This window comes from Saccopteryx leptura, chromosome 1 (genome assembly GCF_036850995.1).
Source record: "Saccopteryx leptura isolate mSacLep1 chromosome 1, mSacLep1_pri_phased_curated, whole genome shotgun sequence".
Classification (NCBI taxonomy): Eukaryota; Metazoa; Chordata; class Mammalia; order Chiroptera; family Emballonuridae; genus Saccopteryx; species Saccopteryx leptura.
The window spans coordinates 351,431,640-351,557,290 of record NC_089503.1 but is presented as its reverse complement, the minus strand read 5'-3'; the positions used below and the strand labels follow the sequence as shown (position 1 = coordinate 351,557,290).

General features: G+C 42.8%; 3 protein-coding genes across 3 annotated transcripts; 1 reads left to right on the top strand and 2 right to left on the bottom strand.

Annotated features, from left to right (window-relative positions):
- Positions 1–16,630: 16,630 nt before the first annotated feature.
- Positions 16,631–46,947, bottom strand: LOC136387384 (protein MTO1 homolog, mitochondrial-like). The gene is given in 13 exon segments (XM_066358810.1): positions 16,631–16,946; positions 17,530–17,622; positions 26,429–26,515; positions 26,517–26,586; positions 26,662–26,866; positions 28,093–28,223; positions 28,460–28,650; positions 28,749–28,857; positions 29,006–29,018; positions 38,988–39,265; positions 45,085–45,202; positions 45,281–45,480; positions 46,739–46,947. Coding segments are annotated over 12 exon segments (1,806 nt in total). The 5' UTR covers positions 45,476–45,480; positions 46,739–46,947.
- Positions 46,948–60,537: 13,590 nt separating this feature from the next.
- DDX43 (DEAD-box helicase 43) lies at positions 60,538–89,165 on the top strand. Its single transcript, XM_066359034.1, is given in 18 exon segments — positions 60,538–60,598; positions 60,601–60,786; positions 62,872–62,927; positions 64,562–64,688; positions 66,920–67,054; positions 69,059–69,140; positions 69,842–69,998; positions 70,247–70,365; positions 71,176–71,286; positions 72,424–72,565; positions 73,515–73,615; positions 74,689–74,776; positions 78,831–78,958; positions 79,158–79,267; positions 79,738–79,876; positions 80,396–80,483; positions 81,079–81,234; positions 89,069–89,165. Coding segments are annotated over 17 exon segments (1,947 nt in total). The 3' UTR covers positions 81,196–81,234; positions 89,069–89,165.
- A 3,088-nt stretch (positions 89,166–92,253) lies between these two features.
- Positions 92,254–115,493, bottom strand: CGAS (cyclic GMP-AMP synthase). Its single transcript, XM_066361362.1, has 5 exons — positions 114,367–115,493; positions 104,506–104,725; positions 100,401–100,643; positions 95,129–95,231; positions 92,254–92,764 (listed from the first exon to the last, which is right to left on the bottom strand). Exons 1-5 carry the CDS (start codon positions 115,378–115,380, stop codon positions 92,413–92,415), a joined length of 1,932 nt encoding a protein of 643 aa, XP_066217459.1. The 5' UTR covers positions 115,381–115,493; the 3' UTR covers positions 92,254–92,412.
- Between the last annotated feature and the right edge of the window lie 10,158 nt (positions 115,494–125,651).

The window sequence follows — 125,651 nt, the reverse complement described above, 5'->3', positions numbered from 1 at the left end:
CCCCATTATTTTTCACACATTTATTTTTATTCTGTGAGAGGCAAGGAGGCAAAGACAGACTCCCACATGTGCCCCAACCGGGATCCCCCCAGAAAACCCCTACTGGGCGATGCTCTCTACCTATTTGGGGCTGCTGCTTTGTTGCTTGGCAACCGAGCTATTTTAGCACTTGAGGCAAGGCCACAGTGCCATTCTTAGCACCTGGGGCCTAGTTGCTTTAACTGTTCAAGCCATGGCTATGGGAGAGGAAGAGAGAGAGAGAAGGTAGGGGTGGAGAATCAGATGGTTGCTTCTCCTGTGTGCCCTGACTTCCCACAACCAGGACTTCCACACACTGAGCCGATGCTCCACTGCTTAGCCAACCAGCAGACTGAGTAGACCCTTGCTGGAGCCAGCGACCTTGGGTTCAAGCTGCTGGGCTTTTGCTCAAACCAGATGAGCCCGCACTCAATCTGGCAACCTCAAGGTCTCGAACCTGGGTCCTCTGCATCCTGGTCCGACGCTCTATCCACTGCGCCACCGCCTGGTCAGGCTGATTTATATACCTTTTATTTTATTTTATACCAAGATGTTTAGGTTAGTTGGGATTTTGAGTTGTGATGACATATTCCTTGCCTGAACATGAACCTCTATATTTTTCTTAAGTGTGTGTATATATGGTGGTGGAGATAGAAATGGACAAATAGAAGACCTGACAAAAGGTGCAGATATCATTATTGCAATTCCTGGAAGATTGATCTGCAGTTGAATAACTGTCGATCTGAAGAGCATAACCTATTTGGTAATCAAGGAATGTGGGTCTGGGATACTGGAAGAACCGAACTCTTATTAAAAACTGTCTTTTAGAATGTCTATTTCATAATGGTTTTAAATCATAGCAATATTTCCCATTGACTCTCAAGTGTGAAACTAAGAATTTTTATAAATGATGGAAAATGTAGATAAGTACAAAAGTCAAAATCCACATGGATGTTTAGACATAAATTTTTTTAGATTTACAAACTATTAGCCAACTTAAAAATAAAACAATTTATATTGCAACCACAGACCCCGTATTTTCTCCTGGAGAAACTGGAATACAGTCGTCCCTTGCCATAACACGGTTCACTTTTTGTGGTTTCACTATATCGCAGATTTTAAATTGTATCACATATTTTTTGTTATATCATGGGATTTTGCGGTATATAGGTATTTTTATATATTAATTATTTTTGCAGTAAAATAAGTATTCTCTAGCCTAAAAAATTGAATGCAATATAAAAAATATTAAAAATACTTAAAACATTAAAAGAATATTAAATTGAGCCTGACCTGTGGTGGCGCAGTGGATAAAGCGTCGACCTGGAAATGCTGAGGTCGCCGGTTCGAAACCCTGGGCTTGCCTGGTCAAGGCACATATGGGAGTTGATGCTTCCTGCTCCTCCCCCCTTCTCTCTCTCTCTCTCTCTCTCTCTCTCCTCTCTAAAAATGAATAAATAAAATAAAAATTAAATTAAAAAAAAAGAATATTAAATTGAAATAAAATACTAGTGAGTGTCCATATAGAATTTTGTATGTTGTTAAAATTACATAGGTTTATTAGTAGTGTAGAAAGTGTTTTAAGAGCATAAGAAGTGTTTATAAGAGTATGGGGAAGGTTAAGAGCAGTGTAGGAAAGGTTTATATGAGTGGGGTTTATAAAGCCTTAAAAAATATATAAATAATAAAATATAATGTCGCTACTTCACGGATTTTCGCCTATCACAGGGGGCGGGAGGGGGAGTCTGGAACCTAACTCCCACTATAGAAGAGAGACCACTGCAGTGGTTTAGGTTAATAAGAGAAATGAGAAAAATTTACCCTTAATACTTTATTGATAAAGAGACACCATATATATTAGCTACATCTCGTATTTAATCTAGCCACAAACATGTTTAATGCAGGTATTAGATGAAGCTGACAAGATGCTGGATATGGGATTTGAGCCCCAGATAATGAAGATTTTATTAGATGTGCGCCCAGACAGGCAGACTATTATGACAAGGTAGGTGTATGCCTAATTGTTACTCTGCAACATAGAAATCAGTGGAATAGAATCCATTTTCAGTTGATTTCGCCACAGGATTTTTAGAGCATTTCTTCAAAGTATTTTGAGATCCCTAATGTATCAGTGTAACAAGGATTATTGTATTTCCTAAGTTACAGGAGGAGACTTCTTTTTTCTTTTGATATATATATATATATAGAGAGAGAAGCATGACTTGTCCCACTTTGGTTGTGCCATTGACTAATTCTCCTATGTGTCCTGACCAGGACTCAAACTGGCAAACTTGTGGGTCAAGCTGGTGATTCCGGGCTTGAGCACTGCCCTCAGATCTCTGGGCTGATGCTCTCTCCACTGTCCACCTTCCCCAGGCCAGATAGAGATTTCTATAAAACATAGAGGAACTCCTGGAGGGCAAACTGTTGGATACTGGGGTCTCTCATTTGAGTAAGTGATCCCCTGTCCTGAGAGGCAAACATCAGGTTACTGAATACTTTTTTGCCCAAAGTGAAACTGAGGAAGCAGTGATTTTTATTTAAATGCAGGTGATATGAAAACCATTTTCTCTTTTGTGTCGTAGTATATAATTGAGGAACTATACTAAATTCATTCACTTTGTTTTCTCATTAATCTTTTCATCTAATTACTGTGAAAGTATAAAAGGTGGTATTTTCATAACATACATATGGGTAAGAAATACCTGAATTCACATATCCTTTCATGAATACACTTAAAATGTTTTTATCTGGCATGATACTTAGTTTTACCTGCTGACATCATGAAAAATACAAGATTTTAGATTTAAGGTATAAATCTCTTCATTTCTGGTTTATAAAACTTCATTAAACATATTTAAAGGTTTACTCTAGTAACTTCAGTAAAGTTGAGCAATTCTTTGTGAAGTATACATTTTCTGTGAAATCTGTCATATTGAATAGTACAAATGTGTCTTTCATGAGCAATTTGGTCATAACATTCATAGGGAAATTAATGTTTGATTAATAGTAAATTTTCAATGTTTGTATATCTTGTTTTATTTCCAGTGCAACGTGGCCCTATGCAGTCCGTCAACTTGCACAATCTTATTTGAAAGAGCCAATGATTGTGTATGTTGGTACTTTGGAACTAGTTGTAAGTTTGTTTTTTATGACTATAGTTAAAAATATTTTCTTGCCTGACCAGGCAGTGGCGCAGTGGATAGAACGTCGGACTGGGATGCGGAAGACCCAGGTTCGAGACCCTGAGGTCACCAGCTTGAGCACGGGCTCATCTGGTTTGAGCAAAAGCCCACCAGCTTGAAACCAAGGTCGCTGGCTCCAGCAAGGGGTTACTCGGTCTGCTGAAGGCCCATGGTCAAGGCACATATGAGAAAGCAATCAATGAACAACTAAGGTGTTGCAACGCGCAATGAAAAACTAATGATTGATGCTTCTCATCTCTCTCCGTTCCTGCCTTTCCCTGTCTATCCCTCTCTCTGACTCACTCTCTGTCTCTGTAAAAAATAATAATAATAAAAAAATAAAAGTAAAAAAAAAATTTTTTTAAATAAGTAAATAAATAATTTAAAAAAATATTTTCTTTTTTTATTTTACTTAAAAAATTAAATTTAATAGGGTGACATTGATCAATAAGAGTACATAGGTTTCAGGTAAACATTTCTATAGCATTTGAATTGGTGATTAATTTCTGTACCCTTCACCCGAAGTCAAATCATTTGCCGTCACCACATATTTGTCCCTGTTTACTTCCTCCTCCTACACTCCTGCACTACCCCTCACTTTTTTTTTTTTTTACAGGGACAGAGAGAGAGAGTCAGAGAGAGGGATAGATAGGGACAGACAGGAACGCAGAAAGATGAGAAGCATCAATCATCAGTTTTTTGTTGCGACACCTTAGTTGTTCATTGATTGCTTTCTCATATGTGCCTTGACCGTGGGTCTTCGGCAGACCAAGTAACCCCTTGCTTGAGCCAGCGACCTTGGGTCCAAGCTGGTGAGCTTTGCTAAAACCAGATGAGCCCGCGCTCAAGCTGGTGACCTCAGGGTCTCGAACCTGGGTCCTCCGCATCCCAGTCCGATGTTCTTCTATCCATTGCGCCACTGCCTGGTCAGGCTGGTTTTTAGCTTTTTATGATTAACTTTATTTTACTCAGCATAATATTCTCATGGTCCATCCATGCTTTTGAAAATGACAATATATCATCAATTCTTATGGCTAAGTAATATTCCATTGCATATACTGTATGTACCACATCTTATTCAATCCTCTATCAAAGGATATTTTGTTTGTTTCCATGTCCTGGCCACTGTGAATAATGCTGCGATGGACGTGGGGGTGCGTGTGTCTTTACGTGCCAGTGTTTTCAAGTGTTTTGGGGAGATACCCAGTGGAGGGATTGCTGGGTCATATATAGTTTTAGTCTTTTTTTTTTTTTTTTTTTTTTTACAGAGACAGAGAGTCAGAGAGAGGGATAGACAGGGACAGACAGACAGGAATGGAGAGAGATGAGAAGCATCAATCATCAGATTTTTGTTGCGACACCTTAGTTGTTCATTGATCGCTCTCCCACATGTACCCTGACCGCGGGCCTTTAGCAGACCGAGCAACACCCTGCTCAAGCCAGCAACCTTGGGTCCAAGCCAGTGAGCCCTGCACAAATCAGATGAGCCTGCACTCAAGCTGGCGACTTCGGGGTCTCAAACCTGGGTCCTCCGCATCCCAATCCAGTGCTCCATCCACTGCGCCACCGCCTGGTCAGGCTGTAGTTCTAGTCTTAATTCTTTTGAGGAACTGCCCTACTTTCTTCCTTAATGGTTGTACTAATTTACATTCCCACCAGCAGTGAATGGGGTTCCTTTTTCTCCACAGCCTCTCCAACACTTGTTATTGCCTGTCTTATTGATAATAGCCAGTCTAGCAGGTATGAGGTGGTATCTCATTGCAGTTTTGATTTGCATTTCTCTAATAGCTAAAGCAGCTGAGCATCTTTTCATATATCTGTTGGCCATTAGTATGTCTTCTTGGGAGACATGTCTGTTCACTTCCTCTCCTCATTTTTTATTTGGATTGTTTCCTTGTTTGTTCCTGAGCTTTTGAGTTCTTTATATATTTTGGATATTAATCTCTTATTGGCCTATTGTTTGTATGCCATTTTATGGCTGCCTTTTTGTTTTGTTGTCAGTTTCCTTTGCTGTGCAGAAGCTTTCTAGTTTGATACAGTCCCATTCGTTTATTGTAGCCTTTACATCCCTTTCCTTTGCGGTCAAGTTCATAAAATGTTCTCTATGGCCAAAGTCCGTAAGTTTAGTACCTATGTTTTCTTCTATGTGATTTATTGTTTCAGATCTTATATTTAGGTCTTGGATCCATTTTGAATTAATTTTTGTGCAGGGCGACAAGGTGTAGTAAAGTTTCATTCTTTTGCATGTGGCTTTCCAATGTTCCCAGCACCATTTATTGAAGAGGCTTTCTTTTGTCCATTGTGTGTTTTTGGCTCATTTGTAAGATCTTTTTAATGCTTATTTGATTGCTTAATATGCTATTACATGTATTTATCTTTTTTTGTCTTCTTTTTCTAAGTGAGAGGAGGGGACATAGAGAGACAGACTCCTGCATGCACCCTGCCAAGGATCCACTCGACAGTCCCAGTCTGGGGCCAGTGCTCTGCCCATCTGGGGCCATGCTAACAACAGAGCTGTTTTTAGCACCTGAGGCAGAAGCTCAATGGAGCCATCCTCAGTGCTTGGGCTGATGTGCTCAAACCAATTGAGCCATGGCTGAGGGAGGGGAAGAGAGAGAGAGAGAGAGAGAGAGAGAGAGAAAACAAGCAGATGGTGGCTTCTCCTGTGTGCCCTGACCAAGAATCAAACCTAGATCATCAGCACGCCAGAGTGACACTCTACAACAGCCAACCAGCCAGGGCCACATTTATTTATCTTTTATTAAATTTATTGCGGTGACATTGGTTAATAAGATCATAGAAGACTTAAGGGTACAATTCTATGATACTTGATTTGTATGTTGTATTGTGTGCCCACCACCCAAAGTCAAATCATTTTCCAAAATATTTCTTAATTAATTATGGAAATTTTATTTGTGTTTTGGCAAGTCTTTTGCCCATTCTCTAATTTTAGAGTAAATATCAGATACATATGATTTTATCAATAAATACCTCAGTATATGTGTCAAAAAGACTAATTTAAACATAACTATAATATATCTCATACCTGAACTATTTATTTATTTATTTTTTATTTGCGAGAGAGACAGACAGAGAGAGAGGTGAGAAACATTAACCCATACTTGTGTTACTTTAGTTGTTTCTTGATTGCTTCTCATACGTGCGTTGGCTGCAGGGCTCAACCTGAGCCAGTGACCCCTTGTTCAAGCCAGTGACCTTGGGCTCAATCCAGTGATCACAGGATCATGTCTGTGATCCCGTGCTCAAACCAGATAATCCCGTGCTCAATCCAATGACCTCAGGGTTTCAAACCTGAGACCTCAGCCTCCCAGATCAATGCTCTCTCTATGCAGCACCACCAGTCAGGCTCACACCTAATGTTTTAATAATCTTATAATAACATAAATTTCCAGTCAATGTTTCTATTTTTCTGGTGTCTCATTTTTATTATCCCTGTTAGAATCGGGTTCTGAACAAGGTCTCCATCTGCGATATATTTAAGCTTGGTGTTCTCTTCTTGTGAAGTCAAGATAGATCAGTGGAGGTAGATGAAGTTAGTTACTACACAATTTATAATCAAAGATATCCATTATATCTCTTTGTTATTATAAAGGTTTCTAGCCTTGCCTGACTGGTGGCGGTGCCGTGGATAGAGCGTCGGCCTGGGACTCTGAGGTCTCAGGTTGAAAACCCTGAGGTTGCTGGCTTCAGTGCAGGCTTATCCGGCTTGAGTACAGACTCATCTGACTTGAGTGCAGGATCATCAACATGATCCCAAAGTCGCTGGTTTGAGCATGGCTGGTACCTCTAACGGTCAAGGTACATATGAGAAGCAATGAATGAATAACTAAAATGATGCAACTATGAGTTGATGCTTCTCATCTCTCACTTCTTGTCTCTCTCAAGAAAAAAAGTTACAGTCCTGGCCTTTCACTTAATAATTATAATTGTCCTTTCAATTAGTCATTAATGAAAATTGTTTCTTTTTACTTCATCACTAGTAATAATAATGGCTCATTGCTTAGGCTAATTTCACTAGATTTCCTGAAAGGCAGGATAAATGCTTGGTTCTTTTTTTTCCCTTAAATGCTATTAAAATCTATTTTATCTCTGGGTCCAGAAATGGCACCAGTGGTATTTTGAAATTTTGCATTAAATTGTCGAAATACTTATGGAATGGAAACTAATCATCTTTCTTCCTTGTAGGGCTATATTAAAGTCCATGATGGTTTTATTAAGATTAATCTCACCCCATGGTTTTTTTTTCTCCTATAATGGTAACCAAATACTTTCAACACATCGCCAAGCATTCAAGAGTTTCCAGCCTCTCTTGGGTGAATAAATGATAAAAAGTGAAAGGCTGAGCTACAAATCCTTGAGTAGAAATAGTCTTGTGAGGCCCTGCCTTTTTCTCTGTTAGTAGTGTATTACAACATTAACCAATGATGGAACAAAGATTTATTTTAGCCAAGGTATAGGATTTGCCCATCAATGTTGATATACTATGATCTTTGAATCTTTTAGGCTATAAGTACTGTGAAGCAAAATATAATTGTCACCACAGAAGAAGAGAAATGATCTATCCAAACTTTATTGGAGAGCATGTCACCCAAAGACAAAGTCTTAGAGTTCATCAACAGAAAAGCTGTGTAGGTAGGTTTCCTTTTATATCCTCAATCATCAAACTGATTTATATAGCACTATTTTTATTTGTATTCTAATTTCAAATGGGGTGTATATGTCCTCCATTAGGTTATTTCAGACTTTTTCTAATAGAAATAAAATAGTGAATTGATGGTGGTATTAGAATAAGCAGTTAAGATCTCTGACTTTATCTTTTTCTTTAGGGCCAATGATTTATCAAGTGACCTGCTTCTCCAACATATATCAGAACAGTCTCTGCATGGCAACAGCGAACAGAGCGATCGTGGCAAAGCATTAGAAAACTATAAAACAGGTACATTTATGCAATTAATATTCGTCTTCCTTTTAAAAGTATACAGTGCGTGTGATTGGCAGCTCCTGTTCAGGGAACCCATTCATAAGATCTGTCCTCAATTTACAGACCCAACAACTAGAGTTGTTAAGAGCTCTACATACTAATCAGACTTTCAGAACTATCCAAAGAGCTAATATAAGGTCTACCGGAAAAGTCTGTCCATTTTTGGAATAAAACAAAATACAAATTTTTCTTACTGTCAATAAACTTTATTAAATAATATAATTGTCATTATTATTAATGATTTCTTGCCAGTGTGAGGGCAATTTGTATATCCCATTTTTGAAAACTGTTTTATCTTTTTTACTTTTTTTTTTTTTTTTTTTTTTTTTTTTTTTTTTTTTTTTCTTTCATTTTTCTGAAGCTGGAAACAGGGAGAGACAGTCAGACAGACTCCCGCATGCGCCCGACCGGGATCCACCCGGCACGCCCACCAGGGGCGACGCTCTGCCCACCAGGGGGCGATGCTCTGCCCATCCTGGGCGTCGCCATGTTGCGACCAGAGCCACTCTAGCGCCTGAGGCAGAGGCCACAGAGCCATCCCCAGCGCCCGGGCCATCTTTGCTCCAATGGAGCCTTGGCTGCGGGAGGGGAAGAGAGAGACAGAGAGGAAAGCGCGGCGGAGGGGTGGAGAAGCAAATGGGCGCTTCTTCTGTGTGCCCTGGCCGGGAATCGAACCCGGGTCCTCCGCACGCTAGGCCGACGCTCTACCGCTGAGCCAACCGGCCAGGGCTATCTTTTGATGTGAAAAATTGAACCAGTGCTTGTTTGATATCTTCTTCATTTTTGAATTTTTTGCCTTCAAAAAATTTTGTAAGGACAAAAAACAAGTGATAGTCGGAGGGTGCTAAGTCCGGGGAATATGGTGGATGCGACAGACCTGCTTTTTTTTTTTAATGATTTTTTTTTTTTTTTTTTTTTTTTTTTACAGAGTGAGTCAGAGAGAGGGATAGATAGGAACGAAGAGATGAGAAGCATCAATCATTAGTTTTCTGTTGAGTGTTGCAACACCTTAGTTGTTCATTGATTGCTTTCTCACATGTGCCTTGACCACGGGCCTTCAGCAGACCGAGTAACCCCTTGCTTGACCCAGCGACCTTGGATCCAAGCTGGTAAGCTTTTTGCTCAAGCCAGATGAGCCCGCGCTCAAGCTGGCGACCTCGGGGTCTCAAACCTGGGTCCTCTGCATCCCAGTCTGACGCTCTATCCACTGCGCCACCACCTGATCAGGCCAGACCTGCTTCTGTAGCATTTCTTCCTTGTTGAAATTTGTAAAAATTACAGTGGCATAAATGAACTTTATCAGTAGCCATGGGTACACTATCGCTTCACACATAAGACTAACGTGAATCAACTTTGTTTTAATTTGCTACATCAGTATGTATACATTAAGTGATAAAAATAGAGAGGTACACATGTACCAAATAAACATGTGCTTACGTGTCGAAACGTTGTGATAGAAACGGACAGAACTTTCCGGTAGACCTTATATTTAAAGCTGGATGTCAAAGCAATAATTTGTAATGGGGGCTATTTCTGTTAATTTACCTGAGATGCATCTGTTTTTGTGACTTGGCTTAGATAACGCAGATACCATTCTCAGAACCATGGCCAATGCCTGCTTGCAGAAATCTGGAGTTGGAAAACAGCAGAAAGGATGGGAAAGTAAGAGAGGCTGTAAGAAAGCCAGGTACAGCCAGGTGCTTCACCTGTGGTTCCCTCCACATGCAGATTTCAGAGGCCCCCACCTCGAGCACTGTTTCTAGTGTGGTGCTGTGCCGCCAGGTTCAGGAGCCCACCCGTTACCTGATTTTTTACACCGATCTGTCCGAAAACAGTGACTTCAGCTAAGTTCCCAGAGTTTATTATATCCACCGTCAGCAAGACCTGGTTCATCCACTCTATGTCCGGAATCGTGGCTCGGTCGGAGCCTACACAGGGAAAGAGAGAAGGAGGACCTGGTCAAAGGTCAGGAGGAGCTGGATTTGCAGGGAACGTGGTCCCGGGAAGGGAAGAGCTGGGAGCTGACATCATGGGATCAAATGCAGCCGGTGAATTTGGGAAAGGCTGCAGAGAGCTGCCCTGCCCGGCCTCACGCGGGAGGCACCGGGCCTCCCGCACACCCGGCTCGCTCACCGAAGATGGAGTCAGCCAGCCACGCCTCCAGGGTGAACACCCACGGGTCTCTCAGTTCCTGCACCGGAAACCACCAGGGCCGGGTGCGGAGCCGCGGGGGTGCGGGTGGGGGTATCCTCAGCTGCGGGTCCGGGGACGGGGCAGACGGCCATTGAGATTCCTGGGCCCCGGCACCTGGCTGGTCGGCCATGCCAGGACCAGCAGACCAGGAGCGAGACCGCATGGCTCCTGCTCAAGTCCAATAAGACTCAGCAGCCTGTGTTCCCTTTGTGGTTTCCCGCCAGCCCCGCCCCTTCCGGCACCTGACAGGGGCCCGGGCCGTGGAGGCGTGGGCGCTCCCTGCTCTGCATCTATCGCCAGGACTTCCCTGTTGACCTTGAATGAGTGTATATTTGGCCCCAGCTGGGTCTCAGAGGTGCCTTATGGTCATTCAGGAGCAAAAACGTGCCTCACACCACCTATCTGCTGGGCTGTGGGCCGGTAGGACATCCTGTCGTGGGTCCTGGGCTGTGGCTTCCCTGCAAGGCTCTGGCTGTGCTCTGTCTTTAGGGAGCACGTGGGAATGCAGGCATGAGGGTGGACTTTCCTCCTCTCACAGCACCAGCCCAGGAGGCAGAGCCAGCTGCTCCCACCTCTTCACCCGAGAGGCCAGACGCCACTCCAGACCTGGAGGGGTGTCCACCTCCAGCAGTCACTCCAGCGGCAGCTCTGGAGCCGGGGCTGGTCTGTGCAGCATTTACTGAGTTACCTGAGGCCCCGCCATCACTGCCTGAAGCACCCTCTGCCCAACCGGCCCCGGTTCCTGCCACAGAGCACCTGCCTCTGGACAGCACATCAGGGCAGCTCTAGAGCCGTCTGCTCTGGAACCTGCTCTATCCCAGCAAAAGAATGAATCACACTCTGTGACCTTTTTCTTTACATTTTTTTCATTGTGAAGTTTTCCTTTTCTCCTTGGATGTAGGAACTAACACCCAACTCCTTAAAATCCTGTACACATTAGAACAAGGAGAATGAAAAATGAGACATTCTGGGTACAGCAGGGAGCTTTCGAAATTCTGATGGGGTCCCAGAAAATGCCAAGGACACTGACTGGCTGTGTCCAACCCTAGAGAAATGAGGTATTGGAAGAGCATATGTCCAGGAATCCTCCCCGCCAGACACCCCAGGTGAGCACGCTCACACACACAGGCACCCACTAGTATACACATGGGCACAGGGGCACACGTGCACATGCCTTCACCACGTGCACACGCAGGGAAAGGACGGGCACAGTGAGCCCCTGTGTCAGGGCTCTGCTCTCCGGAAGGGCTGGGTTTCTATTTGTTTCTGAATTCCCTTAGAATTCAATATGGTACAATATAGAATTCAAAAGTAAATCTTTGTTTTTCTAGTCATAAATTCTTTAACAGTGAAAACTGAATATGTACTTTATAGTTGAGTGATACATGGATAACAGTGAATGTATCACTTTAATATATTTAAAAGTACCTCAGTCACACATGCATTGTACAGGTTTAGACCTCACATCAAGGAGATAGAGATTGACAAGGCTCACCCCACACGTGAACATCAGAAGTGCCTTGTTGGGTATCTGTTGGTCCACCTCTCTCAGTGTGTCCTTTGTTACATTCAGATTCTCACATATGCGTGTGTGCCAGCTGGAATCACATGTACGTAGTCTACGAGGTGGAATCCTAGATTCTAAGTTGGGCCATGTGTCTCATGTGAGAGGACCACTGAGCTCTTTTATCTTTCAACATATGGAGACCCCTGCACAGTGCCCTGCTGCTCAGCTTCCCTTGTCCATGAGGACCAGGATTGATGGGTCCCATCCCTGTCCGTGGACAGTATTGTTTGTCTCAATTCTTGGCTTATTTCATTAGTGGCTAATGTTGAAAGGAGATCTTTGAAAGTTTTGTGCAAGAATTTCTGTGGGGTAACGGCCTAGGGTGAGCACTGCCAGGAGAAGGTGAGCACCTGTGGAACGTTGATGGGTCCTGCACACTGTCCTCCCAGGCGAAGGGCCTGTCCCACTTCCCTCCAGGGAGCTGCTGGGGTCTTTACATCCTCACTTTGTCCCTGTGACTGCTTGCCACAACCATAAGCTTTCCAGTCTGTTGGGGACAGGGCTCTCTCACTGGTGTTCACAGTGCATATGTCCCCATCCCACATAAAATTAATGAAATAGAACACTAAATGACGCCAAGGCATAATAAAAATATAAGCATAATAGAAAATGACTGTAAACGTGTGGGAAAGTAAACTTCAGGTGTCCTTGAGACAGCTGATTGGATGAGTGGCTCCCGAGCTGGCCCCGAGGTGGTGTGCAGGGGCAGCTCCTCTTCTGTGGGCAGAGCCAGGGCAGGTTCGTCGGAGGCTTCCTGAGGCAGTAGTTTTCCAGCTTCTGGGTGGTCAGGAGGCACTGTGCAGGCCAGGCCTAGCTCCATAACTGTCTGGTGGGACTTTAGAAGGTGACAAGGCCGTTATGTGACTTGAATTGGCAAGTGTACTACCTCTTGTTGAAAGCTCATTTGTCCTCTGTCCCTTTAGAGAACATCGACTTTCAGAAGGTTTGTACACTTCAGGGATGTGAAAACTCTCTCTAGCCTTGGAGTGGAAGGAATGCTTTGCAGCTTATAGTTTGTCTTCCTAGGTTTCTGCATTGTTGTATTTGTTTTAAGGCCTGGAATTGACATCTGACTAGCTTCTATCCCTGTTGTCACACTTAGAACGGCAGTCTTTACTCTTGATGATGTACACGATTACTAAAAGGGTTTTTATTTTATCTGATCTCTGTTTTACCTGGGATTTCCATTTCAAATGACAAATATGATATTTGATACAAAATAAGTATGTGAGCACACCCGTAAAGGCACATATGGAAATGTTGCATTGATAGGAAACGTCCAGAATGGGTCAAGGAGCAGAGACACATAGCAACTGAGGGCCTACCAGGGACAGGAGTATGGGGAGTGAGTGCTTTTAGTGCAGGGTGTCTTTTATTTTGTCCTCTAATTTGCTGATTTGATCCTATGATCATCTAGCCAGCTATTTATTCCTTCTATTGTAGTCTTCATTTCTGATATTGTAATTGCCATTTCTGATTGATTCTTTTTTATGATTTCAGTGTCCTTTTTGATGCTTGCAATTTCTTTATTTAGGTGCTCATTAAGTCCATCCATAGTAGCTTTGAGATCCTTAAGCATCCTAACAATCATTATTTTAAACTCTGCATTCAGTAATTTGATTACTTCCATCTCATTCAGTTCTGTTTCTGGGGATTTTCTTGTTGATTTGTATGGTTTATGTTCCTCTGTCTTCCCATTTTGTCTGTGTTTGTGGTTTGCAAGCTTGTTAGAGTTGTGGGTCTGAGGTTGGTTTATGGAATGCAGCTTCTCCTCCAAGCCTTTATTCCTCAGCCTCTGCTGGTTGCTTGGATTTTAATTCTCCTTAACTAGTACAACCGCTTAAAAGCCTTAATTTCCCTGCTTATCATAGCAGGAAGCTTCTATGTTTGCTGATCCCAGCAGGGGACTTCTTTGTTTAGGAGAGGGAAAGTGTGCATATCTTGTTTGTTTGTTTTTTTGTGGGTTTTTTTTTTACCCTAGTTGAAACTGTATCCGGGAATGCAGTGAGTGTGACCACTGAGAATCTGAAGGTGTGTTCTGCCCAGTTACTCTCCCGGGGCAGGGTGTGTTCTCAGTATGAAGGGGGAAGCATAGCTCAGGTCTCCCTGGAAACCTGAGTCACTGCCCCTCCACATTACTTCCTTCTTTCTGAACAACCTTCCATGCTGATTGGAGTTGGAGAGCTTTTTGGAAGTGAGTCAACTGGTCCCACACTAGGCTTGTGCCAGCAGAGGGAGCAATACCTCCCGCAGCTATGGCCACCTTGGCACTGGAGAATGACTCAGCTCAGGTCATCTCTGTGTCTCGATCTTGCCACTCTCCTCATGCAAGACCAGTCCTCCAGCCCTCCTCACCTTTGGCAGTCCCAGGCAAGTGGCTGTGAGCAATATTTTCTGCACTGGCCCTTTAAGGCTGTAGTTTCTTTCGCCAGCCACTTCCCACAGGCAGAACTCTCACTCTTCTCCCCACTCAATAATGTCCGGCTGTCTCCTCTAGTCTCTGGGTTTCTAGGCTGGGGCTCTGGTCCTGTGACTGAGGATCCCTGCCTCTCAAGGTCTCTCTTCTTGCAATGAGAGCCCTTCTGGACTATCACCCTCAGTGTCCCCTGCTCCCACCGTGCCCCCGCACTCCCTTCCAGGATCGGTGTGGATTCTTCTGTGCTTTGGTTTTCGAGTCCTGTTCTTTTAGTCCAAAGTTGGTTTTTCAATTCAACCGTCTTACATGAATTTGTAATCCAGTTTGGTCATGGGAGGTGGCAGTCTGTGCGTCTGCCTACTCTACTGCCACCTTGGAATCTCTAAACTTTTATTTTGTAACTATTCCAAATCATAGTACAGGGAAATAGCTATAACTAGAATAAAATAGCCAAAGAAAAGAAAACAGGACAATTTTACATAAAATTAATTAAATAGAACACTTCTATTTAATTAATTTAAATAGAATACCAAGGCATAAATAATATAACTATAACAGAAAATAAAATGATTCTAAAGGTGTGGGAACGTAAACTTTCCAGATGTCTCAGGGAAAGCTGACTGGACAAGTGGCTCCCGAGCTGGCCCCGAGGTGGTGTGCAGGGGCAGCTCCTCTCGTCTGGGCAGAGCCAGGTCTGGTTCATTGGAGGCTTCCTAAGGAAGTGGTTTTCCAACCTCTGGGTGGTCAGCAGCCACTGTGTGGGCGGAACCTGGCTCTACAACGGCATCTGAAGGGGCTTCAGGAGGTGTAAAGAACACGAGTCGGACACCTCTCCAAGGCAGGGTTGACCTCCAAGTCTGGGATGACCTCCAGGTCTGGCCGTGCTGCCGGCTCCTCGGGAGGTCCCTCGGGTGGAGCAGGAGCCGACTCTGCCTCCTGGGCTGGTGCTGGAGTTGCTAGAGGAGAAAACATCCCCCATGTGCCTGCATTTCCATGTTTACTCCTAACACAGAGCACAGCCACAGCCGCAGGCCCACCGCAGGATGCCTCCCTGCCTGCTGTCCACACATGGGTGGTCTGAGGCCGGTGTTTGCTCCTGGTCAGCCTCTAAGAGTGCTTCTTCTCTGTCTGACACCAACTCCCAATAATCTTGCATGCCCTTCCAACTCTCCCTTATCACCACATTTTCTCCTCTGCCACTTTCCCTTTGAATCTGCCTCCTCGGGCTCCAGGTTGTTTGGCTCAGTTCCATTAACAGGGCCCTCTGCTGCTGCAGGCTGGGGTCAGACATTGTGAGCTCGGGTGTGTGGAACCCGGGCGGCTTTGGTGGAGCAGCTGCCGGACCCAGGGTGGCTCCCAGGAAGGAGACATCTGGATTACGAATGGAGACAAGGGAGGAATCCTACTCAGGTCATCCATGGGGCCTGAGTTTCCAGTCGCCCAGGTGGCCTCACTCACTGCGGTCCTGCATTGAATATCAGTATCCAGTTGCACCTGTCCCACTGTTATGGAGACGGTGTGGGGTCCCCTTCCATCCGGTGCTGCTCCTCCGTGTTTCTGACTGAGCTCTGCAATGACATGACCCGCAGGGGTCGGGTGGACTCAAGCCCAGCCTGGCCCTGGTCGCTGCTGCTTTTGCCCACTGCACCTTCAGCTCCCGAATCAGACCCGAGATGTGTCTGCAGCACCTCCTCCCAGGGGACATGAGCGTCACCTCCAGGGCTCAGGATAAACCTGGGGCAGAGGGTGCCGCCCACACTTCCCCCCAACCAGCCAGCCTTTACCTGGGGTGTGAACATGCCTGGTTCACAAGGCTTCTCACCCACCTGCTCAGCCTGTTCCTCCTGAGGGCAGGCTCTTCCCCGTGAAACCCCTTACACATACACGTACACACACTCTCACGTAGGGGACATAGACCTGCTCAGGTGAGATCACAGTGGCGGCCTGGCCTGGAAGCACCACCTCTGAGCCTCCATGGGTTACTTCTGGGTTGCGCCGAGAAAAGGGCCACAGGCCTTTGGGCTGAGACCAAACCCTGCAGTGGCCATGATGGAAAAAACCATATCGACCTTTTATCTGGGTGTCACATCCTTGGGACAGGGGCAGCAACACGAGAACATGTCGACTGTGCCGAAGCCTCTGACCGAGTGAGCTGGAAGTGGCTGTTTTAGAATGTGGTTGCCTTGCAACCAGGGTTCCGAGTTCTGGTGGGCTCTCTCAGCAGGCAGTGAGGTCACTGTGTGGTGAGGTCATTGCTGCTGCCATGTAGTGATGTCACTGCTCTTGTCTGAGGCGATGCTTGGGGTAGGGGACCCGGAGCAGAGCCGGCTCCTGCGGCACCTGTGGGACATCTGGAGGAGCCGGCTGCACCGGCAGAACCGGAGGTCCAGCCAGACCTGGAGGGGCACCCGACCCCAGCGCTGTGCCTCCTCCAGCAGCCGCTCCAGCTGCAGCTCTGGAGCTGATCCCGGCCTGAGCAGCGCCCCCTGACCACACTGAGGCCCCACCAGCGCTGCCTCAAGAACCCTCTGCCCAGACTGCCCTGTTGTGGCCAGACAAGGGGAGCTGCCTGTGGACAGTGCGTCAGGGCCAGCTCAAGAGCTGCTTGTCCTTCAACCACCTGTCCCTAGCACACCAGAAGACCTTGTTTTACACCTCTCTTTGACAGATTTATTTTCTTTTAACATTGTGTTTTTTTCCATGGTGTGATTCATGGTTTTATTTAATTTTATTTGTAAGAGTTCTGTATTTTTATTTTATTCTATTTTTTATAGTGTGATTTGTTATAAATGTCAAATAAAACTTTATTTTTTAAGTTGTGTTATTCCTGAGCATGAAGTCCCTTGAAGATGCTATGCAAACACAACTGATACCGCCTTAAAGAATCTTCCATCACCTCGAATGAAACCCCGCCCCAGAAGGACTCACCCCACTCCTCCCACCTCTGGCAAGCCCTCACCTGCTCTGTGTCTCTGCTCTTTTACCTATTCTGGGCTTTTCCTCTCAGTTTAATACTACAATAGGTATTGGACATGTTCCCATCGTTTTTTTGTTTATCTGAATATGTTTTTGTCATTTGAAAGAGAAATTGCAGGTGAAATACAGAGCAGGTAGAAAAGAAATAGAAATAAAAAAGAAGCCCTTTTACTAAGTGTTCACATCATCTAGGGCTAGAGACCTCTGTGCTAAGTGTGAGTGCAGGGCCTGATGCCAGTCAGGCAACTGCTGGCCCTTCCTCAGCCTAAAACAAACACGAGAAAAATGTGAAAATCTGGAAAGACACACCCCAAGTTAGAAAGCATTCCTCACAACCCAAGGCCAGAGAGAGGGTTAACATCCCTGCGGTGCAGAAACATCCTGAAAGTCGGTGTTTTCTAAAGGGACAGAGAGCAAACACACGTGCTTCCAATAAGAGGCGCTGCACAGCCAGTGTGTTTCAGGTGATGGCCGACCTCCCAGTGGGGGAACACGCACTGTGGACACTGGAGAGAGTGCCCTGTCCCCATCAGTCTGGCAGGCTTCTGGTTTGGTGGCAAACAGCCCTGAGAACAACAGGGGAATGCAGAGGTCCCAGCAGATCCCGGGAGAGTATGGTGAAAGTCCCCTTCTCTGGGACAGTGTGCAGGCCCTGTTGAAGTCCCACAGGTGCACACCTTCACCTGGCAGTGCTCGTGCCAGGAGGGGACCCAAAGAAGTTCTTGTACAGTTTTTCAAAGATGCATTTTCAAGACTACCCATCAACCACCAGGGCAAGGTCCCAGAAAGTTTCTAACTTTCATTAGAGTTAATAAGACTATTTGTGTAGAATTGTGTATAACAGAACACTGTTCTTTTTAAATTTTCATTGTACATTTTGGCCTGGGATATGGGCTTTAAAATGGACATTGTATCAGCTTCACTAAAATAAATAAAATATCAGTAAAAATCACAGCAAAGTTACCTTATTTCCCCATGTATAAGTCTCACCTGTTTTCCTATACAGTGTTTGTATAAGTGTGGGTTTTCAAATGCCATGGATAAAACTGAGGATGAGGCAATATATGAAGACAGTGATTCATCATCAGACACAGATGAGGAAAGCTAATAAATGCGAGTTTTGACAGTGATGACAGAGTTGTATGAATTTTATGATGAGTAAACCTTGAATTCAATAAGTTTATGTAATACATTGGTTTTTCAAATTTCAGGCGCCAAAATCAAGGTGTGTCTTATTCATGGGAGCCTCTTACACATGGGGAAATACGGTACTTTACAGCTGTCAGAATGGCTATCATCACTGTATCAGTTGTTGAGAATGTGGAGAAAAGGGAACCCTCATGCACTGTTGGTGGGAATGCAGATTGGAGCACCCACTGTGGAAGGAAGTATGGAGTTAGCCCTAAAAATAAACATGGAACTGCTTATGATCCGGAGACTTCACTTCTGGGAACTTATCCAAAGAAACCTGAAACCTGAAAGAATGTATGTACCCTTGTGTCCATGGCCACATTATTTACAATAGCCAAGATTAGGAAGCAACCCTGGTGTCCTTTAGTAGATGAGTGGATAATAAAACTGGTACATTTACATAATGGAATACTACTCATCCGAAAAAAAGAAAATCTTACCCTTTGTGACAGCATGGTTGGTCTTGGAGAATATTAGCCTAAGTGAAATAAGCCAGGCCGTTGCTTCGGTGGTCGGCAACCGAGCTATTCTAGTGCCTAAGGTGAGGTCTTGGAGCCATCATCAGTGCCTGGGGCCATCTTGCTCAAACCATTTGAGCCCTGGCTGCGAAGGGGAGAGGGTGGAGATTCAGATGGGTGTTTCTCTTGTGTGCCATGACTGGGAATCAAACCCGGGACATCCATATACAAAGCCGATGCTCTACCACTGAACCAACTGGCCAGGGCCTCACAGGTATTTCTTTTTTTTTTTTTTTTTTTTTTTTTTGTATTTTTCCGAAGCTGGAAACAGGGAGAGACAGTCAGACAGACTCCCGCATGTGCCCGACTGGGATCCACCCGGCACGCCCACCATGGGGCGACGCTCTGCCCACCAGGGGGCGATGCTCTGCCCCTCCGGGGCGTCGCACTGCCGCAACCAGAGCCACTCTAGCGCCTGGGGCAAAGGCCAAGGAGCCATCCCCAGCGCCCGGGCCATCTTAGCTCCAATGGAGCCTTGGCTGCGGGAGGGGAAGAGAGAGACAGAGAGGAAGGGGGGGGGGTGGAGAAGCAAATGGGCGCTTCTCCATGTGCCCTGGCCGGGAATCGAACCCGGGTCCCCTGCACGCCAGGCCGACGCTCTACCGCTGAGCCAACCGGCCAGGGCCCAGGTATTTCTTGATATATATAGTTTTTCTTCTGAGACATCAAGATATTCTAGTTTTCTTCCAATTTTTCTGGCTACTACTCAATCTATTTTGATGGTTTCTCCTTCAGCACTGCACTCTAGCACAGGAACGACTAAACCAATCCCCCAATTCTATCTTTAGGGGGTCTACCTCCTGGGACTACTAAGAAATTCTCTGGCATTCTGGTCCAGTCAGGAGATTGAAATCAAATCACATAGTAGATAAATAGGAGATATGTAATATGAGAATACAGTGGTACCTTGAGATACAAATTTAATTCGTTCTGTAACCGAGCTCGTAAGTCAGTCACCTCATATATCAAACTGCCAATACTGGACCATGCGCCAATGCGCCAACTAGCGGCAGCTTCCTGAATCACGACTCATATCTCGGAATTTCACTTGGATCTCGAACAAAAATACAGACCAAGTTACCACTTGTATCTTAAAAAATTCGTTTGTTGGTCTGTTCATATCTCAAGGTACCACTGTAATTCATTATGATGAAAGAATAACTCTAAGATACAAAGAATCTCTGTGTAGCACTCGAGGGTTGAGAGAGAGAGTACCCAAGTAAGAATAAACTTGGAAGGGTTTCAGACCTCAAGTGCAAAAGGCCTTCAGAGAGCTTGGGCTACATAAGATAGCTTGTAGAGGGAGCACCAGCTCCGTGTGGACTTCCTAGGCCACAGGAAGGCTGCACACAACACCTGCAGAAAGATCAACAACCTGGTGATCAACTCTAGACCACAGGCAGCAGCATGCAGGCCAGGCAGGAATCTTTGATTCCCCGTCTAGTAAGCTGTAGACAGGTTGCCTCCCAAGAATAAATCCCACTTGATCATGGTGTATGATTTTTTTCATATATTGCTGGATCCGATTTGCTAATATTTTGTTGAGGATTTTACATCTAAATTCATCAGGGATATTGGCCTATAATTTTCTTTCTTTGTGTTGTCCTTGCCTGGTTTTAGAATCAAAATTATGCTCTCCTCATAAAAGGAGCTTGGAAGTCTTCCTTCCTCTTGAATTTTTTGAAATAGCTTGAGACGGAGAGGAGTTAGTTCTTCATTGAATATTTGGTAGAATTCACCTGTGAAGCCATCAGTCCCAGGACTTTTGTTTGTTGGGAGTTTTTTTGATAACTGTTTCGATCCCATCTGTTGTAATCAGTCTGTTTAGGTTTTCTGATTCTTCCAGATTGATTTTTAAAAGATTATATGTTTCAAGAAATTTGTCCATTTCATCTAGGTTGTCTAATTTTTTGGCATACAATTTTTGGAAGGTTTTTTGTTTTGTTTGTTTTTACAGAGACAGAGAGAGAGTCAGAGAGAGGGATAGATAGGGACAGACAGGAACAGAGAGAGATGAGAAGCATCAATCATTAGTTTTTCATTGCGACACCTTAGTTGTTCATTGATTGCTTTCTCATATGTGTCTTGACCGTGGGACTACAGCAGACTGAGTAACCCCTTGCTCAAGCCAGCGACCTTGGGTCCAAGCTGGTGAGCTTTTGTTCAAACCAGATGAACCCACGCTCAAGCTGGCGACCTCAGAGTCTCAAACCTCGGTCCTCTGCATCCCAGTCCGATGCTCTATCCACTGCGCCACCACCTGGTCAGGCAGGACATAGTTCTTCATAGTATTTTCTTACAATCCTTTGTATTTTTGTTGTGTCAGTTGTTATTTCTCCACTCATTTCTAATTTTATTTATTTGAGGTTTTTTTGTGAGTCTGGTTAAAAGTTCATCAATCTTGTTTACCTTTTCAAAGAACTAGGTCTTGGTTTCGTTGATCCTCTGTATTGTTTCTTTAGTCTCTACATCATTTATTTCCACTCTGATCTTTATTATTTCCTTCCTTCTACTACCTCTAGGCTTTAGTTGCTGTTCTTTTTCTAGTTCTTTTAGATGCAAAGTTTTTTATTTGAGCTTTTTCTAGCTTCTTAGGGTATGCCTGTAATGCTATGACCTTCCCTCTCAGTACTGCTTTTGCTGTGTCCCATAAATTTTGAGTTGTTGTATGATCATTATCATTTGTTTCTAGGAATTTTTTAAATTTCTTTTTTAATCTCATTGTTAACCCATTCATTATTTAATAACATGCTTTTTAGTTTCCAAGTGTTTGAGTATTTTTGAGTTTTTCTGTTGTGGTTGATTTCTAATTTCATGCCATTGTTATCAGAGAAAATGCTTGATACAATTTCAATCTTTTTAAATTTGTTGAGACCACTTTTTTGCCCTAATGTGTGGTCTATCCTAGAGAATGTACCATGAGCACTTGAAAAGAATGTATATTCTGCTGCTTTAGGGTGAAAGGTTCTGAAGATATCTATTAAATCCAGTTGATCTAGTGTGTCCTTTAAGTCTGCTATTTCTTTGTTAATTTTTTTCTTGAGGATCTATCTAGTGATGTTAGTGGGGTATTGAAATCCCCTACTATTATAGTATTGCTGCTGATCTCGCCCTTTATATCCATCATAGTCTGCTTTATATATTTAGGTGCTCCTATTTTAGGCAGACTAGATTTCTTTTTTAAAGATTTTATATATCCATTTTAGATAAGAGATAGAGACAAAAGGAGAGAGAGAGTGAAAAGCAGGAAGCATCAACTCCCATATGTGCCTTGACCGGGCAAGCCCAGGGTTTTGAACCAGCGACCTCAGCATTCCAGGTTTAGGCTTTATCCACTGCACCACCACAGGCCAGGTCAGACCAGATTTTTGTTAATTATTTCTTTATGAACCACAGTCACTAAGAAAATACAAAACCCACTACTCATTAAACTATGAGACACCACCAATTTTAAGGTACCACTCAGTTTCAGAGACGTGAAAATGTACAAGTCAGAATCAATAAATACAGCCTATCAGTCTTGAACTATTTAGTAGAAGTTCAATACTACACAATATAAAGTATTTTTACAATGTTTATAGATTTGTGCGAGTGTGTGTGCATTACAGGTGCACACACACAATGTGCATGCACATACACACTTAGGCTAAAGCATGAAGTGAGGTCCCTTTGGCTCCCCTCTTTCTCCTAGTAGCTCCCAAGGCCACAATATGGAACCCTTAAGTAGGTATCTGAGTAGTATTTTGAAAACCACTGAATTATAACTAACCCAATTCTTGACTTTTGGTTATTTATTTAGATTAAGCTTTTTAATCTCTCACAAAAATATATTGATACCTGTCATAAAAAGATATTAAAAGAGGTTAAGTTTTCTTTTTTTGATGAAATAAAATATTAGTTATGTGGCCAGGCTTTCTCTAGGTTTAAAAAATTAAACCACTGGCTTAATTTATACACTGTTCCTATCCACTGCCTGCTTTCTTACTGTCTGTGGGTGACTGAAATGTAGCTTCTCTCGAACTTCAGAGGACAAAGACACATCCCTGAGAGTCAAATAATCCAGGTCTTTTGGCAGCTAGAGAGCTTCATCTCGCTGTATGTTCTTTATTTCTTCTTGTTGGTAGAATAATACTGATTCGTAAGTGGCTGGTAAGCAAAATTATGTTATGATACTCATATTATATTAACAATTTACATTCATATAGCTTTTTACAATTTACAAAGAGTTTTTGCTACATTATCTCACTCAACTCTTATCTCAACACAATGAATAAGTGGGGTACATGTTTCTTTTCCAGCTGAGGAAATTGAGGCTAAAATATAAACAGAGAGTATCTTTAACTACAACATTTTGTCTGGTAGTTTACCACATGTCCTTTTCATTTAAAAATTTAGAAAAATTAAAAGGAAATTGTGGCCTGACCTGTGGTGGCGCAGTGGATAAAGCATCGACCTGGAAATGCTGAGGTCGCCGGTTCGAAACCCTGGGCTTGCCTGGTCAAGGCACATATGGGAGTTGATGCTTCCAGCTCCTCCCCCCTTCTCTCTCTCTGTCTCTCTCTCTCTCTCTCTCTCTGTCTCTTACCCTCTCTCTCTCCTCTCTAAAAATGAATAAATAAAAAAAAATTAAAAAGGAAATTGTGTTCCTTCTCGGAACAAATTTTTCCCCCTTTTTTAAGTGAGAGACAGATTACCACATATGCCCTGACCAGGATCCACCAGGCAACCCTCCTCTAGGGCTGATGCTTGAATCAACTAAGCTATACTCAGTGCCTGAGGCTGACACTCGGACCAACCAAACTATCCTATTGGTTTGATGCTCAAACCTACTGAGCCACTGACTGAGAGAGAAGGAGAGAAGTAGAGAGGGAGGGGGACAGGAGCAGATGGTCACTTCTCATCTGTGCCCTGACTGGGATGAACTTGGGACGTCCACATGCCGGGCCAATGCTCTTTCCACTGAGCCAGTTGGCCAGGGCCCACTTTTTCTTTTTAAATCACCTTAACAGAATGGCTACTCATGAGATTAGTTTGGTAAAAATATAAAACTGATAATCTTCTTTTCCATATTTTTATTATCAATTAGCATTTTATTTTCTTACTGAATTTTATTTATTAAATTTTTAGAAAGAGGAGAGAGAGAAAGGAGGCAGGGAGGAGCAGGAAGCATGAACTTGTAGGTGCTTCCCATATATGTGCTTTGACCAGGCAAGCCTAGGGTTTCAAATGGGTGACCTTAGCATTCCAGGTCAATGCTTTATCCACTGTGCCACCACAGGTCAGCCCATCAATTAGCATTTTAAACTGAGTTGGAAACAATCACTTTCCCTGCTTTCACTATGACCTCAATACATATTAGTCATATTTAATGCAAATTCTAATTATATAAATTTGAAATAGTGCAATAATCAAAATAAAGCATAATGTTGCCCTGGCAGGGTAGTTCAGTTGGTTAGAGCATCACCCTGATACACCAAGATTGTCGGTTTAATCCCTGGTCAGGGAACATACAAGAGTCAGCCAGTGAATGCATAAATAAGTGAAACAACAGCCCTGGCTGGTTGTCTCAGTGGTATAGCGTGGGCCAAGAGTGTGGATGTCCAAGGTTTGATTCCCCCTCAGCAGGGCACACAGGAGAAGAAACCATCTGCTTCTCCACCCACCCCCATTCCCTTCTCTTTATCTCTCTCCCCTTCTCCTTCAGCCATGGCTTGGTTGGAACAAGTTGGCCCCAGGTGCTGAAGATAGCTCCATGGCCTTGTCTCAGGCACTTAAATGGCTTGGTTGCTGAGCAACGGAGCAACAACCCCAGATGCGCAGAGCATCACCTGGTAGGCAGCTTGCCAGGTGAATCCCGTTCTGGGCGCATACAGAAGTCTGTCTGTCTTCCTGCTTCTCACTTAAGAAAAATTAAAAAAATAAAGTAAAAAAGGAATCAGCCAGTAAATGCATAAATAAGTGGAACAACAAATCTCTCTCTCTCTTTAAAATCAATAAGTAAAACTTAAAAAAAATAAAAATAGGCCCTGGCCGGTTGGCTCAGTGGTAGAGCATCAGCCTGGCATGCAGAAGTCCCGGGTTCGATTCCCGGCCAGGGCACACAGGAGAAACACCCATCTGCTTCTCCACCCCTCCTCCTCTCCTTCCTCTCTGTCTCTCTCTTCCCCTCCCGCAGCCAAGGCTCCATTGGAGCAAAGATGGCCCCGGGCGCTGGGGATGGCTCCTTGGCCTCTGCCCCAGGCGCTAGAGTGGCTCTGGTCACAACAGAGCGACGCCCCGGAGGGGCAGAGCATCGCCCCCTGGTGGGCAGAGCTTCGCCCCTGGTGGGCGTGCCGGGTGGATCCCAGTCGGGCGCATGCGGGAGTCTGTCTGACTGTCTCTCCCCGTTTCCAGCTTCAGAAACACACACACACACACACACACACACACACACACACACAAATAAATAAATAAATAAATAAATAAAATAAAATAAAAATAACACCAAAGAATGTTATAAAATCTTTGTGCAAAGCCTGAAATAATGTGAACTCTCTTAAGTTTAAACAAACAAACAGCTGAAAAATTAAGTGAGTTATAAAACATGTTTATACTACTACCATCTCTTGGTGCCACTTATGTGGTAAACAAATATATCATCACCCTTATTTGTGATATAGGCTGTCATTCCTGTGAATGAGATCCTCTGATATGGGTGACTACGATGCAGCTTCTTTGATAATCACTGCTACTATAACTGAAAACCTGCTTAACATCCTCCAACACAGAGGACAGTGCTTTGTGAAATTCCCATGAAAAGGAGAACTTGGGAATAGAAGTACTAAACAATATAGCACCATGATGAGATGAAAGCCAAACAAGGACATGTTATGCCTGGCTGTTAATGAGAGAGACAGCACTTGGACAGGTTAGAGACAACAGATACATATGAGAATTATAAAAACAAAGATAAAAATAAAGATAACACCCTTCCAAGTAACAAGTGACTCATTAAGTAAGTCCAAAGAATTTATAACACTCTGCTTAATCGAAGAAGTTTCCTTTATATACCTTACAGGTAAGATGAGACCACCCCAACTGTTCCATACTTCCCAAAGCAACCAGATAACTGTATTTCTTAATTTGTACCCTGTAAATCTTAGCAAAGCCACAAGAACTCAATGGGAGCCATAAAAAAATTATATAAAATAAGTAATCATGTAGAATCATACATATTTTCAATACTGAAAAGGTAAGTTACATTTAAAGGATTTTGAGAAGAAGCCAAAAGTAAGCTTCATTCAAAATGAGAAGGTAGGGAGTCTATAAGTAATGTCTCTCTGAAATGATCTTGTTTTCCTGTAAAAAGTGAAAAATGCTTACCTGAGAGGCACACTTCTACCCATACTTATAGAAGCCTCTGGGATTAACTTTTTCCATTTGTAGCTTGAAAACTCAATGGATTTTATTTCTATAAGAAAACTTCATCCAAGAAGCTCTTTCATGCCTTTGTTGGGAAACACAGCCAACTTCCTTATACCCTGGAAGAGGGCAGGAGAGAATATCATGAGAGGTCTGACAAGAACAAACCTGGTCGGTAGACTCTGAAAAGTTACCTCGGAATGTGAGGCGGCTGTCAGCATTATCAGGGTGCAGTGACAAACGGAACTCCACCTGGCTTGTAAACATTCAGTATGGTTCCTTGGTGCCCAGTGTGGTGAGGTCATCAATCAAGATTCCTATGTAGCCTTCTGTTCTGCTGACGATGAAAGGAGGCTTGCCTCTGACCCGAAGACTTGCGTTGATTCCAGCTATCACACCCTACAAGAGGACTGAAATGTTTAAAAGGCCATCATGAAGTGAACAAAGAGCTCTGCTATTCAGAGCACTATCAGAAAACTCATCATGGGGCAGGAAGAAAGCAGGCAGGCACTACCTGGAAAGAATAGAATAGAGGTATGCTATAATTCATTGTTTTCCAAATACAGTAATTCTTGAAAGGCCTAGAGAGAATCATTTTTTAAAAAATCCACCTGTAAAACTTTTCTAGTTTTTCCCCACTTACAAGTAAAAATAATATAACTTCCCACTTAAAAGGAATAATACATGATCATTTTTTCTCCCTTTCTTTCTTTCCTTCCTTGTTCCTTCCTTTTTTTGTTGTTTTTGTTTTTTGTTTTAAGCAAGAAAGAGACAGAGAAAGAGGCACACAGGGACAGATACACAGGAAAGGAGAGAGATATGAGAAGCATCAGCCCATAGTTGCCTCATTTGAGTTGTTCCTTGATTGCTTTCTCATGTGTGCCTTCACTGAGGTGCTCCAGCTAAGCCAGTGACCCCTTGCTCCAGCCAGGGACCTTGGCCTTCAAGCCAGCAAACATGGGGTCATGTCTATGATCCCACCCTCAGGCCGGTGACCCCACGCTCAAGCCGGTGACCCCACGCTCAAGCCAGTGACCCCACCCTCAAGCCGGTGACCCCACGCTCAGGCCGGTGACCCCACGCTCAGGCCGGTGACCCCACGCTCAAGCAGGATGAGCCTGCTCTCAGCCAGCAACCTCAGGGTTTCATACCTGGGTCCTCAGCACCCCAGGTTGACATACTATCCACTGCGCTACCAATGGTCAGGCATGATATGATCATTTTCAATAAAATTATTTTGAAAGAGTCATAAACCACAAGTGTTTCTTGATTTACTTATTAAAATTTATTTTTTAAAGTTTACTGATTTTAGATAGAGGGAGAGAGAAACATTAGTTGTTTGTTTTGCTGACTTATGCATTCATTGGTTGACTCTTGCATGTGCCCTGACTGGGGATTGAACCCACAACCTTCCCATGTGGGGACCACCGTCTAACCAACTGAGCTACAAGTATTTCTTTTTTAATCCTGTTGTATACAGTAGCCATCATCCTATACCCTGAAACAGAAATGTCTTCTATTAGTTAGGAATTATATCTAAGATCTGCATAATTATCATAAATGTTAAAAGGAGGAACGCCAGTTCAATAGCCCCTTTCTGTTTACATTGGCATCTGAACACTTACTTGAGCTGCAGCTTCCTCGTAGCCAGTAGTGCCATTTATCTGTCCCGCGAAGAAGAGCCGTTGCACCAACTGAGTCTCAAGAGAAGGACTGATCTGACGTGGATCTAAGTAATCATACTGAACACCATAGCCTGACCAATGAATAAATGGTACAAAATAAGCAAAAACATAGCGGAATTTGCATCAAGGTAGAGATGCAAAGGTTATCGTTTCATTAAATGCTCTTGAAAAATAAAGACTATTTGAAATGTGCAGATGTGCAGCTTCGCTTTCTGAGACTCAAAGCAAGCATGACTGGAGCTAGGCTCTCACTGTCTGCTGAGGTGATGCCGAGCTCATTCTGAAAAGCGGCTGTGCTTCTCTTTACCTGGCTCGATCATTTTAGCTTTCTCCAAGCCTCTGATGCATGTGATCATCTTCTCTTGTAATTCAGCTGGTAGTGTCACAGATAACCCTTGGGGGTAGACGAGGTCAGAATCTATCCCTTCCGGTTCCAACCAAACATGATGTAGATGGTTTGGGAAACACAAAACCTTTGATTCAATGGAGGGACAGTATCTAGAACAGGATAATTAAATTTAAAAATTGAGTGAAACAAACAAAAAAGGATTGGCAACATTCCTTAAAGTAACTGAGCCGTGATAGTTTGTCCTTACTGGGGTCCCCTCGCAGTTTCCTTAACGTGACTATTAAGGTGAAGATTCTCAAGGATAATCTCATCCACTCTAGGGTTGGTGTGAGTCAGGTAACATGGCAGCTGATCTTCTGGCTAAAACACATGAATTAGTTATAACATTTTTGCTTCTCAACTAGCATGCCTCTTATTCAAATAAACTGCACACTTACTTTTATAGACATTAAATCTATGCATAATGCCAAGCACTACTTATGGAATAGTCTTGCCAAAAACAACCCAAAAGATGAACCTAAATTTAAGCAAGGCTCTAGATCTATTAGTTTAGAGGAAACACAGAAAATGGAGAAACAGTTCAAGGCACCAGCAGTGGGATCAAATCAGACAAATTGAGGATACTGAATCTAGAGCATAAATGAATATTTCTTCCACATACATATGTCAAAAAAAAAATAAACGAAGGGGCAAGGGAGACTATTATATGGCTTAACATCCAATGCAATGCATAAACCCTGTTTGGTTCCTGGTTCAAAAATAAACTGTAAAGAAACATTTAAAATAAACTGTAAACATTTTAAGTAAATACTTTAAAACAACAATTAAAAACAACTAAGGAAAACTGAACACTGAGTATTTAGATGATGTTAAGAAATTATCTTGCCTGACCAGGCAGTGGCGCAGTGAATAGAGCATCGGACTGGGATGCGGAGGACCCAGGTTCAAGACCCCGAAATCGCCAGCTTGAGCACAGGCTCATCTGGTTTGAGCAAAACTCACCAGCTTGGACCCAAGGTCGCTGGCTTTAGCAAGGAGTTACTCGGTCTGCTGTAGCCCCCTGGTCAAGGCACATATGAGAAAGCAATCAATGAACAACTAAGGTGTAGCATCGAAAAATGATGATTGATGCTTCTCATCTCTCTCTGTTCCTGTCTGTCCTTATCTATCCCTCTCTCTGACTCTCTCTCTGTCTCTGTAAAAAAAAAAAAAAAAGAAATTCTCCTTTGCCTGGCCATGTGGTGAGGCAGTGGATAGAGCGTCGGACTGGGACACAGTGGACCCAAGTTTGAAACCCTGAGGTTGCCAGTTTGAGCAAAGGTTCATCTGGTTTGAGCACAGGCTCACCAGCTTGAGCACAGGGTTACCGGCTTCAGCCCAGGTTGCTGGCAAGGTGTCATTCGCTCTCCTGCAGCCCTCCAGTCAAGGCACATATGAAAAGCAATCAATGAACAGCTAAGGTGCCACACCAAAGAGTTGATGTTTCTCATCTCTCTCCCTTCCTGTCTGTCTGTACCTATCTGTCCCTCTCTCTGTCTCTCTCACACATAAAATATTATCTTTTGCCTTCCCTGTGGTAGTGCAGTGGATAGATCATCAACCCAGAATGCTCAGGGCTCCAGTTTGAAACCCTTGGCTGCCGGGTCAAAGCACACACAAAAGCAAACAATGAACAGTTTAAGTGAAGCAACTATGAGTTGATACTTCTTGCTACCCTGCCTCATCTGTCTGTAAAATCAATAAATAAAATCCTTTAAAAAAATAAATTATATTTTGTTGGGTGTAGATAAAGATATTGTGGTTAATTTTTACAAGTTTTTATCTGTTGAAGACTTATACCAAAGGATTTATAAGTGAAATGATGTGATCTGGGACTGTTGACACACTCAGCCAGGAGAGTGCTCTCCCTCTCAGGAGCAAGGCCACGCCTACCCCCCCCCCCCCCCCGCAGGTGCATTACCTTCATCCTCCTCTCTCCTAAGGCCCAAGGGCCCCTTGTTTGCCTCTGTAGCTCATTTCCTGGGCCAATTTCTTTTATGACTCACTTCTCCTACCTCTGTGACTTTCTTTAAATTTTTAATTGATTGTGTTGACTTGGTTTCAACTTCTGTGACTTTCCAAATAAACTTTCTCATAGTTTGAAAGAAAAAAATCAGCAAGAAGCAAGTGTTCAGGAAAGCTAAATCAAGACTGCCCAAAAATATTATTTGTTTAAGCTGAGTGATGAACACATGGATTCATTATACTATTTTTCTACTTTCTGTAAAATTAAAGGTTTGTGAAAAAAGTTTTTTTGTTGCTTATTTTAGTGAGAAACAGAAAGAGGCACAGAGAGACAGGAAGGGAGAGAGACAAGAAACATCAACTCATAGTTGTGGCCCCTTACTTATTCATTGATTGCTTCTCATATGTACCTTGACCCAGAGGCTACTGCTGAGACAGTGACTCCTTGCTCAAGCCAGCGACCTTGGGCTCAAGCCAAGGACCTTGGGGTCATTTCTATGAACCAATGCTCAAGGCAGCAATTCCGCACTTAAGCTGGATGAGCCGTCCTCAAGCCAGGGACCTTGGGTTTGGAACCTAGTTCTCCACATTCCCAGCAAACGCTTTATCCATGGTGCCACTGCCTGGCCAGCAAATAATAAAAGTTTAAAATATACATACCAAGAAAGTTTCATCACAATTTACATTTTTCCACAGCAAATATATAAAAATGACTTCAAAAAAACAGGGTAGGCCCTGGCCGGTTGGCTCAGCGGTAGAGCGTCGGCCTGGCGTGCGGGGAACCCGGGTTGGATTCCCGGCCAGGACACATGGGAGGGACGCCCATTTGCTTCTCCACCTCCCCCCTCCTTTCTCTCTGTCTCTCTCTTCCCCTCCCGCAGCCTGGGCTCCATTGGAGCAGGGATGGCCCGGGCGCTGGGGATGGTTCCTTGGCCTCTGCCCCAGGCACTAGAGTGGCTCTGGTCGCGGCAGAGAGATGCCCCGGAGGGGCAGAGCATCGCCCCCTGGTGGGCAGAGCATAGCCCCTGGTGAGCGTGCCGGGTGGATCCCGGTCGGGCGCATGCGGGAGTCTGTCTGACTGTCTCTCCCCGTTTCCAGCTTCAGAAAAATATAAAAAAACAAACAAACAAAAAAAAAACTGAAGGATTCTCCTGCTCTGGAGGACCCTTCTTGGAAAAAACAAACAAACAAACAAAAAAAAACAGGGTATTTGAAGCCACTCATTAGGATAACACTCTCAAGCTAGGACCATCAATTATTAGTCCTCAATTCTAAAAACACTCATACTTTTTTTTTAATATTTAAAAAATACAAAAAAGGTAACCTATGCTCTTAAAAAATATACCATGAAAGACTGAAGAACTGATTTAAAGAAAAACAATAATTAAATGCTATATATGACCTACTGTGGATTAAAAAAAAAGGTTGCTATAAAGGACAATTTTGGGACAATCAGCAAAATTGGACTATGGACTTTATATTATATACCACTCTTGTATCAATGTTAAATTCTCCAATTTTCATCACTGCATCGAGGTTATAGAGAACGATGTTTCTGTGCTTAGTTGAGATACAGAGTGAAGTATTTAGAGGTAAAGGGTCATGATCTTTGCAACTTGCTCTCAAATGTTTCAGACGAAAGAGAATAAGAATAAATGTGCATACCACTATTTTATACTATAGGTATTATATATGCCTTGAGAAAGATATAAATATGACAAATATTAAGTGGGTGAATCTCTGTGGTTTATATGAGATTGTTTTAATTGCCTCGTAACTTTTCTGTATGTCTGAGATTGTTTCAAGTTTAAATAGGTCAAGTTATTGAGGTAATGAAATTTAAGAACATATGTAGACAACTGAAAACTGGAGGAAGACAACACCAAGCCTACACTCAACCAGCTCTACAAACAATACACCCAAACACACAGACATAATGAGAAAACAGAGAAGTGCAATCTAAATGAAACCCCAAGAGAAACCTCCAGGAAATGAAATAAATGATATGGAAATAACCAAACTTCTGGATGCAGAGTTTAAAATAATGATTTTAAGTATGCTTAGGGATCTTAGAACAACAATGAATGGTCATTATGAACACCTAAATAAAGAAATAGCAAGTAGGCCCTGGCCGGTTGGCTCAGCGGTAGAGCGTCGGCCTGGTGTGCGGGGGACCCGGGTTCGATTCCTGGCCAGGGCACACAGGAGAAGCGCCCATTTGCTTCTCCACCCCCCCTCTTTCCTCTCTGTCTCTCTCTTCCCCTCCTGCAGCCAAGGCTCCATTGGAGCAAAGATGGCCCGGGCGCTGGGGATGGCTCCTTGGCCTCTGCCCCAGGCACTAGAGTGGCTCTGGTCTCGGCAGAGCGATGCCCCAGAGGGGCAGAGCATCGCCCCCTGGTGGGCAGAGCGTCGCCCCTGGTGGACGTGCCGGGTGGATCCCGGTCAGGCGCATGCGGAGTCTGACTGTCTCTCCCTGTCTCCAGCTTAAAATTTAAAAAAAAAAAAAAAAGAAATAGCAAGTATAAAAAAGGACATTGAAATATTAAAAAAGAATCAGTCGGAGATGACAAATATATACAATATCAGAAATGAGGACCACAATGGAAGGTATTAAAAACAGGATGGATGAAGCTGAGGATCAAAACAGCGAGTTGGAGGACAAGTTGAACAAAGGCAGGGAAGCAGAGCAGAAAAAGAAAAGAGACTCAAAAAGTCTGAGGAAACTCTTAGAGAGCTCTATGACAACACAAAGAGAAATAGCATCTGCATCATAGGGGTTCCTGAAGAAGAAGAGAAAGAACAAGGGATAGAGACTTTGTTCAATCATATCATAGCTGAAAACTTCCCTAAATTATTCAGGAAAAACTCTCACATGTTCAAGAAGCACAGAGAACTCCATTAAAGAGAAACCCAAAGAAATCTACACCAAGGCACATCATAATTAAAATACTAAACCTAAGTGATAAAGAGAAAATATTAAAAGCTGCTAGAGAAAAAAAAGGCTATCACCTACAAAGGAGCCCCCATAAGGATGACATCTGACTTCTCAACAGAAACACTTCAGGTCAGAGGGAATGGCAAGAAATATTCAAAGTAATGCAGAACAAGAACCTACAACCAAGACTACTTTATCCAGCAAGGCTATCATTTAAAATTGAAGGAGAAATAAAAAGCTTCCCACACACAAAAAAAAATCAAGGAATTCATTACAACCAAACCATTGCTGCAGGAAATGTTAAGGGGCCTGTTGTAAACAGATCAAAGTGGGAAAAGAATATAGCAAAAGAGGAATACAGCTTTAAAGAATAAAATGGCAATAAACAACTACATATCAATAATAACCTTAAATGTAAATGGTTAAATGATCCAATCAAAAGACATAGGGTAGCTGCATGGATAAGAAAACAGGGCCCATACATATGCTGTCTACAAGAGACACACCTTGAAACAAAAGATCCACATAGACTAAAGGTAAAAGGATGGAAAAAAATATTTCATGCAAAGGGAATGAAAAAAAAGCTGAGGTAGCAATATTTATATCAAACAAAATGAACTTTAAAACAAAGACTATAGTAAGAGATAAAGAAGGCCACTACATAATGATAAAGGGAGCAATCCAACAGGAAGATATAACCATTATAAATATCTATGCACCTAATATAGGAGCACCTAAATATATAAAGCAGACTTTGAAGGATTTAAAGGGCGAGATCAATAGCAATACTACAATAGTAGAGGATTTCAATACCCCACTAACATCACTAGATAGATCCTCAAGAAAAAAATTAACAAAGAAACAGCAGACTTAAAGGACACACTAGATCAACTGGATTTAATAGATATCTTCAGAACCTTTCACCCTAAAGCAGCAGAATATACATTCTTTTCAAGTGCTCATGGTACATTCTCTAGGATAGACCACATGTTAGGGCACAAAAGTGCTCTCAATAAATTTAAAAAGACTGAAATCGTATCAAGCACTTTCTCTGATAACAATAGCATGAAACTAGAAATCAACCACAACAGAAAAACTCAAAAATTCTCAAACACATGGAAACTAAATAGCAGGTTGTTAAATAACGAATAGATTAACAGTGAGATCAAAGAAGAAATAAAAATTTCCTAGAAACAAATGATAATAAGCATACAACAACTCAAAATTTATGGGACACAGCAAAAGTAGTCCTGAGAGGGAAGTTCATAGCACTACAGGCATACTTTAAGAAGCTAGAAAAAGCTCAAATAAACAACTTAACTCTGCATCTAAAAAAACTAGAAAAAGAACAGCAAGTAAATCCCAGAGCTAGTAGAAGGAAGGAAATAATAAATATCAGAGCGGACATAAATGACATAGAGGCTTAATAAACAATACAGAGGATCAATGAAACCAGGAGCTGGTTCTTTGAAAAGGTAAACAAGAATGTTTAACTAAACTCACCAAGAAAAAAAGAGAGAGGACTCAAATAAATAAAATTAGAAATGAGAGTGGAGAAATAACAACTGACACAACAGAAATACAAAATATTGTAAGGAAATACTATGAAGAACTGTATGCCAGAAAACTAGACAACCCAGATGAAATGGACAAATTCCTTGAAACATACAATCTTCCAAAAATCAATCTGGAAGAATCAGAAAACCTAAACAGACCGATTACAACAAATGGGATCGAAACAGTTATCAATAAACTCCCAACAAAGAAAAGTCCTGGGACTGATGGCTTCACAAGTGAATTCTACCAAATATTCAAAGAAGAACTAACTCCTATCCTTCTCAAGCTATTTCAAAAAATTCAAGAGGAAGGAAGACTTCCAAGCTCCTTTTATGAGGCGAGCATAATTCTGATTCCAAAACCAGGCAAAGACAACACAATGAAAGAAAATTATAGGCCAATATCCCTGATGAATATAGATGCTAAAATCCTCAACAAAATATTAGCAAACCGGATCCAGCAATATATGACAAAAATCATACACCATGATCAAGTGGGATTATTTCTGGAAGGCAAAGCTGGTACAATATTGCCTGACCTATGGTGGTGCAGTGGATAAAGCGTCGACCTGGAAATGCTGAGGTTGCCGGTTTGAAACCCTGGGCTTGCCTGGTCAAGGCACATATGGGAGTTGATGCTTCCAGCTCCTCCCCCCTGTCTCTCTCTCCTCTCTGTCTCTCTCTGTCTCTCCTCTCTAAAATGAATAAATAAAAAAATAATAAAAAAAATTAAAATTAAAAAAAAAGCTGGTACAATATTCACAAATCAATCAATGTGATTCATGACATAACAAAAGGAAGAAGAAAAACCACGTGATAATTTCAATAGATGCAGAAAAAGTATTTGATAATATCCAGCATCCATTCATAATCAAAACTCTCAGCAAAGTGGGTATACAGGGACCAAACCTCAATATGATAAAGAAAATCTATGACAAACCCACAGCCAATATCACACTCAATGGGCAAAAATTAAAAGCAATCCCTTAAGATCAGGAACAAGGCAGGGGTGCCCCCTTTTCACCACTCTTACTCAACATAGTCCTGGAATTCTTAGCCACAGCAATCAGACAAGAAGAAGAAATAAAAGGTATCTAAATTGGAAAAGAAGAAGTAAAACTATCATTATTTGCAGATGATATGATATTGTATATAGAAAATCCTAAAGTCTCAGTCAAAAAACTACTGGATCTGATAAATGAATTCAGCAAGGTGGCAGGATATAAACTTAATACTCAGAAATCAGAGGCATTTTTATACACCAACAACGAACTGTCAGAAAGAGAAATTAAGGAAACAATCCCCTTCACTATTGCAACCAAAAAAATAAAGTACCTAGGAATAAATTTAACCAAGGAGATTAAAGACCTGTACTTGGAAAATTACAAAACATTGACAAAAGAAATCAAGGAAGATACAAACAAGTAGAAGCATATACTGTGCTCATGGTTAAGAAGAATAAACATCATTAAAATGTCTATATTACCCAAAGCAATTTATAAATTCAATGCAATACCAATTAAAATACCAATGACATACTTCAAAGATATAGAACACATATTCCAAACATTTATATGGAACCAAAAGAGAACACGAATAGCCTCAGCAATCTTGAAAAGGAAGAATAAAGTGGGAGGTATCACACTTCCGGATGTCAAGTTATACTACAAGGCCATTGTACTCAAAACAGCCTGGTACTGGCATAAGAATAGGCATATAGATCAATGGAACAGAACAGAGAACCCAGAAATAAACCCACAGCTTTATGGACAACTGATATTTGACAAAGGAGGTAAGAGCATAAAATGGAGTAAAGACAGCCTCTTTAAGAAATGGTGTTGGGAAAATTGGACATCTATCTGTAAAAAAAGTGAAACTAGACCACCAACTTATACCATTCACAAAAATAAACTCAAAATGGATAAAAGACTTAAATGTAAGCCGTGAAACCATAAGCACCTTAGAAGAAAACATAGGCAGTAAGCTCTCCGACATCACTCACAAGCAATATATTTGCTGATTTATCTCCACGGGCAAGTGAAATAAAAGACAGGATAAAGAAATGGGACTATATCAAACTAAAAAGCTTTTGCGCAGCTAAAGATAATAAGAACAGAATAAAAAGGCATACTACACAATGGGAGAACATATTTGACAATACGTCTGATAAGGGGTTAATAACCAAAATTTATAAAGAACTTTTAAAACTCAACATCAGGAATACAAACAATCCAGTCAAAAATGGGCAAAAAAAAATGAATAGACACTTCTCCAAAGAGGACATACAGATGGCCAATAGGCATATGAAAAAATGCTCAACATCACTAATTATTAGAGAAATGCAAATTAAAACCACAATGAGATATCACCTCACACCAGTCAGAATGACGCTCATCAACAAAACAACACAGAATAAGTGCTGGCAAGGATGTGGAGAAAAGGGAACCCTCCTGCACTGCTGGTGGGAATGCAGGCTGGTGCAGCCACTGTGGAAAACAGTATGGAGATTCCTCAAAAAATTAAAAATCGAACTGCCTTTTGACCCAGCTATCCCACTTTTAGGAATATACCCTAAGAACACCATAGCACTGTTTGAAAAGAAGAAATGCACCCCCATGTTTATGGCAGCTTTGTTCACAATAGCAAAGATCTGGAAACAGCCCAAGTGGTCGTCAGTGGACGAGTGGATTAAAATGCTTTGGTACAGCCTGACCTGTGGTGGCGCAGTGGATAAAGCGTCGACCTGGGAAAGCTGAGGTCGCTGGTTCGAAACCCTGGGCTTGCCTGGTCAAGGCACATATGGGAGTTGATGCTTCCAGCTCCTCCCCACCTTCTCTCTCTGTCTCTCTCTCCTCTCTCTCTCCCTCTCTGTCTCTCTCTCCCTTCTCTCTCCTCTCTAAAATGAATAAATAAAATTAAAAAAAAAAAAAGCTTTGGTACAGGCCCTGGCCTGTTGGCTCAGTGGTAGAGCATCGGCCTGGTGTGCGGGAGTCCCGGGTTCGATTCCCAGCCAGGGCACACAGGAGAAATGCCCATCTGCTTCTCCACCCCTCCCCCTCTCCTTCCTCTCTCTCTCTCTCTCTTCCCCTCCCACAGCCAAGGCTCCATTGGAGCAAAGTTTGCCCGGGCGCTGAGGATGGCTCAATGGCCTCTGCCTCAGGCACTAGAATGGCTCTGATTGTGGCAGAGCGACGCCCCCTGGTGGGCATGCCGGGTGGATCCTGGTCGGGTGCATGCAGGAGTCTGTCTGACTGCCTCCCCGTTTCCAACTTCAGAAAAATACAAAAAAAAAAAAAAATCTTTGGTACATACATACTATGGAATACTACTCAGCCATAAGAAATGATGACATTGGGTCATTTACAATAACATATATGGACCTTGATAACATTATACTGAGTGAAATAAGTAAATAAGAAAAAACTAAGAACTATATGATTCCATACATAGATGGGACATAAAAATGAAACTCAGAGACATGGACAAGAGTGTGATGGTAACGGGGGGGGGGGGGGGGGGGGGGGGGGGTAGTAGGGGAGGGGCACAAAGAAAACCAGATAGAAGGTGACGGAAGACAATTTGACTTTGGCTGAGGTGTATGCAATATAATCAAATGTCAAAGTAATCTGGAGATGTTTTCTCTGAACATATGTACCCTGATTTTATCAATGTCACCCCACTAAAATTAATTTTAAAAAAAAGAACATATGTAAAAATGACTCAATTGGCCAAATTAGCTAATCCTTTTAAAGACCATTTTTTCCCACTATAAGTAATAGTTATGTAAAGTGAATTGCTACCAAAAAAGAGAGATAAAAACAGAGAGAGAGAGGAAGGAAGGTAAGAAGGGATGGAGGGAGGGAGAGAGGAAGGAAGGATGGAAGGAAGGAAGAAGGAAGGTAAGAAGGAAGAGGTATACTACATTCTGCTGTGAACAGACAATATTTAGCTGTAAAGCCAGATTTTCCTAAATTATCTTACCTTAACCCACAGTTTCATTAATAAAGCTGAATGGCATGGATGGATGATCTAGTGTCTGCTTGTTTAGAATGCTAAAATAAATGGGTGCTTTGGCAATTTGGGGTGGAGTCCCAGTCTTCACTCTTCCCACCACAAACCTCAACTTCTCTAGAGTCTGAGCCAGCCCTACGGAAGGCTGATCCCCTAAACGTCCTGCTGGATGCATCTCCAATCCAATTACAATCACGCCTCTCAGAAATGTCCCGGTAGTCAGAATCACGCTGTCCGCAAATACTTTGCTTCCATCCGCTAAGAGATAGGAAAGAGTGTAAATATTGTGTTCTGTTTGTTTCCATGGATAAATTGGAATGTGACTATTTTACATTAGAACCAAAGAAAAACTTTCTCTTTAGAAGCTTGAGAAATAACTTAAATGAATAAGAAAGGTATATGTTACCAATCTCTAGAATCCAAGAAAGCTGGAAGAACATAGTGTTCTACCATCAATTCACATTTTCATAAAATTATACCAGGACTGAAAACGATTAAATCAGTTGACTTTTAAAATTAATTATTGTTAGAGTTCTGATTACATCTGACAGATGACCTCACATGATTCTTTCTGCCTCCTGAAACTTCAAGAAAATAAAATAAACAGGGTAAAAACTATATAAAACCACAAGGACAATGTATAGGAGAGAATTTGTCAAAATATGAGACATTCCAAAATATTTTTGGAAGATTGTATGTTGTTGGAAGAGTGATAACTGATCTAGCAATGGGGAGAAGACTATAAATCAAGAATCTGAAGAGAATACACCAATGAGGATAGACTGGTTCGCCCGACAAAAGGCCCCAAAACTGAGAACTGAGAATGAGAACTGAAGAATATAGAAATAAAGTTTGAGGCCAAAATTAAGAGAAATAATTGAAATCTACACATAAAGGTTATATCTGCAGACAGATTTCCTTACAGGAAGAAAAATTTAGGTTTATTCTTCAGGTACTGGAGAGTTACTGTTTAATAGATAGAGTTTCAATTTAGGATGATTAGATAATTCTATAAATAGATAGTGGTGGCAGTTGTACAATACTGTGGATGTACTAAATGGAACTGAATTGTACACTTAAAAATGGCAAAAATGGCCCTGGCCGGTTGGCTTAGCGGTGGAGCGTCGGCCTGGCGTGCGAGGGACCCGGGTTGGATTCCCGGCCAGGGCGCACAGGAGAAGCGCCCATTTGCTTCTCCACCCCCCGCCCTCCTTCCTCTCTGCCTCTCTCTTCCCCTCCCACAGCCAGGGCTCCATTGGAGCAAAGATGGCCCCGGCGCTGGGGATGGCTCCTTGGCCTCTGCCCCAGGCGCTAGAGTGGCTCTGGTCGCAGCAGAGCAACGCCCCGGAGGGGCAGAGCATCGCCCCCTGGTGGGCGGAGCGTCGCCCCTGGTGGGCGTGCCGGGTGGATCCTGGTAGGGCGCATGCGGGAATCTGTCTGACTGTCTCTCCCTGTTTCCAGCTTCAGAGAAATAAAAAAAAAAAAAAAAAAAAAGGCAAAAATGGGCCCTGGCCGGTTGGCTCAGTGATAGAGCATCGGCCCAGTGTGCAGATGTCCTGGGTTCAATCCCTGCACTAATGAAAAGTGACCCTCTGCTTCTTTTCCCTCCTTCTTCTCTCTCTCGCCCCCTCTTACAGCCAGGGATTTGGTTGGTCCAAGCGTCAGCCCCGGGCACTGAGGAAGGCTCAGCTGGTTTGAGAATCGGCTCCAGACAGGGGTTTCTGGGGGGATACTGATGGGGCCACATGCGGGAGTCTGTCTTACTATCTCCCCTCCTCTCACTTAAAAATATAAGTGGCTAAAATAGCAAATTCTATGTTATGTACATATTCATACAAAAAAATTGTATTATTGAACCTATTAAATATGGACAGGGTAAAAAATAGCATATAAATACAGTGTGTCCGTAAAGTCATGGTGTACTTTTGACCGGTCACAGGAAAGCAACAAAAGACGATAGAAATGTGAAATCTGCACCAAATAAAAGGAAAACCCTCTCAGTTTCTGTAGGATGATGTGGCAGCATGTGCGCATGTGCAGATGATGACATAACACTGTATATAGCGGAGCAGCCTACGGCCATGCCAGTTGAGATGTGGACGGTACAAAGGAAAGTTCAGTGTGTTCTGTGGCTCGTTAAATTAGAATCTGTGACCAAAGTGCAACGTGAATATCAGCGCGGTTATAAGGAAGCACCACCACATAGGAATAACATTACTCGGTGGGATAAGCAGTTGAAGGAAACTGGCAGTTTGGTGGAGAAACCCCGTTCTGGTAGGCCATCAGTCAGTGGCGAGTCTGTAGAGGCTATACGGGATAACTACCTAAGGAGCCCTAAAAAATCTGTGCGTGAGCCCACATCGAACTGCACTGAATAGGGATGAAACTGGGAGAGTTTCCTTTTATTTGGTGCAGATTTCACATTTCTATCGTCTTTTGTTGCTTTCCTGTGACCAGTCAAAAGTGCACCATGACTTTACGGACACACTGTATATGAAATTAAGTAACAAAATTATAAAGAATTTAAAGGTGTAAAAGTCTACACTAATAAAAACAATGAAATGATTAAACCTGAAGAGGAGATGAGGCAGGACAAAAGGAAATGAAAATAAAACTAATGTAGTAACTGTAGAAGGAAGTCAGTAAACATTGGCAGAAGAAAGATGAAACACATTATATAAAATCATACTTAGTTAGGTAATCACCAGAACAAAAACACAAGCTTTTTAAAAACAAGTAAACAAACAAAAAACACATAGTTCCCGAATGCAAAGCAAACACTAAGTGGTTAAAAGAAAGCACAAAACAGTGTGCATAATATGCTGCCATGTGAAACACATGAAGATACATATACATGTACAGATAGAAAGACTAGACAAGAATCTAGGAATGCTCCTGAAGAAGAAAACTGGTTGCCTGGGGGTAGGAGCAGGTATGAGCCTTGACCAGGCAAGCCCAGAGTTTTGAACCAGCAACCTCAGTGTTTCAGGTCAACACTTGATCCACTGCACCAACACAGGCCAGGCCCAATCAGTGTCTTAGTACCTCATATAAAAAAATCTGAACAGGTAACCAAAGTTCTCTAGACACTTGAGAAAGTCGTGTACATGAAGGTAAGCAACCCAAATAAATAAATAAACAGAATAAAGAAATCTCAAGAAAACAATACATAGATCTGAAGTAAACTTTTAAAAAATCGATTTTTAAAATCCTTGTAGACTATAGAAAAGGCCGGACCTGTGGTGGCGCAGTAGATAAAGAGTCAACCTGGAACACTGAGGTCGCTAATTCGAAACCCTGGGCTTGCCTGGTCAAGGTACATATAGGAGTTGATGCTTCCTGCTCCTCCCCTTTTCTCTCTCCCTCTCTCTCTCTTCCCTCTCTAAAATGAATTTAAAAATGACTATAAAAGATATCAAAATCGAAAATCAAAAGGCAAAAAACAAACATACCTAACACCAGAAAAAAAGAGACACTGTATTTAAATGAAAATATTAACTTTAAAAATCCATTACAAGACAATGGACAATAAAGTTAAGGAGATCTCCTAAGAAAGTAGGGCAAAATGACAAAATAGAAAAGTAGAAAAAACCTAGGCCAATTCAGGAAGGGTAGGAGTTACAGAAAGTGGGCATGGATAAATCATAGACTAGAATACCCCAGAAATCAGGACACAAATTTCTAATTTAAGGACAACACCCAGCACTGCACCACAATGAATGAACAAAAACCATACTGAGGGACATAATTTCAAAATGTCAAAACACCAGCCCTGGCCAGGTAGCTCAGTTGGGTAGAGTGTCATCCCAATACGCCCAGTTGCAGGTCCAATCTCTGGTCAGGGAACACACAAAAATCAACTAATGAATGCATAAATGAGCAGAACGACAAACAGATGCTTTCTCTCTCTCTCTCTCTCTCTCTTTCTCTCTCTCTCTCTCTCTCTCTCTAGCTCTCTCTCCCTATTTTTCCTCTCCTCTCTAAAATCAATTAATCAATAAAAATTTAAAAAATAAACTCAGAACACCAGAGACACATACAAGATCCTAGATCTTTCAGAAAGGAAAAAAGCATATACAAAACAATTTCTTTTTAAATTTAAGTCAATATGCACTGAGCTTCTTTTCAGCAAAACTGGAAGCTCGAAAATGGTGGAGCAATTCTCAGGAAAAATGATTTAAACTAGAATCCTATTCTCAATCAAACTAAGAGTCAAGTCTAAAGGGAAAATAATATATTTTTAAATATGCAAGGACTCAAAAAACTCCATCCAATGCATCCTTTCGTAGAATGCTACTAGATGTGCTCCAGCAAAATGGGGTAGCAAGAAAGAGACAGACTGGGGTCCCAGGAAACAAGGGATGATGTAACACCACAAAGTAGTGACAGGAAGTCTCAAAATGGCATCTGTGCAGAAGGCCTAGAGAGCAACTGTCCTGATTATAGCAGACGAGTTGGGCGGGATTGTGGAAGTTGATATTTCTAAAAAGGAAGCATCCAGGAAATAAAAAGAATTAAAAAAACTCTGAGAATGTATAGATGATTTGAGCCTTAAAAACATGATAGTTGTTTTTTTTCTGATAAAAAAGTAGACCAGGTATACAGGTAAAATAAGCAAATTAAAAATAAAGAAATTATTAACCCAAGCAAAACAAAGAAGTATGTGAAATAAAAGAAACTAATACACACTTGGATCTGCAATGAATGATATTTAAATAATTATAATGTAAATATTATCAACCAATATTGATGTATAATTTTATTGGAAGTGTGGAAAGAAGGAAAGCAGGGGATTAAAGAGAGCTACTATAAGATAAAGATAGTGTCTAAGACCGATAATTTAGGGAGTAAAAATATAAACATATTGTTGAGAAATATATAAGTATAGATCAGAAATGACAGCTAAGAAACTGAGCTGATTAGGTTTGTAGAGGAGATAAAAAGATAATTAGGTATCTATACAAACTTTAAAATTCTATTTGATTTTGTAAGACCAGGCGGTAGCACAATGGATAGAACATCAGCCGGGGACACTGAGGACCCAGGTTCAAAACCCCAAGGTCACATAGACATGACCCCACGGTTGCTAGCTTGAGCCCAAAGATTGCTGGCTTGAGACAACATTGCTGGCTTGAGTAAGGGGTCGCTGGCTCAGCTGGAGCCCCAAGTTAAGGCACATATAAGACAGCGATAGATGAACAACTAAGGTGCTGCAACTATGAATTGATGCTTCTCATCTCTCTCCCTTCCTGTCTGTCCCTGTCAGCCTCTCACTATTTCTCTTGCTTAAAAAAAAAAAATCTATTTGGTTTTCGATAAAAATTAGGTGCATGTGTTACATTGATAAAAAAAAATCAGTACATGACCCTGGCTGTTTGGCTCCCGTGGTAGAGCGTTTGCCCAGCATGTGGCTGTTCCGGGTTTGATTCCGGGTAAGTGCAGGAAAGCACACATGTGCTTCTCCACTCCTCCCCCTCTCACTTCCCTCTCTCTTTGTTCCTCTCCTGCACTATGACTCAACTGGAGTGAGTTGGCTCCGGGCGTTGAGAATGGCTTCATGGCCTCACGTCAGGCGCTAAAAATAGCTCCATTGCTGAGCAATGAAACAACACCCCAGATGGGCAGAGCATTACCCCCTAGTGGGCTTGCTAGGTGGATCCCATCTGAGCACACGTGGGAGTCTGTCTCTGCCTCCCCTCTCACTGAATTAAAAAGAACAGATTAATACATAACTGTTAAATAAAAATTATATAATAATATAAAATACAATCTTAAAAAATTTAAGGTTAGAATTAAGAAAAATAAAAAGTCAGAAAAACCAACATAAGAAGAAACAATTGTACCGGCTATAAAGTCCTACACATGGTACAAATGAGTCCAGATATTGACTGGGCTTCACGAAGGCCAAACTGAAACGAGAACTAAGATTTTTTTATAGAGTTTTCCTCATTTACAAAGAGAAAGCACAACAATTTCCTAGAATAAGCAAAACAACTCCATACTCTGCTCTAAAATAAACTGTTTACATGGAGCCTGATGCTATTATTATTAACAGAATGTTAGTAACTAGTACATACCCAAAACAACACCACTGACACGGCACTTCCCAGTGTGCTCGGGTTCTGGTTCTGTAAGAACAAGATCTTCTACAGCTCCCTCCTGAACAGTAAGCAGTGGTGTATTTAGGATTTCTTTCTGTCAAAAGAGAATGCGAGTTAAAACAACAGTTAAACAGTCACAACAATCTCTCCTGTTTTCGTGCCCTGTTCTTACCTGCATGTTCTCTTTATAGAGTTTCCTATCAATCTGAGCTCTCAGACCCCATACAGCTGGTCCTTTACGCCGGTTTAATACTTTGTAATGTACACCAGACTGGTCACAGATTCGGGAACACAGGCCATCCAAAGCATCAACTTCCCTCATTAAATGCCCCTTGCCAATGCCACCAAAGGAAGGATTACAGGACATCTGACCTAAAGAAAACACAAATATATGAGCACCTTGCAGTAGTGAATGGGTATTCTTTAAAAATTGATTTTTAGAGTCAAAGCTATCTTTATGAGGTCAAGTAAAAAAGTCTAACACTCCACTACACCAAATTACCATAAAAAAATTTAAAGTTTGGTTTTAAGACAGAATTGTTATTTACTAAGCTCATTTACAAGAGTTATTAAAATATCTCTGAAATTTACTTTAAAAAATATATCATAATTTGTTTAAAATATAAATATGAATTTTGATGGGAATCCCTTTAAACCTGACAGATTCACATAACATACATATAATAGTCATCTTATTTCAATAATACTTTTTTTGTTCATTAGATTTTTGTTATTGAAAGGTAGTACAAAAAGCTACATTGTATAATAATGAAAGTGTGATCTTTTGGATATCATACAGTCTCTCTCCAAAAGAATCACAGTTAACAGTGTATATTTCTCCACAGTTATGATCTGGATGGCAACTTTTTAAAAGTATTTCAGTACAAAAATGCATGATGTATTCACGATTTTTAAAAAACAAAACAGTTAATATTTTAATTACTGTTCACTCTTGAGCAAAACACAGGAGGGAAGCCATGGGCATGCATATTTTACAAGATACTGGTTTAGGTATTATGTACCATGATGCAAGAGCGAGATATAGCTGCAAAATACGACCTTCTAACCATTGCCCATTAAGGGCAAAAGAAGCACTGTTGAGTCCTAAGCACGAAACTGGGGAACAAACATCCAGCAGAAATATAGAATGCAACAAAAGGTAGCATAGTTCTTCAAAAAGGCTTCACAAAATCTCGAGAAAAACACAACTGTCGTTTAATAAACGATCACTAATAATGTTAATTCACTCTTTATCCAAAGCCACAAGCTAGTCAAGGTTAAATGGCAACAACGAAATAAACTAATTATAGTATTCTTAGTTTTCCCTTTCCCAAGGGACCGCCCGCTCATCCCACAAGCAATTACTCTTGCCAGCACCACCACCACCACCACCAGCAGCAGCAGCAGCAGCAGCAGCAACAAACTCCGTGATCCACAGAGCGGGCTAATCCAGAGTGCTGACCCGGCCCGCGTGACTTGGACACAAATGAGACTGAAACCGCAGGCACTAGGATTCTCACTAGGCTTGGGAGAGAGAATAGGTTGCGCACAACAGGCACTGGGAGAGGAAGAAGGGGATTATTCGAGGCTTGCGTCCTGCGCCGAGCTCCACACCACTCGTGCTCCTCACCGATCGTGTCCACACGGTGCGTGAGCAGCAGAGTCCTAGAGCCGCACCGCGCGGCAGCGGCGGCGGCCTCCGTCCCGGCGTGTCCTCCGCCGATGACTACCACGTCGAAGTGCGGGGTCCGGGGCGTAGCGCTGTCACCGCTGAACCGGGACAACGGAAGGTGCTGTTTGGTGAGGGAAGTCGCAATAGAGCGACCGCAACCTCGGAGGGAGAACGTGGATGGACTGTAAACTGTCCGACTGTAAACGTGACACGTGCGAGGCCCACAAACTTTGGGCCGGAGAGTAAGCCGTCGGGGCGCAGCCACCTTGCTCAGAGCTCAAGGTGTAGCACGTCTCCAGCGTCGCCACTGATTGGCGGTTTCGCATGACTTGACCCGCAGCGGCGCTGGTGGTCCGGGAGGTGTGGGTCGGTATTGTAGTAGATGCAGGTAATCTGTCTAATTATCTGTGGTTCTGGAGTGAGGCTTCCCACTGGATTTTTTTTTTTTCTTTTTGTCATTCCTGGCCAGTTGCAGCCCTGCTTGCCCAGAGGGCACTAATAACCAATGGTTTTGATCACTTTGCTTTATCAGATTCTGTGAATTTTCTGGCACACTATCACCTCACCTTCTCTTTGCTTATAGTGATTAGAATCTGAACAGGAATAGATTTGAAAGGAGTTGGTGAAAGATTCATGATGCCTAATTAGGGCAATCCATCAGTTGAAGGTTAATTGTCCAGCCTTTTGGAATTGATTTTTTTCTTATTATTTTTTTTTCTTTCTTTTTTCTTTATTTATTTATATTTTTTTCCTTTTATTTTTCTTTTCTTTTTTTTTAAGCAAGAGAAGCAGAGATAGAGAGGGTGACAGACAAGGACAGACAGGAAGAAAGAGAAATGAGAAGCATCAACTCATAGTTGCAACCCTTTAGTTGTATATTGACTGTTTTCTCATACTGCCATGACCCCAGGGCCTCCAGCTGAGCCAGTGACCCCTTGCTCAAGCCAAAGACCCCTTGCTCAAGCTTGGGCTCAAACCAGTGATTATGGGGTCATGTCTATGATCCCATGCTCAACCCGGTGTCCTTTGGGCTTTCTAACCCAGGTGGTCAGTTTTTGAAAATTGCTAAATTAACTTTTTTAAAATGTTGTGTCAGTTTGTACTAATAATGTAAGATTATTTCACCACAGTATATGCAGTATTGGATTTTTTTAAAAGATTTTATTCATTTTAGAGAGGAAAAAGAGAGAGAAGGGCAGGAGGAGCAGAAAGTATCAAGTTTCATATGTGCTTTGATTGGACAAACCCAGGGTTGTGAACCGGAGGCCTCAGCATTCCAGGTCGACCCTTTATCCACTGCAACATTACAGGTCAGGCAGCATTAAATATTTTTTTTCAGTGTGCGAGAGAGACACAGACAGACAGACAGAAAGGGAGAAAGAGGGGAAGCATCAATTCTTACTTGCGGCACTGAAGTTGTTCATTGATTGCATTCTCATATGTGCCTTGACTAGGGGCTCCAGCAGAGCCAGTGACTGCTTGCTCAAGCCAGTGACATTGGGCTTCAAGTCAGTGACCTTTGGGCTTAAGCCAGGTACAATAGGGACATATCTATGATCCTACGCTCAAGCCAGAGACCCTACTCTCAAAATGGAGACATCGGGGTTTCGAACATGGATCCTCAGCGTCCCAGGCCGATGCTCTGTCCATTGTTCAACTGCCAGGTCAGTCAGCGTTGCATTTTAATTAAGTTTTAATACATGTGTATATTGTGTATATATGTGTGTGTGTATAATATATATATATATATATATATATTTATTTATTTATTTGTTTATTTATTTATTTTTTGGACAGAAACAGAGAAAGTCAGACAGGGACAGACAGGAAGGGAGAGAAATGAGAAGCATCAATTCTTTGTTGGAGCGCCTTAGTTGTTCATTGATTGCTTTCTCATATGGGCCTTGACCAGGGGGCTACAGCAGAGTGAGTAACTCCTTGCTCATGCCAGCGACCTTTAGGCTCAAGTTAGTGACCATGATGTCCTGTCTATGATCCCATGCTCAAGCCAGTGACTCTGCGCTCAAGCTAGATAAGCCCACGCTCAAGCTGGCGACCTCAGGGTTTTGAACCTGGGTACTTCATGTCTCAGTCCTAAGCTCTATCTACTACACTACCACCTGGTCAGGCTACAAGTATATTTTTTATATTTCTAATGAAAATAGGATATGTACACTATTGTGTAATCTAGTTTTGCACATTGTAGTTTATCATAGACATTTTTCTATGACAATACAGATTTATGTTATTTTCAAAGACTACACAACAAACATTATTTTATTAATAAATACTTTAAAATCAATAGCTTGAATTTTAATGAGACTCACAGGCCCACATTTTCAATTTTACTAATCTCTTCACATGACAAATTTAGACTAAAATTTTTTCTTTCCTAGAGACACAATAATCACAGGCCCAACGATAAGATGTTTAAACAGGGATAAGTATACGATTGACTGGATTTCTAGTGTGAAAGATAAAGCTCTTCATTATGCTGAAGTTGGTCTGTGACCATTTGTGTTGAGGGTTCCCCAAACCATTTTTTTTTTGTATTCCAGAAAGAAATCATGTTTTATTCCTGGCTAGCCTCCTCGTATAGAGTGGAGCAGGAGGGAGTGGGTTTAGGAGTGGAGCTCTTGCTGGGTGGTGACACGTGGGGCTGCTCACTGGTTTCTTACTGGTGGGCAGTGGGGTCTTGGGGTCTGTCTCTGCATCCCCACTGCTGTATGTAATTCATTGACAGGCCCTTCTTGGAATATGCTGTTACAGTAGTCAGACTGCCCTCCAGCTTAAAGGGTCCCCAGTGACCCAACCTGAGGACCAGGCTTTTGGGAATTCTGGAGATTGTGCTTAGAGGTGCACTGAGTAAGAGGGTCTTGGACATTTTGTTGTGTGGCTGTGGCAGTGGTGGCAGAGGCTGTGGCTGTTCATCCTCAGTTTTTAATGATAAGTTCGAGGGACTCAGAGAACTCAGAAAAGCTGTTATATTCATGGTTATGGTTTATTACAATCAACGATACAGAATAAATTCAGCAAAGGCAAAAGGCACACAAGGCAGAGTCTAGGAGAGAGCAGGCGCAGGCTTTCAGTTGTTTCCCTCTCTGGAGTCATATGGACAGTACTTAGTTTTCCTAGCACTGATGTGGGACAACGCAACGTAATGCCAACCAGGTAAGCCTGGGTAGTCTTATGACTCTGTGCCTGCATAACTGCTCTAGTTACTTAGTCTGTAGCCCCTTCAGGGGTCAAACTGATAACAGCATAGCCCAGGGCACTCATCCTAAATCACAATGTTAGTGCAAACTATCTGGCATAGCCCAAAGCCCCAGATATATACACAAAGACATTTTTACCAGCCAGGCTATTCCAAGAGCTTAGAACTTATCTCCCAAGAGCCCATAAGGGGCTAGTCATTGCTTTGCAATATGCAAAGTCTGAACACCTTAAGTCTGTCAAGTTAACTCTTTTTATGATCTTAAGTTGGACTGTTTTTATCATCTATATTAAGAGATTATTTACCAAAATTACAGACCACTTAGAAATAGTGTTAAAGTCCCTTAGATTGTAAAAGTCTTTTTACTACCATGATTGTAGAAAAAATAATTTTAAAAAAGAAAGAATAAAAACATGTCACCAGAAAATATTTGGGTCTTCAAATAATTTTTTAAAAAACAGATAACTTAATTGTTAATGAATTTCTTTTCCTTATACTGTCTAGTTAATTTCAAATCAATTAGTTGTTAAATAATGAGAAAAGTAGAAAATGAAATATCTGCTATTGAGCCAGACCAGGCAGTTGCACAGTGTGGATAGAGCATCGGACTGGGACACAGAGGACCCAGATTCAAAATCCCGAGGTCGCTGGCTTGAGTGCGGGCTCTTCCCACTCAAGCACGGACTCACGGGTTTGAGCATGGGATCACTGGCTTAAGCGTGGGATCATAGACATGACCTCATGGTCGCTGGCTTGAGCCTAAAGGTTGATGGCTTGAAGCCCAAAGGTCACTGGCTTGAGCAAGGTGTCACTTGCTCTGCTGTAGCCCTCGCAGTCAAGGCACATATGAGAAAGCAATCAGTGGAAAACTAAGGTGCTGCAACAAAGATTTCATTCTTCTCATCTGCTTTCCTTCCTGTCTGTCTGTCTATGTCTCTCTCTTGGTAAAAAATAAAATTAAAGAAAGCATATATTGAAGGGTATTTTTATAGCTGGGAAGCAATAAACTGAAAACTGACACATCTCATACTCACAAGCTCCAGCCACATTTGTTCGAACAACTAACTAGGCATAGTTTCACGTTAGGTCCTTTGCATTGTCTTTTCCTTCTGCCTGGAATGGTCTTCCCCTTGGCGTCCCCTCTTTTAAATCTGTGTTCAAGTGTCACTCCCCTAGTATTCTAGTATCGTACCATTCCTCATCCCTGATCCCTCCTGCACTATTTTTTCTTTTTTTTCTCTTTTAAAAATAAATTTATTTATTGATGTTAGAAAGAGAGAAAAAGGGAAAGAGGGAGAGATTGATTTGTTGTTCCACTTATTTATGTATTCATTGGTTGATTCTTGTATGTGCCCTGATCCAAACCGCAACTTTGTACTGGGACGATGCTCCAAGCAACTGAGCTACCCGGCCAGGGCCTGATTTTTTTGTTTTTCTATACAGCTTATCATCTCCTATTATATATTACCATATATATTATGTTTATTGTCTGTTTCTCCATGCCAAAATGTAACCTCCAGGTTACAATTTTACTCCAGGAGGGCAAGAATCTTTGTCTATCAACATATTACAAGAACCTAGAAGAGCAGCTATTCAAATATTTGTTGAGTGACTAAGTGAATTACCGAGGTTCACATGAAGTAGAAAGGGTAAGATGTAAGACCTTGGCCCAGTAGCCTCATTGGTTGGAGCGTCATCCCAGCATGTCAAAGTTCAGGCTTGATCCCTGGTCAGGGCACATACAGGAATCAGCCAGTGAATGCATAAATAAATGGAACAACAAATTGATGTTTCTGTTTCTCTCATCCTTCCTTCCTCTCTTTCTCTAAAAATTAATTTTTAAAAAAGGATAAGGTGTAGCCCTGGCCGGTTGGCTCAGCGGTAGAGCGTTGGCCTGGCGTGCGGGGGACCCAGGTTCGATTCCCAGCCAGGGCACATAGGAGAAGCGCCCATTTGCTTCTCCACCCCCCCTCCTTCCTCTCTGTCTCTCTCTTCCCCTCCCGCAGCCAAGGCTCCATTGGAGCAAAGATGGCCCGGGCGCTGGGGATGGCTCCTTGGCCTCTGCCCCAGGCGCTAAAGTGGCTCTGGTCGCAGCAGAGCGACGCCCTGGAGGGGCAGAGCATCGCCCCCTGGTGGGCAGAGCGTCGCCCCTGGTGGGGGTGCCGGGTGGATCCCGGTCGGGCGCATGCGGGAGTCTGTCTGACTGTCTCTCTCCGTTTCCAGCTTCAGAAAAATACAAAAAAAAAACCCCCCAAAAAAAGGATAAGGTGTAAAATCAAATAGGGAAATATATACCCACAAATGAATCTCTTGTTTTTTATCTTCTAGATAAAGGCCAAGATTCGTATTAAGACTTAACTATCCTTGGCCGAGTAGCTCAGTTGGTTGAAGTGCCAAGCTTGTGGGTTCGATCCCCAGTCAGGGCACATAGAAGGAGCAAACAGTGGATGCAGAAATATGTGAAACAGCAAATAGATGTTTCTCTCTCACTCCCTCCCTCTCTCTCAAATCAGTAAATTAAAAAAATTTTGTTAAAGACTTAACTAAAAAATCATTCCCTCTGTGATCTGGACACTGGTTGCTGCAGCAAGACTGAGCAAGAAACGAGTTTCCCTCCTTTGACAGGTCAGCAGCAGAGGCGTTTAATTCTGGTCCAGTGGATTGTTGCTTGCATGTTTAAGGTTAAGCAAATAACAGTGGACTTTTGAAGACTTTGGAATTAATTGGAGACAGTATTAAGTTATCTGTAGAGTCACTTACTAGATTACATGACAAGGAACTGGAAGCCTTGGGGTGGGGGTGGGGGGTAGAACCATAGAATGTCTTCAGATTGGAGTAGGCAACCACCCGTGGGCATCCTGGAAGACTGCCCGAGTACACTTGCAGCTTTAAGGAAATGGATTTCCAAATTTCAACTTCCATTTTACTCTTCCCTGAAATGGGTCAGCTCGCGAACAAGCCTAACTACACAACAGTCATTTCATTTTATAAAGAAATAAGTCATACATCTCTCGCACCACGATTCAAACTAGTATTCCCTCCCCTGGTGTGTAAGAAAACCTTTTTTGGACTAAAGCGGAGGATATATCAAAGTACTGACTTCAGGGAAAACTTAAAAATTTAATTCACTGTCAGATAAATGGATTAAATGTGATATCCATAGAATAAAATTATTCAGCCTTAAAAAGGAAGACTGACACATGCTACACCATAGATAAAGCTTGAAGCCATTGTCTCAGGTGAAATAAGCCAGTCATAAAATTACAGACTGTGCGTGCACTTCCCTGAGGTAGTAGAGTAGTCAAATTCATGGAGACAGAAAATAGAGAGGTGGTTGCCAGGGACTAGAGAGAGGGTGGGATGGGGTGTTACTGTTCAGTTGGTACAGAGTTTCAGTTTTCCAAGATGCAGAATTCTGGAGATGGATGGTGGTGATGGTTGCACAACAGTGTAATGTATTTAATGTCACTGAACTGTACACTTAAAAATGGTTTATATGGTTTAAAGAAAGGCATTGAGGCATTCTAAATCTTTGAAGTTCCTGTCTCATATGTATTTCTATATAGGGCTTGGCTTTAGAAATAGATTTTTGAAAGCCTATATTGAGTACTCTGGAATGTGGACAGCGGAAGCAGCATGGATTATTTAAAATGTATAATTTTTGATTGGGTTGAGAACCAATGGATAAAACGCACAAATAAGAACTTAATGTAATTTCGTTAAGATTGTATGTTTCTCCAAAGTCAAATAAAAGTAAACATTCCACTTACAATCTTAATAACTTTCAATTTTGTAAGAACTGAACACTTTCTATTTGCCATTAATTTAAAAAAATGCCCTTACTTAAACTTACATTGAAAAATTTTGTCAACTTCAATGGGCGGGAAAAGTTGTAGTTTTCCAAAATCCTTCTAGGCAGTATGCGGGCAAATGCGTCTCCCCGTCAGGACTCCCGAGAGCGTTGCCTGTCTCTCTGGGGTCAGGTTGTGAGGGGTCCTCCAGCCCAGGGGACTCCTTGGCACTGCGGGGGGGAGGGGTGTCAGCCTCGCTCGAGGCCGTGGGCCCCGCCCTGTCGCGGCGGGGGCGTGGCTCCCCAGGACCTCCCAGCGTGGGGTCGAGGAGCCTGCTCTCCCCGGTGCAGCTGCGTCCGCCTCACGTTCCACTTTTAAGTTTCATTTCCAGCCGCCACTGCCGATTCCTCTTCCCGCGGCCTTTCCCGAAGCCGAGTCAGCGGTCGGATAGCGGAGCCACCGCCGTGGATCCTCCGAGCGAGGCGGCAAGGCGGACAGCGCCCAAGGCCGGAGCCGCCACCCCCAAGGTTTCTGCGCAGAAAGCCGGGACGAAGCCCGCGCCGACCGAGCCCGACCGGACCGAGCCCATTCGGACCGAGCCCACCCGGACCGAGCCCACCCGGACCAAGTCCACCTGGACCGAGCCGGCCCCGACCGAGCCCGACCGGACCGAACCCACCCGGACCGAGCCCACCTGGACCGAGCCCGACCGGACCGAACCGGCCCTGACCGAGCCCACCTGGACCGAGCCCGCCCGGACCGAGCCGGCCCCGACCGAGCCCACCCAGACCGAGCCCGCCCGGACCAAGCCGACCCCGACCGAGCCCGCCCGGACCGAGCCGGCCCCGACTGAGCCCACCCGGACCGAGCCCGCCCGGACCGAGCCGGCCCCGACTGAGCCCACCCGGACCGAGCCCGCCCGGACCGAGCCGGCCCCGACTGAGCCCACCCGGACCGAGCCCGCCCGGACCGAGCCGGCCCCGACCGAGCCCACCCGGACCGAGCCCACCCGGACCGAGCCCACCCGGACCGAGCCCGCCCCGACCGAGCCCACCCGGACCAAGCCGCCCCGACCGAGCCCACCGACTGTCCGGTCGTCCCCGAAGCTGCTCGGACCACTGAGCAGAAGTGCGGCTCCACCAGGGCGGCGGGACCCCAGCGGAAGAAGAGCGCCCCGGGCCCCCAGGAGAGGCCGCCGGGCCGCGCGCGGGGTGCGCGCACCCAGAAGGCGCCTCCGAGCGGCGAGGACGAGGCGGACGGGCAAGCAGGTCTAGTCGAGGGGCTGGAGCTTTCTGTACGCCGGGGCTGCACCGTCCTGGAGCTGGAGATCTCCGTATCCCCGGAGCTGGCCCTTCCTAGGGCTGCATCTCTCCGCGAGGGGGGCGCGCGCTCCGCCCGGGAGGTCCCCGGCCACGACCCGCCGGTCCCGGCCCCTGGTCTTGGCCGGAGCGAAGGGGCGCCCGGCTACTGGAAGCCCAGGGCGGTGCTGGAGAAGTTGAGGCTAAAGCGCCAGGAAATCTCCGAGGCGTCGGACACTGTGAACAAGGTCGTGGAACACCTGCTACGGAGAATGCAGAGCTGCCAGTCCGAGTTCAGCGGTGTCGGGCTGCTTCGCACGGGGAGCTACTCGGAGCAGGTGAAGGTGAGCAGCCGATTGCCCGCCCTTCTGTGTGGAGGCGCGGGGACCGCTCCGTCACCCCTCTCCCAACCTCCCCGATACGTCTCATGGTTCCTTACTTTCTGTAGGAAGAAACTCAGACTCCAGTTCTTTAGTTCTAATTAAAATGACAAGTTCGTTCATCCCCGGTCAAGGCACATACAAAAATGAACCAATGATTGTATAAATAGTTGAAACAACGAATTGATGTGTTTTACATCTGTTATCCATCTATCTCCCTCCCTCTCCCTTCCTTCGATCCTCCTTCTCTTTCTCTCCCTCTAAAATCAATCAATCTATAAAAAAGTTTTTGCCTGACTGGTGGTGGCACAGTGGATAGAGCATTGACCTGGGATGCTGGGGTCCCAGGTTTGAAACCCCGAGGTTGCTGGCCTCATCATGGGCTCTTCTGGCTTGAGCACAGGCTCACCAGCTGGAGCTGGTCTCTCAAGTTTACACCCAGGTTCAGGATGGCTGGGGTGACACCCTCTGCCTGAAGTTCATCCTGAGTCCTGGAGGGGGATCTCATTTCCCCTGGGGGGAGGTCTGTGCTGACACAGGCCTGGGCCTGATCCAGGAGCCGAAGGTCCAGTGGGCAGACGCAGCAGTGACTAGAACAGGGCAGGGCTTGACGTCTCCAGACTGACTGCCAATCATTGCAGAGCTCAAGCCACATCATGGGTGTCATGTCTCAGGACAAGGGCAGGCGACACGAGAACATGTCCACTCTGCCGAAGCCTCTGACCAAGTGAGTTGGAAGTGGCTGTTTTAGAATGTGGTTGCCTTGCAACCAGGGTTCAGAGTTCTGGTGGGCTCTCTCAGCAGGCAGTGAGGTCACTGTGTGGTGAGGTCATTGCTGCTGCCACGTGGTGATGTCACTGCTCTTGTCTGAGGTGATGTGCCCTGCCTCCTCCAGCAGCCACTGCAGCTGCAGCTCTGGAGCTGATCCCGGCCTGAGCAGCGTCCCCTGACCACACTGAGGCCCCACCAGCGCTGCCTCAAGAACCCTCTGCCCAGACTGCCCTGGTTGTGGCCAGACAAGGGGAGCTGCCTGTGGACAGTGCTTCAGGGCCAGCTCGAGAGCTGCTTGTCCTTCAACCAGAAGACTTTGTTTTACCACCTCTCTTTGACAGTTTCCTTTTATTTTCTTTTAATGTTATGTTGTTTTCCTCCATAGTATTAATTTAATTTTATTTGGAGTAGTTCTGTATATTTTATTTTGTTCTTGTTCTCTGTTTTTCCATAGTGTGATTCATTATAAATAACAAATAAAACTGACTTTATTTTTTAAGTTGTGCCATTCCTGAATATGAAGTTCCTTCAGGGTGCTGTGCAAGCACCAGCACTATCCCTAGAAGAATATTCCATCACTTCGAATGGAAACCCTGCACTAAAAGGAGTCACTCCCCACTCCTCCTGCCCCTAGCAAGCCGTCACCTGCTCTGTGTCTCTGCTCCTTTACCTATTCTGGACTTTCCCTATCACTGAAATATTACAATAAGTGTCTTTTTGATTGTGCTCCCATACTTTTTTTTTAACTGAAAATCCATTTTTGTCATTTGAAAGGGAAATAGCAGGTGAAATACAGGCCAGCTGGGGGGCGGGGGCTCTTTTAGTAAGTGTGAGCATCATCTAGGGCTAGAGACCACTGTGCTAAGTGTGACTGCAGGGCCCAATGTCAGTTAGGCAACTGCTGGCCCTTCCTTGGCCTAAAACAAATAAGAGAAAAATGCGAAAATCTGGAAAGACACACCCCAAGTTAGAAAGCATTCCTCAGGCCACAACCCAAGGCCAGAGAGAGGGTTAACATCCCTGCGGTGCAGAAACCTGGAAGTCAGTGTTTTCTAAAGGGACAGAGAGCAAGCACACGTGCTTCCAATAAGAGACGCTGCACAGCCAGTGTGTTTCAGGTGATGGCCAACCTCCCAGTGGGGAAACACGCTCTGTGGACACTGGCGAGAGTGCCCTGTCGCCATCAGACTGGCAGGCTTCTGGTTTGGTGGCAAACAGCCCTGCGGACAACAGGGGAACACAGAGGTCCCAGCAGATCCCCGGAGAGGATGGTGAAAGTCCCCTTCTCTGGGACAGTGTGCAGGCCCTGTCAAAGTCCCACAGGTGCACACCTTCACCTGGCAGTGCTCATGCCAGGAGGGGACCCAAAGAAGTTCTTGTACAGTTTTTCAAAGATGCGTTTTCGAGACCACTTATCAACCACCAGGGCAAGATTATAGAAAGTTTCTAATTTTCATTAGGATTAATAAACTCCTTTGTGCAGAATGGAATACACGAATACACTGTTACTTTTTTTTTTCTTTTCCTTTTTTTTTTTTTTTCTTTTACAGAGACAGTTAGAGAGGACAGACAGGGACAGACAGACAGGAACGGAGAGATGAGAAGCATCAATCATTAGTTTTTTGTTGCGCGTTGCAACACTTTACTTGTTCATTGATTGCTTTCTCATATGTGTCTTGACTGCGGGCCTTCAGCAGACCGAGTGACCCCTTGCTCAAGCCAGGGACTTTGGGCTCAAGCTGGTGAGCTTTTGCTCAAACCAGATGAGCCCGTGCTCAAGCTGGCGACTTGGGGTTTCGAACCTGGGTCTTCCGCATCCCAGTCCCACGCTCTATCCACTGCGCTGCCACCTGGTCAGGCTACACTGTTACTTTTTAATTTTCTTTGTACATTTTGGCCTGGGATATGGGTTTGAAATGGACATTGTATCAGCTTCAGTAAAATAAACAAAATATTAGTAAAAATCATAACAAAGTTACTTTACACCTGTCAGAACGGCTATCATCAATAAATCAGCTGTTGATGAGGGTGTGGAGAAAAGGGAACCCTCGTGCACTGTTGGTGGGAATGCGGATTGTAGCAGCTACTGTGGAAAGAAGTATGGAGTTAGTCCTAAAACTTAAACATGGAACTGCTTATGAGCCAGAGACTTCACTTCTGAGAATTTATTCAAAGAAACCTGAAACACTAATTCGAAAGAATATATGCACCCTGTGTTCATGGCCGCACTATTTACAATAGCCAAGATTAGGAAGCAGCCCAGGTGTCTATTAGTAGATGAGTGGATAATAAAGCTGTGGTACATTTACATATTTGAATACTACTCAGCCGTAAAAAAGAAGAAAATCTCACTCTTTGTAGCAGCATGGCTGGTCTTGGAGAATATTAGGCTAAGTGTAATAAGCCAGTCAGAGAAAAACAAGTACCATATGATTTCACTCATATGTGGAACTAATGAACAGAATGAATTAACAAGCAAAATAGAAACAAACTCAGAGAGTAGGCTGAGTGATGTCAGGCAACTGCTGACCCTTCCTGGGCCTGAAGCAAACATGAGAAAAATGTTCGTGTTCGGGAGGGGATTAGGGGGCTGGGTTGGGGTTGGGAGATTGAGCAAAATGGGAACAAGAAAAAGAAAACAGATGATGTGTTGTGGAACTGTGCACTTGCAACTTGCATCATTTTGTTAAGCAGTGTCACTCCAGTAAATTCAACAGAAAGAGAAAAAAATTATAAGAAAGGACTACTATGCCCACAAGTCTATGCCTGTAAGTTTGATAATTTCAGTGAAATGGATCAATTACTTGAAAGAGATAATCTGCCAAAACAAACACCAAAACAAATAGACAAACTGAATATGCCTAGATCTATTAAAGAAGTTAAGCTAATAACAGCATTTCAAAAAGAACCAGGCCCAGATGTGTTCCCTGCTGAATACTAACATTTATTTATATCCTATTTCTCTTGTCCTGGAGGTGAGGGTTATTCTTTTCCTAAGGGCTTGTGTTCATTTCCTCCCATTTTTAAAGACTGAAAGCATTTATCATAGGCCTCAGGAATGGAAATCTGAACACTGAAAAAAATTATACCAATTTTCTACAATATCTTCTAGGCAGTAGAAACAGAGGGAAAACTTTCTAATTCATTCTAACATTCCAGTGTTGCCCTAATACCAAACCAGATGAAGTCATTGCAAAAATAACTCAAACTATGTCTCATGAACACAGATGCAAAATTCCTCAATAAAATATTTGCAAATTTAATCTAACAACATTCCTTTCTAAATATCATGAATAATATCCATTTCAGATTAAAGACTAGAGAATAAGAGATTCAATGCATAACACACATATCTTTTTATATATTTTCTGGGTGCTCCAATAGCCCTATTTGTAACCCTATTTGTCCAGATACGATCACATGAAGAGCTATCACTAATTCCGCGTCAGTTAATCCATTCAACCTGGGATGGACCAGGGTAGTGCTTTCCCCACTCCCCTTCAATTCTAGGCACAGACCACGATTCCTAGTATCAATCACCATGGATGTCTAACATGTTTGATGGATGATTGACATGAGATTTGTTCAGATAATTTGGAGATCCTAATTTAAAGCAGGGGCACTTCCCAGCTGGCCTGCTTGCTTGGAACAGTATGTCCAGCTGCAGAGCCAGGCTGCAATGATCGGAGTGCCTCAGGCATTTATTCAGTTTATTTTATTAGCACTAAAACTATACCATATATTCAGGACAAGTGTTGAAACCATATCGCTCCAGCTCCGGATTTTTAAACTGTGGGTCATTAAATTTGTGGATTACCACGGATATTTTTAAAATCAATACAGACTTAAATATAACAAAATGCTGTCCACATAGCAATGGTAAAAGCTGTTTTGTCAACCTTTCGTTTCAAATGTTTTATCTATACCCTGGGTTCCTTTGTAAATGTGAGGGCTCTTTGAGTCCTGGTTAGAAATGTCGATGGAACTCAGTAGTGAAAGCAGGCAGGGATCTTGGGCGCAGTCCAGGCACATGAAGGAAAAGACACGGGCGCAGTGATTCACATAGGCTTCGAGGTCACAGGGTTAAGAGAGCCAATTGGTCAAACCGTAAAGGTCCCGCCCACAACTTCTCCTCCACCAATGGATGTGAGGTCACGAGGCTGGGGCAAGGGCGGGGCAAGCCTCGCGCGGGAAGTAGCGGCTGTGTGGAGTCTCTTGAAACTTAATCGCACGACGGCGCGGTCGGGTGGTGCAGAGCCGGACGGGAACGACGTCGGCCGCGCCGGATCTTCTTCACGGGACTATGTCTGGGTAGGAGGCAGGCGGCAACGCCTTCTCCTGTGTCTTTGCTTCTCCGCGAAACTCGGAATGGCCCAGGCTCCAGAACGGAGGCCGAAGGAGGAGACGAATCGTGGAGGTCCGGGCGGCCGTAGGGGCGGCAGTGGCGGCCACTGGAGGGACCCTTCCGGCGTCCAGCAGCCTGTGGACGATGGTCCTCGGGAACCGCCGCTCTGCTTTGGATTGAAGAATGATTGGGTCGGCATGGTGATCGGTGAGCGCGAGAGGACGGGTGTGCGCAGGTGCCGGACCGAGAGAGGAGACGGAGTGGACGGGGGGGCTGAGCCTGGGCAGGGGCGTCCCAGCCACGGTCGCCACGCTTCCCACGCCCCCCTTCGGCTGCCTCTTAATGAGAGTCAGGTCTCTGCCGGTGATACAACTAGGATCTTTAGTATCTACTAGAATGATGTCATTTAACTAGCCCTTTGCTATTTATTTAGACTGTGTTTGGAAGAGCAAACTGCTATTAGAAGACTTAGGAAATCTTTGGGCAGAAAGGTCTTTGACAGCTTGCCCCAAAATAAACAACAAAGCAGTGCTGAAATCACTCAGCACCGCATAGAGCTATTTAGTCAAAGGTTAGAAGATGGAGGATATTACTATAGGCTGCCAAAAACATTAGCCATATCTTGAACGTAGTTTAACTTAATTGTGACTTATCTGCTGAAAACCAGGATCTTTTTTTCTTAGTACATCTTAAGTGTTCCAAATTCATTTTTGAAAAACATTTAGAAAGGATTAGAATTTTGATTTGCCCCATCTGTTGCCCTAAGTATGAGGATGACTTCTAAAACTTGACCATGAGTTATGAGAGCTAATATTGTGTTTTATGCTTTTTTTAAACCTGTATTTAGAAAAATGAACAGTTTCTGTAGGCTGCTGTTAAATACAGCAACATGAGGGTGAATGTGTGACCAAATAGGATTAATTGACTCCTTAAATCCTTCAGATGGCTCAGGCTCAATGATCTGAAGACAGATGCTCCATAAGCGAAAGCCACTAGATTTGCAGTAAAAATCACTTCAGCTCTCAACACTTGTTGAGCACCTGTGAAACAGAGCAGTATCCTAGAGAGCACGCACTCTGTGGCGGTTCTGGATCCAATATTTTAAATAAATACAACTTTAATTTACACATAACAATTTTAAGTGTACAGTGTATGGTACAGTATTATGAAGATGATATTGTATAATAGATTTCTAGAATGTTTTCATCTTGCATGTCTGAACCTATCCATTATATCCTCAAGGTTAATTCCTGTTGTCATATATGGGAGGATTTCTTTTTCTTTTTTCTTTTTTTTTATGCTGGAAACTTTTGTATGTACATACCACATTTTCTTCATCCAGTCATCTGTGGACATTTAGGTTATTTTCACCTCTTAGCTATTGTGAATAATGCTGAAATGACCATGGGAATGCAGATAGCATTTTGAGATCTTGACTCAATTCTTTAGCATAAATACCCAAAAGTGGGATTGCTGAATCATACTATAATTCCGGTTTTAATTTTTTGAGGAATCTTTGTACTGTTTTCCATTGTGGCCACACCAACTTACATTCCCAGTGACAGTGCACAAGGGTTCCATTTTCTCTACATCCTCCCAAATGTTTATCTCTTGTCTTTCTAATAATGTCCATCATAACAATTACAAGGTGATTTCTCATTGTGGGTTTGCTGGATCATGCTATAATTCCGGTTTTAATTTTTTGAGGAATCTTTGTACTGTTTTCCACTGTGGCCACACCAACTTACATTCCCAGTGACAGTGCACAAGGGTTCCATTTTCTCTACATCCTCCCAAATGTTTATCTCTTGTCTTTCTAATAATGTCCATCATAACAGTTACAAGGTGATTTCTCATTGTGGTTTTGATTTGTATTTCCTTAATGATTTCAGCATCTTATCAGATATGCCTGTTGGACAGACGTCTTCTTTAGGGAAATGTCTACTCAAGACCTTTGACTATTTCTAATTGGATTGTTTGGTTGAGTTGTGTGCCACCGTTCCAGTGTCACTACATCCTTGCCAACCCTTTGGATCTGATTAGTTTGCTTGGGCTGCTAATGAATCTTTAGTATCTATCGCCAGAAAAGGAGCCTCTTTCTACAAGGAATAGAAAACGCTTGCTTTGCTTTTTCCAAACTGAAAGTTATTATTGGACCATAGGAGCCTTTGTTTGGATGAGCTGAGAAAGAACTAGAAAAGGTTCTTTCCTCTGAGGAAAGTATGTAACTCCCCCCCTCACTGATTCCAACTTGCTTTAACAAAAAAGAAAATCCTTTCTTTTTAAAAACAGGTCGTGGTGGGTCAAAAATAAAGGACATCCAAAATACAACAAACACCAAAATACAGGTAATTGTTCTGTGTTTATAAATCCTGAAAGAGCACATAGTTCATTCCTGACTGAAATTTCTACTCAGTTATTAACCAACTGTGGTAACTTAGATAAGTTGTCAAAGCTTTTCATACTGCCATTCTTTTCAAGAACTCACCTAATCTATGGCCCATTTCAGGTCTTGGTTTTTGTCTTATGGAGATAAAATCTTTAGAGATAATGTTCAATGAAGGATAAAATCTCAGGCCCTGGGCAGTTGGGTCAGTTGGTAGATCATTGGCCCATCATGTGAATGTCCCAGGTTTGATTCCCAGCCAGGGCACACAGGGGAAGTGCCCATCTGCTTCTCCACCCTTCCCCCTCTCCTCTCTGTCTCTCACTTCACCTCCTGCAGCCAAGGCTCCACTGGAGCAAGGTGGACAAGGTGCTGAGGATGGCACCATGGCCTTGCCTCAGGCTCTAAAATGGCTCTGGGTGCAATGGAGCAACAGCCCAATATATGGGCAAAGCATTGCCCCCTAATGGGCTTGCTGAGTCTGTCTTTCTACCTCCTCACTTCTCAATTAAAAAAAAATACAGAAAAAAAAAGTGAAAGAAATCTTTGGGGACTGTCATGTCCTTCCTGGCTTCCATTCTTCAGACCATGGGCTGTTTCTGTTTCCAATCCTAGTAAGCAGCCACATTATTTACCTAGTTCACAAGCCAGAAATTTAGAATACTAATTTTTATTATTCTACTGCCTGTCCATCATTGTTGAGTCCTTTCCATTCCTGTATTTCTCAAGGGAGATCACATCATTTGGAGCATTCTCCCCTAACTGAAGCATCCTACTTCCAGTGATGATCCTCTAACCAGTCTCCACTGTGGCCAGAGCAGTCTTTCTAAAACACAAGTTATGATTTGATTTGGGGTGGTGAACACACAGTGCAATGTACTGATGATATATTATAGAATTGCACACATGAAATCTACATAATTTGACTAATGTCATCCCAATAAATTCAGTTTAAAAAATAGAACACAGCCTGATCAGGCAGTGGTGCAGTGGATAGAGTGTCAGACTGGGATGCAAAGGACCCAGGATCGAAAGCCCAAGGTCACTGGCTTGAATGCAGGCTCATCAGGCCTGTGCGTGGGCTCACCAGCTTGAGAGCGGGGTCACTGGCTTGAGCGTGGGATTATAGATATTACCCCATGGTCGCTGGCTTGAGCCCAAAGCTCACTGGCTTGAAGCCCAAGGTCACTGGCTTGAGCCCAAGGTCAGTGGCTTAAACAGGAGTCACTTGCTGTGCTGTACCCCCCCACACACCTCTTGTCAAGGTACATATGAGAAAGCAATCAATGAACAAGTAAGGTGCCACAAGGAAGAATTGATGCTTTTCTTTCCCTTCTTGTCTGTCTATCCCTATCTGCCCTCTCTCTGTCTCTCTCTCTCTCTGTCACAAAAATAAAAGAAAATAATGAAAAGAAATATAGAACATAAATTACGTGTTTTCATGACCTTTTTGTGTATATAACCATTTGTATCTCCCTGGTCAATAGCAATATTATATTTACTTTATAGTTTCATATCACTTGAGGTTGAATGATGGTTGGAGGAGTGAGTGGCAAGGGGATTTCAATCATCCCAATTTTTTTTCCTTGTATCTAGGTAATAAAAGGGTGTCCTGAAGCAGAAATCAAAATTTTTGGTAGCAAGGCAATGCAGACAAAAGCTAAAGCAGTGATAGATAATCTTGTTACAAAACAACAAAATTATAGTTCACGACCCAGAGTTGGTAAGTTATTTTTTCCCACTGTAAATTTTTGTAAAGCACTGTAAATTTTATTAAAATTTTATTCAGTGAAATTTTTTAAATTTATAGGCTGTGTTATAACATGCTTTTCCTGATAACAAAGCTTGAAGTTGCCATCATAACATCTGTTTCTTATAGAATTGTATTTCTTTTCTTTTTTCTTCTTTCCCAAGTGAAAGAAGGGGGAGATAATGAGACAGATTTCCTCATATGCCCTTGACCAAGATCTACCCCGCAACCTCCATTTGGGTCTGATTCTTGTTACCGAGCTATTTTCAGGGCCTGAGGTAGAGGCTCCATGGAGTTATCCTCAGCACCCAGGGCCAACTCACTCAAATCAATTAAGCCATGGTTGTAGGAGAAAGAGAGAGAAAAAGAGAAAGGGGAGGAAGAATGGTGTAGAAGCAGGTGGTTGCTTCTCCTATGTGCCCTGACTGGGAATCAAACCCAGGACATCCACATACTGGGCCACTGCTCTACCATTGAGCCAACTTTTTTTCTATGTAATTCCAGGATACCTTATCCCAAATGAAAATGCTTAAATTTCCTGGTTTAAGCATAGCAGTTTTACTTTTAGCTACAGCTGAGTGAAAACCCAAAAACTAAACTGATCTTTTCAACATACTTTTTATTAATGATAGAGCAAGAATTAGTCTTGGTCTCCTGTCTCTATGGTCTCTTTCCTGGAACATGACTGGCTTTGAAAACTGCCTGATTGTTTGATATTTTAAAAATCTCAGATCTGCTTGGATGAGAGAAAATGCCATTATTGAATTATTTCCAGAAGCAACAAAAAAGTAAAAAGTACAGAGCCTTGGCTTCAAATGGCAGCATTGCCTCTTACTGTTTCTTGGGAGGGAACCTGTCATCAGTCTTTAAGACTCAATTTCTTCATCTGTTAACGTAGAGCAGGGGTCCCCAAACTTTTTACACAGGGGGCCAGTTCACTGTCCCTCAGACTGTTGGAGAGCCGGACTATAAAAAAAACTATGAACAAATCCCTATGCACACTGCACATATCTTATTTTAAAGTAAAAAAACAAAACGGGAACAAATACAATATTTAAAATAAAGAACAAGTAAGTTTAAATAAACAAACTGACTGGTATTTCAATGGGAACTATGGACCTGCTTTTGGCTAATGAGATGGTCAATGTCCGGTTCCATATTTATCACTACTAGCCATAACAAGTGATATGACGCGCTTCCGGAGCTGTGACGCATGAGTCCTGCGTCACCGGAAGTACTATTGTACATGAGCGACGCCGCCACATACAGTACTCCAGTGCTCCTCTCACTGACCACCAATTAAAGAGGTGCCCCTTCCAGAAGTGTGGCGGGGGCCGGATAAATGGCCTCAGGGGGCCACATGCGGCCTGTGGGGCTGTAGTTTGGGAACCCCTGACTTAGAGTTACACCTGCCTCACAGGATTATTATAAAGATTAGGTCAGTGGTAGTCATCCTGGTCCCTACCGCCCACTAGTGGGCATTTCAGCTTTCATGGTGGCTGGTAGCGGAGCAACCAAAGTATAAATAAAAAGATAAATTTAATTATAGTAAGTTGTTTTATAAAGATTTATTCTGCCAAACTTAGCGAAAACCCAACATAAAGTACTTGGTAAGTAATTATTATTATATGCTTTAATTTGCTGTAAGTCTGCTTTATAAATTTTATAAAATAAAGTTACTTCCCTACTTTATAAATCACCATTACTGTGGATCTGATGGGCGGTAGGTATAAAAAGGTAGACTACCCCTGGATTAGGTGATATGTGTGATTTATTAGTAGAAACTAGGCTCTCATGCTCTTTACCTTCTCTTTTTCAATAAGTTTTTTAATTTCATTTCATAAATCTCAAGTAGATAACTGATGACAAAATCACCAGACCAGGGTGGATGGCTTGGTTGGTTAGAGCATCATCCCGAAGTGCAGAGGTTGCCATTTCGATCCTTATTCAGGGCACATAAAGGAACAGTTCAATGTTCCTGTCTCTCTCTCTCTTCCTCTCACTGAAATGAATAAATAAGAATTTAAAACAAATGACCAAAAAAACATGAACAGAATAGTCATGGAACTAGAGCACTAAAACTCTTAATTTTATATTGCAAATATTATTCTCTGGTATTAAAAACAAAATAGTAAAATGATTTTTGACGATTTTGTACTGGTAAGATTTGTTTTGAAACTAATTAGGTAAAACTATTTTAACAGCTACTGTTGCATTTCAACCTTCTGTTAGAAGATCTGTAAGGACAGATGACAGTGTTGTTACAGAAGATCAGCCACTGATTGATTGGGATCAAATTCGAGAAGATGCTTTGAAATGGGAGGAAAAAAAGTGGGCAGGTTAGTGCTGTATTCTAACATTTACATGTGGTTGTTGGTGGTTCTTTTAACTGAGGTTTTTATTCTGTATAAAATGTGCTACTTTTAGTAATGAAATCTACAGGAAAAATGACAGTAAAATTTTCAATGCTGCAGTTAGTTCCTAGGGCAGGATATTTTCTATATTGCCTGTGTTGTGATTTATGCTATAAATGGAAAACTTAAATTACCTACACCTTGTTTTATTTGAGGTAACTTACTGCAAACGTTTAATGAGATAGAAAATACACTGCTCACAATGATTAGGGGATTAGGGAACATGCAAATACTCCAGTACTGTATTTTGTGTGGTGCCCTGGCAAACTGCAGCTCGCAAGCCACATGTGGCTCTTTGGCCCCTTGAGTGTGGCTCTACCACAAAATACCACGTGCTGGCGCTACCTCGATAAGGAATGTACCTACCTATATAGTTTAAGTTTTAAAAAACTGGCTCTCAAAAGAAATTTCTATTGTACGGTTTCTCCTGTTGATATTTGGCTCTGTCGACTAATGAGTTTGCTGACCACTGTGCATTTTCACCAATGAAATAAAACTTGATTTTGTATTTATTTGCATAATTGAACAACTTTCTTTGACTTGTCTTTTGCTTTCAGATGTTCTAGTTTAAGAAAAAAAAATCAAGTGCTTTTTTTATTGCTTCATATTCACTTTAAATATCGCCTAGATTTTGTGAGCAGTACAACTCCCAAGGGGAAAAGGAAGAGAATAAACATGCTGACCATGGGTTGTTAACATTGTTATTGTGATTGAGTAAAAGTTGATCTTGGAATATCCTGTCTTACATGGGCAAAATAAAAAGAGAGAAATAGTTCATAAGCATACAGATCTTGAGAAGAGATGTTTGTTTGTTTTTTGTTGTTTTTTTTTTTGTATTTTTCTGAAGCTAGAAACAGGGAGAGACAGACAGACTCCCGCATGCGCCCCACCGGGATCCACCCAGCACGCCCACCAGGGGCGACGCTCTGCCCACCAAGGGGCAATGCTCTGCCCCTCCGGGGCATCGCTCTGTTGCGACCAGAGCCACTCTAGCGCTTGGGGCAGAGGCCAAGGAGCCATCCCCAGCGCCCGGGCCATCTTTGCCCCAATGGAGCCTCCGCTGCGGGAGGGGAAGAGAGAGACAGAGAGGAAAGCGCCGCGGAGGGGTGGAGAAGCAAATGGGCGCTTCTCCTGTGTGCCCTGGCTGGGAATCGAACCCGGGACCTCTGCACGCCAGGCCAACGCTCTACCACTGAGCCAACCGGCCAGGGCCGAGAAGAGATGGGTTTTAAAAATTCATTTAATATTAAATGAAATTCTTATTTGGAATTATATGTGGAATCAAATGTTCCATATTATAGTCACCGAATTTTAGAGTATATTTGAGCACTAAATTTGGCTATAAGAATGAGGCTGTAGTATGTCATTTATTTAAAATTAAAAGCTAATGCATTAATGTGTGACAGATATTAACAATAATTCCACAATGGCAGTCAGCCTGCTTTCACATTCAGTTTCCAGTGCCACTTTAACAATATACATGTTGTGGAGACTTGCGATGGGTTTGCAGAGAGAGGACTTAAGGTTGAGGAAGTATGATAGGCACTTATAAAAGAAGACAAGGTACCTTCTGCGGGTAGAATAAGGAAAAATATTTTATTCCTAAACAGTAAGGGGGTAGACCTTCAAAGAGAAGATAAAATTAGTTTACTATGTTTGAGAGAAGATTCATCAATTGTTATCAGTGTGTCTTGTAAAGCATGGTTTTTTTTTCTTTTATACTTAAAATGTAATTGAAAGACAAACCAAAAAGGGAGATGTCCTAGATTCTGGCATAAGCCTGATTGACAAAGTGTGACGGCCTAAAACTGTATGGATGCAAGGTGAACTTAACATGTGTTTTGGTTGATTTCTGTTACTTTGAATAAGTGTCAATGAAATGCAAGATCTCGTTCTTTATCAAAGTTTGAATATATATCTTTGTCACAGATTTACCTCCAATTAAGAAAAACTTTTACATTGAGTCAGAAACAACAAGTTCAATGTCACAAGCACAAATAGACATTTGGAGGTGGGTTGTTTTATTGCTTCTTTAAGTAAGTATTTATATAGTTATGCTATTAAATCAAATGATTAAGCAGAGATTTGAAATGATTGCATTTGAAGTCAGTACCTTTTGTATTCAAATAAAAACTTGGTTGCATTCTAGTTGATATATTTTAGAGCATTGCTATGCAATGAAATGTTCTGGAAAGAGGGAAATAGTGATAGGATAGTCATTATCCATATATAGCTATTGAACACTTAAATATGGCTAGAATAACTGATGAACTGATATTTAATTTAAAATTTTAAAATGGTATGTGGTTAATGCCTGCTGTGTGAAATAGCAGTTTTAAAGAATTATTTCTGAAATTGTTGGAAAACATAAGCAGTTTGTCTGTATCTGAATATTAGAATAATTTTTTACTCTTCAAACATCTAGGAATTAAAGATCCTGAAGGCAACATTTTTTTTCCTATTCAGGCTGATATGAAACTAAGATAGTATTGGCCCATTCACACACACAGTGTAAATCTTTTTCTTCTTTCTGCGATTAGGTTGATAACAAAAAGATGCTCACTTCTGTTTTTTAGTTATTACATTTTAGTGTGACTTTACTAACAGTCTGGTTTTAATCAGTTGCAGTTGAATTCCTACATATGAACTGAACTAATGCCAGTAAATTTCTTGCTAGTGAGTACAAGGTATTTGCTCCGTTTTTCCTTAAAGGAAGGAAAATTATAATATCGTGTGCGATGACTTGAGAGATGGTGAGAAACGGCCTATCCCCAACCCTGCTTGTCAATTTGAGGATGCCTTCAAATGTTATCCCGAAGTTATGGAAAACCTTAAAAAGGCAGGCTTTCAAAAGCCAACACCCATTCAGGTACGTTGAATAATTGTTTTAATCTAATATTTCACTGACCGTTTTCCCCCTAAACAGTATCTGTTAGAAGGTAGATCACCAGGAAGCCACTGTCTCTTCTGAGCCTCAGCAGCACCTCCTGCACCCCCAGTTCTTGGCACTCAGAAAGTATTTGTTGAAAGAAGTTTGGGGCTGGGAGAGGAAGGAAGTGTTTCCACTGAACACAAAGAAATGCACTTGTTATTTTATTATTTATCATTCTGTTTCAGTCCCAGGCATGGCCAATAATTCTACAAGGAACAGATCTTATAGGAGTAGCCCAGACTGGAACAGGGAAGACACTGTCCTACTTAATGCCTGGATTTATTCACCTTGACTCTCAACCAGTGTAAGAATTGTAGAGCTGGGTTGTCTGTAGGGGTTTAATAGGTATGGATACCAAAGCTGTACTTCAAGTTTCTTGGATATATTGCACAGGTCAAAGGTAATGCCTAGTCTCGGGGAAAATCCACTTGTACTGTGCTGGTGAAAGTATAAGTTGACAATCATTTTGGGGAAGCAATAGGTATTATCTACTAAAAGTCTTGAGACTTATTTATTTATTTATTTTGAGAGAGATAGGGACAGACAGAAAGACAGGAAAGGACAGAGATGAGAAACATCAACTCATAGTTGTGGCACTTTAGTTGTTCACTGATTGCTTTTCATACATGGCTTGACGGTGGCGGTTGCTCCATTCTAGCCAGTGACCCCTTGCTTCAGCCAGTGACCCTGGGCCAAGCCAGCAGCCTTGGGATCATGATGATGATCCCACAGTCAGGCTGGCAAGATTGCGCTCCAGCTGGATGAACCTGCGCTCAAACCGGCAAACTTGAGGTTTCGAACCTGGGACCTCAGCATCCCAGGTGGACGGTCTATCCACTGCGTCACCACTAGTCAGACTCTATCAAAAGTCTTAATAGTAAAACAATGGAAACAGTTTAAGTTATTGTGTCCAGTACAGTTGTGTGAGGGAATGTTTGACACAGGAAAGCACTGGCCATGTTAAATGATTTTTTTGTTTGGCTGACTTTCTGTTTCCCACCTTTTATGGTGAATGTATGTGACTCTGACGCTCCCTGCCAAACTTTTGAAAACACTGAATGAATATACATCATATCTGTGACAGGTACTTTAATAATCTGTTTTCTTTCCAAAGAGCTAAAGAGCAAAGGAATGGACCTGGCATGTTAGTCCTTACACCCACTCGAGAATTAGCTCTTCAAGTACAAGCTGAGTGTTCTAAGTATCCATATAAAGGTCTTACAAAGTAAGTCATTTCTTTGGCTATTCTTGCATCAGCATTTTAATCATCAGTAGCTTTATCCATTCATTTTCCCATTCTTTTTCTTTTTCTTTCCTTTTTAATGAGAGGAGGGGAGGAGGCAGACAGACTTCTGCATGCACCCCAACCGGGATCCACTCAGAAAGCCCACTAGGGGGCGATGCTTTCTGCCCAGCTGGGGCCACTGTTCCTTTTATCAGCAACTGATCCTTTTTTTTTTTTAAGTGCCTGAGATGGAGGCCATAGAGCCATCCTCAGTGCCTGAGACCTACTTGCTCAAACCAGTTGAGCCATGGCTGCAGGAAGGGAAGAGAGAATGAAGGTGAGGGGGAGGGATGGAGAAGCATATGGTTGCTCTCCTGTGTGCCCTGACCAGGAATTGAACCCTGGACATCCATATGCCAGGCTGATGTTCTGCCACTGAGCCAACCAGCTAGGGCCCCATTATTTTTCACACATTTCTTTTTATTTTATTCTATGAGAGGTGGGGAGGCAGAGACAGACTTCCTCATGTGCCCCAACTGGGATCCACCCAGAAAACCCCTACTGGGCTGTGCTCTGCCCATGTGGGGCTGCTGCTTTGTTGCTTGACAACCGAGCTATTTTAGCACCGGAGGCAAAGCCACAGTGCCATCCTCAGCACCTGGGGCCAACTTGCTTTAACTGTTCAAACCATGGCTACGGGAGAGGAAGAGAGAGAGAGAAGGTGGGGGTGGAGAGTCAGTGGTCCCTTCTCCTGTGTGCCCTGACTTCCCACAACCAGGACTTCCACACACTGAGCTGATGCTCCACTGCTTAGCCAACCAGCCAGGGCCATTTTTAACACATTTCGAGAATCTGATTGGCTCAGCGGGAGTCAGGTATTATCCCTGACCTAAATCAACTGTAGCCAAGGCAGTGGGGTCAGTAACAGTGATGCAAACATGGCTCTTCAGCACACACCACTGTGGATTGATGGGTATTGGTAACTTCTCAGAAAGGGGCAAATACTCTCAAAGGCATCTGATAATTTTTTTGATTTATATACCTTTTATTTTATACCAAGATGTTTAGGTTAGTTGGGATTTTGAGTTGTGATAACATATTCTTTGCCTGAACGTGAACCTCTGTATTTTTCTTAAGTGTGTGTATATATGGTGGTGGAGATAGAAATGGACAAATACAAGACTTGAGAAAAGGTGCAGATATCATTATTGCAACTCCTGGAAGATTGAATGATCTGCAGTTGAATAACTTTGTGAATCTGAAGAGCATAACCTATTTGGTAATCAAGGAATGTGGGTCTGGGATACTGGAAGAACCAAACTCTTATTAAAAAAAAACCCAGTCTTTTAGAATGACTGTCCATTTTATAATGGTTTTAAATCATAGCAGTATTTCCCATTGACTCTCAAATGTGAAAATAGGGATTTTTAGATTTTATTTTAATGTTTTTTTATAAATGTTGGAAAATGTAGATAAGTACCAAAAAAAATCAAAATCCACATGGATGTTTAGACATAATTTTTTTTAGATTTACACACTGTTAGCCAACTTAAAAATAAAACAATTTATATTGCAACCACAGACCCCATATTTTTCCTGGAGAAACTGGAATATAGTCATCCCTCGCCATAACGCGGTTCACTTTTCGTGGTTTCACTTTATTGCAGATTTTAAATTGTATCACATATTTTTTGCTATATCGCAGGATTTTGCGGTATAGGTACTTTTTATATATTTATTTTAATTATTTTTATGGTAAAATATTTTCTAGCCTAAAACATTGAAAGCAATATAAAATATTTAAAAACATATTAAAAGAATATTAAATCAAAATAAAATACTAGTACGTGCCCATATAGAATTTTGTATGTTGTTAAAATTACATAGGTTTAAGAGTGTAGAAAGTGTTTAAGAGCATAAGTAATGTTCATAAGAGTATGGGGAAGGTTAAGAGCAGTGTGAGAAAGTTTATATGAGTGTGGGGAGGGTTTATAAAGCCTTAAAATATATATAAATAATAAAAAAATATAAGGTCGCTACTTCACGGATTTTTGGCTATCGCAGGGGTCTGGAACCTAACTCCCACTATAGAAGAGAGACCACTGCAGTGGTTTAGGTTAATAAGAGAAATGAGAAAAAAATTACCCTTAATACTTTATTGATAAAGAGAGACCATATGTATTAGCTACCTCTCATATTTAATCTAGCCACAAACATGTTTAATGCAGGTATTAGATGAAGCTGACAAGATGCTGGATATGGGATTTGAACCCCAGATAATGAAGATTTTATTAGATGTGCGCCCAGACAGGCAGACTATTATGACAAGGTAGGTGTATGCCTAATTGTTACTCTGCAACATAGAAATCAGTGGAATAGAATCCATTTTTGGTTGATTTCGCCATAGGATTTTTAGAGCATTTTTTCAAAGTATTTTGAGATCCCTAATGTATCAGTGTAACAAGGATTATTGTGTTTCCTAAGTTACAGGTGAAGACTTCTTTTTTCTTTTGACAGAGAGAGAGAGAGAGAGAGAAGCATTGACTTGTCCCACTTTGGTTGTGCCATTGACTAATTCTCCTATGTGTCCTGACCAGGACTCAAACTGGCAAACTTGTGGGTCAAGCTGGTGATCCCCAGCTTGAGTGCTGCCCTGAGTATTGAGCTGGCAACCTCATATCTCTGGGTTGATGCTCTCTCCACTGTCCACCTGCCCGGGCCAGATAGAGATTTCTATAAGACATAGAGGAACTCCTGGAGGGCAAACTGTGTTGGATACTGGGGTCTCTCATTTGAGTAAGTGATCCCCTGTCCTGAGAGGCAAACATCAGGTTACTGAATACTTTTTTGCCCAAAGTGAAACTGAGGAAGCAGTGATTTTTATTTAAATGCAGGTGATATATAAACCATTTTCTCTTTTGTGTTGTAGTATATAATTGAGGAACTATACTAAATTCATTCACTTTGTTTTCTCATTAATCTTTTCATCTAATTACTGTGAAAGTATAGAAGGTGGTACTTTCATAACATACATATGGGTAAGAAATACCTGAATTTACATATCCTTTCATGAATACACTTAAAATGTTTTTATTTAGCATGGTACTTAGTTTTACCAGCTGACAGTCCATGAGAAGTACAAGGTTTTAGATTTAAGGTATAAATCTCCTTCATCTCTGGTTTATAAAACTGTTCATTAAACATATTTAAAGGTTTATTCTAGTAGCTTCAGTAAAGTTGAGCAATTCTTTGTGAAGTATACATTTTCTGTGAAATCTGTCATATTGAATAGTACAAATGTGTCTTTCATGAGCAATTTGGTTCATAACATTCATAGGGAAACTTAATAATGTTTGATTAATAGTAAATTTTCAATGTTTGTATATATTGTTTTATTTCCAGTGCAACGTGGCCCTATGCAGTCCGTCGACTTGCACAGTCTTATTTGAAAGAGCCAATGATTGTGTATGTTGGTACTTTGGATCTAGTTGTAAGTTTGTTTTTATGACTATAGTTAAAAATATTTTCTTTTTTATTTTACTTAGAAAATTAAATTTAATAGGGTGACATCGATCAATAAGAGTACATAGGTTTCAGGTAAACATTTCTATAGCATTTGAACTGGTGATTAATTTCTGTACCCTTCACCCGAAGTCAAATCATTTGCCGTCACCACATATTTGTCCCTGTTTACTCCCTCCACCCACACCCCTGCTCCACAATCCCCTCCCCCTGGTAACCACATCACTTTTATCTATGTCCATGAGTCACAGTTTTTTATCCTACCTATGTGTGAAATCATATGGTTCTTAGCTTTTTATGATTAACTTTATTTTACTCAACATAATATTCTCAGGGTCCATCCATGTTGTTGTAAATGATAGTATATCATTAATTCTTATTGCTAATTAATATTCCATTGTATATACGTATATACATCTTATTCAGTCCTCTATCGAAGGATATTTTGGTTGTTTCCATCCATGTCTTGACCACTGTGAATAATGCTGCGATGAACGTGGGGATGCATGTGTCTTTATGTCCCAGTGTTTTTTTGTTTGTTTGTTTTGTATTTTTCTGAAGCTGGAAATGGGGAGAGACAGTCAGACAGACTCCTGCATGCGCCTGACCAGGATCCACCTGGCATGCCCACCAGGGGCGAAGCTCTGCCCACCAGGGGGCGATGCTCTGCCCCTCCAGGGCGTCGCTCTGCCGCGACCAGAGCCACTCCAGCGCCTGGGGCAGAGGCCAAGGAGCCATCCCCAGCGCCCGGGCCATCTTTGCTCCAATGGAGCCTCAGCTGCGGGAGGGGAAGAGAGAGACAAAGAGGAAGGGGGGGAGTGGAGAAGCAAATGGGCGCTTCTCCTATGTGCCCTGGCCGGGAATCGAACCCGGGTCCCCCGCACACCAGGCCGACGCTCTACCGCTGAGCCAACTGGCCAGGGCCTATGTCCCAGTGTTTTTGAGTGTTTTGGGGAGATACCCAGTGGAGGGATTGCTGAGTCATATGTAGTTCTAGTCTTAATAGTTTCAAGGAACTGCCCTACTTCCTTCCATAATGGCTGTACCAGTTTACATTCCCACCAGCAGTGAATGGGGTTCCTTTTTCTCCACAGCCTCTCCAACACTTGTTATTGCCTGTCTTGTTGATAATAGCTAATCTAACAGTTGTGAGGTGGTATCTCATTGTAGTTTTGATTTGCATTTCTCTAATAGCTAATGAAGATGAGCATCTTTTCATATATCTGTTGGCTCTTAGTATGTCTTCTTGGGAGTAGTGTCTGTTCAGGTCCTCTCCTCATTTTTTATTTGGATTGTTTGCCTGTTTGTTGCTGATCTTTGTGAGTTCTTCATATATAATTTTTGTGCAAGGGGACAAGTGTAGTAAAGTTTTCTTCTTTTTTTTTTTTTTTAAAGGGACAGAGAAAGTCAGGGAAAGGGATAAATAGGGACAGACAGACAGGAATGGAGAGAGATGAGAAGCATCAATCATCAGTTTTTCGTTGCAATACCTTAGTTGTTCATTGATTGCTTTCTCATATGTGCCTTGACTGCGGGCCTTCAGCAGACCGAGTAACCCCTTGCTCAAGCCGGCGACCTTGGGTCCAACCTGGTAAGATTTTTGCCCAAACCAGATGAGCCCGCACTCAAGCTGGCGACCTTGGGGTCTTGAACCTGGGTCCTCTGCATCCCAGTTCAATGCTCTAGCCACTGCTTCACTGCCTGGTCAGCCAAGTTTCATTCTTTTGCATGTGGCTTTCCAGTGTTCCCAGCACCATTTATTGAAGAGCCCTTCTTTTGTCCATTGTGTGTCTTTGGCTCATTTGTAACATCTTTTTTAATGCAAATAGAGAACTTTATTTGATTGCTTTTTATACTATTACATTTATTTATCTTTTTTTGTCTTCTTTTTCTAAGTGAGAGGAGGGGACATAGAGAGACAGACTCCTGCATGCACCCTGACTAGGATCCACTCGACAGTCCCAGTCTGGGGCCGGTGCTCTGCCCATCTGGGGCCACGCTCACAACAGAGCTGTTTTTAGCACTTGAGGCAGAGGCTCCATGGAGCCATCCTCAGTGCTTGGGCTGATGTGCTCAAACCAATTGAGCCATGGCTGAGGGAGGGGAAGAGAGAGAGAGAGAGAGAGAGAAAAGGAGAGAGATGGAGAAGCAGATGGTGGCTTCTCCTGTGTGCCCTGACCGGGAATAAAACCCAGGACATCAATATGCTAAGGTGACACTCTACAACTAAGCCAACTGGCCAGGGCCACAGTTATTTATCTTTTATTAAATTTATTTCAGTGATATTGTTTAATAAGATCATAGAGGATTTAAGGGTACAATTCTATGATACTTGATTTGTACGTTGTATTATGTGCCCACCACCCAAAGTCAAATCATTTTCTAAAATATTTCTTAATTAATTATGGAAATTTTATTTGTGTTTTGGCAAGTCTTTTGCCCATTCTCTAATTTTAGAGTAAATATCAGATACACATGATTTTATTGATAAATACCTCAGTATACGTTGTCAAAAAGACTAATTTAAACGTAACTATAGTATACCTCACACCTGAACTTTTATTTATTTATTTATTTATTTATTTATTTGAGAAATAGAGACAGACAGGGAGAGAGGTGAGAAACATTAACTCGTAGTTGTTTCTTGATTGCTTTTCATATGTACCTTGACCGGGGGCTCAAGCTGAGCCAGTGACCCCTTGTTCAAGCCAGTGACCTTGGGCTCAATCCAGTGATCACAGGATCATGTCTGTGATCCCGTGCTCAAACCAGATGAACCCGTGCTCAAGCCATCTACCTCAGGGTTTCAAACCTGGGACCTCAGCCTCCCAGATCAATGCTCTCTCCATGCAGCACTAGCAGTCAGGCTCACACCTAACGTTTTAATAATCTTTTAATAACATATTTCCAGTCAATGTTTCTGTTTTCCTGGTGTCTCATTTTTATTATCCCTGTTAGAATCAGGTTCTGAACAAGGTCTCCATCTGCGATATATTTAAGCTTGGTGTTCTCTTTTTGTGAAGTCAAGATAGATCAGTGGAGGTAGATAAAATTAGTTACTATACAATTTATAATCAAAGATATCCATTATATCTCTTTGTTATTGTAAAGGTTTCTAGCCTTGCCTGACTGGTGGCAGTGCCGTGGATAGAGCGTCGACCTGGGACTCTGAGGTCTCAGGTTGAAAACCCTGAGGTTGCTGGCTTCAGTGCAGGCTTATCCAGCTTGAGTACAGACTCATCTGACTTGAGTGCAGGATCATCAACATGATCCCAAAGTCGCTGGTTTGAGCATGGCTGGTACCTCTAACGGTCAAGGTACATATGAGAAGCAATGAATGAATAACTAAAATGATGCAACTATGAGTTGATGCTTCTCATCTCTCACTTCTTGTCTCTCTCAAGAAAAAAGTTACAGTTCTCTGGCCTTTCACTTAATAATTATAATTGTCCTTTCAGTTAGTCATTAATGAAAATTGTTTCTTTTTACTTCATCACTAGTAATAATAATGGCTCATTGCTTAGGCTAATTTCATTAGATTTCCTGAAAGGCAGGATAAATGCTTGGTTCTTTTTTTTTTCTTAAATGCTATTAAAGTCTATTTTATCTCTGGGTTCAGAAATGGCACCAGTGGTATTTTGAAATTTTGCATTAAATTGTCAAAATACTTATGGAATGGAAACTAATCATCTTTCTTCCTTGTAGGGCTATATTAAAGTCCATGGTGGTTTTATTAAGATTAGCCTTACCCCATGGTTTTTTCTTCTCCTATAATGGTAACCAAATACTTTCAACACACCGCCAAGCATTCAAGAGTTTCCAGCCTCTCTTGGGTGAATAAATGATAAAAAGTGAAGGCTGAGCTACAAATCCTTGAGTAGAAATAGTCTTGTGAGGCCCTGCCTTTTTCTCTGTTAGTAGTGTATTACAACATTAACCAATGATGGAACAAAGATTTATTTTAGCCAAGGAATAGGATTTGCCCATCAATGTTGATGTACTGTGATCTTTGAATCTTTTAGGCTGTAAGTACTGTGAAGCAAAATATAATTGTCACCACAGAAGAAGAGAAACGATCACATATTCAAACTTTCCTGGAGAGCATGGCTCCCAAAGACAAAGTCATAGTATTTGTTAGCAGAAAAGCTGTGTAGGTATCTTTTTCTTTTATATCCTTAATCATCAAACTGATTTATTTAGCATTATTTTTATTTGTATACTGATTTCAAATGGGGGTATATATGTCTTACAGTAGGTGATTTCAGACTTTTCTAATAGAAATAAAATAGTGAATTGATGGTTATATTAGAATAAGCAGTTAAGATCAGTGACTTGCTTTTTTTCTATAGGGCCGATCATTTATCAAGTGACCTGATTCTCCGACATATATCAGTAGAGTCTCTGCATGGCAACAGAGAACAGAGCGATCGAGAGAAAGCATTAGAAAACTTTAAAACGGGTACATTTATGCCATTACTATTTGTTGCCTTTTTAGAGTATACAGTGCATGTGGTTGGCTGAGTGACAGCTCTTGTTCAGGGAACCCATTCATAAGATCCGTCCTCAATTTACAGACCCAACAACTAGGCTTGTTAGAGCTCCACATACTAATCAGACTGTCAGAGGTATCCGAAGAGCTAATATTTAAAGCTGGATATCAAAGCAATAATTTTCCATGGGGGATATTTCTATTAATTTACCTGAGATGCATCTATCTTTGTGACATGGCTCATATGACACAGGGACCATTTTCTGTACCATAATATCTATCTTGTTTTAAGTAAATATGCCTTTCCTACCGTAAGTGTTTTACTATCCAAGGTGATACTACTTCACCTGATTAGATATTAGGGGAATATCAACTTTCTGATATGTCTTGGTTTGGTTTATGTAATAACGTGTCTGTAATCTTTTGGCTTTACTCTTTAGGTAAAGTGAGAATACTGATTGCTACTGATTTAGCGTCTCGAGGTCTCGATGTCCATGATATCACACATGTCTATAATTATGATTTTCCCCGGAACATCGAAGAATATGTGCACAGAGTAGGGCGCACGGGAAGAGCAGGGTAAGTAAACGTAGTCTACCCAGGAAAGAAATCAACCCTAGATCCTCGTGACTCCCCTCAAGGATATTTTTTTCTAGACAACTATTTTGTTCTCTTGCCTATAAATTTTCTGAGCCGCCCTAGAACTGCTTTACTACTTTATTTCTGTCCAATTGACCTATTCCAGATTCAACCACACCCCACTATGATTAGCTGCACGTAACTGTTTGCATTCATCTCTAGTGTCAGAAAGCTAATGTATATACAGTGGTTACTCTTGTCCCAGTTGGTTTGTGTAAGCGACCCTGTTCTCCCAAGAGCGCTGTTGTCAGAGACCCCTTGTAACACGCTGGTTAAACAGCTGTGGATTATTTAGATTGCATATTGCTGTTTGAATGATTCTAAATTCTGATATATAATAATATTTGGTCTTGTGAAAGAGTTGAGGTTTTGCTGTTGCTGATTTTATTCGATATTGCTAACTGGATAATGAATATAAATCATAAATTAAATTTCATGAATTTTATTTCCCCCTTAAAGGAGGACTGGAGTGTCAATTACCCTTATCACTAGAAATGATTGGAGGGTAGCCAATGAATTAATTAACATTCTGGAAAGAGCTAATCAGGTGAGAAGATAAAACTCATTAGAACTCGACCTCATATCACTTTTCTAATGTTGAAATAATTTCATTTTTTCTGAGTACAGGGGATTATTGCTTATCAGGAAAGACAGATTTAAGCAATTAACATGTTTTGAGGCCTGTAACCTAGCAAAGGTGAGGAGCTCTGATATCATATAATTGGGGAACGTAATCTAAGGGGGGGCAGCACCACTGAACACCTTGCCGAGAAGAAAGTATGTCAGGAGCCCTGGAGAAGAGTGGGCGAGCGCTCCAGCAGGGAACTCGTTGGGGCCAGATGAGAAAGAACACACAGCAGGTGGCACCAGGTGCGGCAAGTGAAGGGCACTGCAGAGCAGCGGGGCTGCACACAGGGAAGCAGTGTAATGATGGGTGTTTTAAGATCAGTCTGATTTTATAGCTTGCAGATAAGTTCAGAGTTTAATATGCAGGGAGACACATTTCATTCTGTTTGAAAGATGTATAATCAGTTCTGAACATTCTCTGACTGAAATTCTTTGAAGGCAGTTTAGCATATTGTGGGAAAGCTGTTAGACTTAAAGAATAATCTCAACCACAAAAGTACATTTAATGCTTTCAGAGTGTCCCAGAGGAACTTGTGTTGATGGCTGAGAGATATAATGAAAATAAACTGAAAAAAGAAGAGAAAAGAAAATTGGGAAGACCCCAAGGAAAACCCAAGAAGTTTTATTATTAATGTCTGTGTTGAAAAGTGGTGCTCACCTACTTATAGAAGGTAAAATTTGAGTAATGCCTGGTATTTCCAATACCTGTTTTCCTTAACGAGGCTTTGTTAGTATGTTTACTGTAATCAGCAGTATCCCTAAGAGTTGTTTACATAATAAGTCATTAAGTGTTACTCTATACCTGTTTTCTAAATTCCAATTAATATATCTTATTTAGAGTTAGAAGTATTGATGGAGAGTTGAGAAAGTAAACTTGAAATTGTACAGAAAGATCAGGAGTGTAATGGAGTTGGTGGAGGTATAAATTGCCATAACCTCTTCTAAGCAATTTGATAATTTATCAGTGAAAATACATACACCTTTTGATCCAGAAGTTCCTCATCTAGAAATGTATTCTATAAATATGCCTGCATATACAAGTAAAGATTTATTATAGAAATTATTATAGTAGGAAAAGATTATAATCTCAGTGTCCAATAGGGCACCATATGAATAAACTATGGAGAAAATATTTTTGCAAACCATAGTTCTGGTAAGGGATTAATATCCACAATATAGAGAATTCCTAAAACTGAACAAAAACAAGCAACCTGATTAAAAACTGGGCAGAGGAGCCTGACCTGTGGTGGCGCAATGGATAAAGCATCCATCTGGAATGCTTGCCCAGTCAAGGCACATACAGGAAGCAGCTATGAGTTAATGCTTCCTGCTCTTCCCCTTTCTCTTTCATCTGTCTCTAAAGTGAATAAATAAAATAAGGTACATACAGGAAGCAGCTATGAGTTAATGCTCCAGCGCCTCCCCCTGCTTTCTCTCTCATCTCTTTCTAAAGTGAATAAATAAAATCTTTTTTTAAAAATGGGCAAAGGCCTGACCAGGCGGTGGCGCAGTGGATAGAGCATCGGACTGGGATACGGAGGACCCAGGTTTAAGACCCCAAGGTTGCCAGCTTGAGCGTGGGCTCATCTGGTTTGAGCAAAGCTCACCAGGTTGAGCCCAAGGTCGCTGGCTCGAGCAAGGGGTTACTTGGTCTGCTGAAGGCCCATAGTTAAGGCACATATGAGAAAGCAATCAATGAACAACTAAGGTGTCACAACAAAAAACTGATAATTGATGCTTCTCATCTCTCTGTGTCCCTGTCTCTCTCTATCCCTCTCTCTGACTCTCGCTCCGTCTCTGTAAAAAAATAATAAATAAATAAAAAGTAAAAAAAAAAGGGCAAAGGACTTAAACAGACCTTTCTCTAAAGAAGATATACAGGGCAAGACAAAAATAGGTTCACAGTTGTGAGTATGTGAAATATTTTATTCTTCTATTATTATTTATTAATAATTGTTTTATTTTCCATATGAACAACTATAAACCTACTTTTGCCCCAGTCCGTACAAATAGCCAACAAATGGTCTCACTAATCACTAGGGAATTGCAAATCAAAACCGTAATGAGATAACCTCATATCCACTTGGATGGCTACTGTAGGATAGATGTTATCAAACAGTGTCGGTGAGGATGGGAAGAAACTGGAATCCCTGAGCACTGTTGGTAGGAATGGAAAATGGTATATTCACTATCCAAATGTGACATTTCCTCAAACAATTAAAAATAGAATCCAGCAAGTCTGCTTCTGGGTATATATCCAAAAGAATTGAAAGCAGGGTCCCTAGGAGGTATTTGTACAACCATGTTCCTATCATCTTTATTCATAATAACCAAGAGGTGGAGGCAACCCGGGTATGAATGACTGGATAAACAAAGTGGTGTGTAAGAGAAAATGCTGACACACGCTAAAAAAAATGGATAAACCCTGAGGACATGACGAAGGATAGATGCGAGGTGAAGTAAGGACAAATACTGTGTGGTTACACTTACAGGAGGTACCTGGAGGAGCCAGTACAGAGCGACAAAGTAGAACGGTGGTCACCAGGAACTGGCAGGCAGGGGAAATGGAGAGATATTTAATGGGTACAGAGTTTCAGTTTTGGACGATGAAAAGCTTTGGAGATTGATTGTAGAATACTTAACACTTTTTTATTTATTTTTATTTTATTTTATATATATATATATTTTTATTATTTTTTATTTATTTTTTTTATTTTTTTGTATTTTTCTGAAGTGAGAAGCAGGGAGGCAGAGAGACAGACTCCCGCATGCGCCTGACCGGGATCCACTGCATGCCCACCAGGGGGCGATGCTCTGCCCATCTGGGCTGTTGCTTCATTGTAACCAGAGCTATTATAGCACCTGAGGCAGAGGCCATGGAGCCATCCTCAGCACCCGGGCCAACTTTGCTCCAGTGGAGCTTTGGTTGCGGGAGGAGAAGAAAGATAAAGAGAAAGGAGAGGGGGAAGGGTGGAGAAGCAGATGGATGCTTCTCCTGTGTGCCTTGGCCAGGAATCGAACCGGGGACTTCCACACACCAGGCCAACGCTCTACCACTGAGCCAACTGGCCAGAGCTATACTTAACACTTTAACAATACTGAAATGTACATTTAAAAATGGTTAAGTTGGACCCTGGACGGTGGCTCATTGGATCCCAGCACACTAAGGTCACAGGTTCAATCTCAGTCAGGGCACATAAGAGAAGCAATCAATGAGTATACTACTAAGTGAACAATGAGTTGATGCTTCTCTCTCTCTCTCTCTCTCTCTCTCTCTCTCGTCAATCAATGGGAAAAAAATTATTTTTAATTCTTAAGAAAAAATGATTAGGATGGTAAGTTTTGTTATGTATTTCATCACAATTAAAAATGTTTTAAAAGATTTGGGGACAGCAGTTTATGTTTTTTTCTACTTATTTTTCAGAATTCAAGATTTTTAGAGATATAGTACTTAAATTATATGGAAGTATGGAAACATGCTGGCAGTGTTTGAAGATTTGACTGATTCTTAAAATAATAGTGCTTTAAAATGTAGAACTCAGTATTTTATACTTTCTTTAATACAATCAAAAGCATGTAAACTTGAGTTGAAAGTTTTTTTATGGATATTAAGGAATGTAGCATTAAAATTTTGTCACTTTTTACTATCTTTTTATTTATAAAAATAAAGTAAATTTTGTGTGCTGTTATATTGCTGTATTAAGGTCAATCTTTAAAGGGTTTAAAGCTTGTTCAGATATTGTCATGGCAATGAACGAGATACTGTTAACAAAATAAAAATTTCTTATATAATAAAAAAGATAAGCTGATCTGTCTTTCTGCACAGCCCTTTAATTTTGTGTTTATTAAATAGTATTTTATTTGGGGGTTCTTTTTTTTTTTTCTTTCAGGGACAGAGAGAGAGAGAGAGGGATAGATAGGGACAGACAGGAATGGAGAGAGATGAGAAGCATCAATCATCAGTTTTTGTTGCAACACCTTAGTTGTTCATTGATTGCTTTCTCATATGTGCCTTGACCACGGGCCTTCAGCAGACCGAGTAACCCCTTGCTCAAGCCAGCGACCTTGGGTCTAAGCTGGTGAGCTTTTTGCTTAAGCCAGATGAGCTCGTGCTCAAGCTGGTGACCTTAGGGTCTTGAACCTGGGTCCTCCGCATCCCAGATCGATGCTCTATCCACTGCGCCACTGCCTGGTCAGGCGGGGGTTCTTTTCTTAAGTGATTATACTTCACCTACTTTGAAATGAAACAGTAAAAGGATTTCATGGGAGCAAAATATGCAATAGCAATTTCTTATATTTTAGCCTTATAGCTCCATCCTAAAATAAATCTAGGAAAATAATTTCATTTCCATGAAAGCTCCTTTGACAAATGATACGGTACTTCCCAACTCCCCCTTACAGTTTGTATATAATTTTATTTCATATATGATAGTTACTTGTGTTAACATTTACTATTTATGTAGGTAGTTGTATTTGTATATAATTAGGCCTTGATTATCTCATATTCATGCAGTAATACTTTCCTGGTAAGTCTGAGTGGAGAGGAGAGAATAGTTCTGTCCGCTTTAACTACCTTAGAGATATAGAGGCATAAAATGATAAAAACAGTGTATAACATGTCAACAAATATGAATTCTTAAGTTTGACTATATTTTCCTAAGTTACCAAAATGAACTCAGGTAGTTAAGCTGAATGGGCATAAGAAACATGAAAGGGCATAAGAAACATGAAAGGTAATCAGAGGCCTTCAACTAGAATGGAAATACCAGAACATTAAGAAAGATGAGTACCTGACCAGTGATGGTGCAGGGGACAGACTATCAATCTGGGACACTGAGGTCCCAGGTTTGAAACCTAGAGGTCACCAGCTTGAGTGCAGACTCATCTGGCTTGAACACAGGCTTGACAGTCTGAGCATGGGATCATCGACATGATTCCAAGGTCACTGGCTCGACCCCAAAGGTTACTGGCTTGAACCCAATGTTGCTGGCTTAAGCAAGGGATCAGTGGCTCAGCTTGAAGCTACCCCCACCCATCAAAGCACATCTGAAAAGCCAGTGAACAACGAAAAAGGGATGCAACTACAAGTTGCTTTTCTTCTTTCTCTCTCTCTCTCTTTCTCTCTCTCTCTCTCTCTCTCTCTCTCTCACACACACACACATACACACAAATCCCTGAAAAATAGCATTAAATTAAGTCATTCTCCCTTCTGTACACGAACTCTCTAGAAAATAACAGTGATCTAAATACTGCAATGGAATAAAAGGCAAACACTAGAAAAGAGATGTTGTATCTACACAGATGTGAAGCCCAAGTTCCTATTGCTTCTGTGGTCTAAGAAGCCTGATTTAAGGAGTTTCATTCACTGACTGATAATGTCCTTCCAGAAGCATGGCAATTACCAACAAATCCTCTCTAAAGGGAGGCACTTACGTACTAGTCCAAAAAGAATCTCCACAAATAATTCAAGAGTAAAAAATGTCCTGGCCAGTTGGCTCAGCAGTAGAGCATTGAACTGGCATGTAGATGTCCCAGGTTCATTCCCGGTCAGGGCACACGGGAAGTGACCATCTGCTTCTCCACCCTCCCCTCACCCTTCTCTTTTCTCTCTCTCTTTTTCTCTTCCCCTCCCACAGTCATGCCTCAATTGGTTTGAGTGCATCTTCCCGGGTGCTGAGGATGGCTCTCTTGAGCCTCTGCCTCTGGTGCTAAAAATAGCTCAGTTGCCAATAGCCCCAGCTGGGTAGAGCATCGGCCCTAAACAGGGTTGCTGGGTGGATCTCGATTGGGGCACATGTGGAAGTCTATCTCCCCTACTCTCACTTAAAAAAAAAGATAAACAGAACCCAGTAAAAATAATAATAATAACCATGCATTACAAATGAGAATCAGTAGAAACAATGGTAGTAAACCGCATATACTGAAAGTATCAGACTATAAAACTATGATAAAACTATATAATTAAATAAACAAAATGCAGGCTTCAAAATACCTGTAAGAGCCTGACCAGGTGGTGGCACAGTGGATAGAGTGTTGGACTGGGATGCAGAGGACCCAGGTTCGAGACCCCGAGGTCGCCAGATTGAGCGCGGGCTCATCTGGTTTGAGAAAAAAAAAAACCCACCAGCTTGAACCCAAGGTTGCTGGCTCCAGCAAGGGGTTACTCGGTCTGCTGAAGGCCCGCGGTCAAGGCACATATGAGAAAGCAATCAATGAACAACTAAGGTGTTGCAACACGCAATGAAAAACTAATGATTGATGCTTCTCATCTCTCTCCGTCCCTGTCTGTCCGTTCCTGTCTATCCCTCCCTCTCTCTGAAAAAAAAAAATACCTGTAAGAAATAAGGAACTATTAAAAAAAATAACATAGTAGATGAGAACAAGAACCAGATAACACTTATAGAAATGAAAAAGCAATAAAAAATGTCAAACTCAATGACCACAGAGGAAACCAGTAAAGTAGAATGATGATATTGTTCAAGCCAGAGGATAGATAAGAGAATATGATAATATCCTCTCTACTTTTGTGTATATGTATATGTGTGTATAATAAAAATAATTTTAAGGAGCCTGACCTGTGGTGGTGCAGTGGATAAAGCATCGACCTGGAAATGCTGAGGTCGCTGGTTCGGAACCCTGGACTTGCCTGGTCAAGGCACATATGGGAGTTGATGCTTCCAGCTCCTCCCCCCTTCTCTCTCTCTGTCTCTCCTCTCTCTCTCTCTCTCTCCCTCTCCTCTCTAAAATGAAAAAATAAAAAATAAAAATAAAAAATAATAATTTTAAGGATGAGTTTACCAGAGGATGAGACATAACTGAACACTGAATACATGAACTAGAAGATAAATCAAATCCAGACTGCAGCACAGAAAGACAACAAAGAAAATACAAAAGAAGGTTAGATACTAGAAAATTCAGTTAGAAGTTCTAATAAACAACTAGAGAAGAGAAAAAAGATTAGGGTCAGGCTAATATTTGGAAAGACAATGGCTGAGAACTTTTCAGAATCGATAAAAAATATCCAGAGAATGAAGTTCAATAAATCTCATGCAAGATAAATAAAAGATATATATATATATATATATATATATATATATATAATTATATATATATAAAAGAAATTCCATAATGCCAAAGACAAAAATCCTACAATCAGCCAGAGAAAAGTTAGGTTAGTGATACTATCTGGGTAGTGAAATTATAAGCAATTTTAACTTCTTTACACTTAAATGTATCTGGTTTTGTTACATTATTTTTATTTTATTTTAATTTGTTAATTTTAGAGGGAGAGGGAAGGAAAGGGAGTGAGACAGGAACATAGATTCGTTCCTATATGTGCCTTGACCAGGGATTGAACCAGCAACCTCTGTGCTTCGGGATGATTTGCTAACCAACTGAGCTATCCAGCCAGGGTGTTACATTACTTTTAAATGGACATTTACTTTAAAATTTTTTCATTTTTATAAAAAAGTCATATATGCATGTAGTATCCAGAAGCAAATGGTTCTACAGGACTTGTTTTGTTTTTTTATTTATATATTTTAATGTTTATTTTATTGAGTTTAGAAAGAGGAAGGGAGAGAGTGAGATAGGAACATTGATCTATTCCTGTGTGTGCCCTGACTGGGGATCGAACCAGCAACCTCTGCCCTTTGGGACAATGTCTAACTAACTGAGCTACCCAGCCAGGGTTATAAGGCTTAATTTTAAAAAGTAGTCCCCAGCTTTTACATTCCATTTTTCATTACCAAGATGCAACCATTTTATTTTATCTTTTAGCCATTTCTAAATAACATGTTTATATGACATTGTCTTTGTTTTTCAAATTTGATTTCCCACTATAAGAAAAATAATTCAACTCTTTCATATCTGTGATGGTCAGACTCTTAGAGTGGTTCCATCAGCTCCACCTCCTGGGTTTCATTATAGATAGGTAGTAAATAATTTAAACTAATTCAAAGATGGATCTTGCCTTTGCTTCTGGGATATAATCACTGAGCCCTTGGAACATGCCAGAAAATCCAACAAAGATTTATGATAAAGCTTTGGGTCATACTGCTTAACTTCTAAAGGGGTTAGAAATCTGGGCAACCAACTACTGACCTCCAGTAAAAATTCTGGAGTACTAAGGCTTAGGTGAGCTTCCCCGGTTGGCAATATTCCATGTGTATTATTTTACATCAATGCCAAGAAAATAATGCATCCATGATTCCACAGAAAAACAGAAGCCCTATGTTTGGTAGCCTCCTGGACTCTGCTCTATGCACTTTTTTCCTTGGCTGGTTTTAACCTGTTCCTTACCTTGTAATAAACTGTAACCAGGAGTTAAAAGTTTTAGCAAGTTCAGTCTTTCCAGTGAATTATCACACCTGGGAATGATGTGGGGAATCTGAAACTGCAGGGTTATGAGTGAGGGTGGTTGTGTGGGGACTGTTTTCCCCACTAACAGTGCAGTTCAATAAACTGACAACATTCCGAAGTAATTCCTCCACCCCTTTAGTACAGGTGGAACCTGGGACTTGATTCCAAACAATTACATATGGTGAAGGCAATGGGATGTATGATCAGTATGTAACTATATGAAAGGAAACTGGAGAGCCACTCCTGCTGGAGTCTCTCCCTCCCATGCTGATTTCATAGTGAGCTGCCCTGTTGCATGTGGGCTGCCAGGGTTGGGCAGTTCTCATGGCCAGGAACCAGTTTCTAGCAGCTAAGGACAACCTTCGGCAAAAAGTCAGAAGCCGAAGTATTCAGTCTTACAACTGTAAGGTACTGAATACTGCCAACAAAAGTGGATCCTTTCCCAGTTGCACCTTCGATGAGACTAAAGCCCCAACTGACAACTGGACCCAGTGTGAGATCCAGAGTAGAGCCATGTCTATAATCTTGACCCACTGTATATGAAACAATAAATGTGTTGTTTTAAGTCAGGGTTTGTGGTAACTTATTGTGCAGCAATCGGAAACAGATACAGTCCAACCCAGTCTACCGTCTTCCACGACTAGCGCCACACAAGCACTCAGCCTGCTGCCCTGTCCTTCCCACGGAACCCATCATCATTTTGATTAATAGCCAGTGGTTGCATTGCTTTGACTTCATAAACACAGCTGAGCCGTATTCTCAAATCACACTGATTTCTTTTGCACACATTCATTTTTTTCTGAAGTAGCATGGATTTTTTTTTGTTTGCCTAGTTTTCTATTTACCATCCATTGTCCCCAAAACTCTCCTCCAAATGTCTAACTCTTCTTAGTATGTTCAAATATAGTAGGTTGTTAAATAAGATCTATAAAATACACAAACCATAAAAGACTGATAAATTCAACCACTTAAAAATTTTAAAACCTTGTTTACTAAAAGAAACTAAAATTGAGAAAGACCATCCACACAGTGGAAGAAGTCCTTCGTTATGCAATCAACAAAGCATGAGTACCATCATGCACTGCTTAAACCACATTCCCAGAAACGTCATCAGGCAATTTTGTCACTATGTGAACATGACAGGTTGCATTTACAAAAACCTAGATGGAATATCCTATGGCACACCTGGGCTCTCTGGTATAGCCTGTCGCTCCTGGCCTGCAGACCTGTGCAGCATACTACTGTGTTGAATACTGTAGGCAACTGTGACACAACGGCAAGTATTCGTGCATCTAAACGTAGAACAAGAACAGTAAAAATAGTTTAAAAGATTAAAATAATGGTGCACTGTCTGTACAGGGCACTGACCCTAAGTGAGCTCTCAGGCCCGGAGGTTGCTCTGGGTGTCGGGGGTGGTGAGTGACTAGAAAGGTCTGGGACACCACTGTCCACCACTGCAGACTTGATACACATCATACACTCAGGCTACACTCAATTTATAAAGTGGGATTAAATCAAGCACAGGAGAAAATGATGCAATCAAGAGACACAGTACTATTTATTTGATTTTTATTTATTGGTTTTAGTGAGAGAGGAAGGGGGAAGAGAGAGAGAGAAAGAGAGGGAGACGGGAACATTGAACTGTTCCTGTCTGTGCCCTGACTGGGGATTGAACTGGCAACCTCTGCGCTTCAGGACGATGCCCTAACCATCTAAGCCATCTGGCCAGGGCAGTCAGCTTATCTTTATAAGTAGAATAGTACACTCTAAAATAACAATGGAAAGTATAGTAAATACATAAATCAGCAACATGGTCACTTACTATTATCAAGTATTATGTACTGCACATGACTGCGTGTTATACTTTTATTCAACCGGAGTGCAGCTTCGTCCACACGCGCATCACTCTGAACACGTGAGGAGTGCATTCTGCTGTTACCGTGGCTACATCACTAGTTGATAAGAAATTTTTCAGTTCCATTATCTTATGAGGCCACCATTACATGCAGTCTGTCATGTGGCATATGACTGTATCTAAAATATATATTTTTAAAAATTCTAGAAAATAAAATACCCAAAAAGAGAGTGCAAAACACAGAAATACAAAATAGTGAACAAACAGCAGCTGCCTCTAGGTGAAATGCTGCCTGAGCACAGAAAAGGTGACGTTTTCTTTCATACCTGTTCGAGTTTTGTTCCATGTATAGTATTGCCTTTTCAGAAATATGTTACTAAAAAAAAGTTATGTTTTATATTTAGCCATGTGTATTAACTTATTCAACATTTCCCTACAAGATTATGAATTTCCCGAGACGTGACAATGTACACGGTATCTTTAAATTTTCTTCTTACCCTGTGTTTCCCAACCGCCAGGCTGTAGACTGGGCTGCCAGGAACCTGTGCCCGTCTGTGGAAGTTCAGCACCTGCTGTTGTATGGAGATTATACACCCAGTGATCTCAGTCGGATTGGCTTATGGTCAGGCTGATTTCTGCCTTGGTGGTCCCCTAAATAATTCTATTTTCACCAGTCCCCAAGTATAAAAAGGTTGAAAACCAGTTCCTACCTACACTAACATTTAGGACAGGACGCTGCTTCCAATTATATTTGTATATTGAACAAAGCCCACTAGTTTTATGGAGAAAATGGTGATTTCTAATACTGTCTCTTGTAACCGTCCACACATTTGTGCTAAATGAAAAGTGGTGTTGAGTAAGTGCTCGACAAATTTAATTAAGAAGGTATTTATTTTATCCTTTTCATTTCAATATAATGCTTTTATTTTAATTTTTTAGTGAGAGAGACAAGAAGGGAGAGAGAAGCATCTATTATTCTTCATTGTGGCACCTTAGTTGTTCACTGATTGTTTCCTCATATGTGCCTTGACTGGGGGACTACAACAGAGCAAGTGACCCCTTGCTCAAGCCAGTGACCTTGGGCTCAAGCCAGTGACCTTGGGCTCAAGCCAGCAACCATGGGGTCATGTCTATGATCCCACACTCAAGCTGGCAACCTCACAGCTTCGAACCCGGGTCCTCACTGTCCCAGGCCGACGCTCTATCCACTCCACCACTGTCTGGTCAGGCTGCTTTTAGATTTTAAATACTCCTTTTGCTTTGTATCCCTTGACTAATTTCTTTTCCAAAATAACCCTTTTATACTAATTAGAGTTTATTAAGACAGAGCTGAATAATTGTCTACATTCATTTTCATCAATCACTGCTGTAACAAATTTCAGACGTTCCAATTGGTATAAAGAATTCTTATACAGTCACTCTAATTCTTTTTTAAAAAATACTTATTTTATTCATTTTAGAGGAGGGGGGGCAGGAAGCATCAACTCGTAGTTGCTTCTTGTATGTGCCTTGACCAGGCAAGCCTGGGATTTCAAACGGGTGACCTCAGTGTTCCAGGTCAATCTTTATCCACTGTGCCACCACAGGTCAGGCAAAGTCACTCTAATTCTTGACTCCTTTTAAAAATATAATTTCAAAATTCACTAAAAACTGGAAATCCATTGTTTCTTTCATACTCAATTTTGTTTGACAAAAATTCTTTACTTGTTTTGTCAATCTGGTCTCGAGAGAATAGATTGACTCCAGGAATAAAATAATTATCAAGATGTTCTGTCTCGAGGCACCGAAGAAAGTGTCTCACACACCTATCAAAGCAGAGCCCCAGGTCTTCGACTTGCCACTCATTGTCATGTGGGTAATCGGTGCACGTATGAAGGAAGGCAGTTTTCACATGATAAGAACAGAATTTAGCCATTTTCTTTTGGTCTTCAAACTTTTTTTTCAATTGTTCTAAAAGATATTTCATTAGTTTTAAACAATCTTTCCTGTTGAATAAAAAAGAAAATCCATTTATTTTTACTTATTTACAACTGGCTCTGTTACACAAAAAGCTTTAGGCATCTTGCAAGAAGATACAAAAAAAACAATACAGATATTATAATACATAGAAAGACACAAAAGAATAAAGACCTAGAACTATAGTCCTTCTAAAACCTGATTATTTTTTCAAATAGATGCTTTGAAGTTTCAAAAACATATTTTTTTCTCCTCTTATCCCCATTTCTTGCTTAAACATTATATTCTATCAGGACTAATTCAATACCTGAAACTGGCAGGTATTTGTATTGTTCATTCAATGACTTGGCAGGCTACAAATACTTACATTATAATGTAAGTTGTTTTGTACATTAAACACTCATTATAATGTAAAGTTGTTTTGTACATTAAACACTCATTATAATGTAAGTTTTGTACATTAAACACTCAGTTGTTTAGTCGTTGACAAAATTCAATGTTTTTAAAAGTATTTAGCCTTATTAGCGATATATTTCTCTTAATGTTGATTTCAAGGCTTGTACATGCAGCCTTAAATAACCTCCTAGGCCTGCATGTTGGACACTTTTTTTTTTTTTTGTATTTTTCTGAAGTTAGAAGCAGGGAGGCAGTCAGACTTCCGCATGCGCCCGACCGGGATCCACCCGGCATGCCCACCAGGGGGCGATGCTCTGCCCATCTGGGACATTGCTTTGCTACATAGCCAGAGCCATCTTCAGCGCCCGGGCCAACTTTACTCCAATGGAGCCTTGGCTGCAGGAGGGGAAGAGAGAGACAGAGAGGAAGGAGAAGGGGAGGGGTGGAGAAGCAGCTGGGTGCTTCTCCTGTGTGCCCTGGCAAGGAATCGAACCTGGAAGTTCCACATGCCGGGCCGACGCTCTACCACTGAGCCAACCAGCCAGAGCCATTCTTTTTTTTTTTTTTAATGTTTATTTTATTGATTTTAGAAAGAGAGGAAGGGAGAGAAAGAGACAGGAACATCAATCTGTTCCTGTATGTGACCTGACTGGGGATCAAACTGACAATCTCTGTGCTTCAGAATGATGCTCTAACCAACTGAGCTATCTGGTCAGGACATATTGTACATTCTTGTTTTGACATTTTAACTTTTGTGATCCTTACACTGGACAACTTTATAAACTCAAATGAACAATTATTTTTCAATCTCACTTCTTTATGGTGTGTATGCTACCAAGAAAAATAATTACCCATCTCTTAGTATTGTTTCATATTTAGCCAGTCAGTCCCTGGCCTTCAACGCAGCCAAACCATCTCAAAGTTCAAGGATCAGTATCCAAAACAGTGGTCCTCTGGCACCCTCCCCTTCTGTGACATTACATTAACACTCATCACCTTGACGTAACCAGAACACTAAGACACAACTGTCATAGCTAATCATGACTACTGTTTACACCTCTTATTCGGTCCTTTCTTTTTTTTTTTTTTAAGTGAAAGGAGGGGAGATCAGTGAGACAGACTGTCACATGAGCCCCGACCAGGAATCACTCAGTAACTCGTCTGGGGCCAATGCGCAACCAAATCAACCGAGCTGTCCTCGGCAACTGGGGCTGAGGCTCAAACCAATCAAGCCACTAGCTGCAGGAAGGGAAGGGGGAGAGAAGGAGGAGAGAGAGGAGGAGAAAAGCAGATGTTCGCTTCTCATGTGTGCCCTGACTGGGAATCAAACCCAGGACATCCATATGCTGGGCTGATGCTCTATCCACTGAGCCAGCCCACCAGGGCTATTCTGTCCTATTTTAAACATCCATCTAATCCAAGTCAGGATGATGGTTCCTGGCTTTGCCTTCTAACACCACTCTCTCCTTGCTCCCTTCAATCTGGCTTTCCTTGTTCCATGCTCACCCTCTAGATCAGTGGTCCCCAACCCCCGGGCCGTGGGCCATTTGGTACCGGTCCGCAGAGAAAGAATAAATAACTTACATTATTTCTGTTTTATTTATATTTAAGTCTGAATGATGTTTTATTTTTAAAAAAATGACCAGATTACCTCTGTTACATTCATCTAAGACTCACTCTTGACACTTGTCTCGTAAGTTCGACAATTATTGATATATTTAAAAATACCACAGTTTTTACGCTGGTCGCATAATTTTATTTTGTGCATTTATCCGTCCCACCCTAAAGGCCGGTCCATGAAAATATTTTCTGACATTAAACCAGTCCATGGCCCAAAAAAGGTTGGGGACCCCTGCTCTAGATAATACTTTGGGTCAGCCCAGCCATGTACTGCCCCAGGACTCAACCGAGCAGTGATCATTCTTAGGTCTGAGCTATGTAGTCAATAAAAATAAACATTCCATAAATAATCCTCCATTTAACAAATAAGGAAGTACCTGCAACATTTCACTCCATCAGCTTCACAGCATGTTTTAGATTGTCCATGATTTTTCAAAATCTCCTTTTCAACGTGAGAGAAGGAGAGCCGCCATGTTTCTTCTTAATTTCCAAAAGGAAAACAGAAAAGCACTTTACCAAAAGCATCCACATATAAACAACACAATCTGTAAGTGATTTTCATTAATATATTCTGAAAAACTTCTAGGGGGAGATAAATCAAAGAAAGTGAATAGATAAACACTATAATTACATATGGAAAGAACTCATTTGAGGCAAACAATGGACCAAAAAAAGGGGGGGGTGCTTAGAATACCATATTCTTCATGTATAAGACGCAACCTTTTCTGAAAAATTTGGGGTCTAAAAGCTGGGTGCGTCTTATACAGTGGTTGTAGGGTTTTTTACTTGCATTTCCCGCTTTTTCACATGGATGAGGAGCTGTATGAATTTTATGATGAATAAAATCTTTGTTCAATAACTTTATGTAATACATTTTTTTCAAATTTTGGGCCCCAAAATTAAGGTGCGTCTTATATATACATGGGATCATCTTATACATGGGGAAATATGATAATTAGCCAATTAAGATGTATAATCTTCTATATATTGCTAAATTCAGTTTGCTAGTACTTGGTTTCAATGATTTTAATCAATTGATTCAAAAGTTTTTATATCATCCTTACAAAGTTTTGGTATTCACATAAAATAAAGTAGGGAACATTTCTGTCCCTTGGGAGAGTTTATATAAGTATAACCTCTTTCCTTCTCCCCAAGTTTTACCATGGCTAGCTCTTTTAAGCTCTGACTGTTCTATTATCTAGTTGGTTTTCTATCAGGAATGCAAAATTGGTTTATAATTTAAAAATCAATCAATACAATCTGTTACATTAACAGCACTGAGGAGAAAAACATAAGACCATCTCAACCAATGCAGAATATGCAGGTAATAAAATTTAACATTCATTCATCACTTAAAAAAAAAAAAACAACCTCCCAGCAATTAAATCAGGATGGAAATGTGATCCAATGGAAGACCATTTAAAAAAGAACACAGCGGCCCTAGCTGCTTTTACAAAAGATGCTTTTGTGAAATTTGACAAGATACTAATCTTTTTTTTTCGAGAGAGGGACAGACAGAAAGGGAGATGAGAAGCATAAATTCTTCGGTGAAGTGCCTTAGTTGTTCATTGATTGCTTTCTCATATGTGCCATGATCAGGGGGCTTCAGCCGAGTCAGTGACCTTTGGGCTCAAGCCAGCGACCATGGGATCATATCTATGATCCCACGCTCAAGCCAGCAACCTCTCACTGAAGCTGGTGAGCCTGCACTCAAGCTGGTAACCTTGGGGTTTCGAACCTGGGTCCTCTGCATCCCAGGCTGATGCTCTATCGACTGCACCATCGCCTGGTCAGGCAAGATATTAAAAATTTTATGAGAATACAAAGGGTTTAAGAATATTTAAGACACTCATGAAGGACAAAGTGGTAGTACTTATCCAGATATCAAGACTTACAAAGATACATTATATATGATAATATAGTATAGAGCAAGGGAAGAAAAAGATTTTTTTTTATTTTTCTATTTATTTATTTATTAATTATTATTTTTTATTTCTCTGAAGCTGGAAACGGGGAGAGACAGTCAGACAGACTCCCGCATGCGCCTGACCGGGATCCACCCGGCATGCCCACCAGGGGCGACAGCTCTGCCCACCAGGGGGCGTCGCTCTGCCGCGACCAGAGCCACTCTAGCGCCTGGGGCAGAGGCCAAGGAGCCATCCCAGCGCCCCGGCCATCTTTGCTCCAATGGAGCCTCGGCTGCGGGAGGGGAAGAGAGAGACAGAGAGGAAGGAGGGGGGGTGGAGAAGCAAATGGGTGCTTCTCCTATGTGCCCTGGCCGGGAATCGAACCCGGGTCCCCCGCACGCCAGGCCAACGCTCTACTGCTGAGCCAACCGGCCAGGGCTGGGAAGAAAAAGATTTTAATGGAACAGAATAAGGCACGTTGTGATGACTATAGAACATATGAACAATGAATACATGGAAAAGGCACTGAGCGAAGTGTGTTCATTGCTACTGTAAAAATCTACTTACGGCCTGACCAGGCCACTGGTGGTGCAGTGGATAGAGCATCGGACTGGGATGCGGAAGACCCAGGTCCAAGACCCCAAGGTCGCCAGCTTAAGCGCGGGCTCATCTGGTTTGAGCAAAGGTCACTGGCTCGAGCAAGGGGTTACTCAGTCTGCCCTTATGTAAGGCCCGCGGTCAAGGCACATATAAGAAAGCAATCAATGAATGAACTAAGGTGTTGCAACGAAAAACTGATGATTGATGCTTCTTGTCTCTCTCTGTTCCTGTTTGTCCCTATCTATCCCTCTCTCTGACTCTTTCTCTGTTAAAAAAAAAAAAAAATCTACTTACAACACCCATTTATGCATTCTGGAAAAGGCAAAACTATAGGGATGGTAAACAAATCAGTGGATGCCAGAAGTTGGAATGGGAAGAGTTGAATAGTGAATCACAGGGGACTTTTTAGGGCAGTAAAACTATTATGTAAGGGTAGATACATGATACAATGCATTTGTCAAAACCAGTAGACCTTTATAACACAGAGAATGAGCCTTATATATGTAAGTGTTTAAAAAGCACATTTAGGAGGTCAAGGAATCCCAGGAATAACGCAGACTGTAAAAGGGCCTCGAAAAGATGTTGACCTAAATTACTCTGGGTACAGGGTTTGTAAAACTGAAGGCACAAACAAAAGAAAAAACTGTACATAAGCACTGTACTCTAGTTGTTCATTTTTCCCATGGAGAAGTGGCGTTACAGTTTTGAAACAACTACACATGTATGCTAGAACCGAACAAATAAGGAACTAGGTGGCAGACGTGGGAGTCAGGTTTTTCACTTAGAATGAGAGGCTACAGAAAGCAAGGAAAGGCTGATCCACGTGGTGATGGATTAGAAGAGGCAGGGTATGAACTCCTGTGTAACTTAATAGAGACGGCAGGTGGTTACATATAAACAGATCTGTAGATGTGTGTCTACACGGGGGTTAGTACACATACATGTATTTTTACTTGTTCCTCCAGCTCAGAGGGTTGACACCAAGTAACAGAGCACAGATACACAAAACACCCGGACTGTGGTTTCTATTGTAGTACATTCTCCAATGAAAGGGCTGTGTGAAGAAATGGCTGATTCTAGGACTGATACAGGAAATATGTTGGATGAGCCTGGAGTATCTTGTAGAGCAGGGGTCCCCAAACTTTTTACACAGGGGGCCAGTTCACTGTCCCTCAGACCGTTGGAGGGCCGGACTGTAAAAAAAACTATGAACAAATCCCTATGCACACTGCACATATCTTATTTTAAAGTAAAAAAACAAAACGGAAACAAATACAATATTTAAAATAAAGAACAAGTAAATTTAAATCAACAAACTGACCAGTATTTCAATGGGAACTATGCTCCTCTCACTGACCACCAACGAAAGAGGTGCCCCTTCCGGAAGTGCGGTGGGGGCCGGATAAATGGCCTCAGGGGGCCGCATGCAGCCCGCGGGCCGTAGTTTGGGGACCCCTGTTGTAGAGCTTGAAAGTGAGTTAATGCTGAAAACAAAACAAAAAACCCAAAACCCACACAGTTATGGGCGGGCATGTCCAAAGGACACGGGGAACCGACTGAGGGAGCTCCGAAATGCCGGGCTGGAACCGAAGCAGTGAAATGAAGTGGCACTGGACGACGGCCCAGAGAATGAAACAGTTCTCCACGACTCCATGAGGTAGAAATAAGTAAATTAATAAACAAACGGGGAAAAGAGAAATCTATGCAGAAAAATCCAAAAAGTTTACATAAATACTCTGCTCTTATAGATACATGGCAGGTATCCTTAATATGGTGTGATGAAAACGACACAGGCCCTGGCCAGCTGGCTCAGTGGTAGAGCGTCGGCCTGGCATGTGGGAGTCCTGGGTTCAATTCCCAGCCAGGGCACACAGGAGAAGCGCCCATCTGCTTCTCCCCCCCTCCCCCCCTCCTTCCTCTCTGTCTCTCTCTTCCCCTCCCGCAGCCAAGGCTCCATTGGAGCAAAGTTGGCCCGGGTGCTGAGGATGGCTCCATGGCCTCCGCCTCAGGCGCCAGAATGGCTCCGGTTGCAACGCCCCAGATGGGCAGAGCATCGCCCCCTGGTGGGCTTCCCTGGTGGATCCCAGTCTGGCACTTGCAGGAGTCTGTCTCTCTGCCTCCCCACTTCTCACTTCAGAAAAATACAAAACAAATAAACAAAAACCCGGCACGTTATCCCTCTGGCCTTCCTCTCCAAAACCCAGAACTCGTCTCATGATAAGAAAGACATCAGGCACAAGCCATGTGAGGGACATTCTACAAAATACCTGACTACTATTCCTCAAAATGGTGAAGGTCATCAAAAACAAAGAAAGGCTGAGAAACTGTTCATAGTCAAGAGGAGCCTAAGGAGACACAATAACGAAATGTAATGTGGTGTCCTAGATGGAATCCTGGAACAGAAAACAGACAGAGGTAAAAACTAAGGAAGTGTGAATAAAGTACTTTTCAGAGGCTTGGTGACTAGCCCAGGATCTCACAGCCAGGAAGAGAAGCCGCCTCAGGATCCAGATACAGAGCAGTCCAATTCCAAGGCCAGGATGCCTTTCTTTAATAAAAATAAATAAATAAAAAATATAACACCCAAATGTGGCTAGCAGACATCACTATTATTATTTTAGTGGGGGGGGGGGGAGACAGGAAGAGAGAGTTAGATGAGAAGCATCATCTCATAGTTGCATCACTTTAGTTGTTCACTGATGTCTTCTCATACCTGCCCTGACTGGGGCGGGGAGCTCAAGCCGAGCCAGTAACCCCTTGCTCAAGTCAGTGACCTTGGGCTCATGTCAGTGACCATGGTATCATGTTGATGATTCTGTGCTCAAGCTGGCGACCCTGGATGAGCCAGCACTCAAGTTAGCAACCTAGGGGTTTCGAACCTGGGACCTCAGCATCCCAGGTCAGTGAGATGCTACTATGCCACACTGGTCAGGCAGGCCTAGTAGACATTTTAAAGCTATTTGATACAACTACTACAACAATGCCTTTTCCAATTCCATCTCTCACCAAACTCCCATCTTGTCGCCCATTTAGCCTAATGACTATTGAAATGCCACAGCAGTACTTGATCTTTTACTGCACTTGTATATAACATTAACAACTCTTATATATGTCTTTAAATTAACCTTCACATTCAAGATACCTATAAAACTATTTCCTTCCTTTGCAGGCTTGGGTACCAGGTAATATGGCTTTTGTCTTAGACCCCTCCTAACTTTTCTTCCAAGCCAGTTATGGATGGGCAGGCCTTCCTGGGTGTTAGGTGGCCAGCTGCTTTTTACTTCCAAAGCCAAGATTAAGTCCACAGATATTTCTTTAGGTTGTCTAATAAGAAGAGTTACAGCAGGACATCCTTTCTTCTTCCTCTCCACAATGATGTCTGTACCTGTTTAAACACATAAAAGGGAAAACAGAGTCTATCAATCTGATTTTCTTGAACATATAGGAAAAATAATATAATTGGAGATCTATAGAGTGTTAAGGTGCAAATAGTTTGAAAACAGAAACTGATGCCACAAGGGAAAGTGTTTTACTTATTTAACCAATAGTCACACCTATCATGGAAGGGAGGCACCGTCAAGAATCTGCCTGGCACATTTGATGAGGAGTCCCTGCAGACTTTGGGGTTTGGGAGTGTTTTCATTCGACTTTCATGTAAACTGATGAATGGCAGTGTGGAGGGACGCCTGGAAAAGCGGCCAGATGAGCAGCGGGGAGGAGCAGGGTGATGAAGAACACAGAGGACAACATGAGGGAGAAAAGACAAAGGAGTGGAGCACAGCAACAGCCCAACACAAGAGTGTGTGTCTGTGGCAGCACACAGGCAGTGAGCCTCAACACAGGAAACAATCCGTGCTCATGGCATGTTATTGTGTTATTCACAACAGCTAATATATGGGAACAACCTAAGAGTCCATTGTGGGGTGAATGGATAAAGAAATTGTATATGCAGGCAGACCTCAGAGATACTGTGAGTTCAGTTCCAGACCACTGTAATGAAGTGAAGACTGCAATAAAGCAAGCAAGTCACATGAACTTTTTGGTTTCCCAGTGCACATAAAAGCTATGTTTAGACTATAATGTAGTCTGTTAAATGTGCACTAGCATTATGTCTACAAAAAACATACATACCTTGATTTTAAAACACTTGCTGGCTTCCTGACCTGGTGGTGGTGCAGTGGGTAGAGTGTCAGCCTGGGAGGCTGAGGACTCAGGTTCAAAACCCCAAGGTCAGGGGCTCGAGCGCAGGCTCACTAGATTGAGCGTGGGGTTGCTGGCTTAAGCATGGGATCACAGACAAAGGATCACTGGCTTGAGCCCAAAGGTTGCTAGCTTGAAGCCCAAGGTCACTGGATTGAGCAAGGGGTCACTTGCTTGGCTAGAGCTCCCTGATCAAGGCACATATGAGAAAGCAATCAGTGAACAACTAAAGTGCCTCAACGACAAACTGACATTTCTCATCTTGTTCCCTTCCTGTCTCTCTCTAAAAAAAACCAAAGCCTGACTAGGTGGTGGCGCAGTGAATAAAGCGTTGGACTGGGATGCCCAGGACCCAGGTTCGAGACCCCGAGGTCGCCAGCTTGAGCGTGGGCTCTTCTGGTTTGAGCAAAAGCTCACCAGCTTGGACCCAAGGTTGCTGGCTCGAGCAAGGGGTCACTCAGTCTGCTGAAGGCCTGCAGTCAAGGCACATATGAGAAAGCAATCAATGAACAACTAAGGTGTCGCATTGCGCAACGAAAAACTAATGATTGATGCTTCTCATCTCTTCATTCCTATCTGTCTGTCCCTATCTATCCCTCTCTCTGACTCTCTCTCTGTTACTGTAAAAAACAAACAACAAAAAAAAACACAAAGAACTTTATTGAGCATGTTGGAAAAACAGCATCAACAGGTTTGCTCAATGCAAGGCTGCCACAAACTGTCAATATGTAAAACAAACAAACAAGCCCTGGCCGGTTGGCTCAGCGGTAGAGCGTCGGCCTAGCGTGCGGAGGACCCGGGTTCGATTCCCGGCCAGGGCACACAGGAGAAGTGCCCATTTGCTTCTCCACCCCTCCGCCGCGCCTTCCTCTCTGTCTCTCTCTTCCCCTCCTGCAGCCAAGGCTCCATTGGAGCAAAGATGGCCCGGGCGCTGGGGATGGCTCTGTGGCCTCTGCCTCAGGCGCTAGAGTGGCTCTGGTCGCAATATGGCGACGCCCAGGATGGGCAGAGCATCGCCCCCCTGGTGGGCAGAGCATCGCCCCCTGGTGGGCGTGCCGGGTGGATCCCGGTCGGGCGCATGCGGGAGTCTGTCTGACTGTCTCTCCCTGTTTCCAGCTTCGGAAAAATGAAAAACAAAACAAAACAAAACAAACAAACAAACAAACAAAAAAACATTATCTGTGAAATGAAATAAACTGAAGCACAGTAAAGTGAGGTATGCTTATATATATAATGCGATATTCAGTATTATTTTTTAACCAAGTGAGAGACAGGGAGGTGGAGAGACAGGCTCCTGCACGTGTCCTGGCTGGGATTCACCCGGCAATCCCCATCTGGAGCTGCTGCTCCATTGCTGGCAATTGAGCTATTTTAGTGCCTGAGGCAAGGCCATGAAGCCATCCTTAGCGCCTGGGGCCAAGTTACTCACTTGAAACATGGCTGCGGGAGAGGAAGAGAGAGAGAGAGAGAGGATATTGATTAAATTAATGGATAAATTAATCTATACTCTCTGCCTAAGGGATCTCATCCATTCCCAATACCACTTGTATGTTAACATGAAGCCTAAATGTATACTTTGAATTTCAAATCCATATCCAACTACATTCTTGAAATAATTCACCTTATTTTTTTATTTTTTATTTTTCCAAAGTTAGAGCGGGGAGACAGTCAGACGGACTCCCGCATGTGCCTGACCAGGATCCACCTGGCATGCCCACCATCTGGGGCATTGCTCTGTTGTGGCTGGAGCCATTCTAGTGCTTGAGGTGGAGGCCATGGAGCTGCCCTCAGCGCCCGGGCCATCTTTGCTCCAATGGAGCCTTGGCTGCAGGAGGGGAAGAGAGAGAGGGAGGAAGGAGAGGGGGAAGGGTGGAGAAGCAGATGGGATTTTCTCCTGTGTGCCCTGACTGGAAATCAAACCCAGGACTGGGCTGATGCTCTACCGCTGAGCAAACTGGCCAGGGCCACATTCACTTTAATATATTCAAAACCAAACTCTTCATTTACTTTCCAAAATGTGTTCCTCCTCTGTCCTTCCAATCTTAGTAGAAGGCACTATCAATCTACACAGGCACTCAATCCAGAAACCTGGGAGCCTTCTCCAGTTCAATCCTCTCTCGCCCCTACACTCAATCCAGAGGCACTGCTACGGCGTGCTTGTGTCTGAGTCTCTCCATCCCAGCACCACACCCTACTCCCATTTTTCATTTGAACCATTACATTTTCCTTCCTAATCTCCCTTTTTCTCTTATATGATATTTTCTCCAAAGGAGCCAGAGTCAACTTATAAAAGTACAAAGCCAGCCTGGCCTGTGGTGGCGCAGTGGATAAAGCACTGACCTGGAAATGCTGAGGTTGCCAGTTCAAAACCCTGGGCTTGCCTGGTCAAGGCATATATGGGAGTTGATGCTTCCTGCTCCTTCCCCAGTCTCTCTCTCTCTCCCCCCCCCCCCAAAATGAATAAATAAAATTTTTAAAAAAATATAAGTACAAAGCCATCATTATTTTGTCATTATAATTGGGCTTCTCAAGGCACACAGAATAAAATCCTAACTCCTTTCTAGGATCTACAGGTCCCTGAAGATCCGGTCACTGGCTACCTCTTCAACTTCATTTCAGGTCACTGCCCTGGGCATGGCCCTCCTTTGTCCCTTGAGCTCCCAGCCCTTTTCTGCCCCCAGGCCTTGCTCCACCCCCCCCCCCCCCCCACTGCTACCACCTTCCCCCAGTCCCTTCCAAGAGCACACACTGCAATTTGTGTTTACAAGCTTCAAGGGGAGGTCCCACAATTTTATTCAACCACATATGCCCAGTGGCATAAGCAGCAGTTCAGTGACTGCTCCATGGAGACCAAAATAGAGCCAATCAACATTTTGAAAGAATACCAAGAAAATGTAGTAAAATAAAATCAAGAGCAAAGAGTTGTTTCTATGAGGCAGTAGTCAACAGTGTGCTCCAGGGAGGTCAAGAAAGACCAGGAGAGGCGTGTACGCTGGCGATTACTAGCTACCGTTAGAACTTTAAGAATCAAAAGTCAAAAATCTTACCTTCAATGCTTTTAATTTCTTCCTTAATGATGTCCCTAAACCTGGACAGCATCTTAGAAGCTGATAGTATATCCTTTTCTAAAAACTGATCCAGAGGACTTCCTTTGGGATTTCTCTTGAACTTCACAAAGTAATGAGCACCACTGTTGCAATATTCTTCAAGCTGAATTCTGGGGACACCCAGTTTGAACATAATATCAAATTCATTAGGAGCAGAAATCTAAGAAAAAATAAAACAGCAGGGAAATGTTTCCTTGTGAGAATTTTCCAAGCAACTGTAATTTTTTTTTTTTAATTTCCACTTAAAACCCTGTTTTTAAAAGCAAGACTCCTAACATGTATACCTTCTGGTAGTGGGACTAGTGGAACTGGTAGAGTATTGTAGGTTTAGTTTGTATTTAGATTCTGTACTTGTTCCTTTTTTTTTTTTTTTTTTTTTTTTTTTTTTTTTTTTACCATGAGTACCGTATTTCTCCATGTATAAGATACACCTTAATTTTGGGACCCCAAATTTGAAAGAAAATGTATTCCATCAAGTTATTGAACTCAAGTTTTGTTCATCGTAAAATTCACACAACCCCTCATCACTGTCAAAACTCCCATCCAAGAGCATCAGACTGGGATGCAGAGGACCCAGGTTCAAGACCCTGAGGCCACCAGCTTGAGCACGGGCTCATCTGGTTTGAGCAAAGCTCACCAGCTTGAACCCAAGGTTGCTGGCTCGAGCAAGGGGTTACTCAATCTGCTGAAGGCCCGCAGTCAAGGCACGTATGAGAAAGCAATCAATAAACAACTAAGGTGTTGCAACGAAAAACTGATGATTGATGCTTCTCATCTCTCTCCATTCCTGTCTGTCTGTCCCTATCTATCCCTCTCTCTGACTCTCTGTCTCTGTAAAAAAAAAAAAAAAACACAAAAAAACTCCCATCTATTAGCTTGTCCTCATCTGTGTCTGATGACGAATCACTGTCTTCATATATTGCCTCATCTATGGCATTTGAAATGCCACATTTCTTAAATGATTTGACAACAACCTCAATCTTGATATTATCCCCGGATCTTTTCACTCAGGTACAAACTTCTCCTATAGTTGGTTTCTTTACTCTTCCTGCTGGTGTCAAATTGTTCCCAGAAGACTTCATCCATTGGTTCCATTTGTCTCTCATGGCAGCTTTGAAGGGTTTGTTAATGCTGACATCACGTGGTTGGAGCTGGGATGTTAAGCCTCCATGTATTATGGCCAGTTTTGTTTTTTGCTCTGCAGCATTCTTCTTTGTGTTTTTTATCATGTGTGCCCTGAACTGATCAAGCACCACTAGGGCAGGTTTACATAAGAGCCCACCTGGTCTCCTTCTCCAAACCTTCTCAAACCAGATCTTCATCCCATCCTGATCCATCCAACCCTTGTCATGAACATGGCCAATCACTCCTCGAGGAATGTCTTCTTTTGGCATTGTTTTTTTTTTTTAATTTTTTATTAATTTTAATGGGGTGACATTGATGAATCAGGGTACATAGGTTCAGAGAAAACATCTCCAGGTTATTTTGACATTTGATTATGTTGCATACCCATCACCCAAAGTCCAATTGTCTTCTGTCACCTTCTATCTGGTTTTCTTTGTGCCCCTCCCCCCATCCCCTCACTTTCTCCCCTTACCCCCCCCTACCGTGTAACAACACACCAACATACCCTTGTCCATGTCCCTGAGTCTCATTTTTACTGGCATTGTTTTGCATTTGAAAATCAGCATAACAGGCAGCTTGGTTCTGTCGACACAACAGCTAGAACAACTATATAATGGCTCTTTTCATGTCCACTTGTCTTCACAGTTACAGTTTTCATCCCTTTCTTATCAACAGTTCTGTTACTTCAGACATCAAATTGAAGGGGACTTTGTCCATACTTGCCATCTGTCCCAACTCAAACTGATGTGTCTTCTGACACTGAATGACAGAACAATGAAATTCAAGGACCTTCTGCTCATAGCGTTCAGGCATCTTTGGGGCACGTCTGGTGCGTGTACACATGCTTAGTCCATTCCATTCCATGAACCTGAAGCCCCAGCTGTGTCCTTTGAATTCAGTAACTTCTTTTTCATCAGCGATTCTTCCTGCCTCGTGCTGAATGATCTTTGTGGACACAGGAATTCCAACTGCCCTTTGCTCTTCAATCCGAATCTTTAATTCCCTCTCCGTATCTTTAATTCCCTCTCTAAATCAGGCCACTTGGCTGACTTGCCTCTCACGGCCTTCTGCTGTGTTCAGTAGGGTTTCTTCTTCCCGTAGCCAGTCTCAGATGGATTTCTCAGTTGGAGGAGGACCAAACTTGTGTTCAGCAGCACAATTTCCATTCAATTTTGCAAACTGAATCACTTTTAACTTAAATTCAGCACTGTACGAAAATCTTTTCTGAGCCATTTCTGGGCAGAATATGGCAAAACATAACCTACCATAATATACTGGTAACAAGTGTGAAACAATGAGTGTAAAGACAACAAGCACAAAAAAGCGGGAAATGCAAGTAAAAAAAATCTACAACCACTGTAAAAGATGCACCCAGTTTTTGACCCTAAATTTTTCAAACAAGGGTGCATCTTATACATGAGGAAATACGGTGTGTATGATTTTTATAATTTAAAACAATTTTAAATGATACCATGTAAGCTTTTAAACCTGTCCCAGCCTGACCAGGTGGTGGCACAGTGGATAGTGCGTCAGACTGGGATGCAGAGGACCCGGGTTCAGAACTCCCTAGGTCTCCAGCTTGAGCGCGGGCTCATCTGGTTTGAGCAAGGCTCACCAGCTTGAGCCCAAGGTCTCTGACTTGAGCAAGGGGTCACTCGGTCTGCTGTAGCCTCACGGTCAAGGCACATTTGAGAAAGCAATCAATGAACAACTAAGGTACCACAACGAAGAATTGATGCTTCTCATCTCTCTCCCTTCCTGTCTCTCTGTCCCTATCTGTCCTCTCTGTCACAAAAAAATATATAAAATAAAATAAAACCTGTCCCAGTTTTATTCTGAGTTTAAAGCTTAATAAAATTAAAAACCTTTAAGGTACTATCTTTTACATCACAGGATACACACTACAGCCACCCTCTTGTCACAGTGGTCTCAAAAATGTGTGTATTCACCTAGTTGAGCAAGAGCCATCTTCTTATATCTACTGGTCACCCAAGTGAGTGTGAGCTCCAAGTCATGGACAATATTAGTGTCTTAGACCCACAGCATTTGTTAGAGCTTCGAAGAACCTTTTATGGTCTCACAATAATAATAACGAAAGCAATTATAACAAATACTTCTTTTTACTATACTAAAAATGTCAAAAGTTTTTTGTTAGTTACCACTAAGCTTCAAATACAGCTATGGGACAGCACTGTTCAACATGGTACATAGCAGTCATGTGCCTACAGATTACGTGAAATGTGGCTAGTCCAAATTGGTATGTTCTGTGATGTGTACTTAACTGTCCTCCCAAAAGTCATATAATTAAAGTCCCACCCCTAATATATCCGTATTTCAAGACAGAACTTTTAGGAGGTAATGAAGGTTAAATGAGGTTATGGGGGTGGGGTTCTAATCTAATAGGACTGGTGACTTTATAAGAAGAGAGAAAGACTGCTTCCTCTCTGTGTGCACACACCGAAGAACACAGTGAGGACAGAGGGAGAAGGTGGCCATCTGCAAGCCAGGAAGAGTCCTCATCAGCACCTAACCCTGTTGGCATGCTGGTCTGAGACTTCCAGCCTCCAGAACTGTGAGAAAATAAAGTTCTGTTGTTTAAGCCACCCGGTCTACAGTATTTTCTTGTGGCTGCCCGAGCTAAGACACACTGTAAAGGTGAAACATTTAAAGTGATGTTAGTGGGAATAAATTAAGAGCCTCTGAAAATCCATTCCAATAAAACAATAAGGAACATGGAAAACTGTCTAACTCAACTCTTTTAAAATTCTGTAAATTAACCAAAGAATTAAAACAATCCAAGGAGGATTTATTCAAGAAAAATGGCTGAAGGGTTCTGGTCAAGATGATAGAGTAGGTGGACAATCTACTCACCTCCTCCCACGACATCATCATTACGACTGAATTATAGAACAGTCATCTGAAGACTAGCTGAACAGAAGTCCTGTAACTAAGGATATAGAAGAAGAAGCCACATTGAGACTGGTAAGACGGTCAGAGACGGGAAACGTGCTGCTCCAACCCCCATGCAGCAATCGAGAATCTGTAAGGCTATCTCAGCTGCAGAGGCCCCCTGACAAGCGAGGGGTCTCAGCTCCACGCCAGGCCCCCAGCCCAGATCACCAGTGCCAGGAAGAGGAGCCCACATAGTATCTGGCTGTGAAAATCAATGGGGATTTGGTCCGTCCAGGTGAGACACAGGCTGCTGGAACCCCAGGCATCCCCTTAAAGAGCCGGCACACAGACTCACTTGCACACACTCACCCTGGGCTTTGGCAGGACAATAGCTCAGGGGGCACCAGAGACATACAGAAAGACACTGAGTGGTGTGGCTTCAAGTGAAGGCTGGAGAAATGGCTGCCACTGTCCCAGTGGTGAGCCTTCCCCTTCTATGGCCAAATCTGAATTTGCATTAGCCTGGTGAGCTTCACTAGCACCACCCTGATGACGCCGAGACTGTGCCCCACCACACAGGTCTGCAGGCCCCAAGCAGGTGGCGGCTGGCCTCACTGTCCCCTGAGACTGTTGCTGAGGCCTCGGGCTCAGCACAGACACCAAATCTGAATCTGCATTCACCTGGCGAACACCACTCGTCCCAGCCTGCTCACTTCCTGAGACCCTGCTTCACCCAACCTGTGTGCTGCCCCAGGCTCTTTCAGCTGCTGAGCTGGGGGGCCTGCGCCTTTTCCTGACCTGCCCAAGGCCAAGGACTGGTGGCAACCGGGCTGGGTTCACAGTGCGGCCTCTCCCACACGCACCCAAGCCCAGCACAGGCAGCTTCCGGCATTGGCCTGTACCGGAGCCCCTCCCAAGAGGACCCAGAACCCACACTCCCAGCGGCAGGCTTCAGATCACAACAGAGCACCACCGATTAGCTCCACCACATGGAAAGGATAGTCTCAGCAGGCACCAAACCCTACTGGGGTCACTCCCGCTGCTGCGTGGGGTTGGCCTCTGCACAGCACCGCCTACACGGTGGTCACCGCCAGTCCTCACAGCTAGTCAGCCTGAGCCAGTCCCGTCGCTGACATGCCAACAGCAATTAAGGCTCAACTAACAGGAAGGCACACAAAAGTCACACAGGGACACTCCTGGAGCACCTGGCTCAGGTAACCAGGAAGACTGCACCACTGGAACCCACAGAACACAGACTATAAGGCCATCCAGCCAAGACAGGAGATGCAGCAGACCCCCCCAATGCATAGAAACAAACCCGAGAGGCAGCCTAACGGAGACAAAGAAACGCGCCGAATGAAAGAACAGGAGAACTCTCCTGAAAAAGAACTAAATGAAATGAAGGCAAGCAGTCTAACAGGTACAGACTTCAAAACACTGGTTACTCAAGGGACTCTGTGAATACAACAAAGATATAGGAAGCATAAAAAAGACATAAAAAGGCCCTGGATAGTTGGCTCAGTGGATAGAGCATCAGCCTGGCATCCAGACATTCTGGGTTCGAATCCAGGTCAGGGCACACATGAGAAGCAACCATTGGCTTCTCTTCCCCTTCTTCTCCCCATTCTCTCTCTCCTCCTCTTGCAAAAGTGGCTCGACTGGTTTGAGCATCGTCCCCAGGCACTGAAGACAGTTTAGCAGATTCAAGCATCGCCCCAGATGGGAGTTCCTGGGTGGAGTCCAGTCAGGGTGCATGCAGGAGTCTATCTCCCCTTCTCTCACTTAAAAAAAAAAAAAGAAAAGGAATCACAAAAAAGAACCAGTCAGAAATGAAGAATGCAAAAACTGAAATGAAGAATATACTAGAAGGAATCAACATCAGATTAGATGAAGCACAGAACTGAATCAGCAATTTGGAAGACAATGTAGCAGAAAACACCCAATCAGGACAGCAAAAAGAAAAAGAAATTGAATTTTTTTTTTTCTTTTTAGTGAGGGGGGTGGGGAAAGACAGGAAGAGAGAGAAATGAGAAGCATCAATTTGTAGTTGTGTCACCTTGACTGCTTCTCATACGTGCCTTGATGGTGGTGGGGAGCTCCAGCTGAGTTAGCGACCCTTTGCTAAAGCCAACAACCTTGGGCTTCAAGCCAGCAACCTTTCGGCTCAAGCCAGTGCCCATGGGATCATGTAAAGAATCCTATGCTCAAGCTGGTGACCCTGCGCTCCAGCTGGTGATCCTGTACTCAAGCCAGCTGAGACCATGCTGAAGCCAGCAACCTCGGGGTTTTGAACCTGGGACCTCAGCATCCCAGGGCAATGTTCTATCCACTATGCCACCAGTGGTCAGGTAAAAACATTTTTATTGACTGACTGATTCTGGAGGGAGAAGACGGGAAGGCGGGAGGGAGGGAGAGGGGGAGGGAGAGAGTGAGAGAGAGAGAAAGGGAAAATATATCAATTTGTTGTTCCACTTACTTATGCACCCAGTGGTTGATCTTTTCATGTGCCCTGACTGGGGATCGAACCAGCAATCTTGGTATACTGGGGCCATACTCCAACTAACTGCACTATCGGCCAGGGAAAAAAATTCTTTTTAACGAGGGTAGTTTAAGGAACCTCTGGGGCAACATCAAGCATTTGTATCACAGAGGTACCAGAAGGAGAGAAAGAGCAACGGATTGAGAACCTATCTGAAGAAATAATGACTGAGAACTTTCCTAACCTCATAAAGGAAACAGACATACAAGTCCAGGAAGTACAGAGAGTCCCAAACAAGACGAACCCAAAGAGACCAATACCTAGTCACAGAATTAAAATGGCAAAGGTTAAACTGCCGCGGACCAGCGCAGCTCCAAATAACGGTGCGGAATTAAGGAAACACACTTTGTCAGTACAAAACCGATGGGGGACCGGGAGGACTCCTCAAACTGCCTGGCAGCATCTGAGTGCCTCACAGCCCCAGTTCGCTTTATTATATAGACCTATGCAAATCAAGGACCCTGATACAAAGTTGCACATCAAAGGCTAAGACAGGAACTCTCCCAAGGCAAAAACAGGATACATTAGTGAAACTTACAAACATCTGAAACAAACAAAGAGTCAGAGGAAGGGCATGTATATTGCTTCCTGCAACCCAAGGAAGGAAGTGGAGTGGGTGCAAATACTCAGCATCAAAGCCAAATAAGGAGACGGAGGGGGGAGAACTTAGCCCCCTGCCAAGCCTCAAATCTATAATGGCTTTTTGCCAGTAACGGTCCACAACATTAAACACAAAAAGAGAACCTTGAAAGCAGCAAAAGAAATGCAGTCAGTTACCTACAAGGGAACTCCCATAAGACTGTCAGTTGATTTCTTTCTTTTTTTTCTTAAGATTTTTATTTATTCATTTTTTAGAGAGGAGAGATGGAGAGAGAGAGAGAGAGAGAGAGAGAGAGAGAGAGAAGGGGGTGGAACAGGAAGTATCAACTCCCATATGTGCCTTGACCAGGCAAGCCCAGGGTTTCAAACCCTCAATCTCAGCATTCCAGGCCAAACCTTTATCCACTGTGCCACCTCAGGTCATGCTACAAGACTCATTTTAGATCAAAAGACACACAGACTAGCCCTGGCCTGTTAGCTCGGTTGGTTCAATATTTACAAATCAATTAATGTGATAAACCACAAACAAAATGAAGGATAAAAATCATATGATCATATCAATAGACGCTGAAAAGCAATTGACAAAGTCCAGCATCCATTACAATAAAAACTCTAAGCAAAATGAGAATAAAGGGAACATACCTCAAAATATGAAAGGCCCATACATAACAAACCACACCAAACATACTCAAACAGGAAAAGCTAAATGTGTTTTAAGATCAAGAGCAAGACAAGGCTGTCCACTTTCACCACTGCCACTGGTCAGGAAACAAACTCAGTCAAGAACCTGCTCCTATCAGCGGTAGAGCGTCGGCCTAGCGTGCGGAGGACCCGGGTTCGATTCCCGGCCAGGGCACACAGGAGAAGCGCCCATTTGCTTCTCCACCCCTCCACCGCGCTTTCCTCTCTGTCTCTCTCTTCCCCTCCCGCAGCCAAGGCTCCATTGGAGCAAAGATGGCCCGGGCGCTGGGGATGGCTCTGTGGCCTCTGCCTTAGGCGCTAGAGTGGCTCTGGTCGCAACATGGCAACGCCCAGGATGGGCAGAGCATCGCCCCCTGGTGGGCAGAGCTTCGCCCCATGGTGGGCGTGCCAGGTGGATCCCGGTCGGGCGCATGCGGGAGTCTGTCTGACTGTCTCTCCCTGTTTCCAGCTTCAGAAAAATGAAAAAAACAAACAAACAAACAAAAAAAGAACCTGCTCCTAAACCTTCAGTTTATACTGGAATGATGGCTTTAATGACAACCACCCGCAAACGAAGCTGTGGAATCCACACTTAAAAAGTTACATCTGATTTAGGAAGTATGCATTTTAGTATCTGTAAGACATTTTTTCTTAATTTTTTTAAACATCACTCACTATGAACTTCGCATAACATCTGTATAAGAAATTGGGGTAGCTCAGTTAGTTAGTGATCCCATACACCAAAGTTACAGGTTCAATCCCCAAGGTTGCAACTTCAATTCCAGGTTAGTGCACATACAAGAGTAAACCAATGAATGCACAGATAAGAGTAACAACAAATCGATGTTTCCTCTGTCTCCCTCTCTTTCTACAATCAGTAAGGAAGGAAGGAAAAAAGGAAGGGGAAGAATAAAAAAGGAGGTGTCCTGGCCAGGTGGCTCAGTGGATACAGCGTCTTCCTGGTGTGTTCCGTTCCATCCCCATCAGGGCACCTGAGAAGCAGCCAAAGCGTGCACAACTCAATGGAACTAAGTGAAGTAAAAAAATACAAGCTTCTCTCACTCCCTTCCTTCCTCTCTCTCTCATATCAATGGAAAAATTAAAAAACAAAAACGAATGAACTTGGGGAGAGAGTGGGTCTGCAGGGGCTAGAGAGAGAGACTGAAACTATTTTTCTTTTGGAGTAAAAATGTACTTAAAGGAAAATCTTTCTTTCTCTCTCTCTCCCTTGTTTTAGCTGAGAGGAGGGTAGATAGCGAGGCAGACTCCCGCATGTGCCACAACTAGAATCCACCAGGCAACCCCTCTGGGGCCCATGCTCAACTATGGAGATATTTTTAGCACCTGTGGCCCAAGTCCCCAACAGAGCCATCCTCAGTGCCTGGAGCCAAGCTGAAACCAAATGAGCCACTGGCTGTGGGAGGGAGAAAAGGACACAGAGGCGAGAGGGGAGAAAGGGAGCGAGGGAGAAGTAGATGGTCGCTTTCCTGTGTGCCCTGAATGGGAATCAAATCCAGGTTGTCCATATGCTGGACCAATGCTCTATCCACTGAGCCACCCACCAGGGCCAGAAGTTTCTTAAATACATTAATTTTGTGAATTTCTTCGCAGATTATTTCTCATCATCCAAGTCATAATCTAACCAAGAACCACCAAATATAGCACTGTTAGAGAAACACAATACAGGTCTGCTTGCGTGAATGAATCTATACTGCTTTCAATTCCCCCCAAAGCAGTGTCCTGACAGTGACTAGCAATCAATGTGGGTTAGAGCCTCTATGTTCTTTGGAAGTAGTGGTGAAAAAACGAACACGTTTGTCATTTTAATTAGAACTAAAGAACTAGAGTCTGAGTTTCTTCCTACAGAAAGTAAGGAACCATGAGACGTATCGGGGAGGTTGGGAGAGGGGTGACGGAGCGGTCCCCGCGCCCCCACACAGAAGGGCGGGCAATCGGCTGCTCACCTTCACCTGCTCCGAGTAGCTCCCCGTGCGAAGCAGCCCGACACCGCTGAACTCGGACTGGCAGCTCTGCATTCTCCGTAGCAGGTGTTCCACGACCTTGTTCACAGTGTCCGACGCCTCGGAGATTTCCTGGCGCTTTAGCCTCAACTTCTCCAGCACCGCCCTGGGCTTCCAGTAGCCGGGCGCCCCTTCGCTCCGGCCAAGACCAGGGGCCGGGACAGGCGGGTCGTGGCCGGGGACCTCCCGGGCGGAGCGCGCGCCCCCCTCGCGGAGAGATGCAGCCCTAGGAAGGGCCAGCTCCGGGGATACGGAGATCTCCAGCTCCAGGACGGTGCAGCCCCGGCGTACAGAAAGCTCCAGCCCCTCGACTAGACCTGCTTGCCCGTCCGCCTCGTCCTCGCCGCTCGGAGGCGCCTTCTGGGTGCGCGCACCCCGCGCGCGGCCCGGCGGCCTCTCCTGGGGGCCCGGGGCGCTCTTCTTCCGCTGGGGTCCCGCCGCCCTGGTGGAGCCGCACTTCTGCTCAGTGGTCCGAGCAGCTTCGGGGACGACCGGACAGTCGGTGGGCTCGGTCGGGGTCGGCTTGGTCCGGGTGGACTTGGTCCGGGTGGGCTCGGTCGGGGCGGGCTCGGTCGGGGCGGGCTCGGTCCGGGTGGACTTGGTCCGGGTGGGCTTGGTCCGGGTGGGCTCGGTCGGGGTGGACTTGGTCCGGGTGGGCTCGGTCGGGGTGGACTTGGTCCGGGTGGGCTCGGTCGGGGCGGGCTCGGTCGGGGCGGGCTCGGTCCGGGTGGACTTGGTCCGGGTGGACTTGGTCCGGGTGGGCTCGGTCGGGGCCGGCTCGGTCCGGGTGGACTTGGTCCGGGTGGGCTCGGTCGGGGCCGGCTCGGTCCGGGTGGACTTGGTCCGGGTGGGCTCGGTCGGCGCGGGCTTCGTCCCGGCTCTCTGCGCAGAAACCTTGGGGGTGGCGGCTCCGGCCTTGGGCGCTGTCCGCCTTGCCGCCTCGCTCCGAGAATCCATGGCGGTGGCTCCGCTATCCGACCGCTGACTCGGCTTCGGGAAAAGGCCGCTGGAAATGAAACTTAAAAGTTGAAAGTATGGCGGGAACGCAGCGACGCGGCAGGAGAGGACGCACCAACCCTGAACCCACGCTGGGACGTCACCGGGGGGCCACGCCCCCGCCGCGACAGGCGGGAGCCCACGGCCTCGAGTGAGGCTGATACACCCCGCCCCGGACCCCGGACCCCGGACCCCGGACCCCGGATCCCGCCGTGCCGAGGAAGCTCGCGGCTGGAGGACCGCTCACAACCTGACCCCGGAGAAACAGGCAACGCTCTCAGGAGTCCTGACGGGGAGACGCATTTGCTGTTATACCGCGTAAAAGAATTTTGAAAACTACTGGTTTTCTCGCCTGTTGAAGTTGACAAACTTTTTCAATGTAAGTTTTAAGTAAGGATGTTTTATTTTAAATTATGGGAAATAGAAAATGTTCACCTTTTATAAGACTGAAAGTGATTAAAATTGACTGAAACTGTAATCTTTACTTTTATTTGACTTTTGAGAAGCACACACAATCTTAAAGAAATTGTGTTAATTTCTCATTCGTGAGTTTCACCCAAGGGTTCTCAAAAACTCATCAAAAAATTATACATTTTAAATAATCCATGCTGCTTCCGCTGTTCACATTCCAGAGTATCTCAATACAGGATTTCAAAATCTATTTCTAAAACCAAGCTCTATATGAAAATACTTATGAAACAGGAACTCCAAAGGTTTAGAATGCCTTGATAGAATGCCTCTATAAACCATAGTAACCTTTTTATTTTTTTAAATGGAGAGAGAGAGAGACAGGGACAGACAGGCTGAAAGGGAGAGAGGTGAGAAGCATCAATTCATTGCAGCACCTTAGTTATTCCTTGATTGCTTTCTCGTATGTGCCTTGCTTGACCAGGGGGCTCCAGTAGAGCTAGTGACCCTTTGCTCAAGCCAGCGACTTTGGACTCAAACAAGTGACCTTGGGCTTCAAGCCAGCAACCTTTGGGCTGAAGCCAGTGACCATGGGGTCATGTCTGTGATCCCACGCTCAAGCCAGTGACCCCCTGCTCAAGGGGGCAACCTAGGAGTTTCGAACCTGGGTCCTCAGCATCCCAGGCCTATACTTCATCCACTGTGCCACTACCTGGTCAGGTCATTGGTCAGGCCATATTAACTATTTTTAAGTGTACAGTTCAGTGACATTAAATACATTAGCTGTTGTGCAGCCATCACCAGCATCCATCTCCAGAACTCTGCATCTTGGAAAACTGAAACTCTGTACCCATTGAACAGTAACACCCTATTCCACCTTCTCTCTAGTCCCTGGCAACCACCCCTCTATTTTCTGTCTCCATTAATTTGACTATGCTAGTACCTCACATAAGTGCAAGCACAGTCTTTGTAATTTTATGACTGGCTTATTTCACCAGAGACAATGGCCTCAAGGTTTATCCATGGTGTAGCATGTGTCAGCCTTCTTTCTTAAGGCTGAATAATTTTATTCTATGGATACCACATTTTATCCATTCATCTGTCAATGACATTCCAAAATGTTTTTTTACACACCAGGGCAGTGAACCTTAGTTTGAATTGTGATGTGAGAGATGCATGAATTTTTCTTTTGTAAAATGAAAGGACTGTTGTGTAGTTAGTCTTGTTTGCGAGCTGACCCATTTCAGGGAGGAGTAAAATGGAAGTTGAAATTTGGAAATCCATTTCCTTAAAGCTGCAAGTGTACTCGGGCAGTCTTCCAGGATGCCCACGGGTATGCCTACTCCATTCTTTTTTTTAATTATTGATTTAAATTTATTGTGTTTACATAGATTTAAGTGTCCCACCGAATACATCCCCCCAACCCCTGTGTTTCCCTCAACCCTAACCCCCCTCCCTCCCTTCCCTCCAGGATTTGCTTTTCGCTCTCTATAACGCTGTGTTATGTATATATAACTTCACCAATCTCTTTCCCTTCTCTGATTTCATCCTCTCATCCCCTTTCTCTCTGGTCCCTTTGACCCCGCCTCTGCCTCTATTCTGTTTCTCAGTTCACATTGTTCATAGGATTCCTCAAATGAGTGAGGTCATATATTTTTCTTTCTCTGCCTGGCTTATTTCACTTAACATAATAGTTTCCAGGTCCATCCATGTTGTTGCAAAAGGTAAGATTTCCTTCTTTCTCACAGCCCCATAGTATTCCATTGTGTATATGTACCACTGCTTTTTAATCCTTCTTTCTCACAGCCCCATAGTATTCCATTGTGTATATGTACCACTGCTTTTTAATCCACTCGTCCACTGACGGACACTTGGGCTGTTTCCAGATCTTGGCTATTGTAAACAATGCTGTCATAAACATGGGGGTTGCCTACTCCATTCTGGAGATGATCTATGGTTCTATCTTTCTCCTCCAAGGGCTCTAGTTCCATTTTATGTAATCTAGTAAGTGACTCTACAAATAACTTAATACTGTCTCCAATTATTTCCAGAGTCTTCAAAAGTCCACTGTTGTTTGCTTAACCAAAATCATGCAAGCAACAATCCACCGGACCAGAATTAAACGCCTCTGCTGCTGACCTGTCAAAGGAGGGAAACTTGTTTCTTGCTCAGTCTTGCTGCAGCAACCAGTGTCCAGATCATAGAGGGAATGATTTTTTAGTTAAATCTTTAATATCTTTTTAATTTATTGATTTGAGAGAGAGAAGAAGTAAGTGAGAAACATCTCTTTGCTGTTTCACTTATTTATGCATTCATTGTTTACTAATATATGTGCCCTGACCAGGGATTGAACCCACAAGCTTGTCACTCCAGCCAACTGAGGTTCTCAGCCAAGGTAGTTAAGTCTTGATATGAATCTTAGACTTTATCTAGAAGAATAAAAACCAAGAGATTCATTTGTGGGTATATATTATCCCTTGTTAATTTTACATCTTATCCTTTTTTAAAAATTAATTTTTAGAGAGAGAAAGAGGAAGGTCGGGTGAGAAAAAGAGAGAGAGAAATATCAATTTGTTGTTTCACTTATTTATGCATTCAGTGGTTGATTCCTGTATGTGCCCTGACCAGGGATCAAATCCACAACCTTGACCTGCTGGGATGACGCTCCAACCAACTAGGCTACTGGGCCAGGGCCTTACTTTTTATCCTTTATATTTCATGTGTTTCTCAGTAATTCACTTAGTCACTCAACAAATATTTGAGTACCTCTTTGGTTCTTGGGATATATTGATAAAAAACTCTTGCCTTCCTGGAAGTTACATTTTGGCATGGAGAAACAGACAATAAACATAATATATATGATAATCATGTAATAGAAGATGATAAACTGTATAGAAAAAGGGAAAAATAAAGCCCGGCCGGGTAGCTCAGTTGGTTAGAGCATTTTTCCAGTAAGCAAGGTTGCGGTTTGGATCAGGGCACATACAAGAATCAACCAATGAATGCGTAAATAAGTGGAACAACAAATCAATCTCTCTCCCACTGCCTTTTTCTCTCTTTCTAAAATCAATCAATAAAAAAAATTTTTAAAACAGAGTAAAAGGAAAAAATAGTGCAAGAGGGATCAGGGCTAAGGAATGGTACAATACTATACTACTAGAGGTGACATTTGAACAAAGACTTAAAGGAGAGGATGCCAAGCAGAGGAGTATTCCAGGCAGAAGGAAAAGTTAATGCAAAGGACCTAAGGTGGGACTATGCCTGGTGGTTCAAACAAATGTGGCTGGAGCTTTTGAGAATCAGATGTGTCAGTTGTCCATTTATTGCTTCCCAGCTGCAAAAACACCCTTCATTATATGCCTGCCTGCCTTCCTTCCTTCCTCCCTCCCTCCCTCCCTCCCTTTCTTCCCTCCCTTCATTTTCTTTCTTTCTTTCTTCCTTCCTTCCTTCCTTCCTTCCTTCCTTCCTTCCTTCCTTCCTTCCTTCCTTCCTTCCTTTCTTTTTTAGTGAGAGAGACAGACAGATAGAAAGGGAGAGAGATGAGAAGCATCAACTCTTCGTTGCGGCACCTTAGTTGTTCATTGATTGCTTTCTCATATGTGCCTTGAGCAGGCGCTCCAACTAAACCAGTGACCCCTTGCTCAAGCCAGTGATGCTGGGCTTCAATTCAGCAACCTTTGGGCTCAAGCCAGTGACCATGACCCATGCTTAATCTGGGGATCCTGCACTCAATTTGGTGAGCCTGTACTCAAACTGGTGACCTTGGGGTTTCGAACATGGGTCCTCAGTGTCCCGGCTGATGCTCTATTGCTAGTGGTCAACAAACTCATTAGTCAACAGAGCCAAATATCAACAGCGCAATGATTGAAATTTCTTTTTGAGAGCCAAATTTTTTAAATTTAAACTATATAGGTAGGTACATTGTTATTAACTTAATTAGGGTACTCCTAAGCTGGCCTTTGCCTGCACGTGGTATTTTGTGGAAGAGCCAGACTCAAGGGACCAAAGAGCTGCATGTGGCTTGTGAGCTGCAGTTTGCCAACCACTTTTCTATCCATTGCACCACCTCCTGGACAAGCAATATATGCTTTCTGATAAACTACAAAATTCTTTTAAGCTTTTTTCTTTTTAAGAGCCTACTATTTTAAGCTTTCTCAGTAGAGGATGCTGAAAGGACATTGCAGGAGGAAGAACTTGCCTGCAATTTCTAGCATTGTGGAAGGAGAAGAAGGGGGTTGAGTGGAGGGAAGTATGTTCCTTTGGGTGTGAGAACTTATCTGAGCTTATCCCAGGCACACACCTAGAAAGTGATTCCTCCTGGATTTTGCAACCTTGGCCTGGTCATAACCTCTCTACAGCTTGCTAGCCGGGGAATCCAAGATTCCTGCCTGGCCTGCATACAGCTGCTTCTGGTCTCGAGTTGGTCAACACACCAGGTTTTTTATGTTTCTGCAGGTCCCAGGAAGTCCACACGGAGCTGGTGCTCCCTCTACAAGCTATCTTATGTGGCCCAAGCTCTCTGAAGGCCTTTTGCACTTGAGGTCTGAAACCCTTCCAAGTTTATTCTTACTTGGGTACACTCCCTCAGCCCTGCAGTGCTACACAGAGATTCTATGTATCTTAGAGTTATTCTTTAATTATAATTAATTATTCTTATATTAAATATCTCCTATTTAATCTGTGTGATTTCAATCTCCTAACCTGACCAGAATACCAGAGAATTTGTTAGGAGTAGTCCCAGGAGATGGACCCCCTAAAGATAGAATTGGGGGATTGGTTTGGTTGTACCCTTGGGCTTAGGTGTAGTGCTGAAGGAGGAGAAACCATCAAAATAGATTGAGAAGGAGTAGCCAGAAAAATAGGAGGAAAACTAGAATGTCTTGATGTCTTGGAAGACAAAGTATATCAAGAAATAGCTGTGAGGCCCTATGTCAGGGGTCGGGAACCTATGGCTCACAAGCCAGATGTGGCTCTTTTGATGGCTGCATCTGGCTCACAGACAAATCTTTAATAAAAAAAAATAATAATAACGTTAAAATATAAAACATTCTTATGTATTACAATCCATTCATTTTCTACCGCTCATGTTCATGGTTGCAGGTGGCTGGAGCCAATCACAGCTGTCCTCCGGGACAACACCAAATTGTTATTGGACAATGCATAACCTACATGGGTCGTTGTATGACTCTCACAGAATTACATTTTAAAATATGTGGCATTCATGGCTCTCTCAGCCAAAAAGTTTCCTGACCCCTGCCCTAGGTGGTTGGCTCAGTGGTAGAGCATTAGCCCAGCATATGAACGTGTCGGGCTCGATTCCCAGTCAGGGCACACAAGAGAAGTGACCATCTGCTTTTCCACCTCTCCTCCTTCTCCTTCTCTCTCTCTGCTGTCTTTCTCCCCACCCCATCCCACCCCCGCAGCCATGGTTCAAAGGGTTTAAGTAAGTTGACCCTGGGCACTGAGGATGGTTCCATGGCCTAACCTTAGACTCTAATATAGCTTGGTTGCTGAGCATCAGAGCAATGGACTCAGATGGGCAGAGCACAGCCCAGTAGGGGGCTTGCCGGGTCGATCCTGGTCAGGGTGCATTCAGGAGTCTGTCACTCTGCCTCCCCACTTCTCACTTAAAGAAAAAAGAAAACAAAATAGCCGTGAGGGAAAAATGCATCAGCATATAAAATCTTCAAATCTCCGCCTGACCAGGCGGTGGCTCAGTGGATAGAGCATCGGACTGGGATGCAGAGGACCCAGGTTCGAGACCCTGAGGTCGCCAGCTTGAGCGTGGGCTCATCTGGTTTGAGCAAAAAAGCCCATCAGCTTGAACCCAAGGTCACTGGCTCCAGCAAGGGGTTACTCGGTCTGCTGAAGGCCCGAGGTCAAGGCATGTATGAGAAAGCAATCAATGAACAACTAAGGTGTTGCAAAGCGCAATGAAAAACTAATGATTGATGCTTCTCATCTCTCTTTGTTCCTGTCTGTCTGTCCCTGTCTATCCCTCTCTCTGACTCACTCTGTCTTTGTAAAAAATAAATTAATTAAAAATAAAATAAAATGTTAAAAAAAAATCTTCAAATCTCCAATCTTCTTGCATATGTATAACTGTTCCTAGTGCCTTGAGTGACAGCCTTCTGAAACATGAAATACCATAAATTTTGTGGTGAGATGGTGGTGCAAGGGAAGGAAAAGTATTCCAAGCTGAGAGAACAGCAAACATAAAGGAAAGAGACTAAGAAAGGTATCTGGAGACCAGATAATAAGGACTCTTCAATAACTTTCCTGTCTTATGATGAATTACTTCAAGTTTATTTCATAAATTTACTCCTTTAAGAAGCAAGCATTCCCTATCATCTAACATGGATAGGATCGCCCCCTCTCTGCAACCTGTAATTGCAGCTCACTGTGGCTACCACATTTAATGCATCATCTTATAACTGAATGTATGCCAATTATTAGTCTGCATATTCTTTGAGGACAATACCAGGATTATTCATTTTTTTAAATCTAACCTTTCTCCAAAATGCTAATAAATTGGCCAATTTATAATTGATCTTTTTTCTTCTGTTTCTTATATCTTGCCTAAATTGAGCATGAAACTTTTCTTCTCCATAGCAGAGATTTGATTTTCTACTTTTCTCATTATTCAATAACTAATAGACTTGAAATTAACTAGAGTAGGAGGAAAGGAAATTCATTAACAATTAGATTATATATATACTTAAAATTATTTTCAAGGCCCCAGTATTTTCTAGTGACATGGTTTTGTTTTGTTTTTATGGGTTTTTTTTTTATGATTATGTTCCTCACTCCATCCAGCACCAGCAGAATGGCAGCTGTGTGACAGAAAGAGCCAGGAATGCTTTTGCACTACAGCATAACCTAGGGTTTTTATCCTTTCTTTTCCTTAATTCTCTTTTCTAAAATCATGGTAGTAAAAAGGCTTTTACAATCCAGGGACTTGAACACTGTTTCTAAGTGGTCTCTAATTTTGGTAGATCATCTCTCTCTCTCTCTTTTTTTTTTGACAGAGACAGAAAGAGTCATAGAGAGGGACAGGTAGAGTCAGACAGACAGGAAGGGAGAGAAATGAGAAGCATCAATTTTTTGTTGCAGCACTTTAGTTGTTCATTGATTGCTTTCTCATATGTGCCTTGACTGTGGGGCTACAGCAGACCAAGTAACCCTTTCCTCAAGCCAGCAACCTTGGGCTCAAACCAGTGACCTTGGGCTTCAAGCCATTGACCTTTGGGCTCAAGCCAGCGACCATGGGATCATGTCTATGATCCCATGCTCAAGTCAGCAAACCTGAGCTCAAGCTGGTGAACCTATTCCCAAGCCTGTTGAGCCCACAGTCAGGCCAGCGACCTCGGGGTTTCAAACCTGGGTCCTACACATCCCAGTCCACTGCTCTATCCAATGCACCACCACCTGGTCAAGAGGTAGATCATCTGTTAACATAGATGATAAAAACAGTTAAACTTAAGATCATAAAAAGGGCGTTCAAGAAAGGGTTAACTTGGCAGAGTTAGGGTGTTCAGACTTTGCACATTGCAAAGAAAGAACTGGCCCCTAGTGGGCTCTTGAGAGAAAACTTCTTAGCCTTTTGTATAGCCTGGCTGATAAAAGTTTCTTTGTGGGCCTGACCTGTGGTGGCGCAGTGGATAAAGCATTGACCTGGAAATGCTGAGGTCGCCGGTTCGAAACCCTGGGTTTGCCTGGTCAAGGCACATATGGGAGTTGATGCTTCCTGCTCCTCCTTCCATCTCTCTCTCTCTCTCTCTCTCTCTCTCTCTCTCTCTCTCTCCCTCTCTCTCCTCTCTAAAATGAATAAATAAAATAAAATAAAAAAGTTTCTTTGTGTATATCTGGGGCTTTGTGTTATACCAAATAGATTACACTAACATTGTGATTTAGGATGAGAGCCCTGGGCTATGCTGTTATCAGTTTGACCCCTGGAGGGGCTACAGACTAAGTAACTAGAGCAGTTATGCAGGCACAGAGTCATAAGATTACCCAGGCTTACCTGGTTGGCAATACGTTGCGTTGTCCCACATCAGTGCTAGGAAAACTAAGTACTGTCCATATGACTTCAGAGAGAAACAACTGGAAGCCTGCGCCTGCTCTCTCCTAGACTCTGCCTTGTGTGCCTTTTGCCTTTGCTGAATTTAATCTGTACCCTTCACTGTAATAAACCATAACCATGAATATAACAGCTTTTCTGAGTTCTCTAAGTCCCTCGAACTTATCATTAAAACTGAGAATGACCTCAGGCGCTAGAGTGGCTCTGGTCGCAACATGGCGACGCCCAGGATGGGCAGAGCATCGCCCCCTGGTGGGCAGAGCGTCGCCCCTGGTGGGCGTGCCGGGTGGATCCCGGTCAGGCGCATGCGGGAGTCTGTCTGACTGTCTCTCCCTGTTTCCAGCTTCAGAAAAAATGAAAAAAAAAACAACTGAGGATGAACAGCCTCTGCCACCACTGCCACAGCCACGCCTCAGCCACACAACAAAATGTCCAAGACCCTCTTACTCAGTGCACCTCTAAGCACAATCTCCAGAATTCCCAAAAGCCTAGTCCCCAGCTTGGGTCACTGGGGACCCTTTAAGCTGGAGGGCAATCTGACTACTATAACAGCACATTCCAAGAAGGGCCTGTCAATGAATTACATACAGCAGTGGGGATGCAGAGACAGACCCCAAGACCCCACTGCCCACCAGTAAGAAACCAGTGAGCAGCCCCACGTGTCACCACCCAGCAAGAGCTCCACTCCTAAACCCACTTCCTCCTGCTCCACTTTATACAAGGAGGCTAGCCAGGAATAAAACATGATTTCTTTATGGAATATAAAAAAAAAATGGTTTGGGAAACCCTCAACACAAATGGTCACAGACCAACTTCAGCATAATGAAGAGCTTTATCTTTCATAGCAGAAATTCAGTTAATCATATACCTGTCCCTGTTTAAACATCTTATCTTTGTGTCTGTGATTATTGTCTCTATGGGAAACAGAAGGATTTTGTTTAAATTTGTCATGTGAAGAGATTAGTAAAATTGAAAATGTGGGCCTGTGAGTCTCATTAAAATTCAAGCTATTAAAAAAATATTCAAGCTACTTTAAAGTATTTATTAATAAAATAATGTTTGTGTGTAGCCTTTGAAAATAACAAATCTGTATTGTCATAGAAAAATGTCTATGATAAACTATAATGTGTAAAACTAGATTACAAAACAGTGTACATATCCTATTTTCATTAAAAATATAAAAAATATACTCGTGGTAAAACTTAATTAAAATTCAGTGCTGCCTGACCAGGCAGTGGCACAGAGAATAGAGCATTGGCCTGGGACACTGAGGATCCATGTTCAAGACTCTGAGGTCGCCATCTTGAGCGCAGGGTCTCTTGCTTAAGTGTGGGATCATAGATATGACCCCAAGGTCGCTGGCTTGAGCCCAATGTTGCTGGCTTGAATAAGGTGTCACTGGCTCAGCTGGAGCCCCCCCAACCCTGTCAAGGCACGTATGAGAAAGCAATCAATGAACTTAGGTGCCACAAGGAAGAATTGATGCTTTTCATCTCTCTCCCTTCCTATCTGTCTGTCTTTGTGTCTCTCTTGCAAGAAAAGAAAGAAAGAAAATACCATGCTGCCTGACCTGTGGTGGCGCAGTGGATAAAGGGTCGACCTGGAACGCTGAGGTTGCCGGTTCAAAACCTGAGGCCTGCCTGCTCAAGACACATATGGGAGTTGATGCTTCCTGCTCCCACCCTTCTCTCTCTTTTTCCTCTCTAAAATGAATAAATAAAATCTTTTTTAAAAATCCAATGCT

Coding starts and splice junctions, on each gene's coding strand:
- CGAS (XM_066361362.1), bottom strand. CDS start 115,380: ATGGATTCTCGGAGCGAGGCGGCAAGGCGGACAGCGCCCAAGGCCGGA. Junction 104,726..114,366: donor GCTACTCGGAGCAGGTGAAG/GTGAGCAGCCGA, acceptor ATTTTTTCTTAG/ATTTCTGCTCCTAATGAATT. Junction 95,232..100,400: donor GGAAGGAAATAGTTTTATAG/GTATCTTGAATG, acceptor TTGGAAATTAAG/AAGAAACATGGCGGCTCTCC.